The sequence below is a fragment of the Rhinolophus ferrumequinum genome, chromosome 21 (assembly GCF_004115265.2).
Source record: "Rhinolophus ferrumequinum isolate MPI-CBG mRhiFer1 chromosome 21, mRhiFer1_v1.p, whole genome shotgun sequence".
In the NCBI taxonomy this organism is placed as follows: Eukaryota; Metazoa; Chordata; class Mammalia; order Chiroptera; family Rhinolophidae; genus Rhinolophus; species Rhinolophus ferrumequinum.
In genome coordinates, this window is record NC_046304.1 from 39279139 (window position 1) to 39391875 (window position 112737).

A 112737-nucleotide genomic window follows, 5' to 3' on the forward strand; every position below is an offset into this window, starting at 1 on the left:
TCATTTCACAAACATATTGTTGACCAACAGAAGCCAAACAAAAGAACTGAAAGCAGAGAGTCAGACACTTGCACATCAGTGTTCACTGTTCATAGCAACAGTATTTGCAATAGCCCAAAGGTGGAAACAACACAAATGTCCATTAACAGATGCATGGATAGAGAAAATGTATATACATACAATGGAATATTATTCAGCCTTGAAAAGGAATATAATTTTGATATGGTCTACGTGAATAACCCTTGAAAACATGCTAAGTGAAATAAGCCAGACACAGAAAGACAAATACTGTATGATTCTACTTACGAGATACCTAGAATAGGCAAATTTAGAGACATAAAGTAAAATAGAGGAGGGAGGGGGAATGGATACAGGAAATGGATAGTGGTGATGGGTGCACATTGTGAATGTATTTAATGCCACTGAGTTAGCCACTTAAAATGGTAAATTTTATGTATATTTTACCACAATAACTACTTAAAAAGAAAAAAAAGCCAGGCACGAGAGTACATACTGTTTGATTTCATTTATACAAAGTACAAAAACAGAAAATTAATCTATGGTGACAAAAGTCAGAATAGTGACCACTCTTTGTATGTTACTGGCTGAAGGAGGACAAAAAAGGGAGTTATGGGTCATTTTCCATTTCTTGATCTGAGTGTTGGTTCCACTGGTGTTCTGTTGGTGAAAACCACCCAGCTCTTCGCTTATGAGTTTGCCTCCGTCTGAGTTATTTATACTTGAATCAATAGTTCACCAGAAAACCACAAACGCCCCAGCACATCTTTAGAGAAAAATGTAATTGCAAAAATCTGCGTAAGTTCTCGAAAGCTGAACTTTTTTTCCTGTCTTTTTTTGGGCTCCGGCTTTTCTTGTGCCCTGAGCCTGCGCTGAATCTGTGCCTTCTTTGAAATGCTTTCTCGCCTGATTGACCAAGTTCTCACAGTACCTCGGGCCGCATTTTCCGAGCACCGGAAGGTGACTAAATTGTCTCCTGGTTTGTCTCCCGACTAGCCCTGAGGTTAATTCTTGGAGGTCAGAGACCAGTCCTTATTGATCCTGCCAACGGAGAAGCAGTAAACCCAATCAGCCCGAGAGGCTGGGAGCAAGGCCGGAAGAAAAAGGCTGGAAAGAAGGAAGCACCATTTGGGTCCTAACCAGTGGTGCCAGCCCGCTCAGTCTTCCGTTCGCGAAACCACGCCTCCTTCTAGCGCCTATCCCACCTCCCTCCTGGCTCCACCCCTCAACCCACGGCTTCTCAGGTCCCGCCCACTAGGCGTGGCCCCGCCTCCAGAGGACCAAGATCCCGCCAACGATGACTCCGCCCCTCCTTCCGCTGAGAAACCTGTCCCTTTTATTTAAAGAATACGTCAGCCCGCCTTACGTATCTTTTGCGTCATCAGTGCAAGGCGCGGAGGTGGGACTTCCTGTCTCTGGGTCTAACAGCTTCCGGGAAAAGCCGGAAGAGACTGGACCCTGGACAGAATCCGGGGGTAGCCAGCCCCTCCCCCGGCCGCTACGGAAAGGTGAGTCCATGGGCCGTCCTTACGAAGTCAAACACTTAGTCTGGACCTTTCAGGTGAGGACCTCCTTCCCTATCCAAACATAGTACTGGTCCAATCCCCTCTTAATTTCCCATGACTCCCCGCGTACTCAAGCCCCGCCCTCAGCCCCGCCCCGAAGTTTAAGGGGTGTGGATGGTTTGTGACCCCCCCCTCACCCGACTCTACCCCTCACGGGCTTGGGAGAACTAGGCTTGTGCACGGCGGCCGGGACCAGGCAGCTTTTCGGCTTGGGTGGGCCCACGGATCTCTCTCCAGTGCTGCGGGAATAGGACCTCCTCCGAAAAGGCAGGGTCGGGGACGCCCCCTCACCGCGCGGTCAGAGTCGCTCACAGGCTCAGAGCGAAGGCCTCTGAGGCGGGAGACTTAGGGTCCTGCCCGGCCCCTGCCCCCTAAAGTTCCCTGTGCCTGTCGTTTTCGCCTCTGTTCGCCGCAGTTTCCTTTTCTGTAAATAGGGGTTGGTGACATTAATTTATGATCAGGGGTTAGTTGTGGGAGTGGTAAATAATTGCTACCATTTATTTATTGAACAATTGCAATGTGCTACGCATTCTGCTAAGTATTTTGCTTGGATGATTTCCCGTCATCTTCAAAACAACCTTATGAGGTAGGTACTATTTTTAACCCCATTTTACTGATGAGAAAGCTGAGGCTCTGAGAAGTGTTATCCAAGATTACAGAGCTAGTAAGAGGCAAGACCGGGATTATACATTTTTTTTTCCTTACTCCAGGGCCCATGTAATAAATAAGGATGTGGAAACTAGTCATGTTGATATGTTCCATAAATATTCTTTGAGTACCTGGGCACTATGGTACATGTGACCCTTGTCTTCCAGGAGCCTAGTAGAAAGAGATGGACAGGTATGTAAGTGTAATGAAGCTTTAGAGATGCTGTGAGGATAGTCCGGTAATGACCATCGTTAGACTGGATTTGCCCAGGGATTGCTGTGAAATTAGCCGATTTTCCAAGAGAAAGAGTGGGTACTCAAAGAGCAAGCTGAGATCCTGCCTTTCTAAGAAACTGCCAAGGGAGAACATACACAGTACAAAAAAAGAGATTGAGATACAGATTGTGAGGCCTATTTTGGAGTCTTCCAAATCCGTTCCACTCAGGTTGTGGTTTTGCAGTTGTGAGCCGACGGTGAATCAGGACGGTGGTGTTTCTGGTGTCTGTCCTACTTTGCTCCTCAGGGCTCGCTTGCCAGAAGAGTTTCAGAGGAGGCAGACACAGTGTCTGCTGCGTAGTGACTGCTGATGACCCCTATAGGGCCTTTGGGGTTTTCTGTCTTTTGTCCCTTTGGGGAGGTCTGACTCTGCTTTTGAAGATACATTTTCTTTGGCTCAACTTCTGGACCTAGATATGGAACCATAAATGAGATAGGGTTCAAATGAGACAATCTTGACAAGAGTGATTGCACTGTGCCTCCAAAGGGGCCCCCAAATAAAATATTCCAAGCTTTTTGGTCTCCCTGAGGCCACCTTGGAGTCTCCTCAGTGGGGCATAGTTGCTTGACCAAGTGATAGAAATCCTAGAGAAACTCAGGGCTCAAGAGAAGCAAATGTTTTTCGCCACTTACCAAAAAAGTGACGAAGCTGTCAGGTTTTCCTGATGATCACTGGGGGGTTGGAATGTGAGAGAAGAAGGGTGTGGAACTTGAAAGTTAGAGTTTCACAATAGAGGCGAAAGGTAAGTCCAGAGCTTTAGGTTGGGGGTCCAGAGTTAGGAAGGTTTGTTCCCTCTTGTACAGGACAGTGAACTCCATTTTCTTTTAGCGCTGGGTCAGTTAGAACCAAAACAAACTAGAAACCTGGTTGCAACCCTATAAGCCCTGCTGATGCTCTCCCCCTTTGTTCCTGCAGTGTGGACCCGGTCAGCAGCCAGGCCATGGAACTCTCTGATGTCACCCTCATTGAGGGTGTGGGTAATGAGGTGACTGTGGTGGCAGGTGTGGTGGTGCTGATTCTAGCCTTGATCCTAGCTTGGCTCTCTACCTACGTAGCAGACAGCAGTAGCAACCAGCTCCTGGGCACTATTGTGTCAGCTGGCGACACAGCCGTCCTCCACCTGGGGCATGTGGACCATCTGGTGGCAGGCCAAGGCACCCCAGAGCCAACTGAACTCCCCCATCCATCAGAGGGTAATGATGAGAAAGCTGAAGAGGCTGGCGAAGGTGGGGGAGACTCCACAGGGGAGCCTGGAGCTGGGGGTGGTGTGGAGCCCAGCCTTGAGCATCTGCTTGACATCCAAGGCCTGCCCAAAAGAGCAGCGGGCCCAGAAAGCAGCAGTCCAGAAGGCCCTCTGAGATGTGAGGATAGCACCTGCCTGCCTCCCAGCCCTGGCCTCATCAACGTGCGGCTCAAGTTCCTCAATGACACCGAGGAGCTAGCTGTGGCCAGGCCAGAAGATACCGTGGGTGCCCTGAAGAGGTGAGTGGACTGGACTGGAGGCTCTTCATACCTCATGTGCCCAGCTTTGGTTGCCTCAGGAGACTGGTATAGACATGGGAGCATCAAGGAAATGTCAGGTCCAGCCCCTTCGAGGGATGGGTGGGGTATTTTCTTAAAACCCACCCTTTAGCTCTCCCCCAGTGCCCGGCTTTGTTGGTCCAGGCCTGTTTGTCTTCTCATTCCTCACCCTCTGTCTTTCCTTCTCTTTCATCCTTACAGTAAATACTTCCCTGGACAAGAGAGCCAGATGAAGCTGATCTACCAGGGCCGCCTGCTGCAGGACCCAGCCCGCACACTGCGCTCCCTGAACATTACCAACAACTGTGTGATTCACTGCCACCGCTCACCCCCAGGGTCAGCTGTTTCAGGCCCCTCAGCCTCCCTGGCCTCCTCCTCAGCCACTGAGCCCCCCAGCCTTGGTGTCAGTGTGGGCAGCCTTATGGTGCCTGTGTTTGTGGTGCTGTTGGGTGTGGTCTGGTACTTCCGTATCAATTACCGCCAGTTCTTTACCGCACCTGCCACTGTCTCCCTAGTGGGGGTCACTGTCTTCTTCAGCTTCCTAGTATTTGGGATGTATGGACGATAAGGACGTAGGGAGAAAATGAAAGGCATGGTCTTCCTCCTTTATGGCCTCCCCCCTTTCCTGGCCAGAGCTGGGCCCAAGGGCCTGGGAGGGGGAGTGGAAAGGATGTGATGGGTCCTTTTCCAAAGGACACAGGAGGCAATTACAGGGCCTCCCCTTCACGTCCACGAGGATACAGACATCCCTTCTGTGCAAGCACAACTCAGGTAGAAACAGGGATGTCATCTTCCTTCACTTTTAGGGTCCTGAAGTTCAGAGCCAAGCTGGTAGCCCAGCTCAGTGGGGAGCCTGGGCTGAGGGTTCCCTCCCAGCTGACCCTAGCTCTTCCCGTTGTCCTGCATGTGTTCTCCTCAGAGCTGCCTGCCAGGGCAGCTCAGCATGGCCCCAGCATACTTCTGTAGGGCGTCTGGAGTATCTTTCATTTCCTCAGTGGAATATCCATATTTTGAGACAAAAATCACACAGGCAGGAATGAAGATTATATCAGCTTGCCCTATAGGCACCTAGCCACCTCTCCCTTCTCCCTCCACTTCTGTAGCAGGAATAGGGTGTTCTCCATGTTCTGGACAGTTTCCAGTGTTCTCCCTTTCTTCAAAGCACTTTGCTTGTATTTTTTTTTTTTATAGTCCTTTATAGAGCTCCATCAGGAAGGGGATTGGGGCACAAAGCCAAGCCCCCAGTACTGGGAGAGGCCAGGCCACAGCTGCTGCTACCCTAGGCCTAAGGGTGTAAGCAAGAGACAGTTCTGGCCCTCAGCCAGTGTGCTCCCCTGCTTAGCTCCAAGGACAGCTCAGGGTATGGAGCACTGAGCCCCAGGGCCTTGCCTCTGGGACTCTTGGAGGGTCAGTGTCTGTGACTGAATAAAGTTCCATTTTGTGGCTGTGGAGCCTCCTGTGACATTAAGAGAATGGCTTTGCTCTGCCCCCAGCAACAGGGTAATGAGGGTGGGTAGGCCAGGCTACCAACGGGAGATGCAGTTTATTTACACCAGCAGCCATGGGGGCAGGGGAAATACACAGCGTTTACAAAGTTAGCTACCTGTACAGGATGGATTACATATGCAAAAATAAAAATCTCAAGACCACAGGACAGCGTGAGCCCCACCCCCCTCCCCCAATGACCCCAGCATGCGGTAATGCCAGGCGGGTGGCCCCTGGGCATGCGGGGGGGAGTGATGCATGGAAGGAAAAGCCACCAGCCATGGAAATTAGTACAGAACCCCCCCCACACACACACTCAGACACATGATAGGATACAGGGTGGACGACACCTAGCCGGGGGTGGAAGGATGGGAATTGAAACCCACACAGCCTGCTGTTAGAGGGAGGGGAATGGGGAGCTCCTAGCCCCTGTTCAACTACATGGTAGGGGGGCGCACTCTCCCCAGAAGGAAAGGGGTTTGCTCCCTCAGGGTCCCTGCTGGACCAAGCCCATCTCTTACCCAGCCTGGGCAGGGGGCTCTGCCCTGAGGGCGGGCCAAGGAACAATGGGGAAGTGGATGTGGACAAACCAGTTCCCAAACTACTTCCCACTTCTCCCTCCAACCAGAAGGGGGAAAGGGTATATTGGGGCCTGAGCTGCAGCTGCCTCTCAGAAGGGAGAGTGGCCCCTGGCCTTCCTCCCTCTACCTCCAGCCTACTCCCAAGACATCTAGGAGCAGGCTGGAGGCTGGCTGAGATCCTCCTTGCCCTCTGGCTTCCCCTTAGAGGGAGAAGACTGGAGGGGCAAGAACAGAGGAGCCCAGGCCCCAGGATTTATTCTAACTCCTGCCAAAATGTTTGGCTTTTTTTTAAAAAATCACAATTCTTGGGTTAAAAACCAATTTGTAACCAGGCGTCAGCCACAACCGGAACCACCCGGGGGGGGGAGGTTGGGGTTCTAAACAGGGTACTGCAACCCCATCTCCGTTGTTCCCTTAACCCTCTAGGATCCCAAGCCCAAATCAGTCCAACCAGTCCTGGGTACTAGCTACCCAAATGTGGGATAACTCCTCCTGGGAGGAGGGCAGGGGACACATCCAGCAAATGCCAGAGACCTTGGCTCAGGGTCAACTCCACCTGTCAGTCCGCTCCGCTCCCAGCCCAGACTGCAGTCCTCCAGCTTGGCTCCTGGGGGGACGGTGCCCGCATGGAGGTGGGACGGTACATCTCTTCAGGATGTAGACCAGGCAGATGGGCACACTAGCATGACAGTCCCACAGAGGGGCAATGCCTAGACATGACACCCCTTCCCCTTCCACTGACAACCCAGAGCACAGAGATTATTACCCTCTTCCCGCCCCACTCCTAGCACAGGGGGAGAGGTAAAAGATCAGGATTTTCCTCAGAGCCCCAAACCACAAGTACAGAATAAATAACTTAAAAGCGGCTAAGGAAGGGGAAATGGCAGGCTTCAGAGGCAGGAGCATCGAGAGAGGAACTGAAGCTGGTCAAGGTGAAAGGGGGGTGGCAAGCAGCAGTTGGGAACTTGGGCTGCCCTGGTAGGGCAGTGGGGCAGGGTAGGCAGGAGGAATATGGGGCCACCCCAGGAGGGTGAGGCTGGGCCCCTTCCTGGGGCAGGGAATGAGGTAAGAAAACATTTCAAATAAAGCAGCACCGTTCCCTCTCACCTTGGGGCCCCACTCCTCACCAGCCCTGGGTTAGGGAGGAAAGGCAGGGGGAGTCATTTTGATACACAGCTCCCTCTTCCTACCCTCCCCCTGCCCATTCCTTGAAGCTCTAGAGGCTGGAGGCCCTTTCCTGGCACCCAACAATAAAAGGACAGCTCCTGTCGCTGAGGAGGCCCATGGGGACTGAGGGGAAAGGGCTGCCCCTCTGAGGGGCAGGGAAGGCGGCAGCAGTTCTGGATGCCTACCTCAGCAGACAGCTCGCTGTGCCTGCCTACCCCTGGGATTGGGGGCGTTTGATAGGATTCTGCACACAGACAGGACACGCCCAGCCCTGCCCCTCAGCTCCAAGCACCGGACCCATTCACATTGCTGAGGGAAGCTGGGGGAGGCCGCCTCCAGGCTCAGCTTCCAACCCATAGCCTCCCGGGTAGCCACAATGCTCCTCGGCAGGGCTTAGTCCAGTTCCTGGGGTGGGGGGCAGGCAGTGCCCTGGCACAGTGCCCATGTCAGGCCCCTGGCCTAGCTGGACATCCAGTAACTCACAGAATAAATAGGAAAACCGCCTCCCCACCAAATTTATGTCCAAGGCATAATTATGTCCAGGTCTGAGTCCTGCATACCAAGGGGTCGTGCTCCATCACAGAGGACCCTGACACCCCCCAGGGGTGCATAATTGGATCCTCTGCCTGCCTGGCCCACCAAGCTTCCCAAGCCCAGACCCCCAGCAGCCGTCCATTTGCCAGGCTATGCCACCTGGGTGGGGGTCAGGAGAGAGGGCTCTGCTCAGCCAAAGGCTATCCCTTGCACCCAAGTCAGTTGATGTCATCATAGATGCTGGGCGTCGGGGGTGCCGGTGGCTTTGGCTTCTTCTTCTTGTTGGAGCCTAGGCCGGAGGCAGTCCCTACCAGGCTCAGATGGGATTTCTTTTTCTTCGTTTTCCGTGACTCAGAGCTGTTGGTACCTGAAGAGAAAGAAACATAAGACATGAGAGAAGGGTTGTGGCAGGAGAATACAAGGTGCCCCCATTCCTTTGCTTTAGGCCCAACTGGATCACCTACCTAGACCCCATCCCTGATTCTCACTCGTCTTGGAGGAGCCTGAATCAGAGGGTGAGAGATCAGAGGAGCCATCCCACTGAAGTCGGCTAATCAGGGCCTGGCTGTCAGTCATGTCAAAGCTGTCATTATCCAAGGAACTCTCGACCTCTGGAAGGACGCTGAAAAGGGGAGGGGCCAGAGAAGGGCTTTAGGGATACCAACTAGCCTAACCTTCTACAACCCACCACCCTTTTGGAGGATCACTTACGCGGAGGGTCCGAGGAAGTAAATCCGCACTGCTCGCCGCTGCTCATCCGTGTGCTGGGGGCAGCGCAGGGACCTGGTGGGGAGAGAATGATCAGATCCTGACAAGGCAGGAAGGGTCTGAGGAACTCAAATGAAGCCCCTCCCCTCGGCAGAGGTGGGAAGGATGGACACCAACAGGGAAGGGATAAACGGAGAGCTCCCATATTGTGGCCTAAGGCCTGACATTAGAGGGGAGGGGTAGGGTGGGAGTCCCATTGCTCAAGTCCAGGGGTACTCCCTACCTATGCCCAGGATGAATGTGCAGGAGGGCCCCTGGCCCCCTTTCTAAGTTCTGAGCTCACCTTGTGCACATCTTCTTGGTGTGTTCAGAAATCACCCCACATTGCTGGAAGAGGAATATAAGCTGAAAGAAGCGATGGAGGGGAACCTACTCTAGACCCTAGATGTTCTCGTCTGTATAAATGCTAGATTGCACAAGCAGAAGTAGCCCGAAGGTGTCCAGAGCAGACAGTTCCAGACCACTAATGACCAAGAAACCTAATTCCAGAGAGAGGACTAAATGGCCCTGACTGCTATGTCACCAGCCTCCTCCAGGGCCTTGACCACTGCCTGTGGCTACAGCCCACTCCCCAAGGTTTCCCGTTCCCTAGTCCCTCACCGTGGTGAGCAGGCTACGCAGCTCCTCCGGTCCCAGGGTCTCATAGCTGATCCCAGTTGAGTTGTTATACTGGGGAGAACCAGAGGTACAAGTTAGAGAAGCAGCAGCCAAAGAAGGGGGGATGGGGTGGGGGTGGAGAACCAGTCTCTCTCGTCCCTTCCTAAGAGAGGAGGCCTTAAGACAGCCCAGCGGTTTTCCAGTGATTCCTTCCATCCCACCTGCACATGGGTGAGGGAGGGGTTGGGTCCCAGAACGTAAATATGCAAAACCTAACTACTACTCCATCTAGTGCTTTTGACTGTTAGCATTAATCCCCACTTGTCTAAATCCCACCCAACCCACAAAAAGTAAAATGACAGGGGACTGAAGAGGGGCAGCAGCCCCTACTCACCTTAAAAGGATCCGAATTGCTAAGTTCCCCTGAAGAAGAAAAAAGAAGGGGAAGGGTGTTTGATGCAGAGGTACAGACAGAGAACCCTGAAAATAACCAGAGAGGAAGTGGGGGTGACAGAAGGATCACAGGCCCTCCCTCAATACCCCTGTCCCCCAAACCCCCTACCTCCACCCTCCAGCAACGAGTCCCAGAAGACATAGCTAGAATCACTCCCATTGTTTCAGCCCCACTTACCATTTTTGTGTTTTAAAGACTTGGATCTTCGAGGGGAATTGGGGTTCTGGAATGGGAGATACCATAGCTTTGGGGAAAGGGTAACGATAAGGGGGAAGCCGAGAACCCAGGGAAGGAAAAAAGATTTGACAAAGAAACATCCTCAAATTCCTACTCTTTCTTCCCAGTAAGAGGCCTGTCTACCCATATTCCCCCTCCCCCACCCCCAAGGCCTCTGCTGCCCTCCTGCCCACAACAAACACCCTCATCCCGGAACCCAGAGGCACCCAATGACCTCAGACTTGAGTCAAGATACCCGAGGACTCCCTGCCCAAAGGGGAGGGTATCTGTCCTTCGCCCCAATTTCCCTCATGCTTGCCCCAGCTCTCACCTTGTCTGATTTTCTCTTCTTGGCTGTGTAGGACAAAAGGATAAAGGGCAGGGTCACTTTAAGTTCCCAATCTAAGGACACCGAAAGAAAAGTACAAAGCTACACTCTCCCCCCTCATTTAAGATAACAACTTGTGATCGTTACACCCAATTCCTGCTGGCCCACCTCACCCCAGTGCCCCCAAGTTTCCCCAGATCCCCAAACACCTTTCTTCTCTGAGCCATAGGACCAGTCGTTGTCATTGATGTCATCATTATCCTCTTGGTCACTCTCAGACTTGTTCATACTGTTGCTATTGGCAATCCTGACAAGGGTAGGGAAGAGAAAGGGTCAAGGCTGCCATGTCTCTCTTGCCCCCAACTTCAGAGGTATAGTGGGGCATCTGGGGCCAAGCATGACCCACCCTCTCTCTGTACCCTACAAATGCCCACAGGGGACTACACCATAGTACAAGCTGCAAAGGATGAGCAGCTCTGGTTCTAGCAGGGGGGGAAGCCCTCACCGGCGGTTGGCGATTCGGCTGCTGTTCCGACCCATTCCCAGGCACTTCTCCAGATGGGGAGCAAAGCGGGAGGCGGCAATGCTGCGGCTGCAATTGGGGCAAACACACTCCTTGCTCTTCCACTGGTTGAAAACCTGTCCAAAGATGTCCAACCCCGGCTGGTCCACGATCTCTGGGGACAGGAGAGGCGTGGCGATCAGGGCAGGCAGGGGACCCTCACCTCTGGTTCCCACCCGTGGCCCCATGGCCTCTTCAAACCCCCAGCCTAAGCTCACAGGAGCTCTAGGCTCTGCATCTGGTGCAGTTTCCAGAGGAGGAACCTCCAAGCACTACCAGGGCAGGACTAGACCGCTCTCCTTCCACCCTGAAGCTCACCAAAATCCTTCATGCTATCAGGGTCCGTGTCATCCAGGAAGAAGTAGCCACACTTGACAGCCCGGTGTACCTCAAAGCAGAATCCCAAACAAGAATCCTCGACCAGGTCCGCGTATATCTCCTGAGCGATGGCCTGGGCCCAGGGGAGAACAGCCACGGTCACAAGAGTCACAGCCCTGGACTGAGAGCAATTCTCACCAACCAAATCTCCTGCCAATTCACCCTGGCCAAAAATAATGCTTCCTTTGCCATTTTCCCCATCTTGACTTTGCCTTCTTTCTTCTTCCGGATCCTTGGGCCTTTTCAGCTGGCTATTCCCTTTAAGGAACAAGGCTGAACTACCCAAATTCCTCTTTGGTGTGGATGCCAGATATAGAGACGTAGAGACATCAAGAGAAAGAACTAGAGGCACACGTGGGGGAGCCCTCACCTCTAGTTTGCTGTTATCCAGGCCAGACAAAGACATTTCCTCCATTTTCATTTGTAAACTCTTGTGGAGACGGCGCTCTGACTGCTCATAGCACAGCGGGCGGCAACACGGCTGCACACATGGGGATGGGGGTGTTGGTGTGAGTCCAAGGCACCTCTGAACATCGCCACCTCCCCTCCACACCTCGCTGCCCAGAGTGTAATCCTGGCATCAGGATATACCCCTCCCTAAGGCCTAGGTTCACTCAGTCTGGATGGTCCTTCAGGGCCTGAAAACCAAAGACAACCTAGTTCTTCCTTCCCAGGCCTCAACTCAGGCCCTGGACTCTACTGCCAATCAGAGTCTGGGTCTATAGGAGGCAGCAGCTCACCCCAGGTCCCCAAAACTCAAACCCCTCTTCCATACCCATGGTGCAATGCAGCAGGGGGAGGAGAAGGAACTCTAATGCCTCAAAGCAAACCCACAGGGTGTGGCAAAGAACTGCACACTCCTAAATACACTCCCCCCTGCCCCAGGCTCTCCTCAGAGTCACCTCTGTTTTCAGTCAGGATGTCCACTTGGGGGGGTACTGCTACCAGAAGTAGGAAGCCCTAGGACCCTACAACCTTCACCCCACTGTCTTCCCTTTAAATAAGCCTCCCACTACAGGAGAGTAGCAGAGTCCACAGAAACCTAGAGCGAAAGGGGCATTTCTAGCCAGCATGAGCAAGAGGGGTAGAGCCCAGTGGGATGGCATGCTAGGAGTGGGCACTCCCCTTACCTGTTCTTCTTTTAGATAACCACCCACCCTCCCTCAGGACCTGCCCGGAAGTCTCCCCAAGAGCCCCAAAGTCCAGGAATTCCCACCAAAGGATTCAGAAACACTGCCCACAGTCTGGGGCCCTTCTGAACGATGGGTGCGAGTTTAAGGAGCTGCCGGCCTGGAGTGGGGTGGGGACTGACAAATGAGCCAGGGGCACTGGGGAGGGTAGGAGGCCGGGCCTCGGCTCTTCCCCCGTCCCTGCGGCACTGCTGCTGCATCATACCGACTGGGGGGAGGAGAGCCGAGCCACCGGAGGCCGGCGCCGGTCCGGGACAGACCGACCCCTAGAGAGTGGGCAAAGTGGGACGCGTCCCGGCCCCTCTCTTTCCCCACCCGCCGGCAGCCCTGACCGGTCGGGGATAGGAGTCCGGGAGGGTGTCTCTATTGTCCCGGGGGCTGGGGCCTGGCTCCCTAACAAAGGCCCCGCGCCCCCTCCCCGGCCGGCCCTGCCCCGCCCAGGGGGGACCCAGACAGGGGGAGAGCAAGGGGCCCCCGGCCCGGCCGGGAAGCCGGGGGAAGCCGGGCGTTTCCGCGTCGGCCCGGGGGGAGGGGAAGGGGCGCTGACCCAGACCTGGGGGGAGGGGGCCCAAGCCCCGCCTCGGGCCCCGCCCCCCGCCCCCCGCAGGCCCCTCCCCCGTCCCTGTCTCCGTCCCGTACTCACCCCGCCCGGGGGGCCGCGCCGGGGCCCGGCGGCCTCTCAGGGCCGCGTCCTCCGGCGGCGGCGGCGGCGGCGGCTGCTCCGGAGCCCCATGTCCGTCGGTCCGTCCTCGCCTCTCCCCGGGACCCAGGGCCCGGGGCCGGGGGGTCGGGCCACCCCCCCGCCTCGCCGCCTCACCGGGCGGCCATGGCCCCTTCCCCTCCCTTCTCGTCCCGTCGCCGCCTCCTCCTCCTCACCTCACCCCGCCCGCGCGCAGTCCGCGCGCCGTCCGCGCGCCCCTCCCCCCGCCCCCCACTCCAGCCCGCCTCTCCCGGGCGGGGGGTGCGGCGCGAGCCCGGAGCGCGCGCGCGTGCCGCGACCGGAGGATGGATGGATGGAGCAAGCGAGAGCGCGAGCGTGCGCGCGCGCGCCCCTCTCCCCCTCCCTCCGCGCGGGCTCGAGGCCAAGCGCGAGCACGCTCCAACCTCCTCCTCTTCCTCCTCCCGCCCCTCCTCAACACCCCGCCCCCGCCCTCCCTTCCTCTTCCTTCTTTCGCTTTCGCGCGCCCAGCGATGGCTCGCGCCTGCTAGAAGGGCCCGAGCGCGTGCATCTGCCCCGCGGCCGCAGCTCGGCAGCATTTGCTCCAGGGGGCGGGGACCGGGCGGGGAGGAGGGGCGCCACGCCGCCGGCCAAAGTACCGGCGGACGGGGACGGAGGCGGGGATATGGGCGGGGCCTTCGGGAGACACTGCGGCCAATCGCCATCTCTCTTCGGCCAAGCGGGCCCAATAGGATGGCGGTGGGTGGGGCGGCGTTCAAGGTGAGGTGCGCGGTGCGCTGGGGGCGGAGACGTTGTGCCGTCCCGGCCGGCTCCGGGGCGGGGGCAGCGGGTGGCGTCTAAAGAGAGCGCCGGCTCCCAGCCGAGCCTGGGACGCCTTCCGGCCCAGGCTCCCCCGCCCTTCCCTCGGGGTTCCCGGCTCTCTTTCCCCCCCACCCCCCCACCTCGGCGTTTGCCCTGAACCGTGCAGCCACTTCTGTGAAGAGGCCGGAGTTAAAGTGGGGTGCAGTTAGCACCGCAGGGCAAAAAACCCACGATGCCGAAGGGGTTTGTCCGAACCTCCGTTCCCGGTTTCTGGACGGGTCTCAGCCCATTCCAGGCCTGCGAATCAACAAACGCCCGAGATGAGGGTCCTCCGCTGAGGGTGGAGGCCGAGCTGTGCCTTTTTGAGCGAAGCGTCCTCCTCGCCCTCATCCTAATTTAGATCCCACACCTGCTCTCCTTTCCTGCTTCCGGAACCCACGCTGGACCCCCCACCTCTCAGACAGCCTGCCTGGCACCAGTCAGACCCTTCTCCTGATCCAGTGCTACTCTCCTGGGTGTGCCCATATCTGCCCGCTCTTACTGTCCGCCTTTACCTTCTGAAAGAAAGAGCCTGTCTCAGAATCCCAGCCGCAATAGATACCTAGACTGGCGCTTCCATGCCGGTTACTCTGTGACTGGAGTCCTGGAACAGGTCTATGACAGCCCTCTCCCCTCAGAAGATAAGATTAAACGGGGAAAGTTTTAAATCATATACTTTGGGACCATCATTGGCTCTTTAATCTTTAGCAAACATTTACTGAGGAGATAGTATTAAGTGGTTAGACCAGGAGTCAGACCCGAATTTTAATCTGTGGACTTGACAAATGAACTTGAGTAAATGAGCTCTGAAACCTCAGTTTCCTCTGTTGTCACTAGGTATAAAGATAGTACCTATCTCAGGTTGTGAGGATTGACAAGTCAGTGCCTGTGAAACTCTTAGCCTGGTAAACCTTAGCTGTTACTGTGCTCTGTAAGAATTCTTGTGGTGCATCCGTGCTGGGTGGGATGCAAGCATGAAATAAGACAGCTGTACTTCCTCAAGAAGTTCACAATTTGTGGAGTAGCCAGACCTGTAGGAAAATAATTGCCAAACTGTGTGATAAAAATTGAGAGATACACGAGTACACAGTGAGTGGTAGGAGGAGGGATCAAATGATGTAAGAGAGTTGGTCAGGAAAGGCTTTTTTTTTTTTTTTTTAGGAAAGGCTTTTTGTAGTGGGAGATGAACCAGGTCAAGGTAAGCCAAGAAAGCACTAGATAACCCAAACAGCTAACTCCAGAAGTATGGCTGGAACATAGAATGGGTGGAGAAGCAGCAGGAGGTGAGCAGGTCAGACCACACAGGACTAAGGGTGGGTTTTAACCCAGTAGGCCATGAGGAGTCCTCAAGGGGAATCATTTGAACAGACTTGCATTTTAAGTAGATCATTCAGGAGTGTGGAGCCTGGATACAACCTTAGAATCAGTAGGTTTTTATTATTTATTGAGGTATTTGGCGTAAAGGAGAGAAAGACGCTGAAAACACCTTTAATCAAGATGGGGAACTCTGAGGAGGAGTTGTGAGGAGAATGACAACTTTGGGATATGTTGAAGTAGTTACTATGGGATCAGCTGGTGGAGACTCTCAGAAGGTGGTTGAACTTGGGTCCAGAGCAAAGGATTGAGGCCAGGCCTTCAGGTATCTCCACAGCGTGAATCAGGAATTCACTCCAGTGATGCCCAGTATATCCTGCCCTGAGGAGTTTACACATGCGCAGGAAGCCTTCCTGTCTCTTCCCTGTTTGCCTAAATCCTCCTCAGACCAAACTGCTTTACAATTGGACTCTACTATTCATTCAGCACTTGGCCGGGGCTGCTCTGTGGTGGTGACCTCTTTGGGTACATGCCCAGTCTTCACAGTTAGCACCAGTCAATAAACACTAAGGACTGCACTGGCCCAGGCTCTGGGTGAGGCCCTGTCATAGCAGTGAGCCAGAGCGACATACTTGTCCTAGTGGAACTTACAGACTAGCATTAGCATAGCCTGATGTGGAAGAAACAAAACTGAGTGTGAATGAAGGCAACCGAGCTGCTGAAGAAAATAATGGCATGGAGATTTTTTTTGTCGGGATCAGAGGAGGCTCCCCTGAAGGAAATGATCTTTTAAGTGAAGCCCTGAATTAACTAGGTGAAGAGGAACATCCTAGGCAGAGGGAACAGTTATGTGTTTAGGCAGAATGTGTACAGGCCCAGGAAGAGTGTGGTATGTTTGAGATATGGATGGCTGGTGTGTGGCTAAAGTTGGGGCAGAGAAAGGGAAACAGATCCCCCAGGGCCTTGTGGGTCATACTTACTCACACATTCAACAAATGTTTCTTGAGTGTCAAATGTATGCCAAGCAATTTTACTTGGATTACTGTAATGAACATGCAGATAAGTTGTCTTCTAGCTGGGGAGATATAAAATAAACAAGTAAACAAATACAGAAACAAGATGTAGCAGAAGGCCTCTCTAGAGAGGGTGGTCAGGGAAGGCCTGTCTGTGAGATGACATTTGAGCTGAAGCGCAAAGGGTAAGAAAATCTATGTGTAAATTGTGGGCATAGTACTTTGGGCAGAGAACAAGTGCAAAGGCCCTGTGGTAGGTATGTTTGAGGAACAAAAGAGAGATCACTTGGCTGGATCATTGTGAGTGGTTAGGAAAAGTGGGGTGAGAGAAGGTGGGAGAAGGGAAGAACTTGTAGGGCCATGGTAAGGAAGATATGGTAAATTGTTAAGCACAGAAGAAATCAGATTTGTTTTTAAAAGAACTTGGGTTGCTATGGACTGTAGGGGGCAAGAATACACGTGGGAAGACCACTTTTAGGAGAATTTGGCAGAGGTCGAGCAATGGTGATAGCCTTGAATAGGATAGGAACGGCAGCAGTGGAGAAAGGTAGACAGATTTCAGAGAGACAGGAAAGTGGAATGGATAGGTCTAGGCAAACAAATAAAGAGGTAACAGAGGGAGAGAGGAGTCAAGGCTGAAATGCTGGCTTCTGGATTGAATGGCTAGATGGTTGGTGACTATTTGGGGTCTTAAGGTATGAGATGCTTGCAACATGTCACAGAGGATACACAGAAGTTTATACAGGTCTGCAGCTTGGAAGAGTGGTCTCTGTAGATACCACCTTTTGGAATGCTTACCTATGGGTGATAATTGGAGGTTCAGAGTGAAATGAACATCTAGGATAGAATGAGGAGCTGATGCCAGCAGAGTAGACCAAGAAGAGACAGACAAGTACCTACTGGATAGAATGATTAGATTTTAGTCACCTCATGGGAGTGGTTAAGTGGGAGGTGAGAAAATGGGAGACCACGAGGTGCAATGAGCTCCTCAGAAGCTTGGCCAAGAATAGAAGGCTTTGGGGTTGAGAGAGCTCTTGGACAGGGCCTGGGTCTTCAACTCTTGGTGGTTCCAGAAACTCAGCAAAGGCCTGTGCAAAGAAGGCTTTCTTCCTTAACAGGAGCCACTGAGGCCCAGCCCACTTCCCATCAGAGGTCTGGGTGGAGTTAGGAAAGCCACTCCTTACTTAGGGTGAGGCTGCTGAGGACTCAAGGTGGGAGGGTTACCCAGCTTGCAACCATAAGCCCTTTTGAAACCCTGATCCTAATAGTTCATCACCTCCAATTTCCCAAGGCAACGCACTCTGGAAGAAGATAATGTATATTGGTTCACCTTGGACAATCCAAGGTGAACAAACTGAGCAAGTGTGAGAGCAGTAGCACAGAACAATGTGCAGATAGGTTGCCTATGGAAACTTCAGGAAAGAGGATGGTTCTAGGAAGGGGCTAACAAGCTGGCTTCAAGGGTCTTTCCACATTGAACCTGCTGGGTCACCTCGGTCCCTCAACCTTCATTGATTCCAGTGACCAGACAGCAGTCAAACCTTTGTTTTTCACTTTATTGTACAAAAAAAGGGAAAACAAAACTTCCACAGTTGGCTTTGAGCTTAGGCAGACCCCTCTAAGCCACTCCCTCCCACCTCCCATGATACAAATTCAAGTTGTGGTTGTTGTTGAAACCTACAAAAACACTCCTTAAATATTAGAAAAAAAAGGGGGGGGGGAAGCAGGGATCCTCCCACCCCAGCCATCCCATCCCAGTGCCAAAATGCACTCAGAGTGACCTCTTACAGCACCAACACCCCCACCCCCACAGCCCTGTTTGTACTGTAAGAATTTTTCAATTTTTAAAACAGGAAAAAAGGCGCCCCATTCAAAGTTGTTTTTAAATGAAAATACATTCCACTAACAACAGCATAGGGCGCGTTCGAACAGGGAATGGGGTTCTTTGCAGGGGTTCTCAGGAATAGAACATATGAACCCTTGTGCCTCATTTCCAGGATTAGGACAAAGGGGATTAGGAGTGGAGAGTGTCCCTCCTGAGCTCTCCCCACCCCCAGCACCACATCCAACGTGAAGCAAATTGTCTGTCTTCCTTTGGGAGTGGGACCCACCCTTCCCACCCCATCTCCTAGGTGTAGTTCCCCCTCTTCCCCCATCCCTTGGCTTTCGTTCAGAGGGCGAAGGTAGAAAAGCACAGAGCCCCAATAGGTCAATGACATGATTGCAAAAAAAAAAAAAAAATCAAAAACAAAAAAACTGAGACAAGGTGGCTTGGCTTATTGTCTAGGAATCAGGATACCAAAAATTTGGGGATGGTTGGGAAGGGTGAGAGGGACAGCTGCAAAAGCAGCTTTTGCAGACCTCTTCCCCAGTTGTGGGTTTGGGGGGGGCGGGATGCAGGAAGGGAGCAGACCTGAGAAATCAAAGGAAATGGAGAAGGGGAGCTAGAGGATACGAGGGAAAGGCAGGAGGGATGGTAAGAGCTTGCAACACATCTCTTGAAGCCCAAGTTCTGAGTCTAGGGTGGTCAGGCAACTCCTCAGATAAGATGGGGAGGCCTTTCCCACCAAATAAAAGCTTTAAGGTTCACCCAGTCTGTCCCACTCCCCACTGTCCTGCTGGATATTGGAGACCAGCAGCAAGTCAGTCACATGGCCCTGGTAGTGGGAAGCCGGTATAGGAAGCATCAGAGTGGCTTCAGTACACTCCCCAAAATTGAATCAGAGGTTAGGCAAAGCACAGGATGTGGAGAAAGGGGCCACCCCAGCCTGTTCCCACTAGGATCACTGTCTCCCTGGCCCTCACCAACCCTTTTACCAGATTCAGACTGATGTGGGCTCCCCCTTCTCACACACACACACACATACACACACACACACACCTTTGCACACATCCACAGGTGCACCCATGCTATGTACAGGGGACACACACACACACACACACACACACACACTTTCCCATACATATCAGGTTTTAAAAAAGTCCCAAACCTACCCCTAAACCCTCCCTCTCCCAGAAATGACAACAGAGACGGCAGCCGAGATCGGTAGGAAACGTCTCGTTGACAGCTCAGAGCTTAAAAAAAAATATATACACATATATAAAAAACACTTCTGCCCCCTCCCCCCATGAGTGGGTCCAGGCAGCTCCTTCCTGCAGGGGGCAGGGGAGAAGGCTATGAGGCAGTGCCTATTTTCTCATAGGCACCCACCCTCCTCTCCCCACGTTCCCTGCCTCCAGTTCCAATGTAGGGGTCCAGGCAGCAAGCCCCTCTGGGAAGGGAGGGGTCTTCCCCAAGCTTCCACCCTCCCTTGGGTTGGGGATGCAGGTATAGAGGGCCTCACTGAACTCTTTGGGACCCCCCACCCCACTCCCAGGTCCATTGTCCATGCCGGAACCACAAGTGCAGAGGGGTGGGCTGGGCCGGTCCAGTGGTGGCTCAGTCTGATGGTTGCGCTTCCTGGAGGGCCCCCCCAGGGCTGACGTCTCTGAGGCTGCAGAGTCCTGGTTTGGGCGCCTCCAGCCCCTCCCCCCCACCGTATTTTGTTTAAAAAAAAGAAAGAAAGAAAGAAATTGGGGGAGGCTGGGGGCAGGGGACAGAAGAACAAGGGGGAAAAACAAAAGCGGTCAGTGGGGAGGGGAGCCCCAAGTGGGGCCAAGCCTCAGTTGGAGTCCGAGTCCGAGGAGTCCCCTGAGGAGGAAGAGCTGGAGCTGCTGCCCTCGGACTCATTGTCTTCATCCTCATCCTCGTCCTCGTCCTCATCCTCATCCTCATCATCTTCCTCATTCTGGAAGGGGTGGGGCCAAGGAACATGCTGTCATTGGGTGGCTGTTCTGGCAGGGCCGTACCCTTCCCTCCCACCATGCCCGTCTGTCCCACCTCATCCCCGTCCTCGCTCTCATCCTCGCTGCTGGACTCGGAGGAGTCCCCACCATCCTCAGAGGAGTCTCCATTCTCATCATCTTCTTCCTCTTCATCTTCATCCTCGTCATCCTCATCTTCATCATCATCTTCTTCAGACTCCTGGGAGGGATGGGGTCCATCAGTGGTTTCCGGCATGCCACTCCAGGCACCACAGATGCCCCTCCCACCCGTCTGGTAGGTACTTCTTACCGACTTGGACTGCAGGGTAGTCCGGCTGGACTTGGGGTTTGGGCCTCGCAGCTTAGTCATGCTCTTTCGTTTCTGTAGGAGAGGATGCAAACGCAGATAAACGGAGTAGCCATGAGTTCCAAACAGCTCCCTCCCAATCACCCCCTAACCCATGCCACCTTGCTCCCAGACTCACATTGGAGATGTATTCTTTATATGCTGCGCGGTCCTGGGGAGACAGACTCTGGGGGAGACAGAGGAGGTGAGGGTTGGAACACTGCCCAAACTAATGTTGACCAAGCATGTTGACCAAGTGCCAGACAGTGGGCCGAGCATTTACCCCAAAATTTACCCCTCCTGGCCTCCCCATACCTTGGGTCTCTACAGAGAACGTCTGGGATCCGAGAACCCAACTCCAGTATTTCTGCTTAGGATGCCTAGAATCCTCTTCTAGCCAACCTGTCCTAAGACTGTTGGTTTTCATGTCTCTCCTGTTCTACTCAAATGGAGGCTGCAGTGTCAGTGCCTTCAACTCAGAGAAGCCCCCCCATGATGACCCCTCTATAGCCTGGCATCATGAATCCCACCCCAACATCAAGCCTGGAGCCACTGACGAGGCAGTCTGGGGCTCGCCAAACTTCTGGAACACCTAAATCCTGCTATTTCCCTGGCTCCTTGGCTAACCTGCCTGGGTAGCTAGGGAGGGCATAAGTGACTCTCTCCATGTTACAGATCTGATTGCTCAACCAAGACACAAAGGGGGAGCTCAGAGGCGGGGGACCAAGCTAGAGTCCAGGAGAGGTCCCCTGGTCCCAGCTGGGAGAAAACGGCAGTTTGATTTGGATTTTTCTACTTAGCAGCTATGTGACCTGGGGTAAGTTACTTAACCTCTCTGAGCCTTGGTTTCCTTATCTTTGACAGTAATCATTACCCTGTAGGACTGCTGTGGCACTGAATGAAATCACGAGTGCAGACTAGCCAGCATGATGCCTCCCTTTTCCAAAGGTCCCCTGCCCTCTCACCTTGACCCAGAGGTCTAGGTGCACTTTGTACTGCTTCTGCTGCTCCTCGGCCAGCTTTTTGTAGTGCTCCTTCTGGCTCTGGGAGATGCGCTGCCAGCGGCTGCCAATCTCTACCATGCGCTCCTTCAGCGGCAGGTGATTCAGCTCCCCATTGGACAGCAGCTCCTGGGAGAACTTCTGGTAACCGTTCCTGGGAAGTGGGGGTGGTGCCGGGAGGGTCAGGATACCAACCAAGCAGCCCTCCAGCCCTGACCCTCCCCAAGTCCAGAGTGGGCTCCAAAACTTACATGGGAGGCTTCTTGGGCTCTCCCTGGAACTTCATCTTCTTGGATGAGTTTGCAGCAGCTGGGGGTGCCCGCATCTCACTCAGCTCTCTCTGTGGGGGAACCCGGAAAGGTTATAGTCATCCTATGCCCAACATATTCTTACCGCCTGCCCCATGCCGTCAGTGGCCTCTGCTGGCTCTCCTATATGTGCCAGGAAGGAGAAGAAACTGAGGCACAGCCAGGGAACTGCTTAACAACTCACACCTGAGTCAGGCACTGTAGTGGGAAAGTGCTGTCATAACTGCACTCGTGTGACTCACGTGATCACATCCATTTTACTGATGCATCTCTGAAGCTCAGAGAAGGAAGAGACCTGTTCCGGGCCCCACAACCAAGGCTAGGACTTCAGGCTCCAAGCCCCATGAAGTAAGGAAAGCTGCACACCCAAAAGGGGGCTCCCAAGGTTTAAGCAAAGGGAGGTGACCCCAGTTCCATCCCACCCCACTGGACTAACCAACAGCCCCCTTCCTACCTCGTATCGCTTTTGGTCTTCAGCCGCCTTCTTAATCCACATAAGTTTCTCCTTCTTCTCCATGTTATTCCAGGTCATCTCCATGGCTTTCAATGCCTTCACCCGGTCATTCTGGGGACAGACAAGGAGTCAGCTCTGGGAGGAGTCACCTGGCACTGGAGGAGGCCTGCATGGACAGGCTGCGGAACAACCCCTTTCCCACTCTTTGCTACCTTAAAGCGAGCCAGGTAGTCGCCAATGACGCTCTGTTGCCAGATTTCCTCCGCTCTCTTGGGTGACTCAGGCAGCTTGCCCCGTTCCTCGCGCTCAGCGCCTGGCTTCCTCTCCGACTGTGCCTTCAGCGCTGCCTCACGGGCCTTGTACTTGGCCTGCATCAAGGATGGCACGGAGCGTCAGTCTTCCGGCCACCCCCAGGGGGCGCGCGTTCCCCATCCAGCAGTTGAAGGCTACCCCACCGCCACCAGCACCACCACCACAGCCGCCGCCAAGGGTGGGACAAGCGGAGGCGTGGGCTGGTGCAGATGTCCCCAGCCTGAGGCTCAGCCCCGCCCACCAGCGCAGCTCCCCAGAGAGCCAACAGCCCTCAGCTGACAGCTTCCCGCCTTCCGGCTTGCTGGGCTCCCAGCCCCACCATCTGAGGACAGGCACACGTGTGGCTCACACAGGGCAGGGGTGAGGAAGTACAGCCAGGCCCTAGGGGAGGAGCAGCCCACATTCAGCAGCCCCTCTGGTCTGGTCAGCCTGACCTTCTTCTTCTCTGATAAGTCGTTCCACATGCGGGCCAGCAGGCGGGTCAGCTCGCTCTCTGAGAGCTCTGGCCGTTCTTCTTGCAGCTGCCGCCGCTTCTCCTCAGAGAAGATGAACATGGCCGACACAGGTCTTTTGGGCTTCTCTGAGCCGCCCTGTAGATGTGCAAAGAGGGGCCACCAGGTGATGACGCGAGCCCACCTTTCCCGCCCCCACCTGCAAAGTGGTGCCCCCTGCCCACCTTGCCCCCTTCCTGGGAGGGCTTCTTGGAGGCTGGGCTGGTGGCTTGCTTCTTGTTGATGTTCAACATCTTCTCCTCCCCCAAGACCCGCTGCTGCTCCTCCTCAGGCAGGCTCTGGTCCAGGGAGAAGAGGTGCCTTGTTCACACTCTGCTCCCAAGTTGTCCTGAGGGCCTTGCCCACCAATCCCCAGGCCTCTCTCTGCCCACTACCTCACGCACTTACCTCTAGAAAACGGAGCAGTTCCACCTCATAGTCTTTCTTTTTCTGGGAAAGAAAAGGGGAGTCAGGGTCAGTCTGCGGGCAGGCTCACTGGAGACTCTCCAGTGCTGGGGATAGGAGCCCTCACTCAGCAAGCCATCCAGAGCCTGGATAGGGCCTTGTCTCCTTCCATAAATGGTAAGCACGAGGCCTGACACTATCTGTTAATCTTCCCAGATGCTCAATCCAGCACAATACCAAGTATGAAATGTGCCCAAGGGGCCAGACCTCATTTTTCAAACCCCCAAGGGTCTCCAGGAGTTATCCCTCTCCAGGGGTGGTCCCCACCACAGCTCACCTGGTCGCACTTCTTGTGGTAGGCATCCTTCTCCTTCTGGGAGAGCAGCTTCCACTGCTGGCTGCATAGCACCATGCGCTCTGTGCTGGGCACATCCTTCATGTTGGCCATCAGCTCTGCGCAGTACAGCGAGTAGCTGTTCCTATCACAAGGGAGGAGCATCCCCGTGAGCAACAGGGTGGCCCAGGGCAGCAGGCCTCATTTCCGGAACCTGAGCCTAGCTGCCCACTTGCCCACTCACCCACCCGCCCCAGGGCAGTGCTCACGGAGGTGGCTTGGTGGGTCGCCCATCAAACTTGTCCTTGAGCTGGCGTTCGGCCTTGGTGAGGGTGGATTTGGTGATACCCTCCTCACTGATGTTCAGCTCGGGGTGCTTCTGGATATAGTCACGCATAATCTCCTGCAGAGTGAGGTGGGGGGGATGGAGGGCAACGGGGTGTGGGGTTAGCCGGGGCTGGGGAGGGGGGAGAGCCGCTGGGGAGGGGAGGCAGGGAGCAAAGCTGGGGGGTGGCCGTGTGTCTGCTGTGTCACACGAGAAGTGGTGCCCTGCCCTGCCCTAGCCTGAGATCTCATGGTGGGGCGGAGAAGGTAGGGGCAGAGGTAAGGGGCCTAGAAGGCCCCTCCCTCAATGGAGGGATGGGGAGTGACTGCCTCCTGCGGAGTGCGGAGGCCAGAGGGCAGAGGCTCGTGAAGAGCCGGATGGGGAGGAGCGCAGCGGAAGCCTAACCTCGTACTCCTTCCGCTGCTCCAGGGCCTTATGAATCCATTTCAGCCTCTTTTTGTCCGAGAGCTGAGACCACTGCTTCCCCAGGGAGTCCTTCACCTCCTTCGTAGTGGCCTGCAAACCAAAAGCCGTCAGACACACACAGGCAGCCAGGGGCACGGGGAAGGGAGGGGGGTGGGGGGCACAGAGGCCCCGCCCCCTCAGGCCACAGGAGGTCACAGGAGTGTCCCCCACAGGCCAGGAGGGGAAAGCAGAGAGGCGGGGATCCCGCCTGGGTGCAAGGGGACAGGCTCACCCACACACGCACGCACACACTCGCACGCCAGCTGGCCCAGGCCCTGTCCATGCAGCCCACCCCTGGGGAGGGGCCTCCTCTCCTGCTCCCCTGCACCCTGCCCAGCCGAACTGGCGCGGCTCCCCCCTTGCCACCACCTGTGCCCTCTGCCCCCACCCCTTGGCCGGACACTCACATCTGGCCGCACTTTGAGATACACCTTCTTCTCGTGGGTGTACCACAGCTGCTGGGGGGTTTTGGGCTTCTCAGGGATGTCCGACTTCTTGGCATTCTGGATTAGGTCAGGGTGATCCTCTCTAGCCAGGGTATGGGGAGTCACAAATCAGTGGGTGAAGGGAGCTCCTGCCAGGGCAGACCAAGCTAGCTGCCCCACCCACCAAGGCTCCTAGGCCTCTCTATCGGGGACTTGTGGGACAGCAGCTGCCTGTTCTGCCTTTGAGCATGACCCACTAGGGTCTACATGTGACTCATCCATCTTCCATGCCTCATGGCTGGAAAGCTCAAGGCTCTGGTCAGTATTACCCTATCCTGTCATACCCAGCGCCCTGTGGCCCTCCTGTGGGCTCCACTGCCTTACCTGAATCGGGCCAGGTTTCTCTCGAACTCCTGTTTCTCCCTCTGGAAGTCCTGAATATATTTCATCTGGGGGGAGGAGGGGATGGGGTCATCCACAACCCACGGCCTAAGCTGCAAAAGCCACCGAGTCCTCCTCGCTAGCTATTTTGCCTCCCAGGTGGTGAGGTGGACGAACGGAGGATGGCATGAACAGGCAGGGGATGCTGGCCTGCCTCCCAGTGGGTTGGGGGGGACACATCCTACATCCTATTCCATTTAAGGGAGTGAGAATCCCAGAGGGGGGACATGGCACTACCCAGTCACACAGTAGGCAGTGACAGGGCTGGGACTCCCCCCAAATCTACCCCTCCACCTTTCCCCAACACCTCAGAACTCCCATAATAAGAAGTCAGGAGAAGGTGTAGGCCTTGCCTCTGCTGTTCCCTCCTCCCATGTCTGTGGCAGCTGATATTGGTCTGCCCCCTCAGAGGTAACCCACAGGGCCAGGGGCAGGCCGTGTCCTGCTTCCGAAGCACAAGGGGAGAGCATGTTGAAGGGAATCCAGAATGAATTCTTGCAACACAAATCACATCCTAAAAGATCTGTCTCCTACATTTGGATATTCTCCCCATCCACCACCTCTGGGTGCCGGGTCATCCTTCACAATTCTGACACCATCTCCCTGCCCTCCTCAGCCACTATTTCGCCTCTGCCGCGTAGGTTTCCCTGCCGTGTCCTCCACCCCTTCCATTGGCCTGGCCGTCCCTTCCCACCATCACCTGACTCCACCCTGCATCTTTCCTACTACCTCTCCACACTCCTCACTCTACTTCCTTCCCAATCTCTTTCCCTTCCCCATCTACCTCCTGTCCAGGTTCCCACTCAGTGTCCTTTCCCAGATTCGTAAGAGTCAGCCCTGGAAGGGGCTAGGGGCTCAGGGTGAGACACACCAGGTGTAGGCAGAGGCAGCTACTCTTTTCTAAGGTTCCCGTAGAAACCGGGAACAGAGCCCGGCCTGCTCTGCCCCAATCTCAGTCCTCCTCACACACAATAGCAGCTTTTCAAACTGGAAGGAATCACAAAGATCAGGCTCAAGGCTCAACCTCCACATCTCAGATAAGAGCAGGCCCGGAGAAGTAAAGGGACTTACCGAAGGTCACACACACAGCGATTCAGTGGGAGCCTGGAGAACCGGCCCAAGTCTCATGTCCCCAAGGCAGGCACCCTGTCCACTCTACCACATGGTTTCTCCTGTCCCTCCCTGATCCTCGGACCCTCTGCCTCTACCTCCCATCCCATGAGTGACTAGGTGTCGCATATACAGTCAACTCTGCAATATCCCCATCAAAGGGTCAAGAACAGCTTCCGCAATTCATGTTCCTGCTCAGCTCAGGCTGCTGTTGCAGATAGCTGGTTTTATCCAGCCACGTTCACTCCTTTTTTGAGTCCAGAACCAAGGGCATGGGCGCCTGCAGCCAGGGTGGACTCTCAACCAGGCAAAAAGCTACTCCCAGTGCAGCAGCCGGTGCCACCTCCCGAGAGCTGACTGTGGACAACTCGTTACTCCTGCTGCCCCTGACCACCTCTCCCTGGCTCTATCTTGCGGTCTAGCATCTCTTCTTTGTGTCCATCTCTCTCATGTCCCAGCATCAAGCTCCTCCAGTGCTTTGCTGCCTATTTCTTTGAGGAACCACTTGACCTCACTGTGCTTGATTGTGTCCACCCCTGCCTGGGAGGCTGAAGCAACCTCTGCTCAAGGTCAACAGCCTCAGGTAATCTGGGACAGCATGAGGCCATGAGGGACAATGTGTGTCCTTGAGCAAACGTGTGCAAGGGGAAGGAAGCCCATCTAACATGCAGAGGTAGCAGTGAGAAGAGCAGCATAGGGAACCTGGAGTACTAAACCCAAGTCCTGCTTTAGCATCATTAATTGTGTGACCTCGGGCACGATAACCGTCCTTGCCCACAAAATCGGGATAATCTGTTCTCCTGGGGTTGCCTTTATGAGGATATTGCAAGCATCAAGTAAGACCATTATCGGGATATGTCAAGAGTAAAAAACTGCTGTGCTGGTCAGTGAGGATGGGTGCGTGGGAGCAGAGCCATATGAAAGAACGCTGTGGACTGGGGCTGATCTGAGCGCCTGCCTCAGCCTGGGTTACACCTACAACAGTGCCCATCCCTGATGGTGTGTGGACCTGGGAGGGGGAGATCAGGTATGACTGCCCAACACTCTGCTTTGTTGACCTGCCCACGTCCCTGATGCCAAGTTCCTCTAAGCCCCACCCCGTCCCTAACAGTTGACCTACACCACACCAGCTACTCCCAGCCTTTTCCCTTCCCCCTGACCTTAGCCTCCCTCCCCCCACCTTCTTCTTCTCCGGCAGCTCCTTGTATTTCTTGGACAGAATCTTGGTCAGGTCCAGGTTGCTCATCTCAGGGTGAAGTTTCGCATACTTGGCTCGCTTCTCCATGAAGAAGCGGAAATAAGGGGTCAGGGGCTTCTTTGGGAAGTCCGGGTGTTTCTGGAAGGAGGGACAAGGACACAGTGAAGGTCAGATACCATCCACTCTTTGGACCACTCCTCTCCTACCTCTCGTGCTCCTCTTGGAAACTCACCTTGAGTTTTTTGCCTTTGTAAGGATTTTTAACATGTTCCTGAGCATCGAGGATCAATTCTGTCAACGTACGGAACTTCCTTACCTGGAAAAAGAAAAAGGGGGGTGAGAGGAAGGGGAAGTTCAGAAGAGGGGCCACTACCCAGTAGCATACCCCCATTTTCCAACGGGACTCCTCTACTTTCCACTAGACTGAATTTATTAAAAGGAAAGGGGCAGAGGCCAACAGCCGCACACACGCTCAGACAGCCCGACACCCAGACACCGGCCCATGCCTACTGCACGGGACCAGGCAGTCAGTACACACCAAAGGACAGCAACAAGGTGACCAGCTGACCTCGACGTGGTTGTCCATGCCAGTATCTCACTCACTCCCCAGAACAGCTCAGGTGACAGAAGCTCCAAGATGGTAACTATTCAAGGCCACACAGCTAGAAAGTGGCAGAACTGAGAGCTCTCGGCCGGTGCTGTCAACCATGCCACTTCCCAAAATGCAAAAGGGCGACCACATGACCACTTCACCCAGTCTTTTTCCTTCCTGTTTGTTGACTTCTGTTTCATCTCCCCCATCAGGAAGGTTGAGGCCATGCTCTGTATAGACGTGTGTTCGTATGTGTCAGGAAGCGGGGAGGACCACTTACCTCGTTAGAAATCTCCACCCATTTGAGTTTGCACATGTCTCCAGAGAAGTCTTTGAATGCTACTTTTTCCCAGTCCATATGTGACTCAGTGGTTTTAAACTTGGAGCTGTCATTGGATGGAAGGTTGTTCTTCATGCATTCTAGCAAAGTCAGCATGTCTTCCTGGGACCAGCGGTCTAGGTAGAAGAAAAGCAATCATGCCTGGCTCATGCGATCCCCTCATCTGTCCTTATGTGCTCAACTCTTCCTCCCCAGAGCATCCTAGTCCCTGGTCACCTCCCATCTCCAAAACACGGCCTAGCCCTAAGGAAAAGCTGTGGCCATATGGATTAGAGCAGGAACTCAAGTCCAAACAGCATCACACCTAGAAAGCCAGACCTGAACTCAAGTTCGGCTTACTTCAAAGCTATTATCATTTCTAACATGCCAGGCTGCCATGAGGTTATTATTCATCTTAGGGAAGGGAAGGACATGCAGATACCGAAGATACTGTGGGAAAACAGCTAGCTTATCAGAGAGGGAAGAGAAACAAGGAGACAACATTTCTAAATGTGTTAAATTCAAGTTCAAATTCTAGGTGGGTATCCTAAGTGTTCAATGACTGAGGGTGGGGTGTGGGCAGTAAGGAGAACCCAAAAAGATGTTTCTCTACAGCACACCTGTAAACTAACATTAGCGACATCACCCCCTTCCCTCTTGGCCTCTCAAGGAAGACCAAAGGAGAATTTGGGCCAAGAAAAATGGAGTGGAAATGGTTCTTCCATTTCCATAAAGGGCAGCTGTGAGGCAAGGCAGGCAGGCAAAGGCTTTCAGGGCCCTGTTCCAGGAATAACCTCCAGAATTCTGAGTTGCCTTCTCAACCCAACACTCAATGCAGGCAAAAAAGGGGAGTCTGCACCAGCTATTTCCAGCCATTGAAATGCAGCTCCAGTGAGACCTCTCTGGAGGGTGGCTACCCCTGAAGGTGAGCTGGGAGAACAGCTTATTCAAGGCTAGGAGTCAAAAAGGCTCCTCATTTGCATTTACATCTGGTAACCTGGGGCAGGGTTTCTGTAGGGCAGGTCACATAAACCCATAATCCTCTCTCCTCTCAATGTCCCACAGCATAGCCAGATGCTCAGCTTCATCCTACCCCCTGCCCCCATACACGCTGGATCCGTACTGGGGGGGGGGGAGGGTCTAGTTATGTACATAAATCCCTTGGAGTCTCAAACCACTAAAATACTCTCTCCAACTATCTAACCAAAAAACCTTGTCCTCTTAATAACAATTAAAAACCCCTGTAAATCCTTCCCAATCCCTCTCTTCTCCCCCTTCCTCCCATTCCAGGACACTGGGGGAGGACACACTCCTGAATGACTGGAAACCCCAGAGAGAAGACTTGCAGGGGCCTCCTTCTCCCTCTTCCTCTAACGAAGAATGATGTGTGTGAAAAATACAAGCCCTAATAATTTGGATTTAGCCAAACCTCCAGTGTAAAGGATGCCTGACTTTTATAGACACCCTCCCCCCAATCTCAATTCAGGGAATGCAGACTGGAGAAACCCTTTAGAAGGGGAGTGGGCCTTTGCACACAGCCCTGTGGGAAAAGAGGAGGGATGAGGGTGGGGGGCCTCCTACCTTGGCCTTTGGGGGCGGCCATTTCCAGGTCTGTGGGGCAGTCGGCTTCTCCGTTCATTCTCCAGCCGTCCAGCCACCTCTTCGGTTGTGCTGGCCGGACAACCCAGGTTCAAAGCCAACTCACCCTTTAGAAGAAATACCACCAGTCTTTACTCAGGTGGGCAGAGAGGTGAATATTTTTTATTCCTCCCTCCCCCAGAAGGGGGGGGTCCACAAGTCCCCACTTTAAGAGAGACCCTGCCAGGACCCTAGTAGACTTAATTGGGTGGGTGGGTGTGGGAGTGAGCTCCTCCTCTTCCTCCTAACCCCCTCCCCCCAGCCCCTGCAGCCAGGCTCGGCAGCGTGCGCCCTCCCCTGCCCACGCGAGAGACTGCTTCCAGCTCCCGCGTGCAGCTAGCGCCCTCCCTCCGCCCTCCTTCCCCCACCCCGGCAAAAAAAAAAAAAAAAAAAGAAAAAGAAAAAAAAAAAACTCCTCCTTCTCTGTGCGCCCGCCCCGGGGAGGCCCCAGGCCGAGGGCGGGGGAAGAGGAAGGGCGGGTAAAGGGCGCGCGCGGCCGCGGAAGCGGGCACGCGCCGCAGTCTCCTCCTCTCGCCTCCCCCCCGCTGGTTCCCCCCGCCTCCGCAACCCGGCGGGGACCCGGACGCAACGCAGCCGCCGCCGGCCCCGGAGCTCAGCGGCCGCACCGCCCCCGGGGACCGGATCCGGATTCCCGCCGCCCCCCCTCTCGGGCTCCCGACGCCGTCCCCGCCCGCTTGGGCGGACGAGCAGCCGGAGAGAAGCGGCCTAGGCTGCCCCCCGCCCCCGAGCCACTCACCCCGGCTAGAGGCGCCGCCGCAGCCCAGCCACCCCGACGCGCACGGAGGAACCCGGCGCAGAGGCGCGACCACGGCGGGAACCGCCGCCTCCTCCCTCGAGCTTGCGGCCCAGCCCCGCCGGCGCCCCCGCCCCGGCCTCCGGGGAGCCGAGCCAAGGAGAGGGCGGGAGGATGGCGGCCCGGAGGCGGGGGCGCAGCGCTCACCGGCCCCGATGCCCCCTCCGGCGGCCGTGGAGAACTACGCCTGCCGGCTCGGAGAAGCGCGGGCTTCTCCGCCCGCGGCCCGGGCTCCGCTCGGGCCTCGCTTCCTGCCCTCCCCTCCCCCGGCTCTCGGCGTCCTCTCCAGTGCCCTGGTTCTCCCTCGCCCAGTTCCCTGTCCGGGGGTCGACCCGGGCCCTTTCCGTGCGTCCACTGCAACCGCGGTTCGCTCCCTGCCTCCTGGCCCCGACCCCGGCGCGCGTCCCAAGCCGCCTGGGTTACCCGATGCAGCGCGGCCTCCGGGCTTCCCGCTCCGGCGGCTCCCTCCCCGGCTCTGAGCGGCGGCGCCCTCCCCCGCTCGGCCGGGCACAGCCGCAGCTCCCTCCCGCGGCGGCAGCGGCTCCTCCTCCGGGCGCGGCGGCGGCGCTGGGGCGGCGGCTGCTGCTGCTGCTGTGGCGGCGGCGGCTGTGGCTGCTGCCTGCTGCTCCTCGCGGCGAAAAGCACAAAGCACAGCGCCCTCCGCCTGCAGGCAGCCCGCCCGCCGCCCGCCCGCCGGCCCCGGCCTCAGCTCGCACACCCCCCGCCGCCGCCGCAGCCTCCGCCGCCGGAGCGGGGAGGAGGAGGAGGGAGAAGGGAGGAGGAGGAGCGGGAGGGGGGGCGGGAGAAGCGGGGCAGCGAGCGCGTCCTTCCCCGTGGAGCGCACACCGACCCCCGGGGAGCGAGCGCTAGCCCGCCCGCCTCGCCGGCTCCGCTCCCTCCCACAGCCTGCCCGGGCGGGCTCCGCGGGGGGCAGCTGGGAGGAGGGGCGGGAGCTGGGGGGACCCGGGCGGCCGAGGCGGAGGGAAGGAAGGAGGGGAGGGGGGTGGTGGTAGTGGTGGTGGTGGCGGTGGCGGCTGCTGCTGCCGCCGGGGAGGGGGGGGGCCGGGGCAGGGAGACACGCAGCCGCCCGGATGGCGGCGGGGTCGGAGCCGAGGCAGGCGGGCGGGCGCCGAGAGCGACCTCGCCAGACCCGCGGGGGAACTAGCAGGCTCGACCGGCGCGGAAGGGAGGGCGCAAGGCGCGGCCGCAGAGAGGGTGCCCGGAGGGCCTCCCGGCGGCCGGGGAGGCTCGGGGGGTGTCCACGGCCCTGCTCCGGAGCTCTCCCCCTAAGTCCTCCCAGTTCAGATGCGGGCTTCCACGCCAGCTTTCGCCCGCTCCCCTCTCCCGCCTCCCGGAACGGACGGTCCGCGTCCACCCTCATTCCCGGAGCACGGCCACCGGTTTGGGGCGCACGCACGCGGATCGCGCGGCGCAAGGCTTCGGCGCCTACCTCGCGGTCCCCTTGATACCGAGCAGCACACACAGGAAACTTAAAAAAAAAAAAATTTACCCCCACAAAATGCCCTGCCTGCAAATTAAAAAAAAAAAAATCCCTTTGCTCCTTACACCTGGGAAAGGGCGAGGGGGTGACGGGCTCCGGCGGCGGAGCCTCGGGGCCGGTTCAATCCAGCCCGGCATGACTCCTCAGGCCTGCCTGGGCGCATGGAGATCGGCGCCGCCGCCACTCGCAGCAACCCTTCTCCCCCGAAATCGCGGCGCCGGGGCTCACTTACCCAGCGTGTGAATGGGAGCGCGGGCCAGGGGCACCTAGGGGTGCGGCGGGCCGAAAAGCCGAGCCGTAGCTCCGCCGCAGCTGACTCCGGGGCAGTGAGTCGCCAGACAAAGCCCGAGATGGCGAAGCGGAGCGACGGCTAATGGCGAGCCCCACGCGCCGCGCTCCGCCCGCCCCGCTCCGCCCGCCCGCCCGCCCGCCTCGGCGCAGCGCGGCGCCGCTCCGAGCGCTCGCCCGTCAGAGCCGCCTCGGCGCCGCCGCCTCCCCGGCCACCACGGCCTCTCCTGGCCCCTCCGCCTCCTCGGGGCGGCTCAGCCTCACCCTTTCCCTCCCACCGCGCTCGGGGATCCACGAAAATAAAGGAAAAGAAAAATGCTTTTTCTTTTCTTTCCTTTTTTTTTTTTGGTTGGCCGGGCGGGCGTGTTGAGACTTTTGGGTCTTTTGCCCCCAGCTCGCACTCACCTGCGGAGCCGCCGGGAGGGCTGGGGGTGGGGGCTCGCGGGGCTGGAGCCGGCGAGCGCGGGTTGAAAGCTAGCCAAGCTCTGCAGCGCCCGACCCGGGCGTGTACGCCGCCGCCAGTCCCCGCAGAGAAATCGTCCTCCTACCCCCGCCTCCATCGCTCTGCGTTTCTCTTCCAATCAGCCGGTCGCTTGGCGGCTCCTCCATTCTCCGGCCAAGCCCGCTGCCTAGAGCGAGCTCCACTCCATCTGCTCGCCTGGCTCCTCGCTCCCCTGCCGGGGCCGGCGAGGCGACGTGGGGCCGGAGGGGGATTTGCGAGGGAACCTGCCTGATTCCCGCTCCCATTGCTCCCTCCCCGCCGCCTCCTGCTTCTCTCCTGCGTCTTTCCAACTCTCCCTTGTCGCCACTGGTGTGTGTCTGTGTGCGCATTTTTTTTTTTTATTGCTCTTTGCTTTTGCAACCCTGAAGCCAAAGCGGAGGGGGGGAGAGCAATGGGAGGGGGGGTATTACAAAAAAAAAGAAAGCTCTTAGGTTTGCAACACATTGAAAAACTGGGGGAGCACCCGGCCTGGTCCGATCTCGGTGCCCCGCGAGGGCCTTCCGGGTTTTAGAGCGAGTCTTTCGTCGTTCTCAATGCCCCTCACCTCCGCCGGCTTTAGGATCCGAGGAGTCCGAGCAAAAAGTTCTCCCCCTGGGCCGTAGCAAGGGGTGTCAGGGTGGGAGTTGGGATTTCTCTAGAAGCGGCAGCCATCCCTCGCACCCCGGCTTCGGTAGCTGGGCCGGGGTGGGGGTGGAAAGCAAAATCCCGGTGGGTTTTCGAACGGGGCTTCCCCGGCAAAGTCGGAGCCTGGAGACCGCGCTGCGTGCATCTCCCTCTCGGTCTCTGCCTCCTGTCCCCTGCCAGCTCCCCCTTTAATTTTTTTTTTCCCCCTCTCCTTTAATCTAATTTCTTCCAACTCCACCTTTGTTGTTAACCGGCGTCACGCCAGGATCAGCCAATCCCCGCCACGCAATCAGCTTGTCAAAAAGCCTTGGCCAGCCCTGGGAAAGCAGGCCGCGGGCGCTGTCCCCCCGCCCCCGCTCCCCGCTCCCCGCTCCCGCCAGCGGCAGGGAGCCGCGAGGGGAACCTGGCACCCGGGCCTCTCTGCCCAGAATCGCAGCGGGGCTGCCTCCGCCTAGGCCTCCCGCGGTCCAGCATCCTGCGGCCCGGGAATTGAAAGGTCTGGGCGGGGACCACGATCCACTCTCCCACTCCCGTCGGCTGTGGTTGTCTCTTTCTGTCTTCCCTCCTCAGAGGAAGGTTTATCGGGACGCAGGGAGCCAGAAGACTGTCTGAAAAATGCTTCCAACAGGCATGCCTACTGGCTGGGCCACCGCTCCCAGGGCAGCGCCATTGCTCGTGTTCCCCGGCCGCCAGTCAACCTCACCAACACTGCTCCTGACCATATCTCGGCCAGCTGGTTCACCAGCCCCTTTGGACTCCCCTGGCAAACAGCCTTCTCCATCCTCACACAACGAAGGGCCTCACTGCTGCTGTAATTCCTTCTGTCTCCTGGGAGACATGAAATTCCTTTCCCAGGACTTCCACAGCCCACATCTGCCACGTTTCACAAACAGGGAGGAAAACCCTGTCAAGATCTGGTGTGTCCCGATTATTTAGTGGGCAGGGCCTGTAGGAGAGGCCGATTTACCGTAATGCTAATGGAGCTGAAGCTTTAGGGCTCCTCATTTGCAGGGCTCATCCAAGGCCCTGTACTTAATTTTGACTCATCACTCGGTACTTTTGTTAGAGACCCCCTTGCCCCGCCCGCCCGCTTTTTTTTTTTTTTTTTTTCACAAGTTTCAGCCCCAGAAACCCAGCTGTGCCCTTGGAACATACACAGGGTATTTTGTGTGGGATCAAGCCATCTCACAAAGATTGACTTTCTTGTTTTGACTGGGAAATAGCAAAAGATTTGGAGTCAGAAGTCCCAGCTTCCCAACATCTCAGCTTCCCCACCTTGTTAATAGTGTTGTGAATCTGATCAAATCTGTTAACCTCACTTGATCCCAGTTTCCTTATCTATAAAATTAGAATAGCAATCCTACATTCTCTGCTTTCCTCACCAGGGTTGGACAATCAAGCAAGATGATATATGTAAAACTGTAAAATTCTCAACAATGTCACTTGCCACAATTACAGTAAGAGAAACTTAGACCCCAAGAAAGTTCCAAGTCCTCCACATGCAGGTCTGGAGTCCAGGTATCCTGGCTCCTGGCCCTGAACTTCTTGGCCAGGACACAGCCTTTCGGTAAAGTGCTTTGGAATAAAACAGGATGAACGTAAATCATAAGAATGATTATTATTGATTTTTCATTCCTTGGGCATCAAAAATCATGGCTGGCACTCTTCCCACTTGGAAACTGATTGGCTTGTTTTACATCTATTGTGTCTCTGGTGAGGTCAAGAGCTTCGGACTTGGGCTCTGGGCCAGAGCATGAGGGAATCTGCCCTTGGTCCTTTTTCTTTGCCTCATCTCCCAATTCATCCTCCCCTCCCTTCCAGTTTTCTGCCCTGTGCCTTGGAGCAGAGCTTCAGCATTCCACAACCCCAGCCCAGGCTGGTGACAAGGCATAATCCTAGCTGCAAGCTTTCTCGGCCCCAGACCTTCCCTGAGTTGCCAGGATTCCAGCACCAGGTCATATAAAACCCCTAGTGTGCCTGGAATGCGTTAACCCAAGTGTGGTACTTTAAATCCTAGTGTCTGTGGAATAATTTTAGATGGTGTACAGATGAATATATTATTTTCAAAGTTATGTGTTTTAATGTATCTTGGAAATGTTTTTAAATTTTTATTTAAGATAGTGACATACAGACTTCTTCCGGTCTTTTTTTTTATGGGCAGAAGGGAAGCTACTATCCCTTATTTATTTATTTTTATTTTTTAAATTGAGGTAGAACTTACAGATAATAAAATATACACATCTTAAGTGATTGTATTGATTAATTTTTACATATGTATACATAGTATACATGTCATATATGTCTCTCTTTCTCTACACACACACACACACACACACACACACACACACACATCATGTAACCACCACCCAGATCAAGATGTTGACTATTTCTAGCATTTAGCAAGCCCACTCAAAGTCAATGTTCCCCTCCAAATGTCACCAGTATTCTGAGCTCTATTGCCATAAATAAGTTTAGCCTATTTTTGGAGTTCATGTACATGGATGGAATCATACAGTATGTACTCTTTTACATCTGACCTCTCGCTCAACATTGTGTTTGAGATTAATTTATGATGCATATAGTTTGTTCCTTTTCACTGCTATATAGTATTCCACTATATAAATATATCACAATTTATTCTTTTATATCTAATGGGTATTTGAGTTGTTTCCAGTTTTTTACTATTATGGATGAAGCTGCTTCAAACATTCTTGTGCATACTTTTTGGTGTATATATGCATTCATTCCTCCTGGGTATATTTCCAGGAATGGAATTCTTGGATTAGGATGTAAGTGCCTATATTAGACATTAATAGATATTGCCAGTGTTTTTGGATTTTGGCCATTAGAATAATTGTGTAGTGATATCTCATTGTTTTAATTTGCAAATATTTTTTACCAGTCTGTGGCTTGTCTTCTCATTCTCTTGATAGTATCTTTCACAAAGAAGAACTTTTTTATTTTAATGAAGTCCAGTTTATCAATTATATCTTTCATGCTCCTGGTGTTGTATCTAAAAAGTCATCGCCACACCCAAGGTCACCTTCTGTATTTCCCTTAAAATAAGACCTACCCTGAAAATAAGCCCCAGTTAAGATTGTCAGCCAAACGGACACATTTAGTATGTCATAACGATGTTCCAGAAGATGACGTGACTGTATTTGAATAAATGTAGATTGTTGTACATGAAAAAATAAGACATCCCCTGAAAATATGCCCTAATGTGTCTTTTGGAGCAAAAATTAATATAAGACCCAGTCTTATTTTCAGGGAAATATGGTATAAGACCCAGTCTTATTTTCGGGGAAACGTGTTAGGTTTTCTTCTATGTTATCTTCTAGGAGTTTTATAGTTTTGTGATTTACATTTAGGTCTGTGATCCATTTTGAGTTAGTTTTTGTGTGTGTGTGAAGGATATAAGATCTTTGTTTATTTTACTTTATTTTTTTGCACGAGCATGTCCAGTTGTTTCAGCACCATTTGTTGAAAAACAATTTTCTTTGCTCCATTGTATGGCGTTTGTTCCTTTGTCGAAGATCAGTTGACTGTATTAATGTGGGTCTATTTCTGGGCTCTCTATTACGTTCCATTGTTCTCTTTGTCCATTCTTTCGTCAATACCACACTATCTTGATTACTGTAGCTTTAACATATGTCTTGAAGTTGAGTAGTGTCAGTCCTCCAACTTTGTTCTTCTTCAATATTGTATTGGCTATTCTGGGTCTTTTGCCACTGCACATAAACTTTAGAATCAATTTATTGCTATCCATAAAACAACGTGATGGGACTTTTTTTTTTTTTTTAAGATTTTTTGGGGAAAGGGAACAGGACTTTACTGGGGAACTGTGCACTTCCAGGCCTTTTTTCCAAGGCAAGTTGTTGTCCTTTCAATCTTAGTTGTGGAGGGTGCCGTTCAGCTTCAAATTGTTGTCCTTTCAGTCTTAGTTGTGGAGAACGCAGCTTAGCCCCAGGTCCAGTTGCCATTTCTAGTTGCAGGGGGCACAGCCCACCATCCCTTGCGGGGGAGTCCAACTGGCAACCTTGTGGTTGAGAGCCCACTGGCCCATGTGGGAATCGAACCGGCAGTCTTCGGAGTTAGGAGCATGGAGCTCTAACAGCCTGAGTCACCAAGCCGGCCCCATGATGGGATTTTTTATTGAGATTGCTTTGAATCTATAGATGAAAATGGCAAGAGCTGGTATCTTGACAATATTGAGTTTTCCTAGCAATGAACATGGAACTCTCTCCATTTATTTAGCTCTTCCTTGATATCTTTCATCAGTTTTGTAGTTTTCCTCACATTGTTCTTATACATATTTTGTTAGCTTTATACTTTAGTATTTTATTATTTCAGTGCTAATGTAAATTAAAAAATTATTTAATTTTTTTTTTTTTTTTTTTTTACAATTTTTATTACTTCCAAGTTTTGAAACAGTTCATGACTAGGAAAGTGCTTTGGGGTATTTTTTAATTTTTATTTTTTACAATAAATGAAAGTATTTCTTTAAGAAAAAGGCACATGTTCCTCCAAATACGTAAGAAAACCTTCCTATCCCTTCTTTCTCTCTCCCCTGTGGGGACCCAAATAGATACCCTAGAAACATTCAGCAAAGCCAACTTTAGCCTCCCCGACCCCTCCCCCAGCAGCTGGGATGAGGCCAACATTCTCCTCACAGGTTATTTGATCTTGAGGTCCTTCCAAGCTGATTCCAAGCTCTTCACATCACAGATGCTCATGCTGCCCTCAGTGCCATAATGCAGAACTGCGAGCACTTGGCTTTGGCCCTGCTGAGCACTGAGATCTGGCTGACACTGTTGTGCAGCCAGTCTATGCCCGCCTCACGGGCCATGCTGCCCTCGGAGTTTCCCTTCTCATCGAGGTTCTGGAAGAGCTCGCAGGGGTCAAGCAGTGTTGGGAGCTTGGCTGGGGCACTTCCGGCTGCCCTTGGAAGCTCACCGTCCCTGCGGCGCCTCATAGGTAAAAAGCACCCGGAAGCAGTTATGGCTCACGTCCACCAGTCTGTTTTCTGTGATAAAGGTCAGAGCCAGCAGCGGCAGCGTTTCAGAGGCCAGAGTCAGCCGGCCATCTTGTCAGCATTGGCCAGGCACACAGTACTGTCGTTGCTGACCCAGGCCACAGGACTACCGCTGGCTGAAAAGCACATGCCATGCACCCAGTTGCAGCTACTACTGGACTCGAACGTCAGCTCACCGAAGGGTGTCTTGGAGCCCCATTGTAGGTCCCTCCTCCACCTCCTAGAGATAGGCTGAGAAGATTAGGCAGTTTAAATCGCAGGAGCCCGTGGCCGGGAGCATGTAGTCGGGGTGCCAGTCCAGGCTGATGATGGTGGAGCTTCTTGATGTGGTTGTACACCCACCAGTCATTTTCCTGCTCAAAATAGCTGATGAAGATGGCACAAGAGCTGCTGCCTACAGCGAACTTGTTCTTACTGGGAGCCCAGCACACATGGAGATCCATCGGTCCTGTTGATCCGCAGGATGACATGACAAGTGTGGGCTTCCACGTTCAGCCCTTCAGCGGTCTGTAAGGCAGGTCACATTGTGGTTATTCTCAGAGGCTCAGTCAATGCCGGTCACTTGCCTGTCGTGCTCCTTAAACTCATGCACCTTTACCCTCTTGGCCACTCTCTTCTCATAGATATGTACCTCGCGGGCGTTGGGGTAGACTGAGGTCGTTGTTACAGGTGTGGCACCTAATGGGCTCCAAATGTTTGGTAGAAACCACCAGTGAACCCATCTGGGCCTTGTGCTTCTTACTTTGGAAGGTTTTTTATTATTGATTCGATTCCTTTAATAGATAGAGGCCTATTCAGATTGTCTATTTCTTGTGTGAATTTTGGCAGATTGTATCTTTTAAGGAATTAGTCCATTTCATTTAGGTTATCAAATTTGTGGGCATACAATTGTTAATAATATTCCTGTATTATTCTATGGGATCTGTAGTGATGTCCCCTTTTTCATTTCTGATATTAGCAGTTTGTCCTCTCTCTCTTTTTTCTTAGTTAACTTAGCTATAGGCTTATTAATTTTATTGATCTTTTCAAAGAACCAGCTCTTGGTTTTGTTGATTTTTCTCTATTAATTTCTTGTTCTCAATTTAATTGATTTCAGCCCTGATTTTTTTTTCTTTTCTTTTGCTTAATTTAGATTTAATTTGGTCTTTTCTTCTTGTCTGCTAAGGTGGAAATTTAGATTATTGATTTTAGATCTTTTTTCTTTTCTAATATACACATTTGATTATATAAATTTCCCTCTAAATAATGCTTTTGCTGAATCCTACAAATTTTGTTAAGTTGTATTTTTATTTTTATTTAGTTCAGAATATTTAAAAATTTTTCTTGAGATTTCTTCTTTGACCCATTATTATTTAGAAGTGTATTCTTTAATCTCTAAGTATTTAGGGACTTTCCAGCTATCTTTGTATTGTTAATTTCTAGTTAAATTTCACTGTGATTTCTAATTTTTGAAAATTGTGAAAGTGTGATTTATGGCCCAGAATGTGCTATATCTTGGAGAATATTCCAAGTGAGTTTGAGAATCTGTGTGTAATCTGCTGTGGTTGGATGAGTAGTCTGCAGATGTTAGTTATATATAGTTTATTAACAGTACTGTTGAGTTGAACTGATTTTCTTTGCTTTCTTTCTTTTTTTTTTTAAGTGTGTTTTCTTTTTAAAACTTTTTATTGGGGAATATTGAGGAACAGTGTGTTTCTCCCAGGCCCATCAGCTCCAAGTCATTGTCCTTCAGTCTAGTTGTGGAGGGCACAGCTCAGCTCCGAGTCCAGTAGCCGTTTTCAATCTTTAGTTGTAGGGGGTACAGCCCACCATCCCATATGGGAATTGAATCAGCAACCTTGCTGTTGAGAGCTCGCTCTCTCACCAGCTGAGCCATCTGGCCACCCCTCCTGTAGCTCAGCGGCAGCTCATTGTCTTCAATCTAGTTGTGGACGGCACAGCTCACTGGCCCATGTGGGAATCGAACCAGCAACCCTGTTATTCAGAGCTTGCACTCTAACCAACTGAGCCATCGGCTGCCCTGAACTGATTTTCTGCCTGTTGGATCTGTCCATATTTGATAGAGGGTGTTAAAGTCTCCAACTAGAATCATGGAGTCATCTATTTCTCCTAGTATTGATTTGTTTATTTATTTTTAAGGAGGGTATAGCTCACAGTGGCCCTCGTGGGGATCGAACCGGCAACCTTATTTCTCCTTGTAGATCTATCAGTTTTTGCCAGTTTTAACATATTTTGATGCTCTGTTGCTAGGCCCAAACACATTAAGGATTATTATGTGTTCTTGGAGTATTGACCCCTTTATCATTAAGCAGTGCCACTCTTTATCCCTGACAACTTTCCTTGCTCTGAAGTTAATATAGCTATCTGTCTGAAAATTATATATCAGGCTCTGTCTGAAATAAATATAACTATCCCACTTTCATTTGATTAGTGTTAGCATGGTATATCTTTCTCCAACTCATTACTGTGAATCAATATGTGTCCTTATATTTAAAGTGCATTTCTTGTAGGTAATATATAGTTTGATCTTGTTTTTTGATCTATTCTGACAATCTTTGTTATTTAAATAGTATATTTAGACCATTGATATTTAAGATGATTATTAATTAATATAGTTAAATTAATGTCTACCATACTTGTTGCTGTTTTCTATTTGATATCCTTGTTCTTTGTTTCTATTTTTGTCTTCCACACTTTTTCTGCCTTTTATGGTTTTCACTGAGTATTTTCTATGAATTCATTTTCTCTCCTTTCTTAGCATATGATTATATTTTTTCCCCCACTTTTTTCAGTGGCTAACTTAAAGTTTGCAATATATATTTAATACTAATCCAAATCCATTTTCAAATAACACTATACCACTTCATGGGTAGTGCAAGTACCTTATATTAACAAAATATTTCTAATTCCTCCCTTCCTCCTGTCCCTTATATCATTGCTGTCATTCATTTCACTTAGGCATAAATAAATAAACATACAGACAGAGAGAGTCGACTACATTGTTGCTTTTATTATTTTGAACAAACTGTTATCTGTTCAATCAATTAAGACTAAGAAAAATAAATATTTTTATTTTACCTCTTTTTCCTTCTCCAGTACTCTTCTTTTCTTTGTATAGATCCAAGTTTCTGACCTATCATTTTCGTTCTCTCTGTAGAACTTCTTTTCATTACTTGCAAGGCAGGTCTACTAACAACAAGTTACCTCAATTTTTGTCTGTATTTGTTCTTCCCTTTTGAAGGATAATTTCACAAGGTACAGAATTCTAGGTTGGTGGTTCTTTCTTTCAACACTTTAAATACTTCACTTCCCTTCTTGTTTCCATGGCTTCTGAGAAGTTGGATGTAATTCTTATCTTTGCTCCTCTGTTTCTTTCATGATTTTTTTCTTTATCTTTAATTTTCTGGAGTTTGAATCTGATATACCTAAATGTAAGGTTCTTTTTCTGTTTGTTTGCTTGTTTGTTTGGTGTTCTTTGAGTTACCTGGATCTGTGATTTGATGTCTGACACCAATTTTGGGAAATGTTCAATAATTATTGCTTCAAATATTGCTTCTGTTTCTTTGTCTCTTATGGTATTTCCATTATGTGTATGTTACACCTTTGTAGTTACCACACAGTTCTTACATATTCTGTTCTGTTTTGTTTGGTTTCTCTCTTCCAGTCATTCTTCTCTTTGCTTTTCAGTTTTGGAAATTTATATTGTCATACCCTCAAGCTCAGAGATTTTTTTCCTCAGCCATGTCTAGTCTACTAATGAGCCCATCAAAGGCATTCTTCATTTGTTACAGTGTTTTTGACCTCTAGCATTTCTTTTGATTCTTTCTTAGAATTTCCATCTCCCTGCTAAAATTATCCATCTGTTCTAAATCCCTTAGAATAGTAATCATATTTTAAAAAATTCCTAGTCTGTTAATTCCAATATTCATGCCATATCTGACTCTGGTTCTGATACTTATTCTGCCTCTTCAAACTGAGTTTTTTACCTTTTAGTATGCCTTGTAATTATTTGTTGAAAGGCAGATATGAAGAACTGTGGTAAATTGGTCTTTGGTAATGTGGTAGTAAGATGTGGAGGTGAGGGCGGCCGGTTAGCTCAATTGGTTAGAGCGCGATGCTGGTAACACCAGGGTTGCCGGTTTGATCTCTGCATGGGCCAGTGTGAGCTGCACCTTCCACAACTAGATTGAAACAACTATTTAACTTGGAGCAGATGGGTCCTAGAAAAACACACTTAAATAAATAAAAGTTAAAAATAAAAGATGTGGGGGTGAGGAAGCATTCCATAGTCCTACGATTATGTCTCAGTCTTTCAGTGAGCTGTCCCCCTAGAATGAACTTCCCCGGTGCTTCTTAAGTTTTCTTTCCCCGTTGGTTGGGACAAGAAGGCTACAAGGGCCTGGAGTTGGATATTTCCCTTTCCAGTTAAGTTAGGATCTGATAAAACCCCAGCAGGTAAGGCTCTGGCAAAATAGTTTTTCCTGAGGACAAGCCTTGTTAGAACAAAATGCTCCGGCACGTTTCAAAATGGTTCCTTTTCCCTTCTGCCTGCCAGAAGCATGAGGGGATTTTTCTCTGACATTCACAGTGAGGACCTGGTAGAACTCCTGGAGATAAAGCTCACTAATTTTGCCCCCCCCCCCAACTAGGTCCCCCTGGAGTTTTTAACTCTCAGATGTGTTCACAGTAAGCCTCCAGCAATTTGTCAATTACAGTTTTTCCTACCCCAGCACTGGTTCCAGGTGAGTTTCCTTCTCAGGTAAGTTGTGATTCTCTGTATCTATCTCTCCAATTTGGGGGGCAGTGGTTTACCCTGTGACCTCACTTCTCTGGTATATCTAAGAGGAATTGTTGATTTTTGAGTTTGTTTAGCTTTTTATTTGAGTGATGACTTTTGCTGAGTCAGAAACCAGAAGTCCTCTATTTCTTCTTGTTGTTCTCCTTGTTTTGTCCTCCCTCCTTTTGCTATATTATTTTATTTAACTTATTATTTTCCCAATTTTTATGTAGTAAAATATATATAACATAAAACCTACCATATTAACCTTTTTTTAACCGTGCAATTCCTATCATCATCACATTCATCTCCATAACTCTTTACATCTTGTAAAACAGAAACTCTATACCCCTCAAACAATAACTCCCCGTTCCTCCTCCCTCCAGCCCCCCTGGCAACCATCATTCCACTTTCTGTCTCTATAATTTTTGACTACTCTAAGTAACTTATATAAGTGGAATCATACATTTTGTCTTTTTTGTGACTGGTTTATTTCACATAGCATAATGTCCTTAAGGTCCATCCATGTTTTAACACGTCATAATTTCTTTACTTTTTAAGGCTAAATGATATTCCATTGTATGTATATACCACATTTTATTTATCTATTCACCCATCAATGGATTCTTGGGTTGCTTCCACATTTTAGCTATTGTGAATAATGCTGCTATGAACATGGGTGTATAAATATCTCTTTGAGACCTTGTTTTCAATTCTTTAGGGTACCTAGAAGTGGAATTGCTGGATTATGTGATAATCCTATTTTTAATTTTGTGAGGAAGCACTGTTTTCCATAGTGGTACTTTCATTTTACATTACTACCAACAGTGCTTAAGGATTCTAATTTCTTCACATCCTTACCAACATTTGTCATTTTCTTTATTTTTTTTTATAGCAGCCATTCTAATGGTTATAAGGTGGTATCTCATTGTAGTTTTGATTTGTATTTTCCTAATGACTAGTGATGTTGAACATCTTTTCATGTGTTTATTGGCCATTTACATTCAAGTACATTGCTCATTCTTGAATCAGGCTGTTTTGTTGTTCATTCTTTTTTCTTTTCTTTCTTTTTTTCTTTTTTAAGGCAGGCGCAGCTCACAGTGGCCCATGCAGGGATCGAACCGGCAACCTTGGTGTTACTAGCACCTCGCTCTAACCATCTGAGCCAACCGGCCACCCCAGTTTACGTTGGATTTTTTTTTTTAATGCAAGTTGGTTTTGTTTTGTTTTCTTGTTATTGTTCAGTCTCTACTTCTTTTTGAGTGAGCTTTGATAATTTGTGTTTTTCAAAAAATTTTAAATTTATCTAAGTTGTAAAATTTATGGATACTTACAGTTGTAGTATTCCTTTTAATGTCTTTAGGGTCTGTAGTGATGTCCTCTCATTTTTATTATTTATAATTTATATATTTTCCCCCTTTTCTTTTGTGGCCAGTCTGGCAAGAGGTTTATCAATTTTATGGATCTCCCCGCCACCCCCAAAGAACTAGTCTTTGGTTTTATCGGTTTTCTCTATTGTTTTCCATTTCATTGATTTATATTCCATCTTTATTATTTCCTTCTTTCTGCCTGCTTTGTGTCTAATTTACTCTTCTTTTTGTAGTTTTCTAAGGTGCAAACATAAATTACTGATTGAAATTTTTCTTATTTTCTAACCTACGTAATTTATATTATGTTTCCATCTAAGCACTGCTTAATTGAATCTTACAAGTTTTGATGTGTTTTTATCTTCATTCAGTTCAAAATATTTTCTTATTTCCCTTATGACTTCACATTCGATCTATGGGTTATTTACAAGTGCTTTGCTTAGTTTCCAAATGTTTAGGAGTTTTCCAGATGGCTTTCTGTTATTGATTTCTAATTTAATTTTGTTGTGGACATAGATGATACTTTCTATGATTTCAATTCTTTTGCATTTGCTAAGATTTGTTTTATGGCCCAGAATATGGTTTGTTTTGGTGAGTGATCCATGTGCAGTTGAAGAGAATGTATATTTTGCTATTATTGGTTGGAATGTTCTGCGAATGTAACTTAGGTCAAGTAGCTTGACAATGCTCTTCAGGTGTTCTATTGCTTTAATAATTTTATGTTTACTTGTTCTATGGATTACTGAGGGAGTGGTTGTGATTTCCTACTATGATTGTGGATTTATCTATTTCTCCTTTCAGTTCCATCAGTTTTTGCTTCACGTATTTGAAGTTCTGTTTTAAAATTACAGATGCCCTATTAAAAAATATATATGTAAATTAATGTTCACATATAAATAAATCTAGAGGAATATACTCTAATAAATTATTAACTGTGGTTACTGGGAGGGGTTATTGGAGGCTTTTATTCTCTATGTTAAATAGTTCTGTGTCACTGTGTGACAGATATAAATGATAAAAGTCTAACTATTACGTTGTTTTGTGCACCTGAAACTAATAAAAAAATGTTAACTAGTTCTATAATTTTAAGTGTTTTATAATATACATGTATTCTTTTTGAAATTTGAAAATATAAAGATATGTTTTACAGGAAAGAGAGAGATGGTTGCGTGCCTATGAATGTGTCCTCTCAGCCTGCAAAGTATTCTCTGGTCCACCTTGGAAAAAAGTCAGCTGGACGCTCTCTGCCCGTCTTGCCCTTGCCAAGTTCCCGGACCACGGCCCACACCTCCTGCTTCTGCTTCCTTACCAGCCCTTCCTTACCTCCTGTCATCTGGCTTTGGGCCCAGGAGCCTGGAAAAGAAACAACTTTCTGAGGTCACCATGTGGCCTGCCAAACCAGCAGGCTTTCTACCACGTCACTTGACTTTGCTGAACAAATTTTACCCACTTTATTTGCAGGACATTTCTTGGATGTTTTCTGTTTTCCAGACTCTTATTCCCTGAAGACAAACCCTCTGTCTCATCGCTGGGCCAGCTCTTACTTTTCCCTCAGGAGTCAAAGCAAATGTCTCTGCCTCCAGGAAGCCTTGCTTAACCTCAACCCTTTCTGCTCCCACCAGTCTGCAGAATACTCATTGCTCCTTATTGAACGATTGGCTCCCAGGCTGACTGGAGGTCCTCTGAGGATAGGGGGCTTATGTCCACCTGCCTCTGCTATTGACTCACTTACAGGTAGGTTCCCAGTTTGCCTCCTGGCAGCCAGTTTCTCCTGCATATAGCTCCCAAATGAATGTCTAAAATCATGTCACTCCCTGGTTCAAGAACCTGCAATGACTCCCTACTGCCTATTGAATCAAGTCCAAACTGTTGCTCTTGAGTATATTTAATTACATCAAAAGGAAAATTTTCTGTTCAGTGAGGTGGACAAAGTTAAGAGAGAGATGACAAAATAGGAGAATATTTTTGCAAGGTCTAAAACCAGCAAAGGATATAGAATCTTCCAGGATCTCTTGAAAATCAACATCCAAAAAGGCATCAACCTCAATTGAAATATGACCAAATGATATGAAAAGACAATTTTATATAAGAGAAAATCTCAAAGCCTGATCAGCAAATGCAGAGATACTCAAACTCTTTAGTGATCAGAGAAATGCAAGTAAAACAACAATAAATACCTTGGTCAGACTAGCAAAAATCAGACAGCTGGATAATGTCAATCGCATGGAATATAAGAACCTCCTGCACTGCCTGTGGGAGCGTGGACTGGTGCAGACATTGTAGAGAAAAACATAGCTGTATCTAGTCAAACTGAGACAGATATATCTGTAACCCCTGACCTAGTAAATCTACTCTTGGCTCCTAGGTATATAACCCAAAGAAAGTCACACCAGGTCCATAAGAGGACGAGGCTGAGGATATCACTGCTGCCTGTTTAGCAGGTCGGGGGAAGGGGAGAGTTGGGTGCAGTCAGGTGTCATTCCCTGGGAGAGTGGAGTGGCCAAGGATGGGCGTTGCCCTACGGAGCACCACAGCGATAAAAGCAACTCGATGTTCACAGAGCAACCTGGTTGGATGTTAAATCCATAGTGCTGGGTGAAAAGAGGACCAACAGAGCAAGGCCTACAACACAATGCTGATAATATATAGAAACACACACACACACACACACACACACACACACCACACCAACTGCAAAGAGACATTTTGAGAAATTTGATTATGAATTGGATATTAGGTATTGCTAATTTTTGGGGGTATGGTGCTAGCACTACAGTTAGGTAAGAAAATGTTCAATGTTGGAGAGGATGTGCAGCTGACAAATATAGAGGTGAAATGGTACGATGTCTAAGACTGACTTTATAGTATTTAGTTCAGCAAGCTAAGGGAAAAAAAGAGAAAGCTGAAACAAATGTATTTTAGGCAAAAAATGTAAGCAAAACTGCAAGGCAAAATCTTGATGGTGGTTGAGTCTTAGAGAGATGAGTATATGGGGGTTTATTGTACTATTGTCTCTACTTTGGTGTATGTATTAAAAATTTTGTAATAAGTTTAAAAGAATATCAATGATACATATTTTCAGGAATATGTTCACACAAAAAGATACATATTGAACATGTTTGAGTAGTTATCTATGGAGGAGGAAGAAAATAGGAGCAGGGAATGAGGATAAAAGGGAAGGAGGGAAGGAAGGGGGAAAGGAAAGAAGGGAGGGAAGGATAAAGGGAGGAAATAATGCTCTATGGTAATTTGTCCTGAACTGAGGAGGATGGTTAACTTAATCTTCTGCACGTAAAGTCCAAAAGAAGGGGGGAAATTGATATCCCTTATGACACTACCACTACGGCATTTTAATTTTTTCTGTCTAAGCCTCTAACGTTCATTCTTGTGCATACTAGGCTTTTCTGCCTAGCTGTCACCAGGACAGTTAGGGCACTTTGTTCCTTGCTTAAGTAACAGGAATGAATTTTTCGTCACTAAATGCCAGCCCTGGCCTAGGACCTCTTGGTCTGTGATCTCAATTTATCTTCTCAGTAACATTGAGGTAAGTATCATCTTCATTTTATAGATGCAGAAAAGTGAGCTCAGAGAGAAGGTTCTTTGTCTGACCTTTCTAAATCACAAAGCTGGAATTCCAAACCCCTTAGTCTCAAACACCCAAGATCATGTGATTGCACCAAGTTGATCCAACAGCTTTATTATTATTATTATTATTATTATTAAGTCTTGCCTGTGGTCCTTTATATTGATGTAAGGTCATTTTTTAGCTGCTCTGTTATTTCTGAGAATTTGGGTTCTTCCTAGTTTTTTGCTTTCGTAGATAAGATAGTCCTGCAAAGAATATCTTCAGGTTTAGAGCTTTTTGCTTCTGTTGAATTATTCCCTTACCAGGAGTAGGGTTATTTTATGTTCACCTAAATGGGCGGACCTCATTATTACAGTTAATTCACTTTGAGGGAGTTTTCATGAGAGGAAAGGCAGAGGGGGGGGGCAGCCAGGTCATCTGTGCAGGGACAGGAAATGCAAGGGGTGAGGCCTTAGGCCAGGCAGGAAGTTGGTCTCGATTGATTTTTGTGGTCTTCACATTTTCCTACTGCCTTCCCACTTCAAGTTAGGTAATGGGGTTCTGGAAAGCTCCAGGATAGGGCCAACACAATGGGACACAAGACTGTTGTTTGTGGGAGGTGGGCAGCTGGGACCGGCTGGGGCCCTGATAGTTCTCTGGCCTTTTGGCAGCTGCCCGGGCCAGTCTGGGAGGGGTCAGCTGGGGATAAGCAGCAAGTAAATATAGATCCAGGGAAGGAAGCCAGGCGGCCCAGCCCTGCACTGACCTCTCGCTGGAAGGTTGGGGACGGTGTGTATCCTGGCACCTTCCTCTCTAGTAGTGGGTGACACCTGGCCCAGCAGCCCCTTAGAATTGTGGAAAGTGGCTGGGGGTGGGGATGGTTGGGGTGGGGGTACAGATGAGGGAGCAGAGCCTCCAAGGGGATCAGAGTGGAGGTTAGTGGAAAGCTGGTCAAGAGATGCTATTTCTAGGAGATTGACAGCAAACCGCATTTCCTCTCTGCTGATGCGTCTCGCTTGTGGGCCCAGCTGGACGAGGTCAGGCTAAGGGGCTGACTGGTGCAAAGGGATGCGGGGTCCCCAGTCCAAGGGGCAGGGGCCAGTCCCCCTGCAGGGCCTCTCCCCACCCCCATGGCTCTTACACATTCTGGAGAGGAAGGATATCCTGAGCATAAACTGGCCTTCCTTTGCTCTCCGCCCTCACAGGGTGCTGGCCCTCTCCACCCTAGGGCGTGGGGGTTATCAGCCCCGCCCCTCCCCCAGCTCCAATGCCACCCTCCCCCGGCCCCACTCCTGCCTGACTCTCCTTGTCCTCTCCCCCCTCCCAGGGCTGCAGCCCTGCACCAGTTTCACACTCCATGGTCCAGCCAAGACTCTTTGGAGGCCAACTGTGGGAGGGGAATTCCAGCAAAGCAGCCATTCCACCACAGATGCATTTATTGGCCAAACCTATTCCCAAGCATCGAGGGGAAGGGTGTTAGAAGAGTGGGTGACTTTTTTTCCACTTTCTTAGCAGTGTTCAAGGAGCAGAGGGAGGGAGGGGGCAGAGACATCTTAATCAGAATAACGATACCAGGAGCTATTGTTTATTGAGCTTTTCTTCTGAGGCCTGAGGCCAGCCTTTGTGTTAAGCTAGAGCTTTTCCGTCATTGGTCCCATTTAATCTTTTTAACAACCCTAGAGACAGGTACCATTATTGTCCCCATTTTACAGAAGAGGAAACTGAAGCAGAGAAAGTGAAATGGTGGGAGGCACCGGTCATCTCCAGGAATGTACCCCAGGGCCTTCCATCAGGACCCCGTAGCCTTCTTTCTTTTCTCACACATGATTCCCAGTTTCAACCATCTCTTACCATTTCCAGTTCTTTCAACTCTTTTTATATTTTTGCTTTATAAAAAAATAGATTTTGCCCATATTCTGTGGAACCCACTATCTCTTATCCCAAGTGGTCAAATCTGGGTTCGCCTCAAGATTCGGAGTGGTAGGGGTGGGGAAAGTGGGTCTCTAATGGGTGGCTTGAGTGTGTGTGTGTGTGTGTAGCCAAAGTACAATGATAGCTCTGAGAAAATACACAATCAATAAATTACAAACCTCCCTCCCCTTTCCTTCCCCATCTCTTCCCTCCCTTCATCCCCCATCCAAATATAGAACAGACTGTGTGTTGTCTCCCTACCCCCTACCCCTGGGCAGGTCTTGTCTCAGTCACCTCTGTGTCCACCAGGTCCAGAGGCTCAGTAAATGTTTGTGGAATGAATGAATGGTGAATGATTGAGAGCATGAGGGGAGGAAGCAAGCATTTTGGAGTCCTGAATCCCAGCCCTGATTGTCTCCTCACACTGCACCTTGCCCTCACCAGGACAACTCCCTCTGCTCCAGAGAAAACGGTCCCTGGGAAGGGGTTGGGAGCAGAGAAGGGGAAAGAAGGAGTCAGCCGGGGCATCTCTCAGCATGAGAAGGTGGATGACTGAAGCAGAGCACAGAGCTTTGGCCTCAGAGTCAGGAGACCTGATTCAAATCCCAGCTGTATGGCTCAGGAGCTGTGTGACCTCAGGCAGGCCTGAAGAAGAACGATGACTACCGCATAATAGTTCTTTCAGAGTTTACAAAGCCCTTCGTTCACGTTTATCTTTGGTCCTCAGTAACCATCCTGTAAGGTGGGTATTATTTTCAATATACCCATTTTACAGAAGAGGAAGCAGAGGCTGGAGAGGTTAAGGGACTTGTCCAAGGTCACACAGCAAGCAGGAATTTGACCCCCCCATGACTCCCACCCTCACTACTGCCCCTGTCTGTGCCATGAGGAGGTGGGACTCCCAACACCGTATCCCCAGGTGGTCGCATGGCAGCAGGAGAGGCTGCACAGCAAATGCCTTAATGTGGGCTCCACGGGCCATTTCCAGCCAGAAAAGCCAGTCTATTCATCATGGAAGGTTTCCTAGACACTCCCTCCTTTCCCAACCCACAGCCCCGGGGTCTCAGCTGTTGCCCCACAATGGACCTGGGAGTTCATGAGGTGCCCGTGAGCTTTTGCTTTTCCTGAGAGAGAGAAGCAATAGAATGGTGGAGGGGTCTGGGCCTGGGCCCTCCTCTCACACAGGCATGGCCACCTCGTCGTATTCATCCTGACCTTCCTCCTCATCAAAGGTTGGCTTGGCATCATCAGCATCCAGCTGGAGAGTGGAGTAGGAAGGAGAGAGGGTGAGTGGCCCAGGGGCCAGAAAAGCCCTACCGCAGCACCGAGAAGTGCCTCTAGAATTAGGAGAGGGCCTGGCTCTCTTTGAACCTTGGACAAGTCCTGTCCTGATCCCGGAGCCCCTTAGGGTTGGTCGACATGAGTGATTTCCAAACGGTGAGGAGCCCCTGGGGACCTGGTGTCCAAGCGGGGGAGGGCGTCCAGAGGATGTGCAGGGGACCCTTCACCAGGGCATATCCATAGTGACCTCTGTCACGTTGTAGAAGAATTTTACTGGAGGAGCAACTCTGTCCAAAATGATTTGGAAGACCACAGGACCAGCTGCTCAGTGGTCGGAACAACTCACATAGAACACACCCTGTGTGTCTTTTAACCCTTTAACCAATTCTGTCATTACTTTTCCTTTTACAGATGAGTAAACCCAAGGCACACAGAAACGAGGCCACTCACTCCAGGTCGTCCACCAGGATGTGGCAGTGCCAGGATTTGGACGCAGGCCCCATGCCACTCTCTGCCTTCCTTAATTCTGAGACCTACCCCATCTGATGAGCCCTCCCTGACCTAGCTCTGGAGTCCTGCCCTCTGGCCCTTGCCCTCTCTGTACCCTCCCTCCTACCCCAGGCTTTGAGGGGTGGGGTGGGGAGCAGCCACTCACACACTGGAGCTCCAGGTTCCTGAAGATGAGTGGCAGCAGGAAGCGGCGCAGGGGCACCGTGAGGATAAGGACGAAGGGCAGGGCCAGCGAGATGTTCGGGAGGGACTTCACTGCCCACAGCACTGCCAGGCAGATGATCTGGATGCCCGTGAACAAGTGCATGCGCCAGGTCTTTACCTGCAGGTGGAGGCTGGGGTCATCGCCTGCCCTGCCCCGGCACGCAGCACCCCACCCCACCCCTGGCTGGGCAGCTGGAGGGCCCTGTACCCGCTTGACGTAGGGCACATCCGGATGGTACTTGGGCGGCTTAAAGAGAAGCAAGATGCGGTCAAAGAGCTGGATGCCGCTGAGGGATGTGACTCCCATGTAGAGGAAGATGCCAAACAGCACGGCCAGGGGGATATGGCACAGGACGGGCCCCATGAGGATGGACACGCCTGTGGGGAGAACCAAGCGATCAGCCCCACACGCCCCGGAGGACCAGCACCAGCAGGGGCCAGGCAGTGAAGCCACAGATTCTGTCTGGCCCTTTCTGTAGCTCCTCTTAATAGGGATTACCCCCATTTTACAGACAGAAGAAATAGATTCAGAGAGGTGAAGTAACTGGCCTAAGGCCACACAGCTAGCAAGTAGCAGAGCAGGGAGTCAAGCTCCTGCCTGCCTGACTTCAAAGCCTACTCCTTTACCCTGGGGGCAAGGGAGTCACAGAGGTCAGAAAAGCCCACATTTTCCCTCACCCCAGCCCAGAATGCCTCTATCACCCTCCACCTATCCAAACCCTAACCCTCCTCCAGCTACCAACAGCTTCACTTCCTATAAGAAACTTCCCTGGCCTCTCCATCAGCGACCATGGCACTGCCCACACCAAGCCCAGTTGGACTCAGGTGCTCTAGACTCAGATCAATCCTGGTGACTCTCTGTCTTTTCCTCCCTCACACCCAGATTATGTCTGGAGCACTGCCCTTTGCATCATAGAGCAGCTGAGCTAGAGAGAGCTCAGGGGCATCTAATGAACCCTCTAATGATGCAGACAGGGAAACTGAGGCCCAGAGACAAGGGGGGAATACTGAGTTAGCAGCAGGGCAGGGCTATAACCCGCAGGTCACCGAACTTCTGTCTAGAGAAGCCCTCCTTCCTTCCCTGTTCAGATACCCATCTCAGTGCATTGGGCATTTTCTCCAGAATTCCATGATGTGAATAAGTGACACTGGGGAGATGTGGACAGCAGGTGTGTTGGGAGGGCTGGAGGGGGCACGTGATCTTAAGGGGCCAGGTCAGAGGGTGGTGGAGAGCGTGGCCAGCACTCACTTACCCACAAGCACAGATACCAGGAGTCCGCTGAGCCTCTGCTCCTTGACCTCCTGGATCTGGGCAGCAGCACCTGGAGTACTGGCCTTGCCCATGACGGTGAGGGCATTGGCGTGGGTGACAGAACGCACCGTGGTGGCACTGAGCCAGGGCATCCCAAAGAGGGCGGCCACTCCGCCCATGCCAATGACCAAGAGCAGGTCCAGGTGGAAGCCGGAGCCCTTGATCATCTTACGCTCGGGTTTGCTGATAATCAGCCTAGGGGTGTGGAAGGCCAGGGGTAAGCAGGACTCTCCCTCACCCCCACCCCCCTGACCCTCCTTCCTTCCCATTCTTGGGTCTCTCTCTCTCTATCTCCGTTTATCCTTCTGTGCCCATCTCCCTTGGAGTTCCTTGCTCCCTTCCCTCCCAACCTATCTTGATCAGAATTCAGACTCTAAGAGCAGAAGTGTCTTCAGACACCACCTAGAACATCCACAGGCAGATTTACTCAAAGTTAATGAAGCAGAGGCTTCAGGGAGCTTCACTGGTACAGGTTCCTTCTAAGATCTGGCACCTAATTTTGTAGTTCTCATTTTGTATTTTTTCTTAGAAAAGGCTCTCCGAATTATAAAATGTCAGGTCCCACAAACCCTGGCCCTGCGTCTGCCTGTCGGTCAGTCCTGCAAGATGGGAGGGCCACACGTCCCGCTGAAACTAGCATCAGTCCTTGGGGTCTTGCCTGCCTGGAGCCTGTCCTTTTCCCATCCTGCCTCAGTCTCTCCCAGGCCCAGCCCCACCCTGGCTCTTACGTGGTGATCTGGGACTCAAGGAAGATGAGGATGAAGACCAGCAGTGCAGGCAGGGCAGAGGCAAACATCATCCAGATGGGGAAGCGGGAGTACAAGCCTAGTGGGTGGATGACCCAGCCCCGAGCTGAGCTGTTAGACACCTTGAGGCCTTCAGGTACGCTGAGTTTCTGTGGGAGGGGGATGCTGGTGAGAGACTGGCAGGGGAAAGGTGGAGATGGGGAGCTAGCATTCTGGGCAGTTGGGAACTAACCTATATTGAGCACCTGTTTTGTACCCAGTCCTTACACTAAGCCTTTCACATACAGCTCATTCCCAAATTTATAGATGAGGAAACAGGATCAGAGAGATTATGTAGCTTGCCCTGCATCACACAGCTATTTGGTAGCAGAAGTGAGAGTCATACTCAGATTTGCCTGACCCCTAAGCAGATTCTTTCTTGCTGCCCTGGGTTAAGGTGTAAAGGGGACAACCTGATCCAGGCCCTTGCTTCAGCCAGAGGGGCCCTGTAAGGCTGTGGGAGGAATGTGGGCCTCCAAGGAGAGACAGGGAAAAGGTTGGGGTAGTTATTGCTGGCTGCAGTTTGGGAAAGCTGTTCTGGGGAGGGGGCATGCTGGGGGAATGAAATGAGGGCGGAAAGAGAGGGTCACCTGGGTGTAGGTGTCCTGGATGAAGAAATCCACCATGACCATGATCAAGATGGAGATGGGAACACCAAAGTCCCCAATGACCCGTCGCAGCTGAGGGCAGGTGGAGGAACAAGTGATTAGTGCCCAGTTGCTCGCACCTCTCATTTGCCCCCACTTCTACCCCATCTTCACCCTGGGAGCCCTGCTCTTTCCACAGGAACTGTCAACAGCTAATGCTCTGTCTTGCACCTCCATGTACTTGCCTGCTTTCTTCTTCCCTTGGCCCAGCCCCACTTTTGACTCCTCAGCTTCTCCACCCCCTCCCAAGCACTGTCTCTGTCTCTCCCTGGGTTCTCAGCCTGGGCATGCTGAGAAAGGGAGATGGGCTTGCCTGAAGAGTGAGATCCCGGGTGAGTAAGGGGCCAGGGAGGCTTGGAATTGGGAACTAATTGGAAAGGGGAGCTAGTGGCATTGGGGAAACTGGGGGTGGTGCTTTGGCCTAGGACAGGGCAGTATAGGCAAGGGCAGGTGGAGATGATGTGCTGACCTTGCCAGGGAAGTAGGAGCTGTTCTTGAACTTGCGCAGCATCATGGCAAAGAAGAAGGTGCCAGCCATGAGCACAAGGGAGAGGAGGGCTGTGTTGGGCAGGGCGGCCTGAGGTTTGGGCTCCATCGTCACATTGTGCTGATAATGCTGCTGCAGTGGGTGGCTCTGGAAGATCTGCAGCAGAAAACCAGGCATCAGGTTCCCATCCATCCATCCATCCATCATCCATCCATCCATCCATCATCCATCCATCCATCCATCCATCCATCATCCATCCATCCATCCATCCATCCATCCATCATCCATCCATCCATCCATCCATCCATCCATCCATCATCCATCCATCCATCCATCATCCATCCATCATCCATCCATCCATCCATCCATCCATCCATCATCCATTCACGTATCTTTTATCTCAGCTGACCTGGTAACAGAGGAGCAATGGGATTCTACAGCTTGTTTTTCAGGAGTGAGGACCAGGCTAGGCTTGGGTGGGGTGGGCCATGAAGGCAATGAGTGTGTGTGTGTGTTTGTGTGTGTGTGAACACCCAGGGCCTGGGAGACATGAGAAGCCTGAAGGGGAGGACACAAGTGTCAAGGAGGTTCCTAAAAAGGGCTTCAAGGACTTTGAAAGATCCACCAACCAACAGAATCAGGGGCAGAAATACATTGCCCACGTTTCCTCCATATAAAATGTAGATACAGAGGCAGGCATGGTTTAAAGTGACAGAGCTGAGGGGGCAGGGTACTCTATCTGCAGACCCTGTGGTTCTTGAGGGCAAGTATAAGAGACAGAGGGTGGACTTTAGAGCCTTGAGAACCCCCGCTGCCCCCACCACACATGCAGTTTCCCATTTCAGTCTTAAACACACACTTGCCCGTTAGTCACTCTGGGTGTGGTTATAAATGTAGACATGTGCACACAGAAGTACCCTCTCATACACAGTCACTCTGCACAGTCATAGCAAGAGTACCGGCAGCAGGTGTCAACATGTATGTGGTCATAGTCACATACCATGAAAACAGGGCCACACAAATGTCATACAGACATGTGTGCAGTGACACACACAGTCATAGTTTATACCCAGTCTCACACATGCACACGCCCATGCATGTTCACAGTCCCACCTTTATTAGCTTGGTGAAGGTCTCGTAGATGAAGATGAGGGAGATGAGGAAGGAGAAGATCTCCTGAGTGTAGCGGGAGATGAAGCGGACCAGGAAGCTGCCCTCAAAGGCCACCACCAGCACCACCAGAAAGATGAGCCAGAAGCCGATCCACACACGGCCCACGAGGTACTCCAGGTTATTGTTGTTGCAGAACTGTAGGGTGGTCAGAGGCAGCTGGGGTCAGGCAAATGGGCCCAACACCATGCATCAGGCAGGGGGGACCGGGGGCCATTTAGGGTCACAGTGGGGCCAGAACAGAGCTACCGAGTAGAAGGCTTCCTCAAACACGAGCAGGGGCCCTGAGAAGCCAACCACAAGCAGGGGCTGAGCTGCCAGGAGGGCAAAGAGGATGCCCTGCGCCGCAGTGGAGATGAGAAGCTCTGACACCCCCATCAGATTCTGGGTCTTCTCGCCTGTGGGTAGAAGTTACAGTGAGGTCAAAGTCAGGAGATCATTTCCAGGGGCCAGTGGAGCATTTCACGGGCAAACTGATGCAGGGATCCAGAGTGTCAAATTGGATCAGAAGTCAGGGATCACACAGAGGCCAGAGGATCAGAGATAAGGATTTGGGGGCATACAGAGGCACTGACCCAGAAGGCCGCCGAAGGTGATGGCTGGTGACAGGGCAGCAAAGTAGATGAAGATGACGGCAGCCAGGACCTGGGGGCTGAGTGAGTCTGTGATGTCACTCAAGTAGCGGGGGTAACGGCGCTTTATGTCACGCACCAGGCCCCCAAAGAGTTTGCCTGTTCGTTGCAGAGGGTCATCTGGGCCACCAGGGACCCCTGGACCCCCATTCAAATCTGTAATGAAGGATAGGACCACAGTCATGGGGGCAGCAGGGAGAGGTGTGGGGAGACGGGAGACGAGGTGGGTATTGTCTGATGGGAATAGGGCAGCCAAGGAGGCTGGGTGGCGTGAGGACAGGGAGAAGGGACACCGGGGCATTTGATGGGAAGGGGGGAGGCAGGGGCTTACAGGGCTGTGCTGGGGTGTCTGAGGGTCTATGGCGGCTCAGAAAGCCTTGGGCTGGGCAGGGCAGGTACCTAAGCCCTTGTAGAAGCTGGGGTCTGGCTTGGCAGGGCTGGGCAGGTAGCGTCTCCGCAGCAGCTCCCTCTGCACAGGCACCAGACTGAGCAGGGCCTGCTCTGAGGGGGCATCTGAGGGAGGCAGCACCAGGCTGCAGTCCAGGAAGCTCTCCAGGGAGCACACCAACTCCCCCCGACTCTGGGCCAGGTAAGCATCCATGCGGAACACCTGGGGGCCAGAGAGAGGGTCAGGACTGCCTGAACCTGCTGGGTGAAAGGACTCAGGAGTCCATGGCTGGGCCCCCGAGGACCAGAACCCTCTCACCCAGCTCCTTGCTAGAAACTGCTTTTCCTCCTTCTCCCCCACTGTGAAAGGGCTTTGGGGAGGCAGACCAGGTCCTGAGTGGGGAAAAGAGAAAGAACTAAAGCGAACAACATAGGTGGCTTACAGCAGACCAGACGGAGCCAGAGCAGACTAGGCCAGATCAGGCTGGACTTGACCAGGGAGAACCAGGCCAGAGTGGGCCAGACTAGGACAGGCCAGATGAGGCAAGGCTGAGCCAGACTACAAAGGCCTGGACTACCCCCAGCCAGGCAGGTCAGAAGCAGCTGGATTAGACTGAATGGACCAAACTAGTGAAGCTAAAGTGACCCAGGCTAGCCCAGGCTGGAGAACGGGCCTCAGCAGCCACCCAGCTCCCGGGTTCCCCCAGCCCTTGCTGGCCCCTCCTTACTCTCTCCGACATGAGGGTGGCAGCCGCCCGACCCAGCTGGGTGTAGTCCGTGTGAGGGGCCTCAGGTCCCAGCAACACAAGGAGAAAGCGCACGGGGACAGGCAGCTTCGCTGTATCTTCCAGCTCCGCGGCCTCTTGCAGCCGCACGAATCCTAGAACGGGCCGCTCCAGGAAGGTGGCACGGCCTGCGAGAAGATGGGGGATGTGACGTGGTCACACTAGGCTGTCGGGGCACTGCTGGGGTCTGGGCTTAGGTAGAGACAGGCTGGGTCAGGATGAGGTGGAAGCAGGGGTATGGAGGGATGATAACTAGGCACCGCCGCTTACCCACTAGCACCAGGGTCGCCTCAGAATCCGGAGGGATCTTTTCCAAAATTCCAGATGGCGAGCGCCCTTCTGTACCTCCCTCTCCCTGTTGGAAGGCAGGTGATAAGGGGAGCATCTGGCCCCTGCCTCCCCTCCCCACTCTGATTTCTAACCATGTTCAGGTTGAGGCTTTCTGGCTCTCTCCACACACTCCTGGTATGGGCTCACCTGTTCACAAAAGAGCTTTATCTCCAGTGAGGGGTGTTGGGGGAGCAGAGGCTCTGAGGGTTCCCCAGAACGTGTCACAACCGTGGGCTTCACACCCCCTAGGGCCTCTAGGTCTCCGGCATGGCTGCAGGACACACAGGGAACATGGGAAGTTTTTCAGGTTGGGCTCTCAGCAGAGTAGAGACTGGTTGTGGGAGGGATCAAGTAGGAATTCCTAGTGACCGGACTAGAGAGAGACCCTGGGGAGGAAGGAGAATCAGCCTCTTCTGAAGGAGCCTGTGGATGTAAGCAGGTGGCCTCTGTCTAGAATAACTAGGTAGAGTCAGATGAATAGATGGAGGCAAGGGCCTTGAGAGTCTGCCCTCTTGGGGACCAGTGGCCCCCAAATCTGAGCATGGAGACATGGCCACCCCTAAAGAGGTGATAGAAGCAGGAGCCATCCTGGAAGAAAAGTAAGCCTCATCCTGGTGGGGGGGGGCACTGGACTTCCAGGGAGAGCTTGGGGCAGGTGGGCTGGGAAGGTGGGCTTTTTGGGAGTGGAGTCCATGTCCAGGCCAAGCGGGGCACCTGTGTTTGAGCAGCAGAACCCGGAGCAGCTCATCTCGGTCCTGAGGCCGGATCTGCCCTTCGTAGATAAACCTGTCCAGTAGTTGGTTGACCACCCCAGCCATGGAGGTCTCTGACAGGTCCAGGAGGACAGTCCCTGCAGGCAGTGGAGGAGGTGTGAGCTGGACAGCTGCACTGTGGCCCTCCTCCCCACCAAACCTCACATTCAGGGGTTGCAGAGGGGCCCAGCAGGGCTCACCCTTGGCAAAGGTTCTTTGCAGCTCTAGGAGGCTCCAGAAATTGAGGTAAGACAGGTGCGGGCGGCCCCAGGCTCCATCCTGCCCCAAGTTCTCCTCCAGTCGAACCCAGTGCGCTGCCTCCATCCATTGCAGCTCCTGATTCTTCTCGTCCATCACCAATTCATGCAGCTCCACGTAGACCTGAATTAGTCCATCAGACTCAGGGAAGTCTCCATGAGGAGACTAGCAGCTCAGGGCATAGTGGGCACCCTGCAGGTTCTGAGAGATGTTTGTGGGAAGCCCGGGGCCCTGGAGCATTTGGGGGCAGGTCGCGAGCTCAGAGGGTCTGTCCAGAGCTCCAGCCTGGAGTGTCAATGAGGTGGGAAGAATGGGGAGAATGCTCGAGGGTCCCACAGGTACAGCCCACACTCCTGGCTCTATTCCTTAGCTTCCTCACCAGGCCTCTGTCCCCATTTTAGAGGCATTTGGGGACCCTCCAGACTAAAAGGGGTGCTAGAGTGGGTACTGTAAGGGGAAGGAGAAGAAAGTCTTTTAGTCATTGGGTCATCTCTTGCCTCTAAGATTGTGGAATGGATGTGTCAATCAGCTTGTCTTTGAGTTTCTTTGGGGCCAGGTGGCTACTCTCAAGGGCCTACCTGAGGGCAAACTCAATTTTCTAACCAGCCAAGCAGTCTGGGGCCCACCAGGGACGTGGGGGTCCTGGGTAGAGAAGAGCATTATTTAATTCTGTGCTTCCCCAGGGAGAACCTGATAACTTAGCCGGGGCCACAGGGCCTGCGGGCTCTGACCTCCAACAGCCAGTTTCTCTCTGGCCTGCAAACTCCCACCTCAGTGAAAGGGGACCCAGTTGGGACTGTCCTCTTCCCTTCTACCGATTTCCCAGGACCCCCACTCCTTCTCAGCCTGTTTGCTGCCTGTTTGAAGCTTTGCCTTCCTCTACACCTTCCCTCTTCAACTCCCGTCCCCTGGTAGAATGGTGGGGCCCAAGAGTGAGTAGCACAGGAAGGAGAATTGGGGGAGGCTGGGGTCCTCACCTCGTGGGTGCCTGGCTGTGATGTGATGTGGAAGTCTGTGGTTGTTGGCTCGGTGAGGTAAGCTGAAAACCCAGAGGTTGGTTAGTGCTGTCCCCGACAATCCTGTGCTACCACCATGAGCCTCGGGCCCCTGGTGCCCCCACCCCTCCCCTTCCGCTCAGTGGGCTCTGGCTCCCCGTGCCTGTTCTAGGCCCAGCCTGGCTCTATCACTCTCCATCTGAGCACTGTGGAGGACCTGGGACTCATCCTCAGTGACGCTCGGGAGCGTCATCTCCAAGGTGATTGGAGAACCCTAAATGTCAATTTTCAGGAGTCTCTTAGGGTCTCCTCCCCTTGTGCCCCCTTTGGGGACCCATTCCCTTCCTTCTTTTCACCTGCCTCAGCAATCCCACCAGCCCATAGCTTCTCCCTGCCTCCAAGCTGAGCTCTGGGCCCCAGGGTGGGGTCTGCCCTTATATTGCCCCCACACCCTCCTCCCCCAACCCTCATTTCCCAGAGGGGCCTCTTATCTTCAATACCAATTGCCTGCACTTAGGTCCTGTTGACAGTAAATAGGTGCCTGCCTTGGGCTCCCAGCTAAGACCTTGGACAGACCGAGGAAGTCTTCTTGATGTCTCTCTGCCCTGGGGGTCCCCACAGCCCCCCATGTCTCAGGACCTCTGGACCCCTCACACAAAATGATGTTGCCAGAACAAGCCTAGTGCTTCACCGAGAAGCCAGCATTGAATGGGCGTGGGTGACATGTGGCCTCCTGCCCTTGTGCCAGACAGGCCTGGCTGCCCTCTCACAAATCTAAGGGGTGCAGTGACGGTGACGGGTGACTGGCCCCGTCCCCACCCCTCCAGTTCCCTCCTGTGATCATTCCAAACAAAACTCTGTTTATCCTTCAATCAGCCAGGATTGTGGGAGAACTAGCCCTGGGGCTGGGGCAGGGGGAGTGTGGAGGAGGGGGGAGGAATCGTTCCCCAACTGTCCAGGTCCAGGACTCAGCATCTCATCCCGGCAGAGAAAGGGAGACAGGGCTCACCTTCTGGCTCCTCCACCTGGGCCACAGGGACGTCTGGGTCTTCATATTCCTCCTGCTCTAGAATCTCCTCCAGCCCCTCTTCGTAATCCTCCTGTGGAAAGCGGCCATCAAGGGCTGGGCTATGAGGGGCTCCCTGAGCCCCCATGAAGGTAGGAGTCCAGAGCCCTAAGGTAGGAGCCCTGTAGATGCCATGAAAGACTCACCTGGTAATCCCCCATGGTGCTGTCCTGAGTTTCTGATTGTCCACAGGGATCCAAGCCCCCAGCATAACCCGCACTGCAGGTCCCTGCAGGGAAGGGGCACAGGAAGGGGCACCGGCTGAATGAGGCACAAGGCATCTTGGGGTCTCCTGGCTGTCCCCCAGAGGGAACTATATTTGAGTGAAGGGGGCTCCCAGGTGTTGGGATACAGTGGGTTCAGAGGAAGGAGACGTGGGTGTGGATTTGTGGATGTGAGGGCAGGCGTGCAGGGGCCAGGAGAGATCGGGCAGCTTGGCTGGCATCAGTCTAAGGGTGTTTGGGGAGGATGGGGGTGTCCTTCAAATCTGACTCCCTTCTCCATTCTCCAGTCCTCACCTGGTTTCTTTTCCTGCCCATCCCCAGGAGTCAGGCAGCCTCAAGGCAGCATGACCTGTCCCTCTTCAGGGGGCTTAGCTCCCCGGAGAATTTCTACGACACACCCTCTTCTCCCAGAAATGACTACTTCACACTGACATGGGGTGTAGCAGCCTTGGGAGTGGCCTGCAGTCCTGAATGAGGTGCCGCTGCTTGCCTCCCCCACCTCATCTTGAACGCTGTCTCTTTTGTTCTCTCCCCAGGTATCCCATAGGCCTTACCAAGCCCTTTCCTGCCCCAGGGCCTTTGCACAGGCAGTTGTCCACATCCTAGAGGCCCCTCCCCCTACACCCTAGCCCTTCTCATATCTCAGTTCCAATGTCACCTCTTCGGATTCTTTCACTGACCATCCTAACATTCACTGACCCAATTTGTCATTTTCTAGTTTCTGGATTCATTAGTGCATATATTGTCCGATAATGCCTCTAGAAGGGAAGAAAGACCCTACATGTCTCAGTCCCCACTGAATCCCCCACTCCTAGCAGAATGGTTGCACATAGTAGGTGCTTAATAAATACATGTAGAGTGAATGTAAGAATGTGTCCCTTTGCTGGCTTGGGGCTCTAGGACTACAGAATCAGGATGCCTAGGACCCAGCTAGGAGACCACCGAGTCCTGCGCCTCAGTTTTCTCAGTTGTGTCTCTAGCAGAGAGGAAAGTATGCCCACCCCAGGAATGTAAGGACAAGCCTGAGGGGAGGGCAGGGGTCCCCGAGGGTGGCCCCAGGCTGGGTGTAGAGGGAATTCCTTTCCCCTCTCACCCATTGTGGTGACAGGGATTTGGGTGATGTTGACAAATGTGCCCATTCTGTGCCTGCATGGTGCTGAGAAGAGGGACGCTGAGATGAGTAAGACACTGTCCCTATTCTCAAGAAGCTCCCAGCCCTGACTGGGAGACAAGCCAGGAACACATGACAGGCTAAGGGGAATGTACTGGGTCCCAAGGATCTGTATGGAAGGAGAAGGAATAGGAGTCATTAGTGGGGTTTAGGATGCAGTGTCTCTGAAGGAGACACTGGTGCTGGACCTAGGGGCAGCAGTAGGATTTGAAAGGCTGAGAGCTGGGGAGCGACAGCCCAGGTGTGAGGAATGGCGGGCAGATGTACAGAGTTAGGACCATGCAGGACAGGGCTGGGTGTTGTGTGAGGTAATAGGGCAGAGAGTGTAGACAGAACTAAACAAAGAGCTTCCTTTCGGCGGAATGGATGGCCCTGCAGTCCTTAGCGGTAGGGAGAGGGGCATGGCCCTCCAAACGGAAAGGCAGGGGTCCCTGCCTTGGGGTGGTGGTGGGGTAAGTGATGGCCATGGGAGGGTCCCAGAGCCTGATGATGGGACAGTTCCTCCTGCACAGGACCTGCCCCTTGAGGATCCGGATCCCACACCTTCTCTCTCCCTCTCTGTTCCTCCTGTGCCCTTCTCCCCAGGTTCCCTGCTTGCATCTTCTTCCATCTTTATTCTCTTTTTTCCCTCTCTGGCCTTGTCCCTTCCTGGGCCTCAGATCCCTGGCAGCCTCAAAGGTGTAAAGCTTTAGGTGTTGAAAGTCCCCCTCATGGGGCTGGGACTGTGGCCTCAGTTTCCCATCTGAAAGGTGGGATGGTTAGAGGGGCCCTCCAGGGCCAGAGAATCCAGAGATCCAGGCTGCCTCTGCCACCGACTGGCCAAACAGCCTTGAGCAGCTCCCAGCCTCTGTCTAGGCCTTCGTCATTTTATCTGTACTATGGGGGGGCCTTCACACCAGGGTTCTGAGACATCAGTGAGAGAGAAGAGGGGAGAAGGGAGGTGACTTGAGTTCAGCTGGGGCCTTAGGGGGTGCACCCATGACCCAGATTGCTGCCCCCACCAGGCCAAACCAGCACCCAGCTGCAGGCCTTGCTCTGTCTGGCACTGATAAGAGCCTGTTCCCCAATCTCTGCCCTGTGTCTGGGAGCACACCAAACACCTGGCCAGCCAGCAAGCCAGGGCAAGGCCAGATAAGGATGAGTGGGGCATCTGGAACCCAGGAGGTGGCGCACAGCTGGAAGAGGCTGGGCTGGCGGGTGGGGTGACCAGATGATAGGGAGGGCTCCCTGGTGTTATATCACCACTTTTGTGTAATTGCCCCCACATTGCACCAAGCTGTACGGCTTTATCTCTTATAATCCCAAACCACTCTGTGAGGTGGGTAATGTCATTAGCCCCATTTTATAGATGAGAAAGCTGAGTTTAGAGACGTCTACCTACTTCGGTCCCCTTGTAGGTAGGTCTCAGAGGCAGGATTAAACCCTGGCCTAACTGGCTCCAGCTACACCTCTAATCATTATACTGAGTTGCCCCCCAGAAGAGAAAACAACTATTAGCTGGCTTATTGTTAGTGATTAAGAGCATGGACTCCACAGTTAAACTGCCTGGGTTCCAATCCCAACCTTGCCACTAGCCATAACTATGTGACCTTGGGCAAGTGACTCAACCTCTCTGTACTTCAGTTTTCTCATCTGTAAAATGGGTTAATAATGGTATTTACCTCATAGACCTGATATAACATTAAGTTCATATCATATATAGATATAGATACAGATATAGATATATAGATAGCATTTAAAATAGTGTCTGGCACATAAGGAGCTCTGTATAAACATTTGCCATCATTATCACTGCAATAGGGATCAAGGTCAGACTTGCTATCTTCATCCCTCCCTGATTTTCCTTCAATTCCCATGGAATTAGCCTAAGTGCTTTGAAATTCTCTGGTGGTGGGGGACTCCTCCTTTTCCTTCAAACACTCTCTAGGGTAGAACAGTACCAGGTCTCCCTGGTAGATTCCCTGAAATGTCCCAAACGGGAAGCAGTGTCAACTTTTCTCCTAGGAGGGAGGTAGGGTAGCCTGGGGATCCCCATACATGGAACAAAGAGGGGACTGGGGGGGTGAAACCTGTGTCTGTAGGATCTGAGGGTCTCATAAATAGGGGCCTGCCAAGGAACCTTCCACACATACACACACACACTCACACACCAGCCACAAACACCTTTGCAGCCACGTGCCAGTTTTTTTTTCTTCTAACACTGGCTGGTTTTCCTCACACCGGCTACAGGTGCCAATGGGCTTGTGCCCTTAGGGGTAACAACACACATTGAAACGTTCTCACTCCACCCACCTGCATCCCTTTTGGAGGTCAGGCACCTGTGACCACTTGGGCAAAGATTTACGCTGGGCACCTGCAGAAACCCTCAGCACAAGCACCACAGCACCACCCCTAGACTTTCCCTGCTCACCTGCTCACGAGTCTTGGGGTCCCTCCGGGAACTCCTGCAGCCCCTGGTGCCCTCTGCAACCAGCTGAGCTCACACCCGCTCTCTAACCGCACCAGGTTCTTGCTCCTTTGCCCCGGGGGCAGCTCGCAAACCCCTGACTCATGCCCCCGCCTCCTAATCTGCCCGCCCCATGGGCCAAGGGAGCCCCTTCCCACCCACCCCCACCCTCGCCCTGCTCCTGCTGGGTGCCCAGTAAACAGAGTTATCTCTCCTGCACATCTGGACAGCTGTGAGTTTGGCCCACCCCACCCCGCTGGCCAGCCCTAATGCCTCCCTCCCGGCCTCTAGGATTCTCCTGGGTCTTCCTTCGTGCACTAAGGTTTGATGGCGGGCTTCTCAGAGCTCCCACCCTCCGGGCAGGTCTTGCCCAGCCTCTGGATGACCCCTGTCCTGCCTCTGTCCATTCTCACTCCGTCCAGGCCCCTCTGCTCTGGCCCTAACATGCGCGGGCACCTTCTCTCTCCTTCCTCAGTGTCTTCCCTCAGGAGTCGCTCTTCCCCTGCAGCCTTACCCATGGGGACCTGCTCAGTGCTCACAGGGCCCAGGCAGCCCCTGCCCCTCCTTGTCCCAGACTAGGGCACCCTAGCTTCCCTCTCCCCAAGACCCTGGCTGGCTCCAAAGAGCTGGCTCCTGGGCGCTAAGATGCTGTCACTCAGTCAACCTGAAACAATGTCAGGTCAACAAAACCTTCCCCACACAGGAACTCCAAGCTCACAAAGCCCCAATGTCTGGGTACACTGGCTCCTCTGTCGGCAGCCTAGCCTAGGCCCCCCGGCCAGAGCAGCTCACATTCTTGGCCCACGCTGTGCCCCTCCCCACCCCCACTCCCCCAACGAGGCAGTCTCTGCTCCTGGGGGTGCTGGGGCTGGTCACCTATGCCTGGGTTCTGGTTGCTAAAGAGGTAGAGACTGGAAGATGAGTTCAGATCAGTAAGAAAGAAGAGAGGCTGGAAAGCAGACAGCAAAGAGTTTTTGTGGGCATGATTCTGGGCGTGGAGAGAGGAAACTGTCCTAGCCCAGCTCTGACACTGACTGGCTGTGGGACTCTGAGCAGGTGCCTGCCCTCTCTGGGCTTTGTTGTTCTCATCTATAAAGGGAGAGTGTCGGTTCTGCCGGCCTGGGGATTCCCTGCTTTAGACCCAAACAATAGAAACTCAGAGATGAGGACGGAGAGATGGGCACATCCAGCAAACGCACAGCCATTTCCTGGGTCTCCACCACAGGCCTGCACTGCCGAGTCCTGGCACAGAGAAAAGGGCAGGGACGGACCCCGGAGCTGGAATCCTCTTTACGGAGGGCTTCTGTTCTAGGCACTGGGCTGGGGGCTTCCCCTAGTGATCTCGCTGACTCCTTCCAGCCTCCCTATTTTATAGAGGAGGAAAGTAACACGACAGAGAGGTAAAGTGGCTTCTCAGTGACGAGAATAACCGACAGATGGACCCCAGCTCTGTGCAGGGCACTGGGCCCCGCTCTTCACACGCATTCTCCCTCGGAGCTCTCCAAGCCCCTCTGAGGAACATGCCGTTTATGACTGTTATTTCCCCTCTCACAGATGAGGACACTAAAGGTGGAGAGGTCGGCCACGCGCCCCAGACCCCTGGGCTGGTGGAGCCAGAGCTGGGGCTCAGTGCTTCATTCCGAGTCACGTGAAGCCCTGGGCTCCCTCCTGCCGTGCCAGTGGGGAGCAGAGAGGCCCTGGCCAAAGCGGGCTGGGGAATGCCTCCTGCCACTCCAGGTTGGTGCTCACTCTCCCGACGGGTGGCATCTGGCCCGGACTGGACAGCTTCCTGTAGCCTTTGGCAACGAAGGCTGTGTGACAGCCCTGCCTTTCTGCCACAGCCCAGAGGTCCCAGGCGCCTTGCCCCTCTACCTGTCCCAGGAGCTGAGAGGCAGCTGAGTGCAGGAGGCAACAATGGAGCATTTCTCCCAGGCCCCAGAAAGGACTGGCAGCTGGCTGGGTGGGGGATGGCGGGGCAAAAATCTGGCTTAGGAGCAGAATCTGCCCAGCCACCCCTGCAGCCCACCAGACGCCCAAGCAGCAGCAGAGCCGATTGGCAGCTGGTCCTTCCCACTCACACCATGTGTTCTAGGTCATTCTTTTTGCCCTAACTGGATGAGGATATTGCCCCCAATCTGCTCAACATCATATTTTCCTTTTTATGCTTCTCCAGGAAGAAGCGTTGGCTCTTCTCACTCATTTTATTCCAGTTTGGACTTGGGTCGGTTCAGTTCATCTGAAGGCCCCGTGTGCCTGGCTGCGTGCTGCAGAAACAAGACAAGAAAGAGACTTGCCTCCTCCTTAGCCGTACCCCTGGGCTGGATGGAGGTGGTCCGAAAGCCTGGCATGTGGGGGAATTGAGCGAGGCCCCAAGACGCCTTGAGAGGGTGTCCTGATTGGCCTTGCAGGGCCCCACACCCCATATCCTGTCAGCCTCCCCCTGAGAATCCCTCTTGCCACCCCTACCCTGCCATTGCCTGGCGTGCTAAGGGAGGAGCCTACCAGGACCCCTCCCCAAGGTCCATAGGTGTCTTGGTCCAAGTTTGCACCCACAGAAGTTTGGGAGCCAAGGCCCAAGGTTGGCAGGAATGCGGTGAGCCCAGGGTGGATGCCCGGGCTGGGCCTCTGGAAGCCCACCCGGTACGGGGATTTGGTTGCACCCCCATAGGATGTCATTCCAGACCACACAGCCCAGACCACGGGTTGGGACGGGTTGATCCAGAAGGAGACTCTCTGGGCAGGGAGTGGAGTTTTCCTGCAGGGACGAGACTTGGTCGTCTCAGATCATTGTGGAGTGCAGGACATCCTCAGTGAGACGTGAGGACTTGGCAGTGGGCCTTGGACGGGAGGCTGCTTTCTCTCTCTTGGTCTGAAGGAGAAGAGGCTGAGACTCCGGGCGGGAGAGGGGGTTTCATGGCGATCAGGTGAGCTGTCCCTTGCAATGGGCGTGGCAATGAGGTGTTAGGTGGAGAAGTGTGGGCCTGTGACCACTGAATTGTAGACCCATCTCGAAATCTCACACCTGCTTTTTGGTGCTCAGTGGCAGATTCTCAGCTGCTCTCCCCAAGCCCCTAGCAAAACCCTGATGGACAGTTCCCCGCTGGGAACTGAAGGGAGGGTCTGGGCTCACGTTCAGGGCAAAGTGGAGTACGGTTTGTAGTGGCAGCTAAGGTGAGTGGAGGGCCAGATGGCATGTGTGACCCACTGAAGGGACACAGGAGGCTGGCAGAGAGGACAGGGTCTGGCCAGGTGACCTGGAGGGACCCACGGGTATTTCCTGGTGCAGACATAACTTCCTGTGCCCTCATGGACTGGGGACTCAGACCACTGGGATTTTTGCACTAACGGGAAATGCTCCAAGGCTGGGATATTTAGGATTAATGGAAATGCTGAACTATGTATTGCCTGGACTATGAGACCTTGAGCTGGCCACGTCCTTTCTAGGGTCTTGGTTTTCCTCTCTGGGCTGTTGTGAAGACCAAATGGATGACAGATGGGAAGGGGCTGGAGAATATAATCTGCTCTGGTCACAGGTAAGGGATTGAGTTATGAATAGGGAGAAGGAGCCATGGGGACTGAATGTCACCTGTATGTCATTCAGGGCCATGCAGCATCTATCCTCAAGGACTTCATGTCCAGTGGGGAGAACAGTTGGTAGCGCATAAGAACCAGGCTGTGATCACAAGGGGTGTGAACAAAGAATGGGGGGCTGAGGGACAAGTAATTTGGAAAGTGGAGAAGATATCCCCGGGTGGTGGGGGGCAGAGGTCCTCTGAGCTGAGTCTTAGAAAACTTCATGACTAGGAGAAGAGGGAGCAAGAGGTGTAAGATGCAGCATGAGTTTGGGATGCAGGACAGTCTAGCGGTTAACAGAAGTGGGGCAGTCATCTCTGCACATTATAAATGGGCCAGTCATCAGAATGGCAGGGCTGAGGGCGGATGTGGGGGCAGGACAGTAGGGGAACGGGGGGGGATGGGATGGAACTGGAAAGACCCTCAGGGATGTCCAGCCCTCCTCCCCTGGGATCCTGCATCCCATTACCTGCATTCCCCAACACCCTTGGCTGGGCCCTGGGGGGCATCCTGGAGGCTTCTGCCTGTCTGGGGGCAGCCAGGTCAGATTTGTGCAAAGATAAGTCACTCTGAGCATACTTTCAGGAGTTAGACAGGAGCTCCTGAGAGCTGGGTGGTCAGGGAAGAGGGGGAGGATGGGTGGGGTTTCCCCAAATGTGGAGGAGAGAGGTCAGAGGGCAGGTTCAGAGAGCTGGGAGGTCAGCCTGGCTCTCCAGAGCACTCAGAGAAGTGGGGTGTCCTGGGAGGAAGGATCTGCTGAAGGGGTTCAAGGTGGGGCTGTAAGCTCTGAGTTTTAACGCTTCCTTCTCTGAAGGTTCTGTGTTCCCTGGGTTTCTGAGCCTTTACATGTGATATTCCCTTGTCCTGAGACACCCTTCCTTTCCATATCTGCTGGACTAAAGCTTTGACGTTTAGGGCTCAGCTCTTGCCTCCCCAACTTGGTGAAGCCTCCCCTCGCCCCCATACTTCCCCAGCCCTGGCAGATTGAAATGGCTCAGGCCAAGCCCACCTGTGTCATCACCTGTATGTACTCTACTGAGATGGTCTACGGCCCTGTCTTTCTCTTCCACAGACCCTGAACCCCGAGGACAGGGACCATGGCTCATACCCTTAAACCTGGCCGACAGCTCTGTCCATAATTGATAGTTCACGTGTGTTTGTTGACTTTGAATAGACTCAATGCAAAAATCAGTCCCTTACCTCACTGCTGCAAGCATCAATGAGACAATTAATATTTGAGAAAGGAATATGAGGGACACACATTTAATTCGAACCATTTTCCCTAAACACAAATAAGCAAAGAAACAAACCCTGGGCTTCCTCCAGTCTTTATTCACTTGGTTCCCCATGTCCCTGAACTGAACTGCTTCCTTGATTCTTCTCTTTTCCTCGCTCCCACATCCAACCATGGCTCATTCTCTCAACTGTACCTCCACGTTTCATCCTCTTCTCTCCATCTCTACTGTCTCTCTCTAGACCCACCTTTTCATTCCTCCTTCACCCCAGGAGCCTCCAACCTGGCCTCCTGGCTTCACTCAGGCCCCCTACAATGCAGATGCCACCTAGCAGGCAGAGTGAACTTTCAGAAACATAAATCAGAAGATATCATTCCCCTGTGTAAAAATCCTTCATGACTTCCCCACATGTGGAGTAATACATAACTCCTGCTCTGGGCTACTCCTGACCTCTGCTCACCCCACTTTTGGTTCCACCAAGGCACTGGTGCCATTCGTGCCTGTCTCTCCCCACCCTGCCTGGTGCTCCTCCCCCATCTTCCCACGGCTGGCTCCTTCTCACAACTCAGGTCGCAGATCAAATGTTGCCCTGAAAAACGTCTTCTTTGACCACCCGTTTAGAGATAACCCCCAGCCACTCTCTCACTGGAAAATCAGGGTGGGCAGTGTGTGAAAGAAAACGCAAAACCTTAGTGGCTTAAGCAAGACAGAAGTTTATTTCTCTTTGATATAAAAGTCTGGAGGTAGGAGGTCCCAGGTTGGTGATGGTACTTCTTAGTGTTAGGGGACCCCCCCAATACCTTCTATCTTGTGGCATCTTCAGCATGTAGCTTTCTCTTCATGGTCCGATATGGCTGCTTGAGCGTCAGCCATCACTTCTGCATTCCAGCTAACAGGAAGGAGAAAGGGGTAAAGAAACACGTACCTCCTCTCTTTAAGAATATTTCCCAGAGGTTTCTTTTGCTTACATCCCATTAGCCAGGACTTAGTCGCATGGCTACACTTAGATTCAAGAAAGCCTGGCAAATGTAGTCTTTATTCTGGGAAGTCATGTGTCCTGAGTTCAATTACACAGGAAGAAGAGGAGAATGGAAACGAGAGGACATTCACTAATTGCAGCCAGAATCACATCATCTGCTAAATTCTCTTCTTTTTCCAGCTGACAGTTTCCTATTTCATTATTTATTTATTAGTATCTGTCTCCACTAGAACATAAACTCCATGAGGGCAAGTTCTTTGCTACCGTTGTCCATCACTGGATCTTCAGAGCCTAGCACAGTGGCTGGCACAAGGTAGGCTCTGAATTTTTACTGAATCAATGATTGAAAGATACCCCATAATAATTATTTGAGGGATGAATTCTCATTTCTGTATCACAGATGGGGGAAATTAGGCTATGAGAGATTAAGTAACTTGCCCAAGGTCACACAGTAGGTCGTAGAGCCAAATTTGCAGCTTTGTGGCTCTAGTGCTCTTTCACACTCTCTCCACCTCATACGCTGGCTCCTCTGATCTCTCAGCTACTCCCCGGATCAAGTTAGAAGCCAGAACACCATCACCTGGAATCTGTTAGTACCATTTCCCTGGGAAATTCCATCTCGAGTTCTCACAGACGTCATGCCGTTAGTCTATAATGGGATCGACATAAGAAATGGTTGCTGGGGGACAAGTTTCTGTTACCTTTCTGCAAATCACTAGGCAACACAGATGTAACACAGAATACGTGAAATAAATTCCTCCTGGAATTAAGCGCTAAAATGAAATCTGGAGCTTCAAATGAACTGATAGGTTTCTTTGTTTCAGGTGAGGGAAGTCTACCTAACTCATCAGGTTTTCCTTTTCACTTTGCGTACCAGGAAAGAGTTTCAATTAAGAGCCCAGAGGCAGCCCCAGACTTGAAGTGCTGTAGTGGATGGAATGTGTGTAATTGGGAACCAGGGAGCCCAGACTTGAGTCCCAGCCAATGCTCTGAACCTGAGACCCAAGGCCGTAAACACAGTATCCTTCCCTGCCAGGGCTGGTAGAAGGATTAAATGAGCTAATACACGGACAAGCTCTCCTGTAATGACTAGATGATGAAGAGATGGTCAGCCCTTATCACATACAATAACGGAATACTCAGCTACCCAAGGCTAAGCTGTGGCTTCTCAGGCCCCAGGAATTCTCTAGTAAGTGAGTAAAGTGGTCGGGGAACAATTCAAGGAGAAGGCATCTTGAAGAACAGATGGAATCCTCTGGTGTGGATTATGTGACAGTGTTATCCCTGTCTCCTGCAGTGCTAACCCTCGAGGTCACCTCCATTTTGCAACCCAGCCTGCCCTGCCCCCATTGCCCCATCCTTTTGGGAACTATCTCATCCATCATTAATCTTGCTGTCGAGCCACTGCTGTTCCCAGGGAGCGTGAAGCACAGCCCACGGGTAGAGAGAGCAGCTCTAGGATGGCTCACAAGTCTCCAGAGACTTCAGGGCTTCAAAATGAGGAAGAGTTTAGTCCTGGAGGGAGCCCCAGCCCAGGGTGGGAGGCTGAGATCTAAGCCTCATCTCTTCTCCATTAATTAGCAACCTCTGACGCTCTCCTTCCTCAGCCACACAAAAAGACCCCCGCAATAAGCTAAACTGTCTCCACTCACAGACTGTTCTTGGTTAATCCCGACGATACTCGAAGAAAAGGAGACACAGAGAGGTGATGTAACATTCCAGAGGTCAAGCAGCTCATAAGCTGGATTCTCAATCAAGCAGCCAGGGTACAACGCTTGGGAAGGGGGCAGGGAGGGAAAACCCTCAGGGAAATGTCTCTTCCTGGTCAGTGACAGTTGGAGGTCAAACTGGCCAGAGCGAGCCAGGCACACATGGGGCTCTGGTCAGGCATGGCTGCAACAAACCAGAAAACTGCAGCCCACTAGGCTGCCAGAAGCCTGGGGCTCGAGATGGACAGGTAAGAACGGCCCCCTCCTTCCTGACCAGGACCCACTACACTGGAGCCCGAGGCTGGCCACCCCCAGCTCCACCCACCTCGGGCCCAGGTGGCCTTGGATGTAGGCCTGCCGTGGGGAGCTCTTCACCTGGAAGGACCTGCTAGAAGGGCAGAGAACCTGTGAGGGTGTGGAGGTGAACCTGGCAGGTGGAACTGCACAGGAAGAGGACCCACAGCTGCGGGTCTCTGTGTGTGGGGAGGACTGCTGGAGAGGGGTCCCATGACCCACTGCTGGTAGGGCACGTAGGGGGCCACAGTTGTGTGCCAAGAGCCCACTGACCCTGCACTCCCTATGCCACCCCAGGTGCTTCTGGCAGGCTGCCTCAGGGCAAAGTCCAAATCCCTCCTTCAGACCTGGTTTCTGCCCACCCCTTGTTCCCTCGTCCTGGCCTCTGGGCTTGTGAACTTGATCCCAGGCCCTGCTCTACTGGTCCTAGTGTCGTGCTCTCCCTTCACGTGGGTAAAGGTTTAAAGTTGAGCTCAGTCCCTTCTCTACTCCAGCCACCTCCCCTTTTGTTGACTTGCCATCCAACGTGGATTGCAATGCTCCTCTCCTCTCCAGGCCCTCCTGTGGGGACCCCCACCACAGTATTCCTCTCTTCCTGAGGGTCCCTCTGTGACACAGTCACCCTCTGCTTTCAGGGTGGGCCTGCACCCAATAGGAGCTCAGAATGAAGTGTGTGTGGCAGGGGCTGACCTTGGATTATCCAGGCTGTCAACCACCCACCGGGAAGCTGGCTCTGTCTCTTCTTCCTCACTTCCAGGCCTGACCTTTTGAAATAATTTGGAACCAAGGAGGAGCCTCTTTTGCTGGGGACTCTGGATGGGGGTCAGCCCAGGCAGTATCCCTCTGGGCTCAGAGGGCCCCTGTGTCTAGAAGGGAGCACTCTAGCCTCCCTGGGCAACGTACTGAGTGAGAGGAACCCCAGCATTAAAGAGGGGTCTCCCCCAGCCACCCTCTCCTATGCACTTTATTTAAAAACAACCAAGTTCTGATGAAATATGTCTGACTGCAGCTGTGATTCCACATCAAACCTTAACAGTAATACAACTGACACTTGAACAGCACAGAGGTTAGGGGCACTGACCCCCACACAGTCAGAAATCCTTGTATAACTTTTGACTCCCCAAAACTTAGCTACAGGTGTCCCTCGGTATCCACAGAGATTGGTTCTAGGACCCACACAGATACCAAAATTTGCGGATGCTCAAGTCCTTTATATAAAATGTGTTAGAACAATGCACACAGTCAGCCCTCTGCAGCCTCGGATTCCCGCCTAGAGATCCAAAATACTATTGTCGACGGTTGATTGAATCTGCAGATGTGAAACCCAGAGATAAGGAGAACTGACTATATTGACAAAAATCCATGTATAAGTGTATCCACGTGCTTCAAAGGGTATCCATGTTGTTCAAGGGTCAACTGTCATTGACTGGAGCACCACACTCCGCGGGCTAGGCCTGGGGCAGGTGAGGAAACGGGGAAGGAGAGGATGGAGGTGAGGGTCAAGTGAATTTGTGCCTGATGTGTCTGTGAGGCAAGAGGGCCGCTGGTGCGCCTGAGGGGAAGAGGAAGGATTGGGGTGATCTGCTACCCTCTTCCCTCTGTCTTGCCCCTCCCTTGTCTCTCACATGTGTTCCCTGGACTCTCTCTATGTCTGACCCACCCCTCCTCAGGGCAGGTAAGTCTCCCTGTCAGTTGGGACCTCCCCTCCCAGGCCATGAGAGCCCCTTCTTTCTACATCCCTCCTGGAAGAGGGGACAGATGGTTCCTCCAGAAAAGGGCCAAGCCTGACTGGAGAGACAGCCCCTCCCTCGGGGAACAACTCTATCCCTTCTTGGTCCCTCCTATCTGCTGAGCCAGATGTTTGGGGCCTCTGCCTAACAGCTGATGTCAGGGTCTGTCTCAGGGCCTGGGACTATGGGTGTGTCCCCCACTGTGTGTGTGTGTGTGTGTGTGTGTGGGTGTGTGTGTGTTGGGTAGAGTTGTGATTAAGCCAATGGTTTTGGAGTCAAACCAACTGGGTCTGGCCTCTTACTAGCTGTGTGACCTTGAGTAAGTTCCCTGATGATTTTAAAGTCGCAGATTCTTCATCCAGAACAACTAGCCTCCCAGATAGTTTGCACGGGTAGAATGAGATATTCTACAAGAAGCTCTTAACATGCTCCAAGCACACAGCAAAGTTTGGTAAATAGTAGCTATTGCTACAGTTAGGAGAAAGCCCCAACCAGCACGGTGGTCTCTTGAGGGAGCCCTCTCTCTATATATATGTTGGACCCTAGGTCTGATGCTCCTAGCAAGAGGGGGTAGGAGTCCCCAAAGGCCTGGCTGATGGGGAAGGGCAGGATCAGGGCCTCTGGGACCCCAAACCCCTGACCCTAGCTTCTCCTCCTTCATGGACTGTCCCAATTGAGGCACCTTGAGCTGCCCACCCCCAGTCCTGGTAGGAAAGTTGAGCTCTGAGGAGACCTCTATTCCTCCCATGTGCCTTTGTTTCCCCGAGGAGGAGGCCAACCAGACTCCAGCAGACTCAGCTCAATAACTCAGCTGTCCCTCCAGGAGCCTGGAAGAGGGCAGGGAGCTCCCAAGTCCGAACTCCCCTCTCTCTCCCACTCTTCTTTCTTTCTTTCTTTCTTTCTTTCTTTCTTGCTTTTCTTCTTTCTTTCTTTCTTTCTTTCTTTCTTCTTTCTTTCTTTCTTTCTTTCTTTCTTTCTTTCTTTCTTTCTTTCTTTCTTTCTTCTTCTCCTTCCCTTCCCTTCCCTTCCCTTCCCTTCCTCCCCTTCCCTTCCCTTCCCTTCCCTTCCCTTCCCTTCCCTTCCCTTCCCTTCCCTTCCTTTCCTTTCTTACCAAAAAGGATTGATTTAGGGAAAGAGAAAGGGTCACAATCCTGTGCAAGCAGACATAGCAAGCCACGTACACACTCTCCCTCCTTGTTTCTTTTTGAATAGATCTTGGTTCAGCCAATCAGGACCTGGAGCCTCAGCCCTGCCCCAGCACTGGTTAATTTCAACTGGAGCCTGGCCAGTGCTGCAGAAGGGGTCCTGGGTGGGGTGGGGAGTAGGGAGTAGTTTCTAAGGGCTCAGGCCCCTATCTCAGGATCCAGTGCTGTCAGCTGGGAGACTTGAGAAGGGACGACATCTCTTGCCTTGGAGAAAAAATACTGGGTCTGATATCTTTTGGATAACTGGACGAAGTGGGGTTTCCTAAGGCTCAGCTTTGAGAAGATGGGCAAGTTTGTTCAATTATTCATCCAAGGAGTAGGTCCACGGCATTCATTTTGCATCTACTAATGTGTCAGGCACCATGCTAGGCTCTTGGGGGATGGAGAAGCCTGAATCGCAGCTCGAAGGGCCTGGGAGCCTCCTAGTCTGGGGGAGAGTAAACACTCCAGACCAGGGACTGTGCCAAGAAAGGCAGCAGCCCAGAGCACATGGGAGCCTCCTGAGCACCAAGTCACTTGGTGGATCCTGCTGTCCCTTCTCCATCTTAGATGGGAAGCCCTGGAGCGCAGATGCCGGGAGGGACTGCCAGTACCTGCAATATATAGGTGTCCCCCTCCTTCTGCCTCATCTGCCCAGCAGACCCCAAACCTCTCATGACCCCATCATGAGTGTGTGTGCTCTCACGCCTGGGACTCTGCTGGAAGACACTGCTCTGACCACATGTGGCACTTTGGGAAATAAGTGCACTTATTTCCAAATGGAAATAACTCCACTCAAAGGAAATAAAATTCCCAGTATGATCGTGGCTTCCATGTTCAGGGGGAACAAGAAAACTTTCAAGGGTGTGAGGGGCAGTGCTGAGCAGGACAGTCTGAGCATCAGGAAGAGAAAGATAATTAGGCTAACGCGAAACAAGCCAGGTGTGAAAAGCAACAGGGCAACACAGCAGGACGTCCTGATGGTCCATGGTGCTTCTGACCGTGGACAGGCCTCGGCGTGAGAAGTGGCCGTCCTTGTGTCCAAGGGGGCAGAAAATGAAGGCAAACAATGAGCAAGGACACAAGAAATGCCTCTACATGGTGGCTTAAAGTTCCCTCCTCATTTTGTTCTTTAAAGACAGAGTTTAGATGACGGAAAATGAACCATTGCAAAGAAGCCTCAGTTTGCCTAGTAACTAGACATAATATGTTTGAAAATAATTTTATTTGTGTATGTTTTACCAATTATGTAAGGTGTTTAAAGTGTTCATAAAAATTATCCATGTTTTAATTACAGTGTATAATTGTAGTAGAGTCTTCATGGCCCAGGTAACTGAGTTCAACACTTATCAACTGTGTGAACTTGGGCAAGTTACTTCATCTCTTTGGGCTTCAGTCTCCTCAGATGAAAAATAGGAAGCAGGTGATAATAATAGTAGCGTCCTCTCGGGGTGGTTGTGATGATTAGTGAAGTAATGCATGTAAGGTACGTCAACCAGTGCCTGGCGCAGAGTAAATGCCATATTGAATGTTGCTTATTTTTATTGTTATTGTTTTGGTAATTCACATGTAAAATGTTTGGAGAAATTTAATTTGTCAAATTGTTAAGTGTTAACTTTTATTTTGGTAAATATTATTGAGAGGTTGATTGTTCAAGTAATATAAATCATATAATAGACTCAGAAAGTTAATAAACTGGATATGAAACCAAGCTCAGGGAGTAGTAGAGGATTTCTCTTCATTAGTAAAGGCCCCTGGACTTTGAAAAATGTAATAAAAAACCTCTACCCCCAACTCCTGTAATTTTGTTTGTAGTGACACCACCCGTCCTCCAGGGGGCTCAGGCTGTTTAGTGTGACTCCTTACCACTGGAGCACTCTGTTCCCACACCAACACACCATTTCCCATCTTCCTCTCTCAGTCTTCCCCCAACTCTCTCCCTCTCCCTAGACTGGCTCCTTCCCCACAGCCCTGAGCTCAAGCCTATCCCATTAAAATAAGCAATCTTCCCTTGACCTTCCTGTTGCTCTCTTCTTCACAGCTCAATTCCCCAGTCCTCTTCCTTACCTCTCATTTCCTCCTCTGCTCAAGACAGCCCCACTTTTCCTCTGTCTCCTTCCACTAATAACTTATTAGTTGCCAAATTTATTGGACACCCCCCAGCTCCTCAGTTGGATTTCTCTATTGCATTTGACACATGCAGCCTCTCCTTTCTTGGAAATGCCTGCTCTCAGTTCCCCTCCTATCTTCCTGATGGTTTCTTCTCTATCTTCTTGGCTGGCTCATCTTCCTCCTATTACCTCCTCCCATGTTGGTGCTCCTCCAAGTTTGTCTTTTCTGAGCTATCTTCTCTCTCCACTCTGCGTACTCTTGTAACTTGAACCTCTTCCAAGCTGCCCTATCTCAGTCAGTGATGCCCCAGTCCACCCATTGCTCAAGCCATAAACTTGGGAGGGATTATGAAACTTCCCCTTATCTGGCCAATCACCAAGGAGCCATCCATTGACTTCCCTGTAACTGATGACCTTTCTAAAGTCAAATCAGAGCCTGTCACTCCTTGCTAATGTTCAGATGTCATAGTTCTGTCTCACCTTGAGTTTCATTTTTCTCTCTTCATTCCCTCCACTTAAATACTAAACTATATGGAGTTCCTCCTATATGATTAGACAGGGCATGGCACATAGTAAGTGCCCAATAAATGTTTGTTGAATGTGCATGCTGAAAGGTAAAAATAAGAAGATAGGAAAATACCGGAGGTGCCAAAAATATGTATACACATGACTTGTATTCATCTTTTGTTATCGGTATATATTGAGTATTACAATTTTAATACAGTTTTTTCCTTTCTTAAAATGTGTATACATTATTTTGGCTCCCTCCGTATATATCATGCAGTTCCCAATGGCTAATGCTAGAACAATTTAAGCAACAAAATAAAAAAATCAGTACTGAATTATAACACAAAGTATAAGATAAATATCCATGAGTCTGTGTTGATATATTTTAAAAATTGAATAAGTTAATAAATGGAGAAGAGACAAATCTCCCACGCAGAATTCTAAATAATATATATTGATACTCTACCCTTAAGAAGGGGAGCATAACTTCCCCTCTTTAAGTGTGGACTGCTCATAGTGACTACTTTCAAAAGAGTACAGTTTAGAAAGTGGGGGTAGGTGGTGTGGCAACTTTACAGTGGAGTAACCTGACCTGAGCAAGGTCGACATCATCAGTAATAAATTACATTGATAGTATGTACACTTGATACAATGGGATGAAAATGGAACTCTGTGGTCTTCCTCCCCAAAACTTATAACCTCAGTCTAATCATGAGAGAAGCATCAGAGAAATTCCAATAGAGCAGTGTGGTGGTTAGTTCTACATGGCAACTTGGCTAGTCTCTAGTACCCACTTACTCAGTCAAACACTAATCTAGGTGTTGCTGTAAAGAGATTTTTGTACATGTGATAAACATCTACATCCTGTTGACTGTAAGTAAATGATATCGCAATGGTCCTTGTCCAATCAATTGAAAAGCCTGAAGAGCAAAACTAAGGGTTCCCTGAGAAAGAAGAAATGCTACCTGTGGCCTGCAGTGTCAGTGCCTGCCCTACAGATTTTGGACTAGCCTAACTAACCCCTGCAATTGAATAACCAAATTCTTTGGCAGTGAAACAGTAAATCCTTCTCCCTCTGTCTCTCACTCTCATTTTTTATGATTAAGTTGACTAATCACCTGTTAGAACAAAGTCCAGCATTTTGGAAAACAACAAAATCCAGCACCTTGATACTGAAAGTAAGCCACAGTTTGGGAGAAAAAGTTTGCAACCCATACAACCCCAAAATGTTTTGTTTTGTTATATATATATATATATATATATATATATATATATATATATATATATATATATATATATATGACTTGCAGCTAGGCTATATAAAGAATTCCTGCAACTCAATGATGAAAAAGACAACTCAAGAAAAAACTTTGGCAAGAAACTTGAACACATACTTCACAAAAGAAAATACACAAATGGCTACCAAGCTCATGAAAAAGTTCAACATCATTAGTCATCAGAGAAGTGCAAATTAAGTCCACAATGAGATACCATCACATACCTACTAAATGGCTAAAATGCAAGAAGATTGACAATGCCAAGTGTTGGAAAGGCGCATTGGAAATCTTATACATTTGTGCACTGTACAAATGGCACAAGCACTTTGGAAAACAGTTTGGCAGTTTTTAAAAAAGTTAATCACATACTTATCCTATGATCCATTTATTCACTCCTAGATATTTATCCAAGAGAAATGAACTCTATGTCCACAAAATCCTTGAATGAAAATTTTCATGGAAGTTTTCCTTATAATAGCCAAAAATCGGAAACAGCTCAAATGCCTATCAACAGTAGAACGAATAGACAAACGCTGGTATACTTCTCATCAATAAAAAGAAACAAATTACTTATACATGCTACAACATCAATGAATCTCAAAAATATTATGCTGAATGAAAAAAGCCAGAGCCAAAGAGTATTTATTATATGATTCCATTTATATATAATTCTAGAATAGGCAAAACTAATCTGTTTCTACAAATCAGATCACTGGTTGCTTCTGTGGTGGTGGTGGGGATTCTGTGGTGGCAGAGGCATAGAAGAACTTCCAGGGGGTGATGAAAATGTCTTGGAGTGTGGGATACGTATCTATCGAATGGCGTGCTTAAATTCTAAACATTTTGCTGTATGTAAATTATATCTCAATAAAGAAGAACCACACTGAGGTACCACCACACACTCACTGGACTGGCTAAAATTAAAAAGAATAAAAATACTGAATGTTGGGGGCCGGCACGTGGCTCAGGCGGTTGGAGCTCCATGCTCCTAACGCCGAAGGCTGCCGGTTGGATTTCCACATGGGCCAGTGGGCTCTCAACCACAAGGTTGCTGGTTCAACTCCTCGACTCCTGCAAGGGATGGTGGGCTCTGCCCCCTGCAACTAACAACAGCAACTGGACCTAGAGTTGAACTGCACCCTCCACAACTACGATTGAAAGGACAACAACTTGACTTGGAAAAAATCCTGGAAATACACACTGTTCCCCAATAAAGTCCTGTTCCCCTTCCCCAATAAAATCTAAAAAAAAAAAAAAGAAAATACTGAATGTTGGCAAGTATGTGAAGCAACTGGACCTCTGGTACATTGATAGTGGGGATATAAAACAGTACAACCACTTTGGAAGTTTGGAAGTTTCTTATAAAGTTAAACACATACTTCTCATATGATCCAACAATTCCACTTCTAAGTATTTATTCAAGAGAAATAAAAACCTTGATTACACAAAAATTTATACAATACCATTTAGAGCAACTGTAGTCATAATAGTAAAAAGAATAGAAAAAAACCCTAATGTCCATCAACAAGTGAATGGACAAGTAAACTGTGGTATAGCCATACAATGAAATACATAGCAATAATGAGTAATGAATTAACAATACTTGCAACAACAAGAATGAATTTCCAAGATGCTATGCTGAGTGAAAGAAGCCAGATACAAAATAGTATAGCCTATATGATTCCATTTATATAAAATTCTTGGAAAGACTAGTCTACAGTGACAGAAAGTAGATATATGGTTGTCTGGGGTCAGAGGTGGGGCTGAGGATTGACTAGGGAGAGGCACAAAGAAACTTTTTGGTGATGGCAATATTCCCTATCTTAATTGTGGGTGGATACATTTGTCAAAACTCATTGACCTGTACGATTAATATGGGTGCATTTATTGTATGTATATTATACTTCAATAATGTTGATTTTTTTTAGTGGAGAAATCAATTGACAAAATCAAAATAAAACCATAGGAATGAAAAATGAAATAGACTACCTGAATCGTCTACAACTATAAAAGAAATCGAATCAGTAGTCAAAGACATTCCCACAAAGCAAGCTCCATGACCAGATGGCTTCATCATTAAATTTAATCACATATCAAGGAGCAAATACTTCCAAACATTCACAAATTATTTCAGGGTATAGGAAAAGAGAGGATACTTCTTAATTCATTTAACAATATAATTTTAATACCAAAACCTGGCATGGATAGTACAAGGGAAGAAAATAACAGGTCAATCTCACTCATGAACATAAATTTTAAAATTCTAAATCAGTAAAACTAAACCCAGTAATATATAAAAAAGAAAATACATCATGACACATTGGGTTACCCCAGAAATGGAGTTTGATAACATTAGAAAAATCAATTCATACAATCCTCCCATGAACATGAATAAAGAAAAAAAAATCATATATTCATCTCAAAAACAGAAAAAACATTTGATGAACTTTATCATCCATTAATGATTAACACTGAGCAAACTAAGAATAGAAAAGAACTTCTATAACCTGATAAGGGATATCTATTAAAAAAAACAAAAACCTCTAGCAAACATCACATTTAATATTGAAATCTTTTTTTCTGAGGTCAGAAACAGGAAAAAGCTGCTTGTTATTTGGTGAGGAAGAAACAAACCTGTTATTTGCAAGTGACCTAATTGTGTAACAAGAAAATAAAAAAGGAGCTACAGACAAATTATTTCAATTTATAGAAATGTTTAATAAATTAGCAAAATCAGCTTAAAAATTAATTGCTTGACAAACAGCCAAATTAAAAAATGGTCAAAGGACTTGAATGGACATTTCTCCACAGGAGATGTACAAATTGCCAATAAACACATGAAAAAATGCTCAATATCATTAGTCATAAGGGAGATGCAAATCAAAACCACAAGAAGATAACACTTTGTACGTACTAGGATGGCTATTACAAAAAATGGAAAAAGCAAGCGTTGTTGAGGCTGTGGAGAAATTGGAACGCTTTTACATTACTGGTGGGAATGTAAAATGGTTTAGCCATTGTAGAAACAGTTTGGCTGTTCCTCAAAAAGTTAAACATAGAATTACCATATGACACAGCAATTCAAAAGAATTGAAAACACAGACTCAAACCAATACTTGTATACAAATGTTCACACAGTATGATGAAAACGTTTTGGAAATAGATAGTGGTGATGGTTGTACAACATTGTGAATGTAATTATTGTCACTGAACTGTACATTTAAAAATGGCAAATTTTGTTATATAAATTTTAACACAATAAGAAATCAATTGCTTATCTATAGAAGCAATGATTAGAAAATAAATTTTTAACAAGGTACCTTTTAAAATAGCACAAAACATGAATAAACTAGGATAAATCTAACAAAATATGTATAAGACTTCTTTGGAGAAAGTGATAACATTTTTTGACAAATTTTAAAGACAAGCTAAATCAAAAGAGAGCTATACTGTATCCAAACATTGGACGATTCAGGATTATAAAGATGTCAGTTCTATCCAAATCAAGCTATAGATTCAATGCAATCATAATTCCAATACAAATTTCTACTAAGGTTAGTTTGTTTTTGTTGTGCTTGTCAAATTAACTCTAAAATTATTATGGAAACACAAGGGGCCAAGAAAAACAAGACACTCTTGAAGAGGAATAAGATGGGAGGAACTGCTCTACCAGTCATCAAGACTTATAAAGTTTTAATAATTAAGACATTATGCTTTGGTGCCAGAATAGACCAAAAGACCACAGGAGCAGAGCTGACAAACAGACCCATACCTGATTTGAAAGAGAGGTCACTGAAAAACAGTGGAGACAGTACTTTTTAAAAAGTAATAAATGGTGCTGGATCAAAATTAAATTGGACCCCCACCTCACACCATACACAAAATTTACTCTAGGTGAATTGTAGACTTTAAAGTAAAATAACACTATAAAACTCTTGTAAGGTAATATAAGAAAATACACCATAACCTCAAGATAGGGAAGATTTCTTAAACAAGAGACAAAAAACAAATTACTTGTTTTTTTGTAGCTGAACTAGGAGAGGTATTGGTGTCACCAAGAGATGGGTACTGTTACTGAAGAGACTTTGCACTTCCACTTTTGGAGGCTGCCAGCACATCTTTACGGGAAGGACAATTGCATCTTGTTAGGCAAAGTCATGAGATTGTTACTGTTCAAACATGCATAGAAAGATGTGTGTAAATGCTGAGCAGAAAAAGGGGTTGACTGTGTCAGTTATTTACTTCTGGCCTTCCTGCTCCAAATCCATTCTTCGTGTCTCTGCTCTCTGATGCTGGGTGGGGTTGGGACTCTGCAAACTTGTTTCCCTGTTAGAGAAACAAGAAAGTCACTCCGTTATTAACTGGCTTTCTGTTAGGTTCTCGTAGTACTAGGAGGCACTGGAGTGAGATGGAAGGCAAAGGGAGAAGAGACTACCGTCCACTTTTTTGGTTTTGTTTGGTCACTCTATCATTGGAAAGTGGCTCCAGCCATCAGCTTCTTTCCGCATTCCAGGAACCAGCTTTGTAGATGGCTGCTCTGAGGAGTGAGCAGCAGCCCCGGCCGCTCCACCTGCATCTGAGCCTCAACTCTGCACGTCCCCCTCTGGGCTCTTAGGGTGTAGTAATCCCACCTCTTCCCTGTGTTCCCTCAGCGCTTGCTGTTTCCTTTACTTACTAGTTCCAAGTTGTCTCAATGTTCTTTTTCTTTTTGCTCTTTTCGTTTTCCAACACCTGTGTAACCTGTATTAAGTCCTACATTTGAAATACATACTGTGGCTTCTGTTTATCTGATTAGGCCTATCTGATATCCTCAATGGTAGAAGAGATAACTTGTGGCATAGACATACTACACAGGAATTAGTATGCAAGGAAAATGAATCCCCCTAACATACTACTGAAAGAAGCAAATCGCAACCGAATTCACACAGTATGACTCTATTTCTACAAAGTTTAGACACTGGCAACATTAAACTATATATTTGCTTGATGGACACACAGGTGATGAAACTATAAAGAAAAGCAAGGAAATGGTTATCACAAAAGTCAGGATAGTGGTTATCTCTTGGAGGCATGGATGAAGATGAGATCTAGGAGAAGCATAGGGAGGTCCTGGGGCATTCATAGTGTTCTATTTCTTTTTTTTTTAAATCTTTTATTTTAATTTTTTTTTTTAATTGGGGAAGGGGAACAGGACTTCATTGGGGAACAGTGTGTACTTCCAGGACTTTTTTCCAAGTCAAGTTGTTGTCCTTTCAGTCTTAGTTGTGGAGGGTGCAGCTCAGCTCCAGATCCAGTTGCTGTTGCTAGTTGCAGGGAGCACAGCCCCCCAGCCCTTGTGGGAGTCGAACCGGCAACCTTGTGGTTGAGAAGATGCACTCCAACCAACTGAGCCATCCGGGAGGCAGCTCAGCTCAAGGTGCTGTGTTCAATCTTAGTTGCAGGGTGCGGAGCCCACCATCCTTTGCGGGAATCAAGGAATTGAACTGGCAACCTTGTGGTTGAGAGCCCACTGGCCCATGTGGGAATCGAACCGGCAGCCTTCGGAGTTAGGAGCATGGAGCTCTAACTGCCACCAGGCAGGCCCCATAGTGTTCTATTTCTTGATCATTGAGGTGATGACACAGGCGTTTGCTTTGACCATATTCTTTAAATTGAACATTTGTGTTTTATGTGCTCTTTTGTGCATAAGATGCATTTTGCAAATGAAAAACAAAAGAACATCATGATTGCCACTGGCGATGGGTCTGGAGGCAAGAGGATGCTAAGAAGGGCTTCTAGAGGCGAGGCAAGAGGCAAAAGAGGGAGTGAAAAGACCAAGGTCCCAGAGGTCCCAGAAGCCAAGAATTGAGGCTGAGGCTGAGAGAGCTTGAGATCTGAGCCAGGAGTCAGGACCTTCTCCCCAGCCCCCAGGGAGTCAGACCAGGGTTGGAAACTTCTTTAGGTCTTTTATCTCCTCCCCCTCTGTTTGTGCTGACAGAGGGTCCCTGCCTGCTGGTCATATCCAGATGTGGGAGCACATCTGAATCAATGTGGAGATACTGACCATCCACTAGCAGAGCAGAGTAAATCTCGTAGGTAGGTGGAATTGGTGAATAGATATGAGCTGAGCCCTGGGATGCACATTCCTGAGGCCAGACAGAGAAATGGGTAGAGCCTCTTTAATCAACACAGAAAGGCTTTCTGTGGAAGCTGAGTGAAAGAGAACAGGTTGGACTGGGGAATGGAGCAGGGATGTGAGAGAGGAACTGGGAGGCAAAGGGCAGCAGGGAAGCCAGACTGTGCCTCCAGTTTCCCCACCTTCGGGTAAAAGATACAACCAGCTTTGCGGGTGCCCTCTTGGCCGTGCATAGAGGGTTGATGGCACCACGCAGCAATGCAAGGGGTTAACAGGAAAGCCAGCTGCCCCAGGGGTGGTGTGAGGGGGTAGGACTCCGAGGGGAAGCAGTGGGGACCATCTCTAATGCTAGGAACCTCCACCGAGCCCGGCCCTCAGCTGCCAGTCTGCTCTCCACTCACTGTCTTGAGTGGTTCCAGGTGCTGGGTTCCTATTGCTGATTCGGGATTCCCATCCCTCACCTTAGGAGCGGTTGACTCCACCGGCTGGTGTAGCCAAGTCGAGCCCGGGGGGCAGACAGATACGCAGTGTCTCTGACTGCTCCTTTGCCTCCTGGGTCAGCAGCATAGGGCCACCTGCGCTCTCTGGACGAAGACCTGCCCTGGCCTTGAGGAGAATGCCTATACTGAATGGGGGGGTGGGGGGGAGGGAGGGGGCGGGGCTGGGATGAGGATACTGGAGGTGAAGACCTCCATTCCCCCTAGGCATCAGGGGGAGAAATCTGAGATGAACACCATCGATCATAGTCAGAAACAGGGGAGTAGAGGCGTCGGAGCTCAGACGTGAAGCAAGGGGTCCTGGGCTCAGAGTGTGGGGGTGGAGGACAGGCCAGATGCTCCCTCTTACTCCTTCTAATCGCTGCCTCTTTCAGGGACCCCCTCCGCCCTCCCTTGGGCCCTGGCCCTCTCCCCTCCCCCTGAAATCCTGCACCCTCTGCGGATTGGTCCCCGGCCTGCCGAGGGGCGGGGCCCGAAGGCCCTGACGTCACTGGCCGAGGGGGGCAGGCGGCTCGGGGAGGGGGGTGACGGGCCCCGGCTCAGCACCTCGGAGAGCTCCCTCCCCGGCCTTGTTTTGCTCCGGTGTCGCCGCCGCCGGGGGAGGGAACCAGGGGGCTGGGCACGCGACTCAGCAGCAGGGCAATGGCGGTAAAGGGGTCGCGGGGCCCCGGCGGGCAGAGGGCCCAGCCGTGATCCGGCGAGGGGGGCCAGGGCGCCGGGCGGGGTGGGGGGCAGCTGGCGGCGGCAGCAGCGGCCGCATATCTGGATGGAAGCAAGCTTTGTCCAGACCACCATGGCTCTGGGGCTGTCCTCCAAGAAAGCATCTTCCCGCAATGTGTCCGTGGAGCGTAGGAACCTGATCACCGTGTGCAGGTGGGCATCGCTGTAGGGTGGGGGTGGGGTGACCGGAGAGAGGTGTGGGGCGGGCTGCGGAAAACTGGATGAGCGTGCAAAGCAACCTGGGAGAAAAGGGAGGCACAGGCTTAACAGGAGCGTCCACTGTCCCTCTCAGGCCAAGACCAGGGAGGGGTTTGGAGGTCTGGTCCCTACCCTGCTAGGCCAAGCAAGGCCTATGCCCAGCCTGGGGCCTGGAGGGTGAGGGGTGTTTAACTGGCACTGCAGCTTCCTGTGAGAACCAGGAAGTGACATTGTGCGTGAGGGGGAGGGTTGGGGATGGCTGGCTCCCTCGCAGGCGGCGGGTCGGCAGTGGGAAGAGAAGAACTGATGGGGTAGGGGGATGACCACCCTCCAAGCATACCCTCACTCCTACCCAACAGCCTGGCCTATCTGAGGTGGGGCTTTCCTGGGAGATTTTCCCATCATGCTGCTCAATTCCTGGAGAGGGATGGTGTCCTTCTTTTCTGGGAAGCTGCAACCTGTAGCAGAGTCAACGGGGCATGTGGGCAAAGACTGAATCCATCCACTGAAGGGTGAAGGGCACTGCCCCTGCTGTGGGAAGGACTGAGGGGCCGGCTGAAGAAGCCTGGGACTCTTGGGTTCAAGGGGAGAAGATTGGGAGGGCAGGGCTGTCTCAGGGTTAGGAAGATTCCCACCCCTCCTCTTCTTAGGGCCCAGGAAGTGAACCTTCCCACTTCAGCCCTCAGAGTCTCACCCTCTCTGCCCTGCCCTGAAGCCAGGAATGGCCAATTGCTCAGCTTCTCTCCCTCAGGCCCCACCTACATTCATCCCTCCCTCTAAAATTCCCATGTCAGCTGCCTTCTCCACCTGGAACCTCCCCATGCCCCGTGCCACCTCTGAGGGCACAGAGCTGTCTTCTCTTGCCAGTCCCACCTGCCTGCACCTAGGCCTTGGCCCTGCTCCTTGCCCCAGGAATCAGTGCCCACCTGATGCCCTGGCTCCTGTGTCCTATAACTCCTCCCAGGTTCCTGGGCACACATCCGACCATGCTGCATCTGTCTCCCATCACGATATGCCTAGTGCCCATCACAGTGCTGTGCACACCAGACCTCCGTAAAAATGCCTGAAATGTTATAGAAGGGATGAATGCAAAGTGCAGGCCACGATCGCCACCTTTACGGTCCTAACCCTGCCAGTGTTGTGTAAAAGCTAGATGGGCCTTGGGTCGAGCTCTTACTTCATCAGTTACTAGTGTGTATCATTGGTGAAATCTCCTAACCACTCAGGCCTTGGGTGCCTTATCATCCCCATTATATATGTCACAGCCACACCAATGAAGGGTAGTGACATAATCCACGTAGGAGCCTAGCCCAGTGCCTGGCACACGGAAATAGCCCTGTCCTGATGACATCTTCCCTGTCCCTCTTCTCCCTCTTGACCGCCTAGGTTCCTCTTCTTTCTCTTGCCTGCCAGGACAACTGGGCTTCTTGAGTGTGTGGAGATGAGGGGCACTCCCCTTGGTCCAGACTGCAGAAGCAGAGGTTCTGGTAGATAGGAAGTGGGCGTAGAGCTGTGGTATGAGGGATAGAGTTTTAGGGGGCATCAGGGGCTTAATAAAGGCTCAGAAACCCCTCGGGCCCCTGCCACCTCATCACTGTCACATGGTTTGCCTCCAGCTCCCAGAACAGTTCCCTTTAGCAGGCTGAGAGCTCCCCTGGGCCCTGGTCTCCCTGTCTCCATGGTAACTGCGGCAGCCACTGCACCTCTTAACAGGGAACACACCATGGGGCTCCTGGGGGAGATGACCAGCTCTGCAGCACCCCCGAGGACAGATGGCAGATGGCTGCCATGCTGACACCAGCCCCATTCACCCACTGTGGTCTGACCCAGATGACCAGAAGAAATCATCAGGGTGTGGAAGGCTACATAATGCATCCCAGATATGCCCTAAACATAGGCTCCTTCTGGCAGGGCCAACCTTCCCGTTAATGACCCAACTCCTCACAACCCCTGCCCGTCCACATCCACCTTCTCCCAATCCTGCCTGGGATCTGAATCAAAATGTAATGAGGCAGGTACTTCCCTTCCTGTTTGGGACAATGGGCCTCTGAGGGATTATATGACTTGTCCAAGGCCACAGGGGTATCACAAGGAAACAGGACTTGTGTCCACCAGGCTGCCTCCCCCTAGGTGCCACCCCAGCATTGACTTGGCTCTGATCTCAAGCCAGACCAACTTGAAGCCCAAAGGGAAGAGAGGGAGGCCCATGGACTCAACTGGGCCATTGGCCTGAGAGCCACGGAGGCCAGTGCCCCAGGGCTGGAGCCTGCAGAGAGGAGGACAGAGGGCAGAGGGGGCAGGGGCTGCTCGGATCCTTAGTAATTGTGACAGCCATCAGGAGGCCATAAGATATAGCAGAAAGAGCAAGGGCTTTGGAATCAGACATACCTACTTGACCTCTCACAAGCTGTGTGACTCTGAACAGATCAGTCAACCACTTGGACTCTCAGTTACCTTATCTGTGAAATGGGGACGATGGTGATAATAAGAGGAACTACCTCCCAGGGCTGTTGTAGGGATGGATGAGATAACACACGAAAAGTATAGCGCTTGGCACATGAAAGGGCTTAATAAGCTTAGGGGGAAAAGGACCATTCTAAGCAGGCCCTGTATCTGCTCTGCCACCCACAACAGGCCAATAATGGCATGTTGGGAGACGTGCCCTTAGCCCTGCCCCATCCCACTGTAGCCATGGTGGGTGGAGATTGTAGGGGTAGGGAGTGCAGGGGAAGTGGGGACTTCAAGCAGGATTGGAGAGAGGGATGGGGGCTGCTGGGCTGCAGTCCCTCAGCCCCACTGGCTTCCCTCGGCTGCATTCCTCTCTGAGAAGCCAGGTATCAGGGCCCCCAAGGCCCCTTCCAGAGATCTGTGTCCAATGCCCACTCCTACTCAGTGTGTGTGTCAGACCCACACCCTGCACTTCCCTGGGCAGCACTGCACCACCAGATTCCGGACAGCTGGTGTGTGGGCAGCCGAGCTGGGAAGGAAAAGGGGTAAGCGGGGGCCTCCGTGTGCTGAGAGCCCACCTGGCCACCATGCGTGCCCACGCCCCATGTGCTCAGAGCCAACTCACAGGCTCTGGCACAGGTGAACCCCCCTCCAGAAAGGACTGAAGGTTTTTCTAGCAAGAGCAGAAGAGAGCTCAGAGAAAGGGCACAAAGTGGCTTCTAACTCCTAGCTGAACCGCAATCCACACACATACAGAATGCAACTCCAAAGGGTGGGCAAAGACGAGGGGGCTGTGGACGGTCCCCAGGCTCTAGGTGCCTCGACTTTCTACCTATTGTTTCATCCCCTCTCAAACCTTGTTCCCAAAGCTTCCTTTCTCTGACTGTCACCTCTCCTGTCACCCACTTTGTCAATCAGTCTCCCACCTGCCACCCTATCACTCCCATGTCACAGCAACTCTATGGTCACTATATTCTTACCTGTCTCCCGCCCTCTTTCCTTCTGCCATCCCACTACATCCATAATCTTCATGACCTCTTCTCTGCCCTTCACTCCCTCTCTTCGCCTGATGCCCCTCCCCTACCACCATCAGCCTGTCTTCTCACCTGACACCCCACTGCCCCTTCTCCCTACCCCACACCCAGGTTCTCTGTGAAAACACTGCTGGAGAAGTACACGGCAGAGCCCATCGATGACTCATCTGAGGAGTTTGTGAACTTTGCAGCCATCTTAGAGCAGATCCTCAGTCACCGTTTCAAAGGTGGGCCCAGGTTCCTGTCCCCCAGGACCCAGCTCTGCCAACTCCCAGTCTTTAGCTTCCAGCCACCCTGTTCTGATCTACTCTGTGACTTCTTGAACCCCATCACTGACCATGCCCCCAATTCTGGGCCATGTGCAGAAGCTCATTCACAGAGCTGGGGAGATGGAAGGGGGTCTTCTGGGCATGCATTTATATGCTGGTATACCCTTTGTGTACATGCATGTGTGTGCACATACGTTTGGGGTAGGCATTATGTGTGTGCATGGCTACTTATACTTATGCACGTGTGTGCCCCATTACATGGGCCCTCTCTAAACTCCTTAGTCTTGCTGAGCCCCCTCCCTGCCCTGGCTCAGCCTGTGCCCCAGCAGGTCCTGTGAGCTGGTTCAGTTCAGATGGGCAGCGGGGCTTCTGGGACTATATCCGGCTGGCCTGCAGTAAAGTGCCCAACAACTGCGTGAGCAGCATCGAGAACATGGAGAACATCAGCACAGCCCGAGCCAAGGTGAGGGGCCTGCAACAGGCAGGGCCAGGGCAGCTGCTCCCTGCTCTGGATACAGGGGGACTGCCTGCTCCTTGGTTCTCACCCTGCTATGGGCACTGGGGAGAATCACAGGAGGTCCAGACCCAATGGGGTACAGATGGGTCCTTTCGGGGCAGCAAGTAAAGGTGAGCATGATTTCCAGGGCCGGGCATGGATCCGGGTAGCACTGATGGAGAAGCGCATGTCCGAATACATCACCACAGCTCTGCGGGACACCCGGACCACCAGGTAAGATGCTCTCAGTCAGCTTGGACCACAGGTCCCAGTGTACACATTTACTGCCTAAACATACTTGATCCTTAAGTTCCTGCAGCCACTTTCAGTACCTGGACTACAACTCCCAGCATGCACCACTAGTTTTCCTCTCCCAGACTGTCTACAGGTCCGCCCAGCTTGCTGTCCAGAAACACATCTTTGGCACCATCACCCTCTCTTCCAAGTCAAATTCATTATCTCCCATCACTTCCCAGCACCAGTCTCATATACCGCTCTACCTTTAGACACACCTCTGGACAAGTTCTCAACTGGGTATCGTTTTACTTGTTGGCCTTCTTCCATGACCAACACCACACAGCCCTACCTGCTCCCCAATGGACTGCAGAGTCCCAGCGTGCAGAGCTTCATTCCCTGCACTGTGGGTTCGAAGAGAGATTGGATCCAGGCAGGGTCACAGGCAGGATGTGCTAGTGGGGAGTGGTGTGAAGTAGAGGACATCTTCCCCACCCGGTGAGCACACCCAACCTGAGGTTTTTACTGCCTTTTGTCTCTGGTCTGTCCTCACATTTCAGAGTTCATATCAACTTATTTTTGAGCACCTACTGTATGTCAAGCTCTGATGATCAGAATTTGTTTCCTGATTTTAAGGATCTGGGTGACTCAGTACTTGGTGGGAAAGGAGTAGTTCAGGGGTTGGAGGAGAGTCTATTCTCAGGGGACACACGTTCTAATAGGTGGGAGACACAGCGCTATCCCCAGGCGTCCCCAATCTGAGGGAGACACAAGATCCTCACGTGAGGGATGAGCAGGAAGGAGATGCCTCCTTCCTCTAGGAAGGTTTGTAGGAAGCCAACGAGAGGTCCTGAGGGATGGGGCACAGGGAGGATGCTGCACCGTCCGTCCCTCCTTCTCCCCACAGACGTTTCTATGACTCGGGAGCCATTATGCTGAGGGAGGAAGCCACGGTGCTCACAGGGATGCTGATCGGACTGAGCGCCATAGACTTCAGGTGGGGTGTGGGTGGCAGTGGGGGCGGGGCGTTCCCCTGCGAATGTCCACAGCCGCTTCCCCTCAGACCCACCCTCAACCCTGTGGGTCCTATGCCCCCAGCTTCTGCCTAAAGGGTGAAGTGCTGGACGGGAAGACCCCCGTGGTCATCGATTACACGCCCTACCTAAAGTTCACCCAGAGGTGAGAAGCGCGATTGTTGCAGTGGATGCAGGCAGACTCCCGCTCCAAGGGGCGGGGATGCCGGCAGGGGACTGGCTGGGCGGGTACCGCGTCTCCCAGCCCAAGGGGGCAGCATGTGCCTCTTGGGCAGGGCCGGCCCGGCCGGTGTTCACTGCTCCTTCCCCCAAGCTACGATTACCTGACGGACGAGGAGGAGCGGCACAGCGCCGAGAGCAGCACGAGTGAGGACAACTCACCCGAGCACCCGTACCTGCCGCTAGTCACCGACGAGGACAGCTGGTACAGCAAGTGGCACAAGATGGAACAGAAGTTCCGCATCGTCTACGCGCAGAAGGTGCGCGCTGCACAGCGCAGGTGGCGGGGAGCTGGGCGGGGGAGGGGGACGGGCCAGGCGGCCGCTGGGACCCTCCTCCTGTCGCCCGGGCTGAGCCGGCGCCCCGCAGGGCTACCTGGAAGAGCTGGTGCGTCTGCGCGAGTCGCAGCTGAAGGACCTGGAGGCGGAGAACCGGCGGCTGCAGCTGCAGCTGGAGGAGGCAGCGGCGCAGAACCAGCGCGAGAAGCGGGAGCTAGAAGGCGTGATCCTGGAGCTGCAGGAGCAGCTGTGAGTGCCACCACCACCCCGAGCCCTGACCCCGGCCATCCCGACCACATCACCCCAGGGCACCCCCACATCGCCTCCACTGACACTAACGTCACCTTTCCCGATACCTGCATCCAACTCAACCAGCATCAAACCCCTGGCCCCATCACCTCTACCCAGAGACCGCCCCAGTGACCTAACACTGGGCTCAACATAAAACCGGTGACCCCTCCCAAAGTCTGCTCCCCACTTCACCCTCAATTATCCAATATCAGCTAAACGAACACCCAACATTACTCCAGGGACCTCAACATTACTCAGAAGGACCTCTAATGTTACTCAGCGACCTTCAACATCATTGACTTATTCCCTCTGCTCTGCAATATTGGCCCACAGTTATTACCCATGGTGACCTCTGACCTCACTCCTACCCATCCCTCTGACATTTCCCCCTTAAACCTTTTCATCACCCTATCACCTCCCAGCATGATTCCCCAAGACCCCTCATTACCCCTCAGGATTCCCACACTATTCTCCACCGACTCCCACAACACCCCATTACTCCCTCTAACCCCCAACGTAAGTGTGCTAATCCCTGTCACCCCTCTGCCCCGCTATATCCTCCCCTAACTCCCAGGGTCTGCCACACTGATCCTCAACATTCTATTCCTACTTCTGCTACCCAGGTTTCAATCCTAACCCCTCCCCTCACCCTTTGCTGAGCACCCCCTTCCCTACTTCTGCTCCCTCTCCCGGCCAGCCTGACCACCCCCTCCCCATCCCAGGACAGGTCTGATCCCTGGTGACCACGCTTCCCTGGCCCAGGGTTCCAAGGAGCTCACCACACCCCTGGTCAACCAATGGCCATCACTGGGAACACTCAATGGGGCTGAGGGTGTCAGCAACCCCAAGCTCTACCGGAGGTAAGTCCAACCAGGCTCGGCTTGGGCCTGAGTGCTCGTCCCTCCTGGGGAAGAGGGGTATGGGGGGCAGTCGGCCTCTGCCCATACATTAATCAGCTCTCTGCTCTGCCACAGACACAGTTTCATGAGCCCAGAGCCACTGTCAGCTGAAGCCAGTCTGAGTTCGGACTCCCAGCGCCTGGGAGAGGGCAAGCGGGACGAGGAGCCCTGGGGCCCCATCGGTGAGCCTCCCAACCCAGCACACAGCATCCCTCCAGGAAGGGCGAAGGCCAGGTCTGGGGGGCCTGTAGTTAGGCCCTGGCAATTCCCTCATTCACTCAGCCCTTCCAGAGAGCTTAGTACAGCAATTAAGGGTTTGGTTTGGGATGTTGGGCAAACACTGGTGCAAATCCCAGCTGCGCTTTCACTAGTTGTGGAACTTGGTCAATTATTCACCTTGCTGAGCCCTTCTCATCTGTAAAATGGGTATGTTGATTAACGTAATCACCAGTGTTGGCCATGTGGTGAGGGCTTAATAGCTTTTTGGTATAGTGACATCCTGAGTGGGCTCACAAATTCTTGGGGAGTTCTTTGCCTAATTTGCTCTTATCTCATGCATTCTGTGAACCACTTGCCTGACCCTTGTTTCCCCCTTTTTCTTTGGCTGCCAGGAAGCTCAGAGCCAAATTAGTGGCTCCCTTCAAGTGAATGTCCAGGACTTCAATGCATGCATTTTGTGTTGCTCTCCCCATGACTTCACCTTGGTTCCCCACCCTGGTTTTTCTGGTGCCTGGACGTCCTCTTTTCTTTCTAAAAACCACACTGTACTGATGACCCTAGATCTTTGAGTTAAGGCAGGCAATGGACATGTGACCCCGCCACACTGTGTGTGATTGTCCGTGTCTGTCTCCCCACCAGACTGTGAGCTCCATGAGGGCAGGGACCGTGTCTCATCCGTTCTCTGTATCCCCAGTGCTTGGAACGGAACAAGTGCTCACTGTGTTTAATAAATGGACAGAGGATGAACCTCACGGGGAGATAGAGACATAAACTGACGATGACAATAGTGTCCTCAGTGCTGTGCATGGCACGGGCAAGTGCTTACCAAGGTTTAACCGAAATGGCAAATACTGCAGAAATGAGGAGTCTCCTGGGGGGTGACCTGAGGGCTCCCCTTCACTGCCTGTGTCCACGCTCCCCACCCCCCATACATGCCTCACCCGCCCTCTCTCCCCAGGGAAGGACCCCACGCCCTCCATGCTGGGTCTCTGCGGCTCACTGGCCTCCATCCCCAGCTGCAAGTCCCTGGCGAGCTTCAAATCCAACGAGTGCTTGGTGAGCGACAGTCCTGAGGGCAGCCCGGCACTAAGCCCCAGCTGAGGAGCAGTGTGGGCTGTGCCAGACCCCCTGCCAGGGGCAGGCACCTGCTGCCCTTCCTCAGAGTCCCCCAATCCAGGCCACCCTTCCAGAAAATGCTGCCCACTCAGCCAGGGGTCTCAGTTAAGACTCCCTTTGCTTCTGGTTTTCGCTTCCTGCCCAAGGAAGGTGGGACTGCCACAGGAAGCAGGTTGGGTGAGGTGGGGGCACCAAGGCCACAGGGAACCCTTGGGGAAGCTTACTCCATTCTGGTGACCAACGCCTGGCTGGCTGACCCCCAGGGCTCTCCTTTGCTCATCTCCCTCACCCTCCTCAGGAGCTTGTGGCCCAGCCTCTCCCACTTTTCCTTTCTGTCCCCCTGTATTCATTCCCTGGAGTCTCAGGCCCCAGGGCAGGGGCTCTGAGGGGACCAGGCAAATAAAAACCAGAGTACTGAAGGCAGCCTTGTCTTTGGGGACTGGGACAGGGCTCTGTCCTGAGGTTGGCAGAATGTGATGGAGCCAGTGCTGGGCCCAAAGCCAAGGTGATGCTGGACCACGTAGAATCAGTGTGCGCCCCTTGGGAGCAGGCAGATCACAAGAGTTCAGGGAGTGGGGCACTTTTGTATGAAGTGTCCTGAGAATTAGGTCCACCCAGGGCAGGACCAAAACACGTCTGTGCCCCTTCAACCTGATACTCTTGAAGAACTTGCTCAACCCCAGGCCGAGAAGACTGAGCATCCTGGGGCGCAGGACGGAGGAGGCAAGCCCTGTCAGGGCCATTTTCCTTCCATCGTCCTGAGCAATTCAGCTTTGGCCCACAGTTCCAGACCTTTCCTTTAGGCCAAAGCCTGGCAGTGACGCAACCCTGTCTCCTCTATTGTCCCCGAAGTGCACCCCTGGGAGAGGTCTCACCACCCCCCACCCTGGCCCCCACATTACCGGGACACTGCTGGTTGCCCACCCCTCTACTCTGGGTCCTCACTCGATGTGGGGTGTGGTCCTCTACAAGGGCATCAGCACCTGGGCAGCCAAAGCCAACACCGAGGTCCCTGCCAGGCCTCCGGTGCGCAATCACTCACCAAGTCCCACTTCCCTCACCCCCCACAGCGCCCCCTGCAGTCAAAGGCACCAGAGAGAAGTTCATCATCTTTAGACTCAAGGAATTGACAGGGGAGATTCAGCCTCGGCCAGGCCCAAGGTTTTGTGACTCCTGGGGGCAGGCCCAGCTGCAACACACACACAAGGAAATGGGCGGGGACGGGTGGGTGGGGGGCTAATAGATTTGGTCTCGAACTTGGGGGATGGGGTGGAAAAGTGATGATCCTTGGGGCTTGGGAATGAGGGCCAGCAGGAAGAAAGCTGTCTGAGGGGGGCCCAGAGGGGGGCCTACTTCTGGGGCTCAAAGTTGAGAGAGAAGAAAAATGAGGCCCCTCCCCTGAGGACAAGGCACTTGGCTCAGTCTCCTCCTGCCCCACCCCGTCCAGGGAAGAAACTGGGCCCTCAGCGCCTCCATCCATTCACTCCCTTCATGGGCCCAGAGGCTGTTCCCGGTTGAGCCTCTGGAAGAAGCTTTTGCCGAACTCATAGGTGCTGATCATGATGGCGCAGGAGGGAGCAGCCTTGATGATCCTTGGGAGGAAGCCTGCAGCGGGAGGGGAGGCTGGGTTCAGAGCTCAGGCCCCAGGGGGCACCAACCCCATCAGGGCCTGGACACACACACACACTCACCTGCGAAAAGTCCCCTGGTGCCCGACTCAGCCCGGATCCTCCGCAGCAGCAGCCAGGTGGAGTCGGCATGCAGAGGTGACACTGGAGACACCAGGTATGGCCCCGTAAGACCCTACTCAGACCCCCACCGGTCCCCACCCAATGCCAGCTGGGCCCCTCACCTCTCACAGCCTCCACCGCTCCCAGCGCGACCTGGCGTTGAGTCTTCACCACATCGAAGGGTAGAGTCAGGATGGCGGCCACCTGGTGGGGTGCGGAGAAGGCTCGTCTTCATTCCCAGGACCCCCATCCCTTGCATTCAGCCAGGGTCTGCCAGCCTTATCACCAGGCAGGTGATGCACTGCCCTGCAAGGACTCCGCTGGCGCACCCCCACCCAAGGACACCTCTGCAGGCCTCCCCCCCAGCCCAGCCAACTCACCGTCCCTGAGATACCGCCAGCCACAAAGCTGATGCCCACTGATGTCCGGTCCTTTGGCCTGAGTCCACTCAGCCAGGTCTTCACCAGCTCATAGTTGAACCAGTATAGGGCTTGGGGGCACGGGGTACACTCATTAGAGACAGAGAGGGCAGTGGGGTAGGCCCCGGACCTCCCATCTCCCAATGACCTATATGACGACAACCACTCCCTCCTAGTTACGAGGCCTGCCTGCTACACGCCAGTTTCTGTAACAGGCTCCCTAGGAATTATCTTATGAGAAAACCTGCACAAGTACACTGCCTGCTGGGCCCATTTCACAGATGACATAGTCAGGGCTCAGAGAAGTGACTTCAAGGTCAGTAGTACCACAGTTGGGCCTTGGCTGTAGAGCTCTTGTACATCATTCAAGGGCTCCCTTACCCCAATCCCTACACCCTTGGTGCCTACCTGAAAAGGGCACATCCCGTAGGGCAGTGGGGCCCCAGCCCAGCCACAGCGAGCGCCAGCCACCTTGAGCCACGGCAGCGCGGACACAGGCACCCAGCTCCCGGTATGAGACATGCTGAGCCTGCAGCTTTGTCCGTACCAGCTCCAGGGGACTGATCACAGTCACGGTGCCCACTGCGGGGAACAGCGAGGGGCGGTCAGCTCACAGGTCCCAATGGCAGCCTGTCCCAGGGGCCCAAGACATGCCCCCACACCGAAGCCGGCAGAGTGGAGCTGGGAGCTAGGACTGGGCTCAGGCACAGGTGGGGTCAGAGGGAGATCAAGGGCCCAGGGCTGTGCTCACAGCGGGCCAGTGCGCCAGCCACCATAGGTGCATAGAGGTCAGAGGTGAGGGCTCGACCACTGAGAAAGGCCTTGAGTTGGTCGTAGGCGGTGAAGTAGATGGCAGTGGCTGGCACAGTCATCACCCTATGGGTGTGAACAGAGGTTAGCTGGGACTCCCCAAGGCTCCCAGGCCTCCCAGGCCTCCCCTGCCCCACCCGGCCAGCCAACAGGGAAGCAAGGGATCAGCAGGGCAGGGGGAAAGCAACATGCAGGACGGGTACTCACAGGGTAGCTGGGAGGCCACTCCACAGGGTCCTGGTGCCCTCGTGTCTCACAATCTTCACAAAGGCGTCCTGGCCAAGCGGATACCAGCCCAGGGGAAGAAGGACGAACATGAACAAGGCCTGTGATGGGGCTGGCCCAGGCTGGGCCCTAGCCTGATGCCCTCACCTCTGCCCACAGCCCTGGGTCCATCAGGACTCCACGTCCCCAGTCCAGCCCGGCTCAGACTCCCCGGGACCCTGCCCAAGGTCAATTCCCATTTGGCTCCAGGTGGACTCCTTCCTGTTCATCCTTCCAAACCTTGGGAAGGCACCACCTCCTCAGGGAAGCCTTTCCCAAACTGAATTGGCAGCCCCTATATGCTTTGCCCGACTCGTTTTTTCCTGGGTCTCCTGCCCACGCAATCTGAATCCCTCAGGAATGCCTACAGACCCAGCCGAGGGCACAGCTGCTCCTCACCATGGTGCCAGTGAAGCGAGTGGGGTCCTGAAACCAAGTGGCACAGCGGGCACCATTTGGGCACAGGTACAGGGGCTCCAGGACACCATTGCAGTACAGGAGGCACTTCCCTGTGGGTCGGAGAGAGGAGGGCACTGGGGAAAGAGAGGGGTCATTAGGACGCCAGGGAGGTAGTGAGGCCCTGTCCCTGGACAGCCAGCAGAGGCTGGGGTCCCTAGGTGGACGTTCTTGTGTAGGACAGAGGGCTGGCTGACAGGACCTGGAAGCAGATGCTCGTCCATGGCTGTGGGGCCCACAGGTGCCCTGGGGAGATGGGGACACTCCCTCCCCTGACGCTGACAGGCTCCTGTGGCTTGGGGCACTCACATTTGGCATAGGAGAGGCTCCAGAGTCTGGAGGAAGGCATCAACTCTAAAATACAAGGCAGCCCCTCAAGTCAGCAAACACCCCCATCTGCCCCAGGGACCCCATCTTTGGGAGATCCTTTTTTTGCCCAGGCACCACCCCTTATTGGCCCCAGGGTCTGGCACTCACCGCTGGTCACTGAGGGGCGCTGAGACTGCAAGCGGACCTTCACCACGTCCAGGGGGGTCACTGGGGAAGAGATTATGTCTAAAGACTCTTTTTAGGACCCCACCCCTGATCCCTCCTCCAGGACCAAGTCACCGCCAATCTCTGGTTTACCCCACCTCCCCAGGTCTTACTGAAGAGGGAGGTGACCACAGCCCCTGCGCCTGACGCCACCATTTGTTGGAGGGGACTAATGCCCCCAGGATCCTGGTCAGCCATCCTGTAGCTTCAGTTCTGAAAAACAAAGCTCAGTCAATGGAGTGTCAGCTCACAAAACAGGGGTCAGTGCAGGGGAGAAACGAGGCACCGCACTTTTGGACTTTACCTGGACTCCTCACCTCATTCGCTCGCTGAGTATGAGTTAAAGTGTGATCCTCACCATAACCCTTTAAAGCACTTATTGTCAGCTCCCCTTGGCTGAGACTGAGACTCTGTGAGGTTAGGTGACCTGCCCAAGGTCACTCCAAGAGTAGTTAGTGACCTGGGATAGTCACCCATTGGTTAATGGGCAATAATGGCCCACTGCCATTTCCTCATCCGCACCCCACAGGCTTTCAGTGCACTTCGTCAGCGCAGGCGTCCGGTTTGGCCCCGGGGGGCTCAGATCAAAACGCCTGAGCCACCTCCCTGTGCCCCCCAACTCCAGCACCCAGCCCCGAGGCTGGCACAGGCGAGCCCCGAGTCACCCAGCGTGTAGAGGTGCGGCAGGGCAGTGAGGGAAATGTGTAAATAAATCCGACGGCACCGAAGGGACCAACCGCTGTTTCCAGACTGCAGGCTAGGTACCCGGCCCTACCCCCACCCCCTCCCGGGCCGAAAGGGCCAGGCCCCGGGCCTGGATAAGGACAATCTCTCTGTTCTCTCTCCCCAAAACACAGGCCGGGGGACTCCGCTGAAAGAGCGAGAAGTAGGGAAGTGGAGAGAGGCTCTCTCCTCGCCCCTCGGCGACACTCCCTACCCCGGCCCCGCTTGTAGGGGCCGACCTGGTCGACCGAACGGCCTGGGACTCCGCGTCCCCAGCCCAGCCCGGCTCAGACTCCCCGGGACCCTCAGAGCCCCGACTCCAGCCTCGGTCCCCGGCCGGGCCCTCATCCCCCGCCCATCCCCACCCACCTGGCTCTAGGCCGGTGCTCGCGCGGCGCGGAACCCGGGGCCGGGTGGGCCCATAGCGGCTCCACGGCCGGTGCGGGGTCCACGCGCGCGCTCCTCGTACCACGACAGACAAGGAAGGCCGCCGAAGCCGCCCCGCCCCCCGGACCTCGCTAGCAGGCCCCGCCCCCATGGGCCAGCCGGCCGCACGCCCGGAGTGCCGCCGGCCCCGCCCACTCACGGCCTCCTCCGGGACCCGGTGAGCCTCTCTCTGCCCCACGCCACTAGTGCCCCGCCGGCGGGCACGCCAAGGTCGTGGGTCTCCATGTCGCGCGTGACCTGGCTGCAGCACCGCATGACAGCGTATTCTCACAAACCCCACTCCACCAGTCCCCCCGCCGAGCGCTGCATCAGGAGTCCCAGCGCTACCACTTTCTAGACAAGCGTGGGTTACCACTCTCCTTTTCATCAGTGGCCGTGTCTGCTTGGCGGCGGCCGGTTGAATCAATCCCAAGGCTGCGGGCAATCAGAGAGTAATGGCAAACATTTATTCGCCGGGCTCCCTGCTGGGATTTTTACAACTTCACCGAGACCGCATCCAACAGATATTAGCATCATCCCCATTTAGGTCTAAAAAACCACTTGACTAACTGCAGGGTGCCGCGGATGTGGGCAGTGGGGTTAGGCGAGTTGTAACCCGATCCAGGCAGGCTGGGCAGAGAGAAAAGCCTGGCCCGGGAGCTGGGAGACAATGGTTCAATCTGGGATCTTTCCCACTTCCCCGTGACCTTGGGCAAGTTACAACTCCGCTCTGGGCCTTGGAGTCCTACTTTGCAAAAGAGAATGAATAGGGGAGAAGGGGCCCGACATTTTTGTGTTGGTTACTCTGACACCGTTATTTCTTTTAAGTCTCAAAACCTTTGGAAGTAGGTTATTATTCATTCACCCCATTTTACAGAAGATAAAACTGAGGCTCAAAGTTAGAGTCCGGAATTGGAACCGCCCAGGTACTTTTCCGCTGCACCAGCTTGCTTCTTGGGATGACAGGTGGGCTTAAATCCTACGCTGAAGCCTCTGATCCCGCTTCTCAAGGAGACACATTTCTCCCCGGGCGCGAGATACCACCACCTGCCTTGCCTTTAAAACTTTTGTGCTGCCGTGATTGTATTAACAAGGTGTGAGCTTGCGCCTTTAAGAAATGTAGGCCGCGACTTTGACGTCACCAGCTTCCCCGCCCCTCACGCCCAGAACTGGTTGCGTCGGGACCCGGAAAGTCCCAGCCAGCCGGCGCACGCGGCGTTAGCGAGGTTCCAAGGGGCCAACCATCAGCTTTCCCTGAGAAAAAGGCTTAGCGACTTCTCACTGAATTTGGGGGCGGAGAGAGTGCAATCAGTTACCGGTGAAGTGGACGCTGGTGGAAAGAGCTGGAGGGAAGGCGCCCTTTCCATTTCCTTGCCACACGAAGCTGAGGTCTGAAATGACACCAAACCATTTTATAAACTGTAGGTTAAGGCGAAAACCCAGCTTCTATTAAGGTCATTTACAGCCTCCAAGTTATGGTTTACCATATGGTTTACCAACAGTTTCACAGCCATCAGCCAAGAGATTATTCTCCCCATTTTACAGAGGAGGAAACTAAGGTCCTTGCGTATAATGAGTCTAGTGTGGAGCAGAATTCAGGTTTCTCCCATACAATCTCCCATTTTACGAATGAGAAAGCGGAGGTTAAATCGCGCTAAGGTCACTCAAATGAAAGAGCTAGACTTCAAACCCCCTCCTCTCTGACTCCAGAGGAGTTCCCACCCCATCCCATTCTCAACCCAACCCTCTGCTCCTGGAGTGTCTTGCTCACCCGCAAAGGTTTCGTCTACTCAGGCCTTAGACCCCAAGACCTCCAAAAAATAACAGCACCATTTATCTGCCTCAAGAAGAGAGCACGTGGGAGGCAGGGACCTGACTCCAATCTCCTTCTGCAGCAGCTGTGCCACCTCTAGCAAGCATCTTAACTACTATAAGCCTTAGTTTCCCCATTTATAAAATAACCTGATGGGAGTAATAATGCACCTGCTTCACAGGAAGTATGTAAGAATTTAATGAGTTCATAGCTGTAAAGTGCTTAGACCCCTGTCTGGCATGTCACAAGCATTCAGTGACATTATTATAATTACTGATTGTCTCCCAGAACCTGTGGCACAGAAAGTTCTGGAAACCAGGTTCTAGAGCAACCAGGTTCTGCTTCTAATCGTACCTCAGCCTCCAAATGCAGGCAGATACTTATAACTCCTTACACCCCTTCCTTCCCAGAGCAAAGATCACACAGCTGCAAAGTATCAGAGCCAGGAATCAAACCTGGTGACCTCCGAGCCTCAGTTTACCCCACAGTAGAATGAGGGGCTTGCACTTCATTTCTGGTTTTCTTCTTGCAATAGGATGCCTTTGAGATTTGTCACTACACCTCAGTTTCCTCAGTTGACAATAAGGATGATGTCACTTGTCCTGTCTAACTTACAGACTCTTAGCTAAAGCCACATCTGTAAAAGCTATGTGAAGAGTCAACAAATGGTTCTGTGGCCCCTGCCAGGCTCCTGGAGCTGAGCAGATCACAGACTCTGTCTTCCCCTACAGATAAATGCTTTGAGACTAAGAAACCTTGGGGGCATCGTTGATGTGACCAAAGCCCAGTGTGGTGGCAGCAGTCTGGGCAGGCGGGAAAGATTATCCATGGGTGATAAGGCACCACTGGAGCTGGTGGAGGCATTTCCCAAGAATGAGCATGGTGGCTTCAGGGTGGAGCAGGAACCTTGAGATGCCCATGAAGCTCTGGAGCCCTGGGCTAGACTTGCCTGAACAGAGGAGCAAGCCTGGAGGCTTAAGGAGGAGGCAGCCACTGTCCTGTCTGACTCAGCCACAGTCCACACTGACAGAGCACCCAGTGGTCCTTCCAGAGGCATCATGTGGCCCCATGTGGCCATCACTGGCTTCCTCATTGAACGGAAAAACAGAATCTCCTTTCAACTGTAAAAGGGGAGAAAATGGTACCAGCCCCAGGGGTTGTGGTGGGAACTGACAGACAAGTCCTTATCTAGCACTGGGGAAGCGACATAAACAGGAGGTAGTTTATTGTGAGGCTGAATTCTTCCAGGGCAAGCCCTGGAACTGTCTCATCCAGCGTGCATCCCCAGAGCCCAGGAAGACATTTATGGGCTGAAGTAAGGCTCAGGTCCCTCCTGTGGACCCCACCAGCACCTCTGAGTTCAGGGCCAGCACCGTCCCCCCATAGAGCTGCCTTCCTGGTGCTTCCGGACCACTGAGCCCAAGAGGAGAAATCCAAACTCCAGGCTCATAGCTAAATGCCAAGTCGGGTCTTTGGCTGGACCCTGAAGGCGCTGAGGGGTGGGGAGTGATAGAGGACTTGCCTGGGACAACTGGAGAAAACGGAATGAGGTCTATACGTTAGACATTATTTTATCAATGTTAAATTTCTTTTTTTTTACAGGACTTTATTGGGGAACAGTGTGTACTTCCAGGCCTTTTTACCAAGTCAAGTTGTTGTCCTTTCAATCTTAGTTGTGGAGGGTGCCGTTCAGCTTCAAGTTGTTGTCCTTTCAGTCTTAGTTGTGGAGGGTGCAGCTCAGCTCCAGGTCCAGTTGCCATTGCTAGTTGCAGGGGGCACAGCCCACCATCCCCTGTGGGAGTCGAACCGGCAACCTTGTGGTTGAGAGCCCACTGGCCCATGTGGGAATCGAACCGGCAGCCTTCGGAGTTAGGAGCATAGAGCTCTAACCGCCTGAGCCACCTGGCCGGCCAATGTTAAGTTTTTGAGTGTGATAACCATACTGTAGTTTTGTAGGAGAATGTCCTCGTTCTTAGGAAAGGCACACTGAAGTGTTCAGGGGTAAATATCTCTGCAATTTAGTCTCAAATGGGAGAGAGAAAGAAAGGAAGCAAATGTAGCAAAATATGAACAACTGGTGAATCAAGGCGAAGGGTGTATTATGGGTGCTCATTGTGACATTCTTGCACTTTTTCTGAAGCTTTTCAAGTTTTCAGGATAAAAAGTTGGTGGGGAAAGGCATCCTCCCCCTCTGAAACACGTATGTATTACTTACAGAATCAGAAGAGCAACAAAGCTGTCTCTTTTTTTTGTAGATTAAAAAAATAAATATTAATAAATGTAATTGCCAGGATCAGCCTACCTAGGGAAAGGCCTTCCTACCTTCCCTTGGTCCATGGCCTGAGAACGTGGGTTGGTTTTTTGACACCCAAGACTTTACTGGAGGGACCCTCAGTGTGCTCTGAGGAGGTGGCCCTCAGAGGGGAAGTGTCCTGGTTGAGGCTTTTCAGAATTGACACCCCCACCCCCAGCCTGGGAACAGGCTCTCTCCTGCTCTGCTGGTGGCGTGTGGATTAATCTTCCTCCGTGGAAGGCAGTTTTTGGCCATAACTATCAAAATTCCAACTGCTCAAAGCCTGTGACTCAGCCAGGCCACTTCTGTGAATTCCTCCACCCATCATCCACTAGCACATGTGCGAAATGACACCAGCTCAGCCTTCATGGCAGCCTTGTTTGTAACAGAATGCCATGGAAGGGAACTGCATGACAGTCCCTTCACATGACGAATACCAGGCTGTTGTTCTCGGTCAGAGCGCTACCGCCCCCTAGGGGACATTTAGGAAATTGATGAAGTCTAAAAGATTGGGGCCCTTGGCGTTTGACAGATGGCAGGACAGTGACGCTAAATATCTTATAAAGTGTAGGACAGTAGGACACAACAAGGAGTTGTCCCGTACACCTCTCAACTTTCCCCTGTCATTCTGGGGAGACTTGTTATAAAACCATAGCTAGTTCTATTTCACCCACATCTTTTTTGAATGGTTTTAAAATACATTGAATTTTCCAGGAATAAAACTACCATGCAACCCTAGGGAAGATTTGGCTCTATTTCCGTTAGAACTTTACCAAGGGTCATTCACAATTTTAGAAAATCCCTGTGGTTACCTGGCCCATGTGAGCTGAGTTGCTAACACAACGGCCCAGTAAAAGTCTGCATTTGTGGCTCAGGTTTTCCAGCGCCAGTGATTTGTGCACGTTTGCAAGTTTCTGTTCTCTCGCGGAGTGGAGCCTGAGCTTTCACATACAGAAATACATGTTATTTATTTTACTTTCTTTATATTTTTCTTCTATATTCCTTTATACAGTATATTATGTATAAAAGACTTTATATGTGTAAGTATTATATATTTACTCTATGAACTTTATACAGATTTCTAAAAGCATCGTGCGTAGGAAAATTATATTGTCTATGAATGTCATTTCCGAAAATTCATTAAAGGAGAGTTGCAAAGCACATATTACCCAAAGCAGGATTCGGATCTGATTCTGTTGAGAACCCCGGAAAGGAGCATGAGCGCACCAAGGATTGCCCCATCCCTGTAGTGGCCTTGCCTCTGGGGGATGCAGGTTCTGACCAAGGCTGCCTGGAGTATGTCTGCCACCTGACCAGTGTGGCCATGCCAAGGCTGAGTCCTGGTCATAGTGACCCAAAGTGGAGAGGAGCAGCCCCAGCTGGGCCTGGACCAAAGATCTGGTCTCTCTCTCTCTCATCTTTGATTTATTGAGTGTTTCTCTCTCTTTTTTCTTTTTAATTTCTCAGTGTCTGTTGTGTGCCAAATACTGTGGTAGATACTGAGAGACAGCAGGGAGCAAGCCATATAAGGTCTCTGCTCACATTTTATAGTGGAGACACAAACAAATGAGTAAATAAGATAATTGCAGACAATAATGATATCTGTGAAGGCAACAGGATGGGTCGTGTGATAGAGAGAGCCTCAGATGGCCTAGAGAAAGAAAGAACTAGGGAGTCAGGTAGTATTGCTGGAGATTAACCCACGGGGAAGGTCAAGGGAGGGCGGAGCAGGCTGGGATGAAAGGAAGTGCTCAGTCAAGAGGCCGGATGTCACAGTAACTTACACTGAAAGAATATTGTGATGGTTACAAACACAGGCTCTGGACCAGCCCTGGATTTAATTTCTGGCTTATGCCTTTCCAACTACATGATCTCAGTAAAGTTGCTTAATCTCTCTGAGTCTTACTCCTTTCATTGTAAGACAGGGATAATAATTGTACCTACCTGGCAAGGTTGCCTTAAAGATTAAAGGAGAACTTGGTACAGAACCTGGCACAATGTGAATTTTGATAAACATTAGCAGGACCCACTTTTTTAAGACACCAAACTCAAGTATACCGGCAACCATCCTAATATAAGAGACTGAATTAAAGTCCCCTGAAGTACATTTGAGTACAGATTTCTCTGCTAACTTGTTAGGGTAACTTGTCTCTTTTCTGGTCCTGTGTTTTTTCACCTTTAAAATGGAAAGAATACTATTCCTGGTCCTACTTCCCCCCGCCCCCCCGTCCCCCAAGGACTGGTCTTTTCACATCCGTCATCCCATTTGAACCTCACATAAATGTGTAGAGGGCACATGGGGGTTACTATGTACCCGTTTTACAGATGAGGAAACTGCATCTCAGAGTAGTTAAAAAACCTGTTCAAGTGACTTGGAGCAGCTATCTTCCAGTCGTAGGGAGCCTGCCAGGAGAAGGGCCAGGGAAGTTCAGGTGGGCGGGAAGGGCTGGGAGGGAGGACGAGGCGCGCTGTTGTCTGCATTCAGTGGGGCCTGGGGTTGCAGGCAAGATCTCTGGGGTCTGATTGACTTGGACTAGACACCGCCCCTGGACAAAACCCTCCGCGTCTTCTACATCTCTAAAATGGAGGTAATACTTTGCAGTATGGTTATGAGAACTTAGTGACGTGCGCAGAGTAGGTATGCAAAACATCGTCGTGCCTCATTGCTCCCTTTCCCCACTCCACCCAGCTCTGAAGCACATTAACATCCCAGCTCCAACTAGTCAACAATGCTCACAACCCAAGCGGCCTTCCATTTTATGACCCAACCTGCCCACTCGCTGCCCTCGGCAAAAGCTGGGCTCCAACTCCTGGTGTCCACCAGCAATGCAGCAACCACTCAGGGGCATAGCTGCCCCCAGGGGATTCTCAAGTTCAGAAAAAGGCATAGGATGGGGAAGGGTACTCCCTGTACCCACCAGGAGGCATGACACTGGCTGGATCACCAATAGGGACCCGTCCCTCCCAAGCCTTCCAGGATCAGTGAGCACCCACTTCCAGGAGAGAGGCAGGGTGTCCTTACATGTGGGCCCAGGGCCTGCGCCTGCGAAGGGTTTGGAGGACCTGAGCCCCTGTCTTGGATTTGGCTGGATTTTCTTTTTTCATTCTAATGGGGCCAGATTTTATTATAATTGATGTTGTAAATTTTAATAAGAAAATGAATTCCTTAGTTCTGAGTAAATGCAGTTTGGTTATCAAAATTCTTTCAAACATAGGAGTGATAAAGAAGGAAATGATAGTTTACTGAGGAACGACTGTGTGCCTGGCAATTTACATAGATGTGTTAGCAGTCAGTCCTCATGAATGCTACCTCCTGGCAGATTATTACAATTACTCCATTTTACAGATGAAGGCATGTAGGGTCAAAGAATAAGCCAAAGTCACCGGCTGGTAAGAGGCAGATCTGGAATTTGAGACCAGCAGGCAATGACACGGTCCCACTGCTTGGGTCGCAGCCTATTGTCCAGGTTCTAGGCAAGAGCTGACTACTGTTCCCTGCCACCTGCCTGTCCCGGAGGCCACTCTGGCTTCCTGGAGACTCCCTGGGATCAGTGTTTGCCCCCACCTGGAAATTCTTCTCCAGATCATTCACTGCTCTCAGAACATAAGAAACTGAAACTTTAAACCGGGAACACCCCATCCCTCTTCGGTAGGGGGCAAATGCTCCCACATCTGGATGGGAGAAGTCAGCCCAGCCCCAGCAAGCCAATCGTACCCCGTGTCTTCCCCAACCCTACCGCATCGTTGAGCGATTGCTTCTCCTTCTGCCACCTTTACTCTTGTCTGGCTGAGGGAACCTGATGGTTTCAGTCTGAGGGGTGCCCTGCACAGGAGTCTGAAATGGACCTGGTGTAAATTGCCCCAGGTGGACAGAGTTCTGGACATCAGGCCAAGCAGGATGGGAAAGGGTGCAGCCATATGGTGGATCCAGGTGGGTTTCTGGGAGGAAGGACATGTGGGCCAGGGCTAGGGAGGAGAGAGTGAGGTGGGCCAAGGGGCTGTGGGCAATCTCTCAGGTAAGGTGTAAGGGGGTGGTGCTGTGAGGGCCTGAGGGGAGGAATCATTCATTGAACTCATACTTGGCTCAGGCCCTGTGCTGGGGGCTCCGTAGGCATTACCTCATTCCATGGAGGGGAGGGCCTCATTGTCAATCTCCTCAGTGCACAGACCAGGACACTGAGGCAGGGAGGTTAAGTCAAGGCATCCAGCTTATGAGAAGAAGATGGACCAAGAGGAGTTTCCTCACCGAGCACCAGGTTCCTCGTTGCATAAAGAGGTTCAGCGAGATGAGGGGTCCTCAGACTTGCACATCAGACCCTCTGTAGCTACAAACACCCCCCAGGTGATTCCAATGGGCGACTGGGGCTGAGAACCCTGGGTCAGAGGCCCCCTCCAGGCAGGGCCTCTGCAGAGCCAAGTAAGTCACTCCCCTCCCAGGCTTCTCCAAACTACTTTCCCTTCCCGTTCTCCCCTCCCCTCTCCTTCCACCACTCCACATCCTGCCCCCCATAACTGGATTTAAAGATGCCATCCAGCATCACTCTACCTGTACTTAGATGTGGTCCTGTCCCTAGGGCCAGGTGGAGCAGCCGCAGCTCCTCTAGACTCTGAATCTCCCAGCTGACAGAGAGTAGGGTACTGCTCACCCACCACCCAGATGAACGCACAGAGGCCAAAGGCGAATCAAGAATTCCCTTAAACACACTAATTTACAGATGCAAGGGAAACTCACAGATGAAACTTTTAAAGGGTTTGAAAGTGGATGTCTGGGGTAGGAAAAGAGAGCACAAGAGTGCTGCTTTGTGTGATAATTTGACTAAAATGTATCTGCTTGTTACACTTTGATAAAAATACTAATAGATTAAAAAGCAACAAGGAAGGTGGCGTGCCCACTGGCACTGAGCAGGCTGGGATCAGAACCCAGGTCTCCTGACTTTGTCTGTACCTCTGTTGCCAAATATCCTGCCATAGCCTCTGGCCCAGACACTGGCCTGTTCCTGACTCCTCACCCCCACACCCACCCAGACAGCCTCGAGGGCCTCGTCAAGTCCCACAGGCACCAGTCAGGTGCCTGATGAGGAGGACAGGCGCCTCAGGAACTGGGGCAACAATTGCTCACCCCAAGGTGACTCAGGCAGGAAGGGGAAGGAGTAGGCATGTGGGAGGGGGACGCTGTTCTTTTGCCCTCACTCCAACCTTAGTCTTCAGGACTGCCAGATTTAGCAAATAAAAACACAAGAAGCCCAGTTAAATTTGAATTTGAGATGCACAGGAGTAATTTTTATGTCTCGGGTATTGCATGAGACACACTTATACTAAAAGAATTAGTTTCTAATTTGAAATTAAAATTTAACTGGGCATCTTATGTCTTATCCGGCAATCTCAAGATCTCAGAGGGGAAAGGCCCCTGCTGTGACTCTTCTGTGGGAGCAGAACAGTAACTCTGAATGAAGAAAACCCTGAAGGGGCGATTGGAAGAAACAGGGACAGAATGAGAGAAGTGAAAGGAGGAAGAGAAAAGGGAGCTCTCTAGTCCTGTATCCAGACCACCACCTCTGAACGCAGCCACAGAGTTGCCCTGGATGAACCACTTAGCCAGAGAGACACATCCAGGGGCCTCTCCGTGCCAGGCTCCTGAGTGGGACCTCCTGTCACTTTGGTGCCTCAATCCAGCAAAGGGCTGGCCTCCGAGGTCCAGTCCAGCTGGGGCTGCAGCTAGGAAGAACATATTTAAAATTGCTTAAGCAAGCGGAGAAGGCAGAAGTCATGAGGGAAGAGATTGATTGCTAGATTTCAGATGATGTAACAATAACACAACTTCTGACCACAAAAGTTATCATAATCAAAGATAAAATACAAATGACAGATTGGAGGAAATATCTGCAAGATAGGTAATATCTAGAATATATGAAGACTTCTCACAATTCAACAAAAAAAATATAAACACTATAGAAAAATGAACAAAGGATGATAAGATAGTTTTATCTGTCAACTTGGTGGGTGTTTATGGATAAGATTAATATTTAAATTGGTAAATTGTTGGTAAAGTGAATTGCCCACCACAATGTGGGTGGGCCATCTCCAATCAGTTGAAGGCCTTCATAGAACAAAAAGACTGGCCTCTCCAAGCAAGAGGAAATTCTCTAGCGACTACCTTAGGATTTCATCTGCATCATTCACTCTCCTGAGTCTCCAGCCTGCTGGCTCACACTGCATGTTTTGGACTTACTAGCTTCCATAATCAGGTGAGCCAATTTTTTTTAATAGATCTCTTTCTATATACACAGCAATTCGTTTTGTTTCTCTGGAGAACCCTGACTAATACAGTTAAGAACAGGTAATTCACAGAAGAAATACATATACAGCATAAGCATATGCACAAATACTCAGCTTCCCTGATGTCAAGGAGATGCAGATAAAACAACCCGAAAATACCTTCTGTCATAAGATAGGCAAAAAAAATTTTAAGTGGTGTATCCAATGTTGATGAGATTATGGAAAATAAGTTTCCCTAAATACTGTGACTAAGAATGTAAAGTGGAAAAATTTTAAGGCAATTTGTAATTAACATTTCAAATGTGTATACCCTGTACCCAGCAATGTTACTTTTAGGAATTTAACCCCCACATATGCACTCAGAGACATGTTCACAAATATTCATTGCATAATTATTTG

The 112737-nt window shown here is 51.7% G+C and overlaps 6 protein-coding genes, 1 non-coding gene and 1 pseudogene across 31 annotated transcripts; 2 read left to right on the forward strand and 6 right to left on the reverse strand.

Annotated features, from left to right (window-relative positions):
* Positions 1-1408: 1408 nt before the first annotated feature.
* TMUB2 (transmembrane and ubiquitin like domain containing 2) lies at positions 1409-5473 on the forward strand. 3 transcript variants are annotated; one of them, XM_033089665.1, is made up of 3 exons: positions 1409-1526; positions 3423-3989; positions 4230-5473. In XM_033089665.1, exons 2-3 carry the CDS (start codon positions 3448-3450, stop codon positions 4594-4596), a joined length of 909 nt encoding a protein of 302 aa, XP_032945556.1. In that variant the 5' UTR covers positions 1409-1526; positions 3423-3447; the 3' UTR covers positions 4597-5473. The 3 variants fall into 3 exon arrangements, with proteins under 3 accessions (XP_032945556.1, XP_032945555.1, XP_032945554.1); XM_033089664.1 differs by having other exon boundaries at positions 1452-1579; XM_033089663.1 differs by lacking the exon at positions 1409-1526 and adding an exon at positions 1641-2169.
* A 79-nt stretch (positions 5474-5552) lies between these two features.
* On the reverse strand, positions 5553-13054 carry ATXN7L3 (ataxin 7 like 3). Of its 10 annotated transcripts, none has more exons than XM_033089660.1 (13): positions 12932-13054; positions 11469-11579; positions 11039-11171; positions 10664-10835; positions 10368-10465; positions 10162-10232; positions 9792-9858; positions 9555-9640; positions 9164-9232; positions 8847-8890; positions 8507-8578; positions 8260-8417; positions 5553-8162 (listed from the first exon to the last, which is right to left on the reverse strand). In XM_033089660.1, exons 2-13 carry the CDS (start codon positions 11517-11519, stop codon positions 8014-8016), a joined length of 1170 nt encoding a protein of 389 aa, XP_032945551.1. In that variant the 5' UTR covers positions 11520-11579; positions 12932-13054; the 3' UTR covers positions 5553-8013. The 10 variants fall into 10 exon arrangements, with proteins under 10 accessions (XP_032945551.1, XP_032945552.1, XP_032945550.1 ...); XM_033089661.1 differs by lacking the exon at positions 12932-13054 and adding an exon at positions 12001-12197; XM_033089659.1 differs by lacking the exon at positions 12932-13054 and having other exon boundaries at positions 9555-9583; positions 9792-9837; positions 10162-10184.
* A 4615-nt stretch (positions 13055-17669) lies between these two features.
* Positions 17670-34009, reverse strand: UBTF (upstream binding transcription factor). Of its 6 annotated transcripts, none has more exons than XM_033090194.1 (21): positions 33111-34009; positions 30046-30170; positions 28426-28601; positions 27786-27869; positions 27536-27691; positions 25189-25253; positions 24787-24907; positions 24320-24430; positions 23859-23992; positions 23593-23734; positions 23259-23300; positions 23036-23149; positions 22794-22949; positions 22260-22415; positions 22048-22158; positions 21537-21625; positions 21250-21439; positions 20424-20471; positions 20249-20320; positions 20015-20158; positions 19177-19922 (listed from the first exon to the last, which is right to left on the reverse strand). In XM_033090194.1, exons 2-21 carry the CDS (start codon positions 30101-30103, stop codon positions 19797-19799), a joined length of 2295 nt encoding a protein of 764 aa, XP_032946085.1. In that variant the 5' UTR covers positions 30104-30170; positions 33111-34009; the 3' UTR covers positions 19177-19796. The 6 variants fall into 6 exon arrangements, with proteins under 6 accessions (XP_032946087.1, XP_032946085.1, XP_032946084.1 ...); XM_033090193.1 differs by lacking the exon at positions 33111-34009 and adding an exon at positions 31340-31556; XM_033090192.1 differs by lacking the exon at positions 33111-34009 and adding an exon at positions 32650-32832 and having other exon boundaries at positions 19178-19922.
* Positions 34010-38507: 4498 nt separating this feature from the next.
* LOC117013212 (actin-related protein 2/3 complex subunit 1B-like) lies at positions 38508-46343 on the reverse strand (annotated as a pseudogene).
* TRNAT-AGU (transfer RNA threonine (anticodon AGU)) lies at positions 44745-44818 on the reverse strand. The gene has a single exon. It is a non-coding gene; the product is annotated as a tRNA-Thr (tRNA).
* A 4092-nt stretch (positions 46344-50435) lies between the features above and the next one.
* Positions 50436-66030, reverse strand: SLC4A1 (solute carrier family 4 member 1 (Diego blood group)). Of its 2 annotated transcripts, none has more exons than XM_033090890.1 (20): positions 65893-65974; positions 62234-62316; positions 62031-62121; positions 61004-61065; positions 59969-60149; positions 59731-59866; positions 59164-59287; positions 58957-59041; positions 58630-58814; positions 57914-58124; positions 57458-57670; positions 57132-57280; positions 56826-57020; positions 55695-55868; positions 55169-55258; positions 54522-54688; positions 53735-53988; positions 52690-52859; positions 52423-52599; positions 50436-51744 (listed from the first exon to the last, which is right to left on the reverse strand). In XM_033090890.1, the coding sequence occupies exons 2-20, from the start codon at positions 62246-62248 to the stop codon at positions 51664-51666; spliced, it is 2760 nt and encodes a 919-aa protein (XP_032946781.1). In that variant the 5' UTR covers positions 62249-62316; positions 65893-65974; the 3' UTR covers positions 50436-51663. The 2 variants fall into 2 exon arrangements, with proteins under 2 accessions (XP_032946781.1, XP_032946780.1); XM_033090889.1 differs by lacking the exon at positions 50436-51744 and adding an exon at positions 51791-52054 and having other exon boundaries at positions 65893-66030.
* A 21603-nt stretch (positions 66031-87633) lies between these two features.
* On the forward strand, positions 87634-97022 carry RUNDC3A (RUN domain containing 3A). 6 transcript variants are annotated; one of them, XM_033091574.1, is made up of 11 exons: positions 87634-88012; positions 91651-91766; positions 92123-92271; positions 92453-92538; positions 93446-93535; positions 93637-93717; positions 93886-94051; positions 94161-94318; positions 95083-95220; positions 95335-95441; positions 95871-96230. In XM_033091574.1, exons 1-11 carry the CDS (start codon positions 87906-87908, stop codon positions 95888-95890), a joined length of 1218 nt encoding a protein of 405 aa, XP_032947465.1. In that variant the 5' UTR covers positions 87634-87905; the 3' UTR covers positions 95891-96230. The 6 variants fall into 6 exon arrangements, with proteins under 6 accessions (XP_032947465.1, XP_032947466.1, XP_032947463.1 ...); XM_033091575.1 differs by having other exon boundaries at positions 92138-92271; XM_033091572.1 differs by lacking the exon at positions 95871-96230 and adding an exon at positions 96437-97022 and having other exon boundaries at positions 87650-88012; positions 92135-92271.
* A 668-nt stretch (positions 97023-97690) lies between these two features.
* On the reverse strand, positions 97691-102040 carry SLC25A39 (solute carrier family 25 member 39). Of its 3 annotated transcripts, none has more exons than XM_033091776.1 (12): positions 101900-102040; positions 100921-101020; positions 100751-100810; positions 100583-100627; positions 100217-100326; positions 99761-99828; positions 99495-99619; positions 99152-99325; positions 98705-98814; positions 98447-98528; positions 98286-98366; positions 97691-98199 (listed from the first exon to the last, which is right to left on the reverse strand). In XM_033091776.1, the coding sequence occupies exons 2-12, from the start codon at positions 101003-101005 to the stop codon at positions 98084-98086; spliced, it is 1056 nt and encodes a 351-aa protein (XP_032947667.1). In that variant the 5' UTR covers positions 101006-101020; positions 101900-102040; the 3' UTR covers positions 97691-98083. The 3 variants fall into 3 exon arrangements, with proteins under 3 accessions (XP_032947667.1, XP_032947666.1, XP_032947668.1); XM_033091775.1 differs by having other exon boundaries at positions 100217-100350; XM_033091777.1 differs by lacking the exons at positions 99761-99828; positions 100583-100627; positions 100751-100810; positions 100921-101020; positions 101900-102040 and having other exon boundaries at positions 100217-100305.
* Between the last annotated feature and the right edge of the window lie 10697 nt (positions 102041-112737).

Excerpts from the sequence above, each read along its gene's own strand:
- UBTF (XM_033090194.1), bottom strand. The coding sequence starts at position 30,103 with ATGAACGGAGAAGCCGACTGCCCCACAGACCTGGAAATGGCCGCCCCC. Across the intron at positions 22,416-22,793 it reads ACTTATCAGAGAAGAAGAAG|GCCAAGTACAAGGCCCGTGA; the intron begins GTCAGGCTGACC and ends TCCTTGATGCAG. Across the intron at positions 20,472-21,249 it reads ACCTAGACCTCTGGGTCAAG|AGTCTGTCTCCCCAGGACCG; the intron begins GTGAGAGGGCAG and ends TGTCTCCCCCAG.
- ATXN7L3 (XM_033089660.1), bottom strand. The coding sequence starts at position 11,519 with ATGAAAATGGAGGAAATGTCTTTGTCTGGCCTGGATAACAGCAAACTA. Across the intron at positions 11,172-11,468 it reads TGGATAACAGCAAACTAGAG|GCCATCGCTCAGGAGATATA; the intron begins GTGAGGGCTCCC and ends CCCTGGGCCCAG. Across the intron at positions 10,466-10,663 it reads AGCCGAATCGCCAACCGCCG|GATTGCCAATAGCAACAGTA; the intron begins GTGAGGGCTTCC and ends TACCCTTGTCAG.
- RUNDC3A (XM_033091570.1), top strand. The coding sequence starts at position 87,906 with ATGGAAGCAAGCTTTGTCCAGACCACCATGGCTCTGGGGCTGTCCTCC. Across the intron at positions 91,767-92,122 it reads CCTCAGTCACCGTTTCAAAG|CCTGTGCCCCAGCAGGTCCT; the intron begins GTGGGCCCAGGT and ends GCCCTGGCTCAG. Across the intron at positions 94,052-94,160 it reads GCATCGTCTACGCGCAGAAG|GGCTACCTGGAAGAGCTGGT; the intron begins GTGCGCGCTGCA and ends GGCGCCCCGCAG.
- TMUB2 (XM_033089663.1), top strand. The coding sequence starts at position 2,135 with ATGATTTCCCGTCATCTTCAAAACAACCTTATGAG. Across the intron at positions 2,170-3,422 it reads CTTCAAAACAACCTTATGAG|TGTGGACCCGGTCAGCAGCC; the intron begins GTAGGTACTATT and ends TTGTTCCTGCAG. Across the intron at positions 3,990-4,229 it reads ACCGTGGGTGCCCTGAAGAG|TAAATACTTCCCTGGACAAG; the intron begins GTGAGTGGACTG and ends TCATCCTTACAG.
- SLC25A39 (XM_033091775.1), bottom strand. The coding sequence starts at position 101,005 with ATGGCTGACCAGGATCCTGGGGGCATTAGTCCCCTCCAACAAATGGTG. Across the intron at positions 100,628-100,750 it reads GCGCCCCTCAGTGACCAGCG|AGTTGATGCCTTCCTCCAGA; the intron begins GTGAGTGCCAGA and ends CTTGTATTTTAG. Across the intron at positions 98,529-98,704 it reads CTGGCGGTATCTCAGGGACG|GTGGCCGCCATCCTGACTCT; the intron begins GTGAGTTGGCTG and ends GCACCCCACCAG.
- SLC4A1 (XM_033090889.1), bottom strand. Across the intron at positions 52,600-52,689 it reads ATGTGCCCTACGTCAAGCGG|GTAAAGACCTGGCGCATGCA; the intron begins GTACAGGGCCCT and ends CTCCACCTGCAG. Across the intron at positions 52,055-52,422 it reads GGAACCTGGAGCTCCAGTGT|AGTTGCTCCTCCAGTAAAAT; the intron begins GTGAGTGGCTGC and ends CATTTTGGACAG.